At 52.4% G+C, this 121896-nt stretch overlaps 1 protein-coding gene across 1 annotated transcript; it reads right to left on the reverse strand.

The window, feature by feature from the left end:
- Positions 1-32053: 32053 nt before the first annotated feature.
- Positions 32054-119857, reverse strand: XXYLT1 (xyloside xylosyltransferase 1). The gene is made up of 4 exons (XM_056121340.1): positions 119339-119857; positions 103781-103928; positions 71118-71250; positions 32054-34473 (listed from the first exon to the last, which is right to left on the reverse strand). The coding sequence occupies exons 1-4, from the start codon at positions 119783-119785 to the stop codon at positions 34077-34079; spliced, it is 1125 nt and encodes a 374-aa protein (XP_055977315.1). The 5' UTR covers positions 119786-119857; the 3' UTR covers positions 32054-34076.
- Between the last annotated feature and the right edge of the window lie 2039 nt (positions 119858-121896).

Genomic DNA, 121896 nt, shown 5'->3' on the forward strand with positions numbered 1-121896 from the left:
TGTAAGAAAATCAAGCTGTCCAGAGGGACACGGAGCAGAGAGATAAGTAACGGAGACCTTACGAGGTTTCGTTTGAGCCACTGGCTAGAGTCTTGAACTCCTCAGATTTCTCTCATTTACATATAGACACCATGCCACCCCCACGTCCCTCCCCCCTCACCCATCACCAAGTTAATGCAAGCTGGGCTACGCTCCCTTGGAACTACGATTCCCATTTGACACGACTCTATTGTCTCCTGCTCATCTCCATATTCCTCACACTCCCTCCACACATTGGCAGCTTCGTACTGAAAGAACTCCACTTGGAATCCTGCATGTACTCCAAACACATTCCCCAAAGTCATCTTTTCCTAAGGGATGCCAGGGCTGGCTCAGTGGGGTGTGGGGAGAGCCGATCCCACAAACATGAGACTGTGAGTTTGAAATCCACTGCCAGCTGCATGCACCGAGTGCTCCCTGCACCCCAGGGGACTGCAGCAGAGCACGTGCTCTCTGGAGTACCACGGCCAGGTGTGTGCAAGCCCCACCATAAAGACACAGGAGTCTTGTTCCAGGTCTCCAACCCCCAGTGAGCACTCCAACCAGAATGTGAAAGAGCACTGCTGTAGAATGGTTGCCAGCCCCTGTGGGAACATGTGTTGGCACCACAACTGAAGTGAGCAACACAGCAAGTGTGGCAGCCAGGTGGATGAGCCCCACAACCAAAGATGCACCAGCAGGAGCGCGCCACAGCCAGTGTGCAGGGAAGCCCCTCCCCATCGCCATTGCAGCAGCTGCAGAGGGAAGGAAAGGGGAGACGAGGTCACCTTGGCTTGTTCCCTCAGCATCTCTGTTGAAGTGCCACCATCTTCCGACAACGCCACACTTCCAGCCATGCTCTTCCCATTTCTGCCCGCTGGCCGGCCTCAAACCCTCCTCTGCCCCCACGGCCATGTCAGGGTCTCCTTCCTCACCCCACCCTCCCCAGGGCCATCCTGATCCCCAGGACAGGCAGTCACGTGCCCTTCCCTCCAGCGCAGCTTGGCTGTGCTGCTCTGGTGCTTCTCATGGCCCCAGGATGCACCTGGAGATAGGTGCCCTCAGGAATCGCCAGGAGCTGGCACTAACCAGGCCCTGCTGCTCAGGGCCTGGCCTCAGCCCTCTGCCCACTTCACCCCACTTGGTCTCCACAGAGCCCTGAGAGACTCCTTGTTTAGTCTACGATGGTGACGTCCCCTCAGATGACAACATTGGTCACTGGGCCAGTGTGACCTGGTTTTATGAACTTCAACCCACGGTTTCACTTCTCGGGAACTCCTTTAATTCACCTTTATGGAAATGCATTCTTAGCTGTCTCTGTACTAAAGCTTCCTTTTTTTTTTCTTTTTGGGTCACCCCCAGAGATGCACAGGGGTTACTCCTGGCTCATGCACTCAGGAATTATTCCTAGTGGTGCTCAGGGGACCATATAGGATGCTGGGAATCGAACCCTGCTCGGCCTTGCTCAAGGCAAACACCCTACCCACTGTGCTATCGCTCCAGCTCCTAAAACTTCCATTTAAGGAAACTACTGGGAGAATTTCCAATTCTCCTGCCAGTGTTCCACCTTCATCTCTCTCTCAGACAGGGCCCTGGCCCATGTCACTCCGGTATAGCCAGAATCATCCTTGAAGACCTACAACGGGTTCCTTGTCTGTCTTCCATGAAACAAACCCTGAATAGCTTCGGCAGATGCAAGCATTTCTCATGCATTATTTCTGTTTTTCCATATCCCAAGAAGCAATTTGTGACAAGACCTAAAAGAGAAAACATGTAGAATTTGGAGCTAAACACAACTGCCTTGGCATCCTATCAACCAATTTCCCTCTGCTGAAACAACAAATGTTAACAGCTCGTTAAGTGCAATTTTAGAGATGGTCTGTGCAACTAAAAGCAAATGCAAAAAAATGTTTATTTTTATAACTAATAAGTTAGCAATGTAGCAGACTGCACCCATCGTCCTGAGTTTGATTTCTTCATTTGCTTTATACATTAGAGATTGTCTCACGTCAGACTCTAAAACTGCCTCATGAGTCTCCCATTTTTAAGAGAAAGACCTGCACTGTCTACCAGCCCACTAGTCTGTCATCTGTTTCTTGAATTGGGCTCCATACATAAACCTTTTAAGTTCCATGAGGATAGTAATCTCTTTTACTGCTTCTTTTGCTATTTTTCTTTTGGGGTCACATCTGGCGATGCTCAGGGGTTATTCCTGGTTCTGCACTCGGGAATTACTCCTGTCTGTGCATGGAGGGACTATAGAATGCCGGTGATAGAGTCTGGGTTGGCCATGTGCAAGGCAAACGCCCTCCTCACTCTGCTATCGTTCTAGCCCCAGTAATCTTTCTTTTACTTCTTTAAAACACAATGGTATGGGGCCAGAGCAATGGCACAACAGGTAGGGCATTTTCTTTGCATGTGGCCAACCTGGGTTTGATCCCCAGCATCCCATATGGTCCCTCCAGCACTACCAGGAGTAATTTCTGAGTGCAGAGCCAGGAGTAACCTCTGTGCATCTCCGGGTGTGACCCAAAAAGAAAAAAACAAAACAAAACAATGGTATGGCCCTGGAGGCTCTGGAATAAGTGATGCATAAGGGGTGTGTGTGTGTGTGTGTGTGTGTGTGTGTGTGTGTGTGTGTGTTGTTTTAGAACAGTTTGGATTTACAGAAAAGTTTAAAAGGGGTGCAAGGGATTCCCATATGCCTTTGTAGTAGCTAATAAATTCCTCCAAAGAACATTCCACAATTTTAATCAATCCCCTGCTAAAAGGATTTCAGTTGTTTAGATCCATGTGTTTTAATAGAAATAAGCCAATTGTTTTTATATAACTAAATTGAATCCTTCTCATTTTATGCATGTAAAAGTTTATACCCTTTGGTCTACTGATTTATGGGCTTTTTTCTTAAAGCTTTCTAGATGCTCTTTTAATATTGAATTTTGTATCTGTCATATCACTTGTAAAGATTTTTCTCAATTATATTTAGACCTTGTTTCTCCCATCAACGTACTTTGCATGAGTCGTTTATACATGAGAAAGTACATATGTAAGATAAATGAGTAGGGGCTGGGGAGGCAGTACAAGAGTTAAAGTGTTTGCCTTGGGGGCTGGTAGGGCATTTGCCTTGCATAAAGACGACCGGGTTCAAATCCCAGCATCCCATATGGTCCCCCAAGCCCTGCCAGGAGTAATTCCTGAGTGCAAAGCCAGGAATAACCCCCATGCATTGCCGGGTGTGACCCAAAAAGCAATAAATAAATAAAATATTTGCCTTGCACACAGCAGACGTCAGTTCAATGCCTGGCACGATATATGGTCCCTTGAGCACTATTAGGAGTGAGTCCTGAGCACATAACCAGGAGTAAGCCCTGAGCACTGCCAAGAATAGACCAAAAACAACAACTAAAAAAGATCAACAAATAAAGGTAGATGGGTGGATCTAAGGTTGTATAATTTGGGGAAGGAAGTTTCTGTCTTCCTAAAATTTATTCTCATTTACATCCACAACTGTCACTTGGGGACAGTTCCTTCCTCATCCAGATTTCTGCACTTTGCCAATTGCACAGGGAAATACCGAGGCTCCCTAGAGCTTTATCTGCATTTCATTTCAAAAGGCGAAGTCTTGCTTCCTTTTTTTAAATTTCAAAACCATTGTGACTCTTCTTCCTGGACTCTTCTGTTCATATCCTTTGCTCTACTGATTTATGGGCCTTATAACTTTCTAGGTGCTCTTTTAATATTGGATTTTGTGTCTGTGATATCACTTGTAAAGATTTTTCTTGATTATATTTAGACTTTGTTTCTGGTATTTCTGTCTGTGCTGAACTTTAAAAAATTATGTGCTTTGATTTACCAACATCCTGGGGCTTCTGAGTTTATGGGCTTTTACTTGGGAGGCATACCCAGAAGTATTCAGGGTTTACTCCTGACTCAGTACTCAGAGATCATTCCTGGTGATGCTTAAGGGATCAAAGGGGGTGCCGGGGATTGAACCTGTGTCACCCACATACAAGGCAAGCGCCCTACCCACTATATGGTCTATCTGCCCCTGGGTTTATGCTTACAGTGAGAAAGAACTTCCCTACTCTGAAAAGGGAAAATTATAAATCTCTTATGTTATCTTTCTGTACATTGATATTTACCTAGTAGATCCATTTCTAATTTATTCTGATGTAAGACAGGAGGTATGGATTCAAGTTATTTTCTTAGATAACTAATGATTACACAAGTTCTATTTATTTAATAATTCATATTGTTATCCCTTATTTGAAATGCCGTGTGTGTGTGTGTGCGTGTGTGCGTGTGTGTGTGTGTGTGTGTGTGTGTGTGTGTGTGTGTGTGTGGTGTGGGGAGGCGGGAGAAATTTGGGCCTTCCCCAGATGTGCTCCAGGGCTATTTCTGCTTCTATGCTCAGGAGTGACCCTGATGGTTCTGGGAACCCTATGTGGTGTGGTGCCAGGGATCAAACCAGCATCTTGTTACACATGGCAAGAGTCTTAAGCCAGCTACTATCTCTGGTCCCCATTATTATTTTTGGCTAATATCTCACTTGGGCATTCTTTGCATTTATATGTTATAGGTCTGTATCTTTTATGTACCTTTTGTTCTTTGGTGGGAAGGGATGGGTATCAGTATTATGGTTTATGATTTTTTCCTCCACCTTTTGGAGAAGTGTTCAAAAAACTAAAGTACATGCCTGACATGCACGAGGTCCAAGTTCCTTCCCCAGTACCCCAGGCCACCCTACACCCGCCCCCAACATTGTTGCTTATGTCTATGGTGGTCTCCAACACCCCTGAGCCCATGGAGCACCTCGTCATCATGCTCAGGCATTGAATGATGAAACCTGCACAGCCAGGCTGAGCATCACTTACATCCCTAAGCACTGCTTGGGGTCTTATCCCTCCCGCTTTCTGCAATAATAACTAGCGATACTGTTGCCTATATTTTCCTTCTTTATTTTGTCCCCAGTTTCTCTCCTGCCACTGCCACCCCCACCTCTATGGCAGGCACTCTTCGTCTCTCTCTCTGTCTCTCTCTCTGTCTCTGTCTCTGTCTGTTTCTCTGTCTCTCTGTCTCTGTTTCTCTCTTTCCTTTAGAGCATTATTGTTTGCAAAACAGATACCAAAAGGTTATCATGTATATCCTTGTATGGTATATTATGTAATATATACCATGTAATATATGTATGTCACATATAGGTAAAGGGAATACTTTAATATTTTAATGGAATTCTTCTGTGAGGCTGAGACTCCAGAGAATCCTGAGTCTCCTGATATTTTTAGCAGCTGTTTGATAATATTTATTGTTTGTTTTTGTTCATTTTTTTAGTTTTTATTCATTCTTTGTTCTTGTTCGTTTTTCTGCTTACACAAATGTGTGGGGGGAGATAAAGTTTGGAAAATCTATTCTCCAATAAATATATTTATTTCCTATAACACACTAGTTTTCTTCTGGACCTTTAAAATGGCTTATAGAAAGAAATTATCCTCTTGTTTCTTCTGCCTTTGAGAATATGATCTAATCAAAGGATAAATTGAGAAAAATATGAAAGACTAGTGACTTAGATTAGAAACATGAAAAAATTAATAGATCTGAGCACTGCTTCTTGGGGGGTGGGGAGACATGAACCGTGACTCAACACTGGCGAGCCATGCATTTTCTTCTTTTGCTTTTGGAGTCACTCTCGGCGATGCACAGGGGTTACTCCTGGCTCCTGCACTCAGGAATTACTCCTGGCGGTGCTCAGTGGACCATATGGGATGCTGGAAACCGAACCTGGGTCGGCCGCATGCAAGGCGAGCTCCCTACCCACTGTGCTATCGCTCCAGCCCCTGAGCCGTGCATTCTTTCGTCTCCCTTCATGGCTTTGTGCTGTCCAGAAGCTTCCTGCCGGACCAGAGGCCAGATCACAGTTTCCCACTGACTCCTCTCACTTAGTCTCACACATGTGGGTCAGGTTCCTCTGTGATTTTAGTGCCTGGAGCTCATCCCATCTAGCTCTGAATGATACTCAATTGCATGGCGACGCCAAGTTTATTGATATTGATTTCTCCCTCTCTCCCTGGCTGGCGACTGTGACCTCACATGCCCCTTTCTCTCTGTGCCTGGTGGGGATTCTCCTGTGTTTTGACTCTTTCTTCTCATGAGGGTACAAGCACCTGGGGTGTGCCACTGTCTCTGCTTATTAAATAATCCACAGGACTGGAGAGACAGGCCAGGAGGGAGTGCCTCGGCGTGGCCAATCTCTGTTTGATTCCAGCTTCACTTATGGCCCCCTGAACCCTCCAGGGAGTGGTTCCTACATGCAGAGCCAGAAGTATATTTAGAGAATCGCCAGGTATAGCGACCTCCCCCCAAACAAAAATAAAATAAAAATAAACAATCTATATTATTATCACTTATTTAAAAGGCCTTTGCCTCACAGTCTTAAGTTAACTTCACCACCCTTTGGAAAGTCACAACTGCAAAATAGTCACATTTGGGTCTGGGATGTAGCTTGGTGGTAGAGCACTTGCTTTGCATATGTGAGACCCTGAGTTCGATTCCGGCTTCTGCTCCACCACCTCCTAGGGAAAATAGCAAATTTCTAAAATATAATCACATTTATATTTCTATATATTTCTAAAATATAATCACAGAGATCGTCTGCCTGCTCCCAGCATCCCGGCAGACCTCCATTACCTCCACTACCTCCACTACCCGGCCGCCAACACACTCCAGGATGCTTTCCGAATTGCGCAGTTGCAATGCAGCTGCGTGGCACATCATAAAACATTTAATACAAGATTGTGTTGAATTATAGTTTGAACCATGGGAACACCTGCAAGGATGATTAGAGGATGCCCTAAAAGCCTCTTTCCCTTTCAGAGAGCCTGGCAAGCTACTGAGACATGGGAGTCTCCTGGTGGATGGTTCCACAACAAAATTGACCACATCATATTCAGTTGACAGTTTTGACTGAGACCAATGTCACTGTTGTCCCAAAATTCCAAACGGGATTGGACTACCGTCTCTTTCATGCAAAATTCTACTTCACAGAGCGGGCAGAAAGGGCTGCAAAGTTTAAGAAGAGAACACCCAGAACAACCACCAACTGGGAGCTCTTTGGCACTATTGCTGCAACATGGGAAGATGCCACCATTGACAACATTGATGAGAAATATTATTGACTGGTTCAGCACCTCCATGATTGTGCAAGGAATGCCAAGAGAGAGATAGCCACAAAAAAACGCCTGTCTTCGAAAACTCTTGAGCTTATTTGCCAACGTGGTTTGGCACATGCCTCAGACAAGCACAAGAGAACGTCCGAGCTCGCAAAACAGTGCAGAGAAGCGATAAAGGAAGACCTCAAAGAGAGAAGAGCAGCAGTGCTGGCAGATGTGGCAGATGCTGGGAAAAGCATTCGCAACACCCGCTTGTCCTTCGCCAACTACAAAACCAAGATGACTGCCCTCTGACGTTCTGATGGATCTATCACATCTTCCAGAAGGGCAATGGAGATTATCCATGACTTCTACTCGGATCTCTTCGATAGCCACAACCACCTGCCCACACACCAAATTCTGCAGGATGGATATGTCGTTCCCAACGTTCTCCCTTCCAAAATCTGACACGCCATTTCGTCGGTAAAGAAGCGAACAGCACCCAGCCCAGACAAGGTCAGACCTGAACACCTGAAGAACCTGATGTCAATACTCATCAATACACTGGTTCGGCTCTTCACATGCTACCTATCTGAATGCAAAGTTCCATCCCAATGGAAAACCAGCAGGACTGTACTACTGTACAAGAAGGGAGACATCCATGACATTGGCAACTATCATCCGATCTACCTGTTGTCTGTCGTCTACAAGCTGTTCATGCGAGTATCCTGAATAGGATTGGCAGAACACTAGATGAAGGACAACCATGCGAGCAAGCCGGGTTCTGAAAAGGATTTTAGCACAACCGACCATATCCACACAATAACCAAGCTCACTGTGGTTTCTTGGGAGTTCAAGATGCCGCTCTGTCTAACATTCATTGATTTAAAGAAGGCCTTTGATTCTGTTGAGACTGAAGCAGTCATTGAGGCCCTAGCCAAACAGGGCATTCAATGTCAATACATCAGGATCCTCTGTGAGCTTGCGGATTCACTACCAGGACCTCATCATTCTACAGGGAGGTGATCATCGACATCAAGAGAGGGGTTTGGCAGGATGATACCATTTCACCGAAAGTCTTCAGTGCCACCCTCGAGAACGTCATGTGACGACTGAAATGGGAAGGAATGGGAGTGAAGATAGATGCTCGGCAACTATACCACCGCCGCTTTCCTGATGACATCGTTCTTATAACACCAAACATTAGCCAAGCAGCACAAATGCTGGCCGAATCTGACCGTGAGTTGGAAAGGTCGGACTACAGCTGAATCTCACCAAGACAATGTTTATGAGAAATGGTCTCATTTCTGACGTTCCATTCACTCTCAACGGGACGAACATCTCCGAATGCAACAGTTATATGTACATACGTTGAGAAATCAAAATGAGAAATGACCTGGCACCTGAGTTGTGCATGAGGAAGAGAGCGGCTTGGAACACCTTTAAGAACATCAAAGCTAAGCAAGGAGGATGAAGAACCTTCAGTTCCGGGCACATCTCTTCAATTTCCACCATTCTTCCTGCATTAACATACACCTCAGGGACTGGAGTGATAGTACAGAGGGCAGGGTGTTTGCCTTGCATGCGGCCGAACCAGATTCGATTCCCAGCATCCCATATGGTCCCCTGAGCACTGCCAGGAGTAATTCCTGAGTCCAAAGCCAGGAATAACCCCTGTGCATCGCCGGGTGTGACCCCGAAAGGCAAAAAAAAAAAAACATACGCCTCAGAGACCTGGGCCCTACAAAAACAGGATGAGAACACTATTCAGGTCTCCCAAAGAGGAATTGAAAGAGGTATGCTTGGAGTATCATGCTTAACTCAAATGAGAGAAATAATCCGGAGTTCCGACCTCCGTCGACGGTCAAAAATCAGGGATGTTGTCTCGTTTGCCAAGGCATTGAAAATCAGATGGGCTGGACACATAATGAGATTTGGAGATGACCGCTGGACTAGAGCCATTACCTACTGGATTCCAAGGGACGTCAAGAGATCGCGTGACCGCCCACCTATGAGATGATCAGACTTCTTTGTCAAGACCCTGAACGATCGGTTTGAGGCTCTTCATGTTCCTAAAATGAGCAGACGCCATTGGGCTACATTAGCACGTGACAGGGATGAATGGAGACTTACTGGCACCCGCCCAAGCAGATCAATGAGTAACGGGAGGTCAAGTGATCAGAATCACATAGTACACACACCCCCTGTCTATTATTTCTCTGAGACTCAGAGCAATTAAATTTTTAACATGGTGATTGAATCAATTCTTCCTGCGTATGGAGTGATAGCACAGTGGGTAGGGCGTTTGCCTTGCACGCAGCCAACCAGAGTTCAATTCCTCCATCCCTCTCGGAGAGCCTGGCAATCTACCGAGAGTATCTCCCGCCCCACACAGCAGAGCCTGGCAAACTCCCAGTGACATATTCAATATGCCAAAAACAGTAACAAGTCTCACAATGGAAATGTTTCTGGTGCCCGCTCGAGCAAATTGATGAACAATGGGAGAACAGTGCTACAATGCTAATCACATTTAAAGATGGTGGAGTGTGGGGCTCATCGTATAAACTGAAGGAGCGGGTTTAGAGAATTCCTGAAGGATTCAATCCCTCCAGGAAACTTTGGCATATTTCCTTTCTATTGCCACTCCTCCTCTTCCTCCACAATTTTCTAGTTCCATTTCTTCTCTTTTTTTGGTAGTGGAGGGAGGGGTTGTCACACCCAGTGATGCACTGGCTCTGTACTCAGGAATTACTACTGGCAGTTGTGGAGGGACCTTACGGGATCCTGAGAATCAAACCTGGATCGGCTGTGTGCAAGGCAAATGCCCTACCCACTGTGCTATTGCTCCAGTCCCTAGTTCCGTTTCTTCTTGGCGAGGAGAGCTAGGGAGGAGGAGGAGTGGATTGGGGGGAAGGATTGATTCAGACCAGGTGGAGCTCAGGGCTTTCTCCTATAGGTGCTTGAGGAGCCATATGTGGTACTGAGGATGCATAGAGTCAGCCCTGTGCAGGGCCAGAGTCTTCTCTGCACTCTCCAGTCACCAGGTCAGTCCCTGATCTCCAGGAAGACAAAGGGAAGCACCGAGAGGTCTAGGAACAAGCTGTGGGCCACACAGCCAGTGGGCAGCCCAGGTGCTGGGGATAGAAATATGAGCCAGCAGGGGCTTCCGGAGTCCATCACCCCCTGACTCTCACAGGCAGTATCAAGGGTCAGGGGACGGTCTCCCAACACTTGAGGTTTGCAGCCACATGAGGGGCTGGAGAGCGGGACCATGGTGGGAGCTGGGCACCCCCTCCCCAATTTCTCTCTCAGGAGATATGAGATGGGGTTGGGTGCTTCAGCTTCCTGTGACAGTGGGGAGAGCCTGGGGGAGACCACTCTGTACCTCCCTTCACACACTGACTTCCTACACACCCAGCACAGAGTAAAGGGGACCGCAGACTTTTGCTCCACTGAAAATTGAATTGAACTTGTTGCCAATATGCACAACCTTGGGTAATGGCTTTCCTCTCTAGACAGTGTGTGGTGGGGACAGTAATGAGCCCACCTGTGACCTCTGTGCTCTCTCCCCTCTCCCCTCAGTCCAGTGCCTTGCCCCCCTGCCTACACCATCTGGTTGAAGATCCTTTCGAAAAAGGCCTCTACCTGAACTCGGTCAAAGCAGCTAGAACAGAGAGACATACGTACCTCCATGGCAAGTCAGGCTGAGAACTCTGCCTCAATGTCTCTCTCTTACTCCTGCTCAAACCCATCAGCATGAGAGAAATAATCCGGCCTCTCTCTCTCTCTCTCTCAGCTCAATCAAGATAAATCAGAGGCACTCACTTAACTGCAAATGATTTCAGAACTAGCACTTTTCCCCAAGGCCATTTTTACAAATACCAACCCAGAGGAGTGGTTCAGGGTTGGGCCGCCAGCTCCATGGGTCCCTGGGTGGTCTGGCAGCTGGGGGAGGTGTGGCCCCCCCTCTGGGGACATTTCCTATGACATGACCCATTTATCTCCATCAGCTGAGAGAGGCTCCAGCTGAAGAATAGGAAAGAAACCCTCATCAGTTAAGGAAGCCCAACAGAAATAGGGCCAGCCTGGGTGGCAGGAGGGCAGGGTTTATCCACTCACCAGATGGTCCTGTTCTGGGAGGGGTTGGCAATGCGCAAACTGTAGTTGTTCCGCACTGCCAGCTCGTTCCAGCCACGGAGTGAGAAAATTGCCCCAGCGAAAACAGAGGGAGCTCAAGAAGCCACTAGTCCCTGGACAAGCTGTCCCCACACAAGACACCTTTGTCAAGGATGGGACAAGAGTGAAGCTACGGGCCGATATTTGAAGGTCCAAGGATGAGTTGAAGGTCACAGGGGCCTTCACCCACTCATTCTGGAACAACCGTCAAGTTTCCTGGAAAGTTCCTTTTGTTTGTTTGTTTTGATTTGATTTGATTGACTTGGGGCCACACCTGGCTGGACTCAGGATTTACTCCTGCCTCTGCACTCAGGGACCACTCTGTTGAGTTTGGGGGATTAGAGGGAGTGCCAGGGATTGAACCCAGGTTGGCTATATATGTGCCCTTCCTCCCTTCCCTCCCCGGGCTCTGACCTCCTGGTGAGTCCTTAATGCTGAAAACCTCGCTTCAGAGTTGGGAGTGCTCCAGAGAACAGACACTTCTTTCTGCTCATCTTGGTTCAGGAGCCCTGAGGGAAGGGGCTTCACGGGGCCCCTCCCTGTAGGGGGTCTGGGCCCAGCTGGAGAGGAAGGTGTTGAGGTTGTGGGTAGATCTCTGTTCTTCCTCCCAAAGCTGGTGTGTGCCAGATCCGGCAACGCCTGTAAAAATACCACCCTCAAAACCACAAGGATTCTTAAAAAATTGAGCAAGAAATAAAATAGAACAGGAAAAAATACCCAAGATGTGTAATACATCTTTTTCCTTTGGAAAGAATTTTACATTTGCAGAGTTGCCTGGTCGTCTTCCCCCAACTTCCCAAATAACCACATTTATCTAACCATTGTCTATGTATCAGAATTGAGAGGTTACATAGGTCCTTGACGGATGCCAGATACAGAAGTGGTAGTGTAGTCTCAGTGGAATACTACTTTGTTCTTTAGAAAGAGGAAGTTGAGCCAGAGAGACAGAACAGAGTAAAGACGCTTGTCTTGTGTCCTGGCATTCAAATCCTTGACATCATATTTGGCTTTCAGAGCCCCAGGGTTCATTCCTGAGCACAGAGCCAGAAAGACCCTGAGCATCACATGGTATGTCCAAACTCCCCTGTAAAATAGGGGTGTGTGTGTGTGTGTTTCATGGAACCAGAGAGATAGTTCAAGGAATGAAGCACTTGCCTTCCACACGGCCAATTCCAGTTTGATCTCGAGTACCACATACGGTCCCCTGAGCACCGTCAGGAGTGAACCCTAAGCACAGAGCCAGGAGTGACTGTGAGCCCAGCTGGGTGTCACCCAAAAAATACTCAAAAAACTAAATTGAAGGGACTGGAGCCATAGCATAGCAGATAGAGTGTTTGCCTTGAACGTGGCCAACCTGGGTTCAATTCCCAGCATCCCATATGGCCCCCTGAGCACCACCAGGGGTAATTCCTGAGTTCAGAGCCAGGAGTAACCCCTATGCATCACTGGGTGTGACCCAAAAAGTAAATAAATAAATAAATAAATAAATTGAAGGCAGGGATAGTACAGTGGTCAGGGAGCGTGCCTGATCTGGACCCAAACAGGTTCTATTCTGGGCATCACATGGCCCCCTGAGCACTGCCTGTAGTGGCCTAGGTGTCCCCAGCACTTCAGGACCCAAGTAGCACGTCATTCTTGGGCTTTTACCCCCAACTGCCTGCCCCACCAGCCAAGGATCACCAGGGATTCCAGATAAGAATCCCACCCATGCGGAACACCAGTTACTAAAACAAAAGAATAAACAGCAAAAGTAACTCCTAGCCTGGGTGGAAATGCTAGTAGCAGAGGAAAGAGGAGAAGAGAGGCATGGCGGTGAAATGTCATCCAAACATGTGTGGTAGGAGGGGTGACAATGATCCACAGACAAAGGGCTGAAGTGAAACCCCTTGACATTTTGTCACATTGTATGCGAACCAACAATGAACCAATGAGAAAATGGGAAGAGTTTGAGTGAATGCTGCCTAGAGCCAAATCACCATCTCTCTTTGGATTCCAAAAACGCCAGCATCCAATCCAGGGGGCTGCATCCATCATCCTGGCTCTTTTGTGCCAGGTTTTAAAATTTTATTATTATTATTATTAATCACTTAATCACTTAACTTCCCGTTAGTCGTCGATTTGCTCGAGCGGGCGCCAGTAACGTCTCCATTTGCCCCTGTCGCGTGCTAGTGTAGCCCAATGGCATCTGTTCGCTCTGGGATCATGAAGAGCCTCAAACCAATCGTTCATGATCTTCACGAAGAAGTCTGACCATCTGGTAGGTGGGCGCCACGTGGTCTTTTGACATCCCGTGGAATCCAGTCAGTAACAGCTCTAGTCCAGCGGTCGTCTTTAAATCTCATTACATGACCAGCCCATCTGATTTTTGACACCTTGGCAAATGAGACAGCGTCCCTGATTCTTGATCGTTGACAGATGTCGGAACTCCGGATTTTTTCTCTCATTTGAGTGAAAGGTGATATTCCAAGCATAGCTCTTTCTATTCTTCTTTGGGAGACCTGAATAGCATTCTCATCTTGTTTGCGTAGGGCCCAGGTCTCTGAGGCATATGTTAATGCAGGAAGAACAGTGGAATCGAAGAGATGTGCCCAGAGCCGGAGGTTCTTCGTCCTCTTAGCTATTTCTTCGATGTTCTTGAAGGCGTTCCAAGCCGCTCTCTTCCTCCTGCGCAGCTCGGGTGCCAGGTCATTTGTCATGTTGACCTCTCAACCTAGGTACACATAGCTGTTGCATTCGGAGATGGGCATTCCGTTGAGAGCGAATGGGGCATCAGGAACGAGGCTGTTTCTCATAAACATTGTCTTCATAAGATTCAGCTGTAGTCCTACCTTTCCACACTCATGGTCAAAGTCGGCCAGCATTTGTGCCACTTGGCTGATGTTTGGTGTTATTAAAACAATGTCATCAGCAAAGCGGAGGTGGTGTAATTGCCGACCATCTATCTTCACTCCCATTCCTTCCCATTCCAGTCATCGCATGATGTTCTCGAGGGTGGCACTGAAGAGTTTTGGTGAAATGGTATCACCCTGCCGAACCCCTCTCCTGACATCAACGATCACTTCTTTGTAGAATTGTGAGATCCTGGTAGTGAATCCGCAATACAGCTCACGGAGGATCTTGATGTATTGGGCTTGAATGCCCTGATTGGCTAGGGCTTCAATGACCGCTTCCATCTCAACAGAATCAAAGGCCTTCTTTAAATCAATGAGCGTTAAACAGAGCGGCATCTTGAACTCCCGAGAAACCTCAATGAGCTTGGTTATTGTGTGGATATGGTCGATGGTGCTGAATCCTTTGCGGAACCTGGCTTTCTCGCATGGTTGTCCTTCATCTAGTGTTCTGCCAATCCTATTTAGGATGACTCGAGTGAACAACTTGTAGATGACAGACAATAGGCAGATTGGGTGATAGTTGCCAATGTCATGGATGTCTCCTTCTTGAACAGTAGTACGGTCCTGCTGGTTTTCCATTGGGATGGAACCTTGCATTCAGACAGGTAGCGAGTGAAGAGTCGAGCCAGTGTATTGATGAGCACTGACGGCAGGTTCTTCAGGTGTTCAGGTCTGACCTTGTCTGGGCCGGCTGCTGTTTGTTTCTTTACTGACGAAATGGCGTGTTGGATTTCGGAAGGGAGAACGTTGGGAACGACATATCCATCCTGTGGAATTTGGTATGTCGGCAAGTGGACATGGCTATCGAAGAGATTTGAGTAGAAGTTATGGATAATCTTCTCCATTGCCATTCTGGAGGATGTGATGGATCCATCAGGACGTTGGAGGGCAGTCATCTTGGTCTTGTAGTTGGCGAAGGACAGGCGGGCGTAACGAATACTTTTCCCAGCTTCTGCCGCATCTACCAGTACTTCTGCTCTTCTCTCTTTGAGGTCTTCCTTGATCGCCTCTCTGCACTGCTTTGCGAGCTCGGACGTTAGCTTGCGGTTGCCTGAGCCATGCGCCAAAACATGCTGGCGAATTAGCTCAAGAGTTTTCGAAGATAGGCGATTTTTTGTGGCTATCTCTCTCTTGGCGTTCCTCGCACATTCATGGAGGTGCTGAACCAGTCGATCGTATTCCTCGTCAATGTTGTCAATAATGGCATCTTCCCATGTTGCCGCAATAGTGCCAAAGAGTTCCCAGTTGGTGGTCATTCTGGGAGTTCTCTTTTTGAACTTTGCAGCCCTTTCTCCCCGCTCTGTGAAGTAGAATTTTGCATAAAGGAGACGGTGGTCTGATCCCGTTCGAAATTTTGGGACAACAGCGACATCGGTCAGGCAAAACTGTCGATTGAATATGATGTGGTCTATTTCGTTGTGGAATCGTCCACCGGGAGACTCCCATGTCCAACGTTTAGATTCTGCCTTCTGGAACTGTGAGTTACCATGGATGGTCTTGGTCGACATGATGAACTCAGACAGTCTCTCACCCTGTTCATTCCATTCTAGGCCATGGGTCCCGATGTGAAGTTCTTCAGCTGATCTTCTCGGTCCTATCTTGGCATTAAAATCACCCACAATGATCTTGTAGAAGGTGTGGTCTTCTTTATAGAACTTCTCCAGCTCCATGTAGAACTTCTCGATTTCTCTTTCATCATAATGAGATGTTGGTGCATAAACAATGAAGATAGAAACTGCAGGCAGTGAGCCACATCTATTCAAATGTAAACGTCCGATTCGGGTTGTTAGGCATTCGAATGAATCAATGCTCTTGGCCAAGTTTGTGTTGACAAGGACACCGACGCCTCTGACACCTCTTTTATCGCATGTTCCAAGGAACAATTCTTCTCCAGTGTCGAAAACAGCATGGTGAGATTCGTGCCTTCTTGTCTCGGTTAGACCAATGATGTCGTACTTGATCATTCGTGATTGTACCATCAGGTCCTCGATGGATGCATCTGATGCTAGTGTACGTGCATTGAAAGTACAGATGATCATTTTTGTCTTCCTTTGTTGTGGCAGCCTAGTTCGGCCTTGAGATTTTGTTGGCCTCTCCTTTCTCATCCTTCTCAGTGCTGCCATGTCAGTGAAGCCTTCAGGGGCAGGTGAATGAGACCAGTTGTAGTTACTGGTAGTTACTGGTAGTTACACTGTAGTTACTGTGTATCTAATACACAGCGGATAGCTTGCCAGGCTCTTCGGTGCGGGCGGAATACTCTCGGTAGCTTGCCAGTCTTTCCGAGAGGGATAGAGGCTTTTGGGGCGACCTCTAATCACCCTTGTAGGTGTTACCATATTTGAACCCTATCAAATATGGTACGACAATTCTTCTTCTTCTTCTTCTTCTTCTTCTTCTTATTATTATTATTATTATTATTATTATTATTATTATTATTATTAGCACCTGCAGCTCTACATTCAAGGATTCTAATGTTGACAGTCCACTGGTTTTCTCTTAGACCTTGGAAGGGTCAGAAGGCCAATGCCATGTCTGGTCAAGCTATCGGGGGATTCTGAGGGGCCACCAGAGCTCAGCTGTCCTGCACTTAACAGATCAGATGCCCTACTGTAAAATCAAAGTTCTTCGTGGGCCAATGGCTATGTGTGCATGAATGTTTTATGAGACATAAATATTTAACTCCTTTTCTTACAGAGTGCTCACGAGTGCTTTATAACTATTTAATCCAATCAGGACGTTGCAGATAAACGTTGAGTCTCTTAATTATCCCTCAGTTATGTTTGCATTCCTCTTCTTAGGAGACACGAACGCTCCCACTGACACTGGGCTTGATCCATGACACATGCCTGGCACTGCATACTCAAGGAAACCTTTACTCCATGGCTTGGAGGCCAGCCGCACACGCTAGGGGAAAAGGCAGCTCACATAGAGAACAGAGCACCAAGTAAAGGGTGTTGGGAGGATCCTCCCAGGATGGGAGATGCATGCTGAGAGTAGATTATAGACCAAACATGATTGCCACTCAATGCCTCTCTTGCAAACCACAGCACCCAAAAGGAGCGAGAGAACAAAAGGGAATGCCCTGCCACAGAGGCAGGGTGGGATGGGGGGATGGGGGGTGGGAGGGCTACTGGGATCCGTGGTGGTGGAGAATGGGCACTGGTGGAGGGATGAGTGTTTGATCATTGTATAACTGAAACCCAAGCACAACAATTTGTAAGTCTACAACTGTACCTCATGGTGTTTCCCTAATAAAAATCAAATAAATAAATAAATAATTTTTTTTTTAAATGTCACCAAAAAACTAAAAAACAAGCCAGGGCCATGTGCCTGTGCTTCTCTGCAGTGTTGCTCCGTTATTTCCCCCAACATGCCCAAGGGTGCAACCACACTGTAACTTGTGAGTCCAGCCCATTTACTGGCACAACTGCAGCAGTTCATGGTATGAAAATAAGCTGACTTACTGATTTAGGGGCCTTTATGTCCATTCTGAGTTTTCCCTGCTGCCATTCTCATCCTGGGTGTGTCCCAGAATGTTCTTTAGATGAGAGCATTTGTGTAAAGACTCACACACTGTCTGGTTTCGAGTGGGTTTCTCACAGAAGGGACCCAGGAGAGGAAGCATTGGATTCAGAAGTGTGGAGAGTGTGTGTTTCTTCATAACTGTCTGCAATAGAGTATGTAACTGTTCCTAATACAGTTACAATTCTAAATAACTGTAGATCATACAAGGATTTAATAATACACTCCATAGCAGTACTCCTACATAAAACAAAACAAAACAAAAAAATACACTCCACTTATACAATATATTTAATAATAAATTATATATTTAATACATTTAATGTATTTAATATATTTAAATGTATTTAAGTAAATACATTTAAAAATAAAATATAATCATTTAATAATACAATTTAATAATATAATACAATAATACAAAATCTAAGAATTTTGCCTAATCATCAGTAAAATCTGAAGTAAAATTATAATATATATTTTCTATATATACTGTATATTTATTTAAAAATACTTTATATGTTTGGGGCTGGAGTGGTACCACAGTGGGTAGGGCATTTGCCTTGCACGCAGCCAACCTGGGTTCGATTCCCAGCATCCCTATGGTCCCCTGAGCACCGTCAGGAGTAATTCCTGAGTGCAGAGCCAGGAGTAACCCCTGAGCATGGCTGGGTGTGACCCCCCAAAATGAAAAAATATATATTTTTACATGTTTATAATATATTGTACGTTTATGTGTAAATTGAAGTCTTTGCATTTTATATATTTATTGACTTATATATGATAATTTTCCATGTATTTATTTTTGTTTGGTTTAGGGCCATCTGAGGTGCTGCTCTGGGCTTACTTTTGGCTCTGCACTTAGGCATCTCTCCTAGCAGTGCTCAGAGGAATGTATGTGCTTCTGGGGATTGAACCTGGGGCAGCTGTAAGGCAAGCACCCTACCTGCTGTACTATTTCTCTGACCCTTTATATACATATGGGCTGGAGCAATAGCATAGTGGTAGGGCATTTGCCTTACAAGCGGCCAACATGGCCGACCTGAGTTCAATTTCTCTGCCCCTCTCAGAGAGCCCGGCAAGCTACTGAGAGTATCTCACCCACACGGCAGAGCCTGGCAAGTTACCCGTGAAGTATTCGATATGCAAACACAGTAACAACAAGTCTCATGATGGAGACGTTACTGGGCCCGCTCGAGCAAATTGATGAACAACGGGAGGACCGTGACCGTGATATACACATATATAACATACCTTAGAATGTTAATTTCTCCCCTTCCTGCCCTTTGTTGCTGTTGTTTGTGGTGATCTGAGGTTTCATACATTGGACTGTGGTGCTCACACTCTTGGCTGCAGTGCTCACCAGGGATGGACTCCTTAGCTGTGCTCATGCACACTCTGGCCGTAGTGCACATCAGGAGTCTCTGGTGCTCACACTCATGCTTGCCGGGTGTGGTACTCTAGGCTCAAGTGCTCACACACATTAGCTGTGCTGCTCAACCACATTGGTTGTACATTGGCGTCCCTACAGTCTGTTGTGAGACTTGGGGGTAGGGTCCCAGAGTGTGGGACCAAATTCAGAGCACATCAGTGGCACTGGAGAGCAAGTCCACAGCCTCGTGCTGGCAAGGCAAGCAACTCTCCTCACAGATTCATCCCTCAGTGTTCCCAGATTTCTATATGCTGAATGAGACATGAAAGACCTCTGTGATGCCCTCTGACCCCAGTAAGAGGGAAGCGGAGGGTCGGGGTCAGTGGACCGTGATGGTTCATAACTGCGAAGCACACACATAAGTAAATGGTGGAGGCTGATGGCGTTTTGCATAAAAAAACAAAGTATGGAGGCTGGCAAGATAGAACAGTGTTTAATGTGCACATGGCTGACCCCGGTTTCTTTATTTTATTTTGTTTTGCTTTTGGGGTCATACCTGATGATGCTCAGAGGTCACTCCTGGCTCTGCACTCAGGAATTACTCCTGGCGGTACCATATGGGATGCTGGGAATCTATCCCGGGTCGGCTGTGTGCAAGGCAAACTCCCTACCTGATGTACTATCACTCCAGCCCCACCCCAGTTTCAACCTGGCACCTCATTCTGTCCCTGTTTCCCTGGGGTGGGGTGGGTGGGTGGGTATGACTGAGTCTGGGGGAATCCAGGAGGCAGCAGAGCTGAGGGACAACGTGGGAGCATCAGAGAGCAACATGGGGTGGCCACAGGTGGTCTTGGGACTTCCATAACCACATGCAGAGCCAGGAACATCGTTGTGCGTCCTTCTTGGAGTCCTCATACTTCTCTCCTAGTCCTGAAATAGAATTGCGGCAATCCCTCCCTCCCCACAGTGGAGAAGCAAAGCCAGAGTGACTTATCCAAGGTCACTCTGCTAATCGTCCGCAAGCCCAAATTCCAATGCCGATCACCTGACTTTCAGTTCACTGCATTTCAGGGCCATTTTGTGGACAAGGTCAATAAGGGCTGTGATTTTTGAGAAATGCCTCGAGATAAAGCTTGACCGGTAATTGCCAAAAAATTCCCAGAATACAAGGCAGGGGAAGACAAAACTAAATACCCAGGTAAGTACTAATCGTGTTTTGTGGGCATTAAATAAACATCCAGGTGCTTAAAGCATAGACGACTCAACTCACGAACTCCCAATCTTCTTGATTAAAAAGAAGCAGGAGGAAAAAAAGAGCCCTATCCAGGCCAACAAAGCAGCAGTCAGTCTGGACTGGGTTTGATACTGGCTCTTGCTCTGAGCCTGAGGGTGAGCCACTTGTACCTCTGGCTGTTCCACTTGAGGAAAGGCACACACAGTGTCCCTAGGCTCAGGAGCTCTTCTGGCATCACACAGGGTCATGCGTGATGTCCTCTGTTGGTGTGGTTGGCAATGAACTTTTCAGGTCAACTGCCTGACCATCAACCCAAAGTAGCCCCAAAGCATGAAGATCTTTTAGCTCTTTTAGAGATGGGGAAGCGAAGGCACTTCTCAGTGAAGGTGTATCTGTCAGAAATGGAGAAGCTTCAAGAAGGTGATGATAATATGAAAATAATGTCAAGGGCCAAATAAGAAGTATGAAGGTCAAGGCTAAGGCATTTGCTTCTCATGCAGCATTTGACTGTTAGAATGGTTCAAATCCCAGCACCAAGGCTGTGCTCCCTGAGCCCTGGGGAAGCCTGTTCTCTCTCTCTCTCTCTCTCTCTCTCTCTCTCTCTCTCTCTCTCTCTCCATTTATTTCTCTAAATACAACTCTTTCAGATGTATAGATAGGGAAGCCCTAGTAATGAGTTTTGGGTAAATCACAAAACTTAATAAGAAAATGCTGCCTAGCCTTGAAGTGGCCCAAACATGAGGAACACATCCCTTCAAGATTAAAACCTGAGCTATTTGACATGGAGAAACTGAGGCACCACCCAGAGAAGGGAAAACTCCTCCGGAAAGGAGAAGCTACAGGACAACCTACAGGTTGTGGCAGGATATAAAAGAACCATCAAGACTTCAAGGCCTTTTCCATGTAACAACACCTATATTTAACTTTTATGTGTGCAGAGAACTTCAGGCCAAGACAATTGGGAGAAATATGTAATCTCCCAAAAGTCTTTCTCTGCATTTTCAGGCTTATTCTTCACTCTTGAACACCTTTCTCTCAATCTCTGTCTCTCTCTCTGTCTTTTTCTCTGTCTCTCTGTATCTCTGTCTCTCTCTCTCTCTCTCTCTCTCTCTCTCTCTCATTACTCTCTCCTTGCGTTTCTCTAAGTAAGTTTCTTTTAATAAAACTCTTTTGCTTCATTACTTCACCTATTCCTGAAGTTCTCTTTTGCTAGGGAGGGAGATAGAGACCTGAAACACCTGTGCTGAAGTGACAGCTAACTTTTCTTTTCCCTCAAAGAGCAATTCTGGTCTACTTTTTAAAAAAAGGAAGTCATGAAATTCGCTTATAAATGGATGGACATGGAGAGTATCATGCTGAGTGAAACAAGTCAGAAGGAGAGAGACAGACATAGAATGATTGCACTTATTTGTAGAACATAAAAAAAATCATAGTATGTGATTTATACCCAAGGACAGTAGAAACTCAGGCCAAGAGGATCCATAGTTGGAAGCCATCTTCGGTGCTGAGGGAGAAAGCAGTTGGGCAGAGAAGGAGTCACTATGGTAATGGTAGTTGGAAATTTTCATTCTGGATAAGAACTGTGTGCTGAAAGTAGGTAAAGGAACAAACAAAAGGAGAGAGAGAGAGACAGAGACAGAGACAGAGAAGAAAAGTGCCTGCCATAGAGGCAGACTAGGGGTGGGGGGGTGGGGTGTCGGGAAGAGAACTGGGGACATTGGTGGTGGGAAGTGCACTCTGGTGGTGGGATGGGTGTTGGGACATTGTATGACTGAAATCAGATCATGAACAGCTTTATAACTGTGTATCCCATGATGACTCAATAAATAAATAAAACAATAACCCCCAAAAGAGCAATTCCTTGCCCAGCCTGAGCCCACGGCTCCCTGAAAACACCCATTCCTACCCTGTGCAGAAGAAGTCGGCTTTAGGTGCTGCTCCACGGCTGTCTTAGGGGGCTGGTGTCTGTGCCACGCAGGTGCTTGAACAGACTTCAGCAGTCCTGACCCCACCCAGGCATTTCCCTGCGTGGCCAAGGTGGGCTGAGCAGAGGGGTGGAGACACTGTTTTCTTGAGGGTCCCACCTTGCTCCCCACTTCACCCAAGTCACCTACAACAAAACTATTTTTCTTCACTGTTTGCTTCCTCCTGAAATTCTTTTATTCAAGGCAAGGCAACGACCCTGGGTGGAAGTTCAGACTGGCTTTCCTTTTTCTGCCAAAAAGCAATTCTTCCCTCCATCCTGGGTCCATGCCCCCCAAGAATGGGGGTGATGGGGGACCTGCCACTGCATCAGATAGATCAAGTGGACCTCGGGTACGGAGCGCTGCCCAGAGGTGAGTGGATTGGGACAGGGCGTGGGTTGAAAGCATGACGCAGGGGCTCTGGGCTGACTTCACTAGTCCACACTCCGTTCTCTCCAACCTCCCACCCGAACTTCTCTAGAGGGTGAGCAGGAAGGTGTTAACTCTCTATCAAACCCGCTTCCACCACCTTCGTGGCCATGAGGAAGGGGGGAGCTTGGTTCGTCCAAGCTTACTGGTCCAAAAGTAGGTGCCCTCCAGAGGGCCTCAAGCATAGCCGCGATTCCACCTCTGCCCATGTTCCATCCAGGTATGCCGGGCACTGCCCAGCCCCAATCAGGAAGCAGGCACCCCCCACGGAGTCATTCCAAGCCCTTTGCTGTTCTTCCACAGGAAGTTTCCTGTAGAAAGATAAATGCGCTGCCTGTGATCAAACAGATTTCTATTTATTTACTTTCCTGCCAGGCCTGAGCCAGCTCAGACAGGTCAGAGGGCGGGATTCCAAGAAACTGAGACAGTGTCTGGAGAAGCCTGGAATTTCCCTGTGTGAATCAGTGTGGCAGAAGAAAGCAGGAACCCCTGGCAGGGAGTGCCAGCATCCCAGAGTACCTTGACAAATGTGGCACCTCTCAGAGACGCCTCCAGCTGCTGGGGGGTCAGCCTGGCCACCTGCCCCCAAAGCTCTGCTCTCAAGGAACCCAAAGGTCTTAGGTGGGGAACATGGATAGACCACGGACACCAGCATCCCTCATCTGTTTCCTCTCACCCTGCCAGGTCAGAGTGAGGAAAGAGAGTCTGTCCCTTTGGGGAGATCCGTGACTGACCCGCAGTGTGGCCAGGGCTCTTATAGTGGCATTTGGGTTTCCTAAGGGATTTCTCACCCAGGAGAGTTTGGCCGTGTTCCTCGAAAGTGTCCCTTCTCGGACATGGGGCTGCTACAGAAGTACATCTGCATGCTTCAGACCTCATGGCTGGCCCAGCTCCTGCATGTACTCGGCTGACCACAGATCTTGCACATATAGACATGTAGGCTGGCTCCAGTTCCACCCATGGCACCACATATGGTACCCTGAGCCCTGCAAAAGAGTAATCCCTAAGCAAAGAAGAGTCAGGAGTAAGCCCTGAGCACCACTGGATGTGGCCCCAAAATTCCCCCCTACCACCACTCCCCTTCCCGACCCCCCCCCCCCCACACACACAATACAAAATAAAAGCAGTGCATTTTTCCAGCGCCACATTACTTTCTCTCACCTTCTGAGTCCTGGAGTGCCCCTGCCCAGTGCTGGGCACTTTTCCTAGGTCCCTCCCACCACCTAATCTCTGCTGCTGGCCTCTGGACTCTGTCCCTCACCTTTGCTGGAGTCCTTCAGGCAGACTCACGGATTTTCCTGCCAGCATCAAATGATTAAGGGATTCCCCAGCCTGATCCTGATGGCAAGGAAGCGGCAGAGGACTGAGAGATAGCGCAGCCAGTAGGGCATCGCCTTGCATGAGGCCAAACTGGATTCGATTCCCCAAACTGCAGTCCCAGGCACTGCCAGGAGTAATCGCTGAGCACCACCGGGTGTGACCAAACACACACACACACACACACACACACACACACACACACACACACACACGGAAGCAGCAGGCCAGTTTCCGTGAGAGGAGTAGACATGCCTGAGCAGGGGCTTCACCGAGAATGTGGGCAGCGTCTCCCACCAGTCTCGAGGACAACAGCAGGTGAACAAAGGTACGGATTCGCTGTTCTTGTCACCCTCTGTCCCCACCTGTACATCTGTCAGTCCCGTCATTTGCTGCCGGAGTCCACACCCCAGCACATCTACATGGGGATACAGCACAGAGGGTCACATACTACATTGTGCAGTTCTGGGCCCGGGGGCACTCGGAAGAAGGGATCCTGAGACCAAGACCCTGGTCTGTACCTCGGGGCTCTGAGGGATGAGCCACGGTCCAGGCCACATGTCTGGAGGCCGCACTGGCCTTTCTGTACAAAGGAAAGAGTGGAAACTCCTTTCCAGCTTGTCGTGGAGGATGGGGGTCATAGACATGAACCTGCCCTGCACAGTGGGGGCCCTTGCCAGGGTGTTAATTCTAATTTGAATTCACCAGGACTCGAAAACCCCCCATGGGAAGGGTCCAAGAGCCTTAGGGTTTCTTTTCCCTCTTCCTCTTTCCTGGCGGCTGGAATCTAGGAATCTAGATGTAACAGCTAGAACTAGAGCAGCCTCTTTGGACCATGAGGTAACTAACCACGGGACGGAAGTTCTATATAGAAAAGAAGCACGCCCAAAGGACACTCAGGGCCCTGGCTCAACGGAGCTGCTGTACCACCTACCTCAAAATGTCTCGAGGATAATAAAGAGCTTGTAGTTTTGTTTCAACCACTTGCTAGTGTAGCTTTTCCTGGCACGAATGGTCAAATTTCATACTAAATAAGATGCCGTTTTTCAAGGGGTCGGTGCATTCAGTCTCCCCCCAGAGACCCACCCCCACTCCATGTCCAGAAAAGCACACAACACTGTGTTGCTTGCCGTGCTTTTCCCCATTTCCTGCACACGAAACTGGCCACGGGTGATGAAGGGGAGGTTGGTGGGGCCCAGGGTTCTCTTGAGCTTCGTGTGGCTTGTGAGTGCCTGTGCCATCTCCTCTTGAGGTCTCAGCGTGGGGGCTGATTCGACTTCAGTCCTCCAGGGCCCAGCTCCTTGCCCAGCTCACCCTCCGCCCATTCCAGCAAGAGCCTGTAAACTTGGACCCAATTGAGTTGCTATAAATGTAGCAAGACCTCCTCCATCTCAGAATATCGATTTCTTCTAAACTGCATTTCTCTGTCTGACACTCTCCGAGAAAAGGAGAAAAAACTATAAGGAAAGCAAAGCACTGGGTCCTTTCAGGAGAGTCCTGATCGGGCAGAGGGCCAGATGGCCAGGCCGGGCATTCAGGAACTGACCTTCTCTAGAAGCTGCAGGGATGGTAGCCCCCAAAGTGAGGAAAGGGCCATGCAGAGAAGTAACATCTGAAGCGGGGGGTGGGCAGGCTGGGCTCCATGAGGATTCCCACCCAGCCTGGCTGGAGCCCTAGGAAAGGAAAGCCAAGAGCTGGGCTCATAGCCAGACTATTGTGAGGAGAGGTACCAAGCCTTGTCATGCCATCCCGAGCAGTCCGAGGATGATGACCTGGCCCCAGTGACCACCTCATCTTAGTCACTCCCTCAGGGCCCTGAGCAGGGCACTGCTCCCCAGCCCCCCTTTCAGAGTGGAAGGGAAGGAAGGAAGCAAATGAGTTAAGTCAAATTAAAATAAATGTTGACACTCTAAGGCCCAATAAGGACTCACCGAGGGGAAAGGGGGACAAGGAGTCAGGAGAAGGGGCTAAGAGGGGCCCGTGGGGTGGTCGTGGGTGAACAGAGGGCTCAGCAGCTGATGTCACAGTGTGGTCTTCACTGGCTGATTCCGAATGCTGCTCGTCTATAATCCATACCAAGTCATCCACCCCGGCTGCTTCTATAAAATATGTTTCCTGAAAATAGAGAGACAGCACAAGAACACCAAGCGCCGTGAGTCATCTGCAAAGGGAGGGGACTCCAGAAGTCGCAGGAGCATGGCCCCCTTGTGTTTTAAGTGACTTTTTTGGGTGTTGCTTTCCAGAAATCAGAGCACCAAACTGTGGCGGGGTGCACGTCTGCCCACCACCTCCTCTCCAGTCACTCACCCCCAACCCTCCCTGACATTCCTAAATAGGAGTTTTGAGGAAGGTCAAAAGGCTTGAAATGCCGGGCCATGCCACAATAGATGAAAGAGTGTGTTGATGAATTTTTTATTAACTTCAGCCCACAGCTTCCTCCAAGCCAGTCCTCGGGACTGTAACATCCACATGCTTTTGAACTTGAACTTTATCCCTTCGCTTTTCCTTTCATCGTGTTTCAGCAGGACTATTGCAGCGTGCCCACTGCAGTCAGCCTCCCCGACCATGCACTGTCCCCTCCACAGTCAGGGGGTGGAAGGTCACTCTTAGAAGCTCTACTGGGACCTTCACTCCTTGCATCAGACCTTCCCTGGCCCCTTTGAGCCGGCCCTGATTCCTTCGAACAGAGTCAAAAGGGAGCTTTAAATATGAATCTGTGCTCAAACTCCAATTAGGTTAAATAAATCAAAATGGGGAGAGGGATATGGTACCAGTCATTTTTAAAAGCTCAAAGGGAACTCAAATATGCAGCCCGGGATTAGAACCACTGGGCTAAATGAGAAAAAGAGAGAAGTCTTCTCTCTTCTGTCTAAAGCCATTTAATAAGTGCAAAGGAAGACATGATCATCCTGTTGTTCGTCGATTGCCTCGAGCAGGCACCAGTAACGTCTCCTTCATCCTACCCTGAGATTCTAAAAAGTGCCACATTCAAGGCTCTTTCAGGGTTAGGACAATGAGACCCATCATTGTTACTAGTATTTGGCATATTAGGTACGTCACGGGGAGTTTGCCAGACTCTACCATGTGGGCAGGTTACATTCAGTAGCCTGCCAGGTTGTCCAAAGTAAGAATGAGATAATAAGATGTTCCGCTTCCAGGAGCTGGGTTTTATAGTCTCTGGGTCTTGGCCGTTGATGGGATTACACGGCGCCAGGGGGCCAGTTGGTGGGTGTGAGCCCTGCCTACTGGAAGATGGAGGATCTGGGTGGAGGATGCTCAGCCCCGATCCGAGCAGGCTTGGAGATCTCAGTCCCAGGACCCGCATGCCTTTGTTCCTTTGCCGGTACCTTCATGCGTGTGGAGAGTGGTCTCAGCATGGTTGTGCCTGGTTCTGGAGGTCTTCAGCTGCCGGAGTTCTGGTCGGGGCGGGGAGGGAAACTCAACCCGCCCCCCCTCCAAGGGGCCCTGGCGAGGACAGCCAGGTGCGGAGAGGACAGACAGGCAGGAGACTGCGCTGTCTCACCAAGACAAGAACTCATAAATCACCCTGGGCAAACTGATATGATAACTGAAACTGGCAAGCCAATGGATGCTGAAATCACTGGATTGTGGGGGACATGGTCCTAAAGTAGCCATGCGCCCCCCAGATCAGTTATAATTCACCAAGAGGAAGGGAAAACTTTCTGTTAGACTTGATTGATCCACCTACATTGAGTTACTCACCCTGGAATGACGCACGCAGAGTGGCACCAGCTTACATTAACCACTTCTCAAGTGACCAAAGATGGCCAGAGCTTTCTTGCCTCAAATATTTGCCATGAATCTAACCTGAAGACTTGATTGTGTGCTTCCTTCACTACCTCAGCAGGGTGTGGGCAGAGGAGAGGGCACAAAGGAGGCCTCCCACTGGCATCTGGGACGAGGGCAGCCCTGCCAAGGCCCAGGACTCCCAGGGAAGTTGTGTGAGCAGGAGATTCGGGTCGGCTTAACTTAAAATTGGTATTTGCGGGCCTCAGGGTTACTGCTCTTATTCCCAGCATGTTCTAGCTTCCTCATGAAAGATTTCTTAGGCAGGCAGGGTGCTTATTCAAGGGAGCCTTGTAGGTGCAAGGCCCTGGTTTTCATTCCCAGCCCCAGCTGGGATCCTGAGCACTGCCAGGTGTGATCTTTACCATCAGTTTTAAGAGTGTCTTAGGGGGCCTGGAGCAATAGCACAGCGAGTAGGGCATTTGCCTTGCATGCGGCAGACCTGGGTTCAATTCCCAGCATCCCTTATGATTCCTGGAGCACCACCAAGAGTGATCCCTGAGTGCAGAGCCAGGAGTAACCCCTGAGCATAGCCGGGTGTGACCCAAAAAGAAAAAAAAAAGAGTATCTTAGAAACCACCAAAAGTGAGCAGGGAGATGTTCTGGCTCCAGGTCTGAGCCTGCATGGCCCTGCTCTTTTAAACAAGCAGTCTCATGACAGATGAGAACTTTTTGATTAGTGGCGTCTGAACCACTCCCACTCCACTCCTTTGCTTGAATAGCCTGTAACATGCAGGTTAGAGTCAGGCCTTCTACGTGTGCTCTTCAGTTCAAGCCCTGGGAATAGTCATTAGAATCCAGTGATTGTCAGTAAGGGAGGAAACTTTAACTACACAGTCGATTGTAGATTCACCCCACTGGTCCGTCTGTCCATCCATGCATCTATCTAAGCCATCTATTTATCCATCACACTCAATCCATCTGTCACATAACTAACCAGTCAACCATCTATCAATCTGTTCATCCCCATCCGTCACACAACCAACCAACCAACCAACCAATTTACAGTCTAGGCATCCATTCACTCATCATTACATAAATAATCAACTAACAATTTCGCCATCTTTTCATCTACATAACCCTCCAGGCATCTAGTCATTCATCCATCTGAATATCCAAGAGAAATATGTAAATAATCGTATAAGCAGTGATGTACTGGTACAAGTTCAGTCATTGCCAATCTGGAGTCAGGGGTAAAGCTATGGTGTATGTTTGTGGTGTAAGTATTTCCATCACAGTTGAATTCAAGATACTTTCATGGCCAATACAGGGCCATGAAAATATGCAAAGTAGCCTCCTGTTATAGACTATTTCTACCATATAGCTACAGATAACTTCACAACCATAGGAAATTATAAAGTATAACAGTTAAAAATTATTCATTGAATATTATTTGTTAAGATAACTTAAAGTTTTCTCTAACAACTGTTACATTTTGTAAGCAGAATGCAAAATCCCTGAAGTATCAGGATTATATTCTAAAACGTTTGGACCAGTTGACAATCCTACCAGTATGTGGGTCCCCTTCTCCCCACATCTACACCAACGCTGGATGTTTTTGTGACGTGTGCCAGTGTCACCAGTGTTGAAAGGACATCTCACAGACTGTTTTTCTAAAGTCTGTATTTGCTTGACCTGGAGAGACTATCCATGTTCCGGCCACTTTCAGTTTTGAATGGAAGAGGATTTGGGGAATTTGTGTTTGGCTGACACCCTGAGAGTGGGGACAACAAGTTTGTGCCTTCCATGAAGTATTCTGCACTGAATGAGGACCAGCAGGTAGTGTCCCAGTTGCTCAAGGTGTGGGAGAGGGCAGGGTGCCCTAATGGAGAAATGCCTGGTTTCCAGGGCAGGGTGAGGGTGGGGCAAGGGATACTCCCCGGGGAAGGACTCAGGAAACCACAGAGCTTGCCCATCCCCGGGAGTACCCACCCTGTCCTCATAGGTGACATTTGAGTGAGAGGGAAGGAATAGGATATAGGGCCCTGAAAACATTTTCCTAGCGGTTATCATACTTAATTTTCAGTGTCCCAGGAGACAGGACAAGGAGGACTTAGGAGCAACTGGTCTACTAAGAAGCTCAGGGAGGTGCCACCTTGCACCTGTGAGTTAACCTCTGCTTCCCAAGTTCTGATGAATCTCTGGGCTTTCTACAAGGCTCCCTTGAGGGAACTGATGATGTGTTAAAAACTGCAGTCACGTGTCCTTGCTTTCCCAGGATCCACCTGATAGTGAGGACAGAACACAGATTGCATGACAGGTGTCTCTAATGTCTGTCTCATCTGTCTCCCATGCCAATCTGCACTGCCAGGCTCCATGTGAAGCCAACCTTAGCCTACCAGGCTGAAAGTGGCCAGGAAGTCTTAGAAGGAGCAGAGGTCTGGCCTGCAACAAAACGAGGTTCTGGATGCAAGCTGCACTTACTCCCTTAATCCACACACTCTTGGGGTGTCGAGTGTTGGGGGGACCCTCTGAATCATATCATGCTTTGACTTGCTGAGATGTTAAGGGGGGGGTGCAGTAGTTTAGGTTTTCTGGATGGGGACATGGAGGTTCACATCTGTTGGTGTGCAGGAGCTATTCCTGGTGTGGTGCTTGGGGATTGCTCCCAGTGGTACTCAGGGTCCATGTGGTATGTGAACTCAGGGCTTCACACAGCCAAGGTGAATTTTCTACCACTGAACTCCATCCTGGCTAGGATGCTGTCATTTTTGTTGTTGTTGTTTGTTTAATTTAGGCACATATACAAGAGACATGTCTTCAAAAACTGTTGGGAGTCTGTTTGACTTAGCCGCACAGGACATGGCAAAAAACCCTGTAAGCTTTTCGTAGGCGACATCATTAAGCCCACACAAAGATGACAGTCTCAGAAATGAAAGCAGAGCCTGGAGATGCTATTGTTACATCGCTTTTATTTAGAGAACTAGGGCAGCCAGAGAGAAAGTAAAAAACTCAGAGCCTCCCAGTATGTTTTCTTCACCAAAGCCAGGGGTGAATTTAGCTGTAGGTGGCTAGACAGTACCTGTGACGGGTGGAAGGTGGGCAGCTCCAACTCTAACATTGCTCGTCTTTGTTATGAAGGCAATGAACAATCACTAGTTGCCTCTGGTGAAGTAAACATGAGCAAAGAGAAAAGGCACCTGAATTCTCGTCCCCAGACTGGCCCACGCAAGCAGTCTCAGGCAGCAGAGTGGAAGTTTCAGTGCAGATGTCCTCAGGAGGCCCACCAAGCCCTGCACAATGGCTGTCTGCAGCACTGGCTGTAACGGCATCCCCGTCAGGATCCTGCCCTTACCGCCTGGCCAGAGAGCTCCTTCATGATGGTGAAGCATAGGCGCTCTGCTGGCTTCCTGGGAAGGGTTCACCATGCAGTTGCATGGTCATGGTCACTGGTGACCCAGCAGGGGAAGCATCTGAATAGATGTCCTCAAAATGAGAAAAGACAAAGTCATGCTATTTGCTGCTACGTGGATAGATCTGGAAAGTATCATGCTGAGTGAAGTTAGGAGGCAGACAGAGAATGATCGCTCTCATATGTGGCATGTAACAAAGCATAGTTGGGGACCAACAGAGGCCCAAAGGCAACAGAAACTGAGAACTGCTCTTCAGTAGCAAGCTTATGGAGGGTGGGGGGATAGGATGGGCAGGGAGCAAAGGGACAAGGAAGGGAAGTGGACACTCTGGTGGAGGGTGTGATGCTGGGATGTTTTATGCATGAAACCATACCATTAACAGTATTGTGAACAATGGTTCCCAAATAAAAGCATTTTTTAATGTCTGTGAAGAAATTTTGTTTGGCTTTTGCCCATTTTGGTCAACCAGTTTCTAATTCTGTCCTTACAATTACAAAATAAACTTATGACTAGAGAATCTTCAATTATTGACATTAATGCCATTATGTATACATGTAAATGCATATGTATGTATGTATATATACATACATCCACGATGTGTGTATATGTATATACACACAAATATATAAAATGGAAAAATATCATTATGTTATGTTCCTAAAATTCTCTAGCATGTTACCCACTATTTTTACCCACTGAAATCCTTATTGCTTAAATGCATTTGTATTGAAATACACAGCTTTTTAAAGGAACTGAATGAATAAAGCAGAATAGCATTTTTAATATATCCACATACACACGTAAAAAAATAATTAAAAAAAAACAGAATGACCCTATACATCTTTTATTTGCATTTTTACCTCATAACACATTGAAGCATTTCCCAAAGCATTAAATATTTTTCAAAAATATGGTTTTTAATGGCTAAAGTATTCCCTTCTATGTATGCAACATCCATTATTTATCTATTTCCCATTTAAAACTGCTTTCAACTCTTTTCTATTAAAAAATGCTGATAAACAATGACTCTGTTCACAGTCTTCAATTTTTTACTTGGAATAAATTTGAGAATATGAGTTACCTTCATGAGGTTTTCATGAATATGATTGATAGTCTATATAATTGCTGAGAGACAGTGCTTGGCACAGAGCATTCAATAATTGGTAGCTCAAAACAGGAAATCAAGCACCTAAGCGAAAAGGCCAGTTGTATGGGGGCCAGGGGCTGAGTGTGGACAGCAGTGGACCCCAGCCCACTGGGCCGATGGTATGGAATAGGCCACAGGGCGGAGGGCGAGAGGAGAGGGGTGCTTTTTGCTCTCAGGGGTGGGTGGGCCTGCAATGCACAGAATGAAACAGATCCTCACTTGGAATCGGGACTCCTGGCTGTCCCTCAGTGACCTTCTCGCACACGCCCTTGGCACTGCACGCCCCCCTGTTCACCGTTGTGGAGGGACTGTACTCCTCTCCAGAGCCAGAGGCCTTCCCCGTGGCAGGGCACTGTGCTCAGAGAACATCCTAGATCATGTTCTCTAAATGATTCATTAGCTATTCTCGTTGGTGGCAAACATAATTTTTAAAAGGGAAATAAGCTGAGAACCTTGCAACATGGCTTCCTGGAGGGGCTCCCTGGGCTACACAGGATGGACCCCGGCAGCTTCCTGTCTGCAGGTGACTCACAGCACACCTGCCTATGGAACGAGGGGTGGGGGCTGGAGACTCCCAAGCAGTTCTCTGGGGGACTGGGGGGCTACTCCCAGCAATACTCAGCCAGCCATGCCCATTGCTGTGCTAGGCCTCGAGAATTCAGCCCTGCTGGGGCCATGCTGCACCCAAGACCAGCAGGGCTACCCTGGCAATGCTCAGGGGGCCCCAGGCCAGGCCCAGCGAGGCTCAAGAGGCTTGGAGGCATTGGAGATAGAACCCAGGGCTGAGTGAAGGCAGGGCATGTGCTCTAACCCCCCGTACTATCTTCCTAGCACCCACCCCCTTTGCCCCACCACCACCACCACCACACACACAGCACAATTCTTTAAAAGAATGAAGAAATGACACCCTAATTTCTCCATGATGCAACAACAGGCTGGTTTTACAAAGAGATGAAAAAGTTGATGAGCTGAGCGAAGCACCCCTTCCCCGTTACATGGGGGGCTGCGGGGGGTGGGGGGGACCATGCCAGTGCCTGTCTGCTAACTCTGTGCTCTAGAATGGAAGATTTGATTAGTTGGTGTCCGGACACAGCCTGGTCAATGCAGAGCTGGCCTGGAGGAAGTCGGGGTAATGAGGGTCTGGAATGTTGTGGGCAGAGAACACTGAGGGCGCCCACAGTGAGACCTCTCTAGAGAGACACTCTCTCCCCTCCTCTACCAGCAGGAGCTTTCCGGGACAAGCACGTGCCTCCCTTCCCCGCGGGTTGGAGGCTCAGGCTCAGCCCCTGGCTCTCTCGTCCAGAGCTTTTCAGGATCTTCAGTGGCCCCGTTATTTCCAATGGAAGGCTTCCCACTGGAAACCAATTTCTATTTGGTCCCCAAAAGGCAGAGTCTTAAAGAGATTTTCATTCTTTGGGAACTGTAAGCAAGGGGTGGGCTTCCTGTCTTTTCTTCTTTGCCAGTGCTTGCTCCCAGGCACCCGGAGACTTCCCGTCTCCCTGTCTGTCTGTCTGTCATGTTGCCCATAAGGGCAGTGCGACTGGCCACCACCAAAACTAAGAAAGCAGAACCCCAGGGTTGGAAAGTTGTAGCACCCAGACGCTCCCCACAGTGGCTCTTTCGGGGTTCACTGTGGGGCCGGTTTTAGAGGTACGCATCTCTTCCCCCACCCACCCACCCCAGGTTCAGGGGCCAGGCACGGCCCTAGGCCTCGGGGATGGGGGTGTTGCAGTTCCCGTGGTAGATCTTGACATGGCCCTCGCACCGGAAGTAGGCGTCGAAGACATCGCTGTAGCCGTGGTCCCTCCACCAGGTGCACAGCTGCCGGTTCCAGGTGCAGTCGAGCACGTGGAAGAGCTCCGGGTGCTCCATGCCGATCATGGTGAAGAAGTCCTGGTCCCCGAGGTGGCCGCGGAAGTGGTACTTGTCGGCCAGTCGCTGCACCTGCCCGGGCTCCAGCAGGTGGCTGTAGAGCGAGGACTGGCGCATGGCCTCCAGGTTCAGCAGCATCACCCCGCTGTTGAAGCCAGGGAGCCCGTCGGGCGGAGGGCCCCCGACCTGGGTCTTGGGGTTCTCCTGGCGGAACTGCCAGAACGTGTGCCTGGGAGGAGGGAGAGAGCACAGGTCAGCTTGGAGCAGCATGCATCTGCAAGGGAGTCTGGGTCTTCGCCACCGCCAGGAGGGGAGGAGGGGACGTTTCACTCGTTTTACAGGCCAAGATGAAGACAGTGTGTCTCCTACCAGCGGCAAGTGGCAGGCAGACCTTGAGCTTGACCCAAGTTCATGTTCTTCCCACCATTCTCTGCCACGGCAACTCATCACTGTCCTCTCTCACCACACCGCACAGCGCCCATGCTGACAGAGGAAGTGGAGACATCCGGGTGATATTGTCAGCAGGAAACTGATTGGTCTTTAGGGAGGCGATCTGATTGGCTGGTCTGTGTAACAACTCAAATTGATTGGTTTTCACACACTTGTTAATTTCGATCGCAACCAATCGGAAACAGGGGCGGGTATTGGTGAGGTATATAAGCACAGGTCATGGGCTGCTGAAATTAGTGGTCCTAGTAAAGAAAAAAAGCTACCCTAGAGCTGCTGGGTGGGGGGGGTTCTAAATAGGGCGCTGTTGACCTTTTGCAAGCTGTACCCCTAAGAATGCAGAAGCTGGAAGCACGACTTCTCCAGGTTCTTCCCTCACCATCCTATTCACTCCTCATGACCCCTGCAATCGGGGTGCTTTCTGAGATAATACAAGACATCCCCACCGAGGAAACTGAGGCATAGAGTGGGTGTCACACAGCTAGTGATCAGCAGATGCAACCACCAGAATTCTGGTCTCAGAGTTCATATCATTCCATGTGTGTTTAGGGGCCACTCCTGACCTGGGCTGGGGGCCACTGGGGCCTTTCTTGTGAGGCAAGTGCTCTCCAACTGAGCCACATCTTAAGATTTCAACAATCGATGCCTAAAACTATTTCTTTTTAAATTTGACAACAAAGGAGGAAATGGGTTGGAATTTCACAGCTGTGAATAATTCCGTAGCACCTGGTATACAGTGAAATCTTAACTTGAAGATTCTGTCTCTTGCTAGTTGGGAATAGGAAAAAGACCCTTTTGAAATAGACCATTCTCTTCTCTTTTTAAAGTCTGTTTCTAGGGGCCAGAGTGATAGTACAGTGGGTAGGGCACTTGTGTTGCACATGGCCAACCCGGATTCAGTCCCTGTCATTTGTATGGTCCTTCGAGCACTGCCAGGAATAATTCCTGGGTGCTGGCTGAACCAGGAATAACCCCAAAGCTTTGCTGGATGTGACTCAAAAACAAAAACAAAACCTGTTTTTATTTTTAAACAAGTTTTACTTTTAAAACAAGTGAGGTGGGAAAAAAATAAATAGTTAAGAAGGTGTTTGGGGCTGCAGAACTCTGGGTCTTTTGAATTAGTTCATATTTCTTTTTTATTTTATTTTGTGTGTGTGTGTGTCTGCTTTTTTGGGTCACACCCGGTGGCGATGCACAGGTGTTACTCCTGGCTCTGCACTCAGGAATCACCCCTGGTGGTGCTTGAGGGTCCATATAGGATGCTGGGAATCAAACCCGGGTCAGCTGCATGCAAGGCATATGCCCTACCCACTGTGCTATCTCTCCAGCCCCAAATTAGTTCATATTTCATAGTTAGAGGGTTGTTTTTTAAAGAACATGGTCATCTTTCCCAATTTTGTATTATTTGTATGTTGTTTATGTCAAAAATACCACATTTTATTAAAATGTTTTTTTAATTACAGGGAGGTGGGAGGGGGATATAAACAGTCTAGGCAGAGTTTTCACCCTGGTCTTTGTGATCCTGAAGGGGAAAGGAGAGAGCAAAGCAGGGCGATCGATGCTGAGGATGGCTGGGAAGGAGAGGCAGCCGCAGCGCACTGGCTGAAACAAACTCCTTTTCTGCTCTAAAATAAGCCTCGTTCATGAGGAGCCCCTCCACGCCCACTGCTGCCTTGGCTCATCCGGGAGAAGAGCAGAGGGGTCCTGATGTGGAAGTGTTCAGAAGGGACTCCATCTTTTACTTTGGGGGTGTGGTCCCAGGTGGTTCTTAGGAGCCCCACTAACAGTCAGTCCTCAACCAACCAGTCCAGTGGTTCAACAGAAGGACTGGAAGATTCAATGCGCTTGGGCCCTGCAGGGCATACCTGCAGCAGCGCTTAGAGGCCTCCAGGGATGCCCTGGGGAATGGCAGGGACTCTGTGGTGTCAGGATTTCCAAAAGCAAAAAAAAAGGAGGGTGGAATCTCACACACGCCTATGGGTTCCAGCCTCAGAGTGAAGAGTGTATAATGGGGGTATGGATGTGGCTGTCCCCTGTTCCCTAAGCACCTGGAAGCAAGAAGTCAAGACTCCAGAACGGAACCCTTGTAGCTGCAGAGACCTCTGGGAAACAGGAGGAAATGGGGGGCACAGGAAACGGAAACAGCTCATGAGGCCACTGGCTGCCCTGCCAAGCGGCCCAAGCCTGCGGGTTGTCACCCCCCAGGGTCCCTCTCTCTAGCAGCCCCCAACCCCTGTGGGGGCTCACAGAGAAATCCAGACCCCTCACACAACCCCCTTGGCCCCAAGCCCAAAGTGCAGGGCTCTGTGGAGAGACCATCAGGGACTGGGCCATGCAGGGTGCTGAGGACACTAGGTGAGCAGGGGAGCCCTGTCTGGGGAAGCCCGACCAGGGCCGTGCTGTCCAGGGCCGTGCTGTCCAGGGCCCGGCCAGCAGCAGCTGCAGCAGACATGGAAACCCTCCGGCTTCCTCTGAGGGGGGCACAGGGTCTTGGCCGGGACATAACCTTTTCTCCAAAGCAGTGTGAGCAGTGTGTGTGAGTGTGTGTGTGTGTGTGTGTGTGTGTGTGTGTGTGTGTATAAAACCTTTTCTCCAAAGCAGTGTGAGCAGTATGTGTGTGTGTGTGTATGCACGTGCGCACACGAGCACACACACACACACACACACACACACACACACACACACACACACACACACAATTCCAGCAATCAAAAGCCTCCTGCAGAGGAAAAGGCCCTGCTGGTCATCCAGAGTTCAACCCGGGGAGAAAACAAGGCCTTTTGTGGGTCCCTGCAGGACGGGTCGGAGGAACAGACTCCGGAGAGGGGGCGGAGACTTGGCTCTGGTGGCTGCGGATGGATACAGATGGGTTCCCCGGCTCTCAGCCCCACTGGCCCCAAAGGCGCCCTCAGCGCTGCAGCTGGGGCCCGGCTGGCAGCAAGGAGAGCAGGCTGCATGCAGAGACCGTGAGAAGCCTTGGGCTCCTTTGGGGTGGGCCCAGGGCTGGCCTCATGCCTGCAGGCCCTCAGTGCCCAGAAGGCGGGACAGGGCTTTGCCCTCCCTCCTGCCCCCAGCCCTCGCTTTCACCTCTGCCTCCCACCGCCCGCGTCACCTCTTTCTGATTTCTGCAGGCAGCCCAGGCATGAGACCGAACCAGCTGCTGTGTCTAAACGGCCCCTCTGAGCACCCAGGGCCTGGCCTCGAGCCTGCCCAAACAACCAGCTCCCCCCGGGACCGCCCACCACCCCCACGCAGCTGGCTTCCTCCTGGCCGGCCTGTTGTCCTCTCCTTTGAAAGGAAGGGGAGGGAGCAAATTCCCCCAAACTGTCTCCTCCCACACCCCAAAGGTGCCGGGCTGGACAGCATGTCCAGGGGGCGAACAACAGACACAACTCATCCCAGATGAGCGGGCACGCTAGCGCCCCCTCTGCGCCCCAGCCTCCAAGCATGCTGGGCAGGAGGGGTAGGGGGGGCTCAGAGGGGCGTGGCCAGCAGGCGTGAGTGAGTGTATGCACAGGAGAGACCGGCATGCTTATTCATTCAGAGATGCAGACCGAGCCCCACGGTGCATGGAGCGTCCACGTCCCCAGAGATCAACACTGTTTAAGACAAACTGGGGTGGGGTTGGTGATAGCACAGCTATTAGGGCATTTGCCTTGCATGTGGCCAACCCAGGTTTGATTCCCAGCATCCCATAAGGTCCCCCGAGCACCACTAGGAGTCAATCCTGAGTGCAGAGCCAGGAGTAACCCCTGAGCATCGCCGGGTGTGACCCAAAAAGAAAAAAGAAGGAACCCACAAAAGGCCTGCTCTGGGTTGGGCGGGCACAGACCAGCCAAAAGCCACAGTCTGTGCTGAGATGGGATGACCTCACATTCAGGAACTTGCATCCCCCCTAAGGACGGCTCCTTCAGTCTGGGTGGGGGGAGGGACCTGGAGGGAGACCAGGACCATTCTGGGAGGAAAGTCTGAGGAGGGGACACTTACCTGGAGGCTGAGTGTCTCCCAGGGACTAAAGGTGGATCACCAGAGGTGAGGTTGGGAGGGGGAAGGCAGGGCGAGGAGCAGACAGGCGGGGTGGGGAAGCAGCCATGGGGGGGTGGGGGAGGGAGACACAGGGAGAAGGAAATCGGGGATTTGGGAGCAACCTGCAGGTGCGTGCTGGGGAGGAGGGTGTGTGGTCAGGAGGGGGTGCGTGGTCAGGAGGAGGGCGCATGCTTGGGATGCTTGGGAGAAGGTTTCTGTCCTGAGTGCTGGGTACAGGACATGCGGCTGCAGCCACCCCCCCCCCCCACCTCGCACTGAGCTTGGTGCTGCTGGCCTGGTGCCCTGCTGGCCCTCTCCCACCTGGACCCCCGAGGAGATGGCGACCCAACAGGCCTTCTCCCTCTGCAGACCAGCCGCAGCTCAGTGGTTCTGGAGCAGGCCAAAGTGAGCGTTCCTGTGTGTGCACGCTCTTCCTGGCTCTTCCTGCCCACATTTCTCCAAACCCCCTACGGGGCTGGGGGACCTCAAGGAACCGAGACATGGACCAGCATGGCCTGAGGAAAGTCACATTCTCTTCCCAGATAACCGGGAGCAAACTTATCTGTTTCTGCTCCTTCCAGACACGCTCACAGCGGCCCCTTCTCTTGACCATTCCTGCACCATTGCACTAGTTCCCGGGGAAGATTGCATGCCCGCTGCGCCCCACCCCACCCACCGGAGTAGATCCCCCCTTAGCTGCCTCTGCTACAGTCTCTCCCACCCTCCCTCCACCAGGCTTGCTGGGGTCCTGCCATCTGAGCTGCTCTCCATAAAAGCAGCAACTCACTGAGGCTGCCTTGCCGGATGCCCAGGTCTGCAGGAAGGGGTACCCAGACTGCATGAGGAGCCAGGCTGGCCAGTTCTTTGTGGGTCGAGCACCAGGCCTGAGGGGAGGGAGGCCGACTGACAGCCAGGAGGGGAGCGAAGGTGCAGCGTGGAATTCTCACAGTCAGAGCAGAGCTGGTATTCCGCTAGACATTGGTCCAAGCTGCTCCCGGGGGAGAGTGAGGGCATCTTCCAAAGGCACCGGCAGTGTGTCTCTGCTGGGCATGGCCCTGGAGCCTTCTGGGGTCCTCCCTTTTTCTGAGAATGAACAGCCCCCACAGATCCAGCCCTCAACTGCATCCAAGCTGACCCATATCTTCTCTTCACATACCTGTACCCTCGGAGACATGCCCCCCCCCCACACATCTGGGGGTGATTGGAGCAGCTCAAGTTCTGGGGAGGCGCCTGCAAGACCTCAGTCCCAGGAGGCATGAAGGGACCCCAGAGGTGCACGCAAAGGTCCCGACTGAGCTGGACCAGCCAGAGGGAGGCACCAGGCCACCTGCCTGCCCTGGGCACAGCCTCCCCAGGTCTTGGGAGACCCACAGACCCTGCCAGTCACCCAGACAGAAGCTCTGCCCCCCGCCGATGCCAGGGCTGCCGAAAGGCAGGACGGGGATGGCTGTCAGCCCACACCTGGCTGCACTCCTCCGGGGATGCCGAGAAACCTGTGCCAACCAAGTTCTTTAAGTTTCCTGCCCACCAGGCAGGGCTCCTCCAGGCAACCCTTGGCCCTGGAGGTGCAGAGCAGATTTGGGGATGCACACGGAGGGCAAAGTGTCCCCTCTGGGGCTGTACCCAGCTCTGCCTCCACTCCCCCTCCTGAGCTGTGCACAGGGAAGGGGTGAAGGGTAGCACTTCCCACACAGTGCCCCCTTCGAACAAGTGTGTGGAGAGTGAGAGGAAGTGGGAATGATTCCTGAGCCCTGCCCCTGTTCAGAATAGCAGCAATATCCAGTGAGAGACAGTCCCTGGCACTGGCATAGAGCTGAGCTGAGCTGATGCCAGAATGCAGACAACTGTGCATGCAGGCACGCACATACACACACACGGACATGTACAGGCAACGCAGACACACCTTCACATGTGCACGCACACACGGGCAGCTGCCACGCAGTTCTGATGACAAACTAGCCGCTCAGGAAGCAGCATGCAGGAGCTCTAAGCCCCTGAACTCGCTTTCCACATGCTCGTGGCCATGGGGCCGTGAGGCCAGCACTATTGGTCTGGACACAGTCACGGCGCTGCAGGGAATCTATTATCTATGATAAACCCACCTCCATGACCCTGTGCAAGTAAGTGTCTGATGAAGAATGAGATGCAGCAACCGGAGTCGAGAGCTTATTCTGTGTCGAGGCTAAGGAAAACGTCATCTGTGTGGCTTTGCTGAGATTTAGGATCTGTTTCTCGCTGGGAAAAAATGGAAGAGAGGAGGGAGCAGAGAAAGCCATCCTGGCTATAGTCTATTAAAAGCAGGGGCTAGGGATATAGCCCAGTGGTTATATCCTCATAGTATGAGGACCTGGAGTACAGCACGCCCTGGCACCACACACACACACACACACACACACACACACACACACACACACACGCACACACACACCTGGACACCTAGACACACTTGAAGAAGCTAATCCAAGGACTTGCCTCTCCAACAGGCTCCCCATAGCCATTTCCTGTTTATTAATAGTGAAGGCAACTCTCACTGGGCACCAAGCACCAGGCATGACATCAAGTTCTCTCCTCTGCGCATCAAGCACCATACTCGGGGCTTTATGACTATTTTCTTCAGTCTTTACAGCCACCTCAAAGGCAGATTATTATTTCCCATGTATCAAGAAGGCAGCAGAGTCTTGGGGAAATGAAACAACGAGAGAGTGGTCGAATCGGGGTGTTAAATCATCCCAGGCCCCAAGCTCACATCTCCCCGGATCTCCCTGGCATCTGCAGACACCTCTACTTGAACAGGAGCAGTTTTAGAAAGGAAGGCGCCCCCACAAAGCGATGCCCCTGCCGGCTTCCAGCACAAACACCAGAAGGGTCAGTTCACCTGCCACCTCCCGGGGCGCGGTGGGAGAGGAGAGACCACCCCTGAGCATGTGCAGGCCCCTATCACCTCCAATTCATCTGCAGCTGACATCCTAGGGGTGGGGTGCAGAGGGGTGTGTCTGCAGCCCAATCCCCTTGGTTCTTAAGGACCCCAGTGAATAGGGGAGCTCACCCCCTTGGTCTCACCCCCCAACAAATTATCTGTAATGATGCTTTTGGCAAATGAGGGCACATTTTGTTGTACTGGTGATTAGGGCTTTGGACACAGAAAATCGGAGGTGGGGGGTGGGGAGAGGTACACAGTTCAACCCATTGAAGGAGTGAGAAAAAATGGAGGAAGCCATAGAGAAAACAAGAAAAAGAGAGAGAGGCAGAAGTGAGGGGGAGAGGGAGCCAGAGGGTAGAGAGGGAGCGGGAAACAGCGGGATTTTCTCTGCTGCCTGGCCAGAAGACTTCTCCAGGCAAGTGTGGTGTGATATCCCGCACTTCCTGGAAGGTGTGTCTGCCAGCAGCAGGCACAGGATCTGCCAACTGGGACCAAGCATGAACCCACGGACCGTAATTGGCTCCTAATTCTGCCCTCAAGGTAATGACCTTGCATGGCTTAGGGGCTCCTGCCGCCTTCAAGCTGGGGACACCATCAGACTCTACAGAGACGCTGTCTAAGAGTTTCTTTTTAACAAGAAAAAAAAATCACATCAAAGGAATAAAATTCATGGGGATGAAATCCTTACTCCACACTTCCAGGGGCTGTGAGGGCCGGGCGGGGGATATGTGTCCATATAAGACGTTTGCTTGCTCTAACAGAAGCTGGCTGCAGACGGCAAGCGTGTCCCTCTGCAGAGTGGGCACTGGCATGGGCTGTGCTCCCGAGAGGGCTCACTGCAGCTACGGTTTAGTGGGCATGACTGCGGCTGTAGTGTAAAGCTGCACGTGCCAACCTGTGTATGCCAGGTTCTGGGCTTCTGATCTTGAAACCATCCTTGGAGAGCAAGACTTGAAGCTCCTTGGACATCAGCTCTGCACACCTTACTCATGCCTGTCCCCTGCTCTGCAGATGCCACTGAGACTCAAGCCACCAAGAAGGCAGGGGGCTTCCCCAGGGCCACCCAAGGTAGAAGGAGCTCACTGTGTACCAGTTTGCCTCTCCACCTGCTCACGACTTCCCTTCCCGCCTTCCCCTCTTCTGGGCCTTTGGGAAAACATAACTTCAATTTTCATTTCTGTGGACTAACCACAGGCCCCAGAAAAGAAAAGTGGGGCGGGAAGAACTGTGTGGGGCTGGTTATGGAAACACCTGTTTTGTGGGGTCCACCCTTTCCAGGATCCTGGGAGAGAAATGAAGGACCCGAAGAAGCAATTCGTGGAAGAACCATGCCCATGGCAGAGAAGTGTCAGGAAAGAAGCTCAGATTCAACCGGAGTCAGAGAAATGAAAATCTAAGTCAGCCTAAGTTCTTTTCTTCTACCCGCCCAAGCTTGGCAATAGCCAGAAAGAACAGTTCATGCAGTGAAGCTGGAGAAATTCAGATGCTTCTGGACTACTAGGTACAAACTCTATTTTGGGGGAAACTACATTTGAGGGAGTGGGTGGGAAAAAAGAGTATGGGGATTGAGACACTTGCATTATTTGTGGTTGACCCAAGTTCAATCTCGCAGCACTGAATCCCCTGAGCACCACTGGGAGTGAACCCAAGCACAGAACGACGAGCAGCCCCGGAGTACTGCTCGGTATGGCTACAACCTTCCACTGAGGGGAAATGTGGAAATGTCTTTCAGATATAAAAATACTGTGGCTACCAGCTCAGCACTCTTACTAGGGTTTCTCTCCCTGCAAAGTGAAAGTTCTCGGTCCTAAAGCTCCTCACCCACCTACACAAGAATGTTTGTGAAACTGAAAACAAACAAACAACAACAACAAAAAAAACAAAAACCAAAAAGAAAACCCTCATAGATAAATTCAGTGCCCGTGGATACAAAAACAGTGGGGTAAAATATGGACTACCCTCTATGGAATATAGAAAGTGAAGTGCGCAGTATACTTTTCTTGAAAGTATTTATTGATGGACAAGAGAAGCAGGAGGCAGTAAGTGTTCTCTGTGATCCCATTTCTATAAAACAATTACTTGCTTTAAAAGTGTGTACAGAGACAAACGTGTTTAGTGGTGTGTATGATTGTGTAATTAGGTTTTGTTGTTATTGGTGATGGTGGGGGGCGGGTCCCAAACGATGTTCAGGGGATCTGGGGCTCAACGCAGGAGTCTGAGGATGCTGCAGTGCTGGGATATCTAGGTCACCCTGATGATGCTCAGGAGGCCCCCAGGGCCACACCAGGGAGTGCTCAGTGGTCAGGTGGTGCCAGGGCTTGAGCCTCTGGACCATCTCTCAGCCCCTCCCCCGCCCCCGAGAATTTTCAGAAGCACAGATAAAAGTATGGCAAGAGTCCAGGCGACTAAAATGCATTATTTAGTACAGATCTCTGACGGGAAACAAAGAAAACAAAAGCCATGGATCAATTACTCAGTGTCTGCCTCCCTCACAACCTTTACCTCCACTACACTCCAGGTCCTGTGCTAATGGATGAATGAAAGAAAGGTCACAATGGGGGAGGGGGCTATCCTTCTCTCTCCCAACCACACTCGCAACTCAGAGGGCTGTGGGAAGGGCAGATCCCTCCGCCACTGCCCCCAAGGAGCCAACTTGGAAATGAGATGGGACCCATTTCCTCCTTTCCCTAGAAGCTGTCCCAAAAGCTCCTAATCCCTGTAGCCAAGTCATGGCCCACCTCTGTGCTTCTCACCTATAGAAATCACGGACTGGTTCTTGTTATTATCACCTCCAGCAGTAAGGTCAGGAACCTTAGACTTTGGGGAGTCACCCCTGTGGTTCTTGGGCCATGGTTAACAGTGGCTTGTGTTAACATGAGACAGAGACAGAGAGACAGAGATTGAGAGAAAAGTGTTCAAGAGAGAAAGGTGTTCAAAAGAGAAAGCCTAAAAATGCAGAGAAAGATTTTTGGGAGGCTATATATAATTTCTGGGCTGGAGCGATAGCACAGCGGTAGGGCATTTGCCTTGCACGTGGCCGGCCTGACTGAGCCAGGTTCGATTCCTCCACCCTTCTCGAAGAGCCCAGCAAGCTACTGAGAGTATCTTGCCTGCATGGCAAAGCCTGGCAAGCTACCCATGAAGTATTCAATATGCCAAACACAGTAACAAGTCTCAAAATGGAGACGTTACTGGGCCTGCTTGAGCAGATCGATGAACAACGGGAAGACAGTGCTATTTAATTTCTCCTAATTGTGTCTGCTTGAAGTTCTTTGCACACACACACACACACACACACACACACACACACACACACACAGGACGAGAGAGAGAGAGAGAGAGAGAGAGACAGAGACAGAGACAGAGACAGAGACAGAGACAGAGACAGAGCGCACATCCACTCTACTTAGGGCAACACGGACTATTTTTTGAGATATGCTTTTTGGTGAGGTGTTTGCTGTTCTAGTTTGCATTGTGCTGAACTTTGCCCCATGCAGACTTCTGCTCTCTACTTGAAGTCTGACCCCCTGTGGGTCCAGGAAACAAACCATTTCCTGTCTCCCATGAAGGCAGGGTAGGGCTGACACAAGTCCAGCTTTTCTCTTATCTTGACTACATATCTTCAGCTCCTTTTGGTGGGGGGGGGGGGTGAGCAGGCGTTTCATGATGGCGGGTCAGGTGGGCTTGGAGAGGACAGAGGCCAAGACCCTAAGGGTCTGAGTCCTCCTGAGGAACCAATGGACACCATCCCTCTCAGGAGCAGTGGGGACGGGAAGGAGCGGGGCACAGGAAGGGAGAAAGTTCCAAGGCCCTTTCGGTTTCTGAAAGAGCTCCTGCAGAAGACCAAACTGCCCCATGCTCTAGCCTAGCCAATGTCCACCCCAGCTCCAAGCACCTTCCACATGGCAAGGCAGGCCATGCCCTTAAGGGGACTCATGCAGATGAGTCCAGAGGAGGATGAGATGGGAGGAATGGGAAGATGCCGACAGATCTCAAGACTAGCGTCTCGTGAGTCACTTCCCACACAAGGGACGGTGGAACATGGTGGCTGGCAAAGGCCATTCCAGATGTCACTGGCGCACTGGGGGTACATGCTAGAAGCTGCATAGAGACAACTAGGACTGGAATTTCAGTGCCAGGTTCTAGCAATGCTAGAAATTGCTTCCAAGGACAAAGATTGTTTAGGATTGTTTCTTGTTTTAGGATAGCCAAGAAAACAGAATAGATTTTTAAAATACGGTTTCTTAGCGCTGGAGAGAGAGCACAGCAGGGGTGCTTGCCTTTCCTGGGACCGATCTGGTTCAATCCCCGGCATCCCACATGGGCCCCTGAATGCCGTCAGGTATGATCCCTGAGCAGAGTCGGGTAAGCCCCAAGTACCGCCAGCTGTTAAATCAATGTGAAAAAACAAACACGCTTTGGGGAGTTCTGTTTGTATCCACGAGGCAGCAGCAAGCAGGTTCCGTCACTGCCTGGATCCTCAGTTGGCCTCTGGCGACACGCACAAAGCATCTCCACACTGGGAAAGGAGTGGAGCATGTCCACACGGACAAAGCATCTCCACGGGCACAGAGCTCCAGGAAGGGAAGTTGCCGGTGCTCTCTGGATCGCTCTATCCCTACAGTGCGATTGTTCCTGCTGAAGCCAGGCAACAAAAGGGAGCTGACACGCAAGGGAGTAGCTGGTAGCGGCAGAAAACCAACCATTGGGGCGCTGGATAACCCCCAGCCACTTTCTCCGGCTTGACACAAAGAACAGACCAGGACCAGCAATTCCTGGTGGGAACCGAAAGCCACGAGTGTCCATTCGCGGTCAGGTAGGGCTCCGCGCACAAGAGGTGCCTGGTACTGGACAGAGGATTCTAAGATGTTCTGCACATGCAGCTGAGCGGGACTGGCCAGGCGGGCAGTCTCCCGAAGGCCTCCTTTGTTCCACGCTGCTCAAGAATCCCAAACGCTTTAAAACTGCCTCGCTGTTTGCCTAGCTGTTTGTTCTCTTCTCAAAGGTCCTGAGATCACCGGCAGGCTTCCAAGAACAATGACTGCTAAGCAGTTGAAACAACAAGGCCCAGGGGGTCTCTGGCTGGAGGAGGGAGAGGGGGCAAGGAGAGGGCCACGGGGCTCGGGGGCTCTGTCCCCAGGCGCCCCCAGGACGGGAAGTCCCCACTGGGTCAGCAGGATTCCTGCCGGATGACCCGGGTGCCTTTCTGCAGGGTCGGGTTCCAGTCCAAACTCACGTGTTTGCTCTCTTCTTCTCTTGGAAGAGAAAAGGCTCCCGTTTCTACCTTCCCTGTCTCAGGCCGACACCCAGGCCCGATGCAGGTCAGGCCTAGAGGCGCATGGGCAGTCTGGGCTCCTCTCATTGCCATGGGGGGTACCCCCCTCTGAACACCATGGCTCAGAGGCAACCCCCGCCACCCACCTGCTCCATGAACCTGGGGGACAGTAGAGCTTACCTCAGTACCTCCTGGCTCCAAGGCCAGCTTTGAGCATCAAAACCACCGGCGCCTCCATTTGCTCATCTGGGCAATGGGGGTGATGTTCAGACCCGAGCTGGGGGACTTGTGTGAGGAGCAAGCCCCTGGCCTCCATAGGGAGTGCATGGCACAGTACCTGGCGTGATCCAACACCCCTGGCACATGGTCCTGGCAGGCGCCATGCCAGGGATCACACGACTGCCTTGCTCTCTGTGTCCTTAGCATCACAGTTTCCCCACCCGGGCAACCCTCCGGTGACTCGTGGTCCAAAGAAAGCACTCAGTAGTGGCCAAAGCGAAAGTTTAGTCCCGTTTGCATCATCCCAGGTCTAGGAGGACTCCCTTTCTCTCCAGCTCAGCCTCTACGAAGAAGGGGACGGGGGTGGGAACAGCGCCCCCTGCCGGCCTTGGGGGCTCCCAACACAGGCAGGCACATGGCATTCCCCCTCCCCCCCCCCCCCCCCCCCCACACACCCCTCCCCTCTGCAGGTCCATTTCTCAGGACTTCTGTCTCGGAGCCCTCAGCTGCGGCCTGCCTGGCCTCAGCAGTGCCCATAGTCTGGCTGGGGGTGGCCCATGCATCTGGTCTGGCCACTCAGTATGGGCCGGACATCTGGGCCGCTGCCCTCCCAGACACACTGCCAGTCTCACTGAGCAGCCATGGGCGTTCCCCGGGGTGTAAGCTTCCTTGGCCGGCGTGAAGACGTGTTCAACCCTCCAGCCTGGTACTTCCAGCTACGTAGCTTCGAAGAGAAAGACAACAAGAGGCGTCTCTGGTACAGTCATGATGGGGCAAGCCAGGGTCCCTGCACCCAGAAGGGTTGGCTATCAGTGGGGCCGCACCCTGCACCATCCCTGCTCCTCTCCTCCTCTTGCCCTGATCCCCACCCCCTTGCAGGGGTTCTGCAGAGAGTTTCTAGGGCTGTTGCTTCCTCCTGTGAGCTGTTCCCACACTGTGCTGCGAATCTCCCACCAGCCCTGCCAGAATATGTTCTGCTCCCCAAACCCACGGGGTTTCTTCTACGCCCTGGACCTTGGGTCCAGGAGCTACACTGGTCCAGGGTTGGAGAATGTCACCCCTCCCTCGAAAGGATGATGCACAGAAGGCACCTGGACAGGCCGGCTCCCTCTCTAGCACTGGCTGCTCCGCCCGAGGTGCTGTGCCAAAAGCAAATCTAAGATGCTTCCAGCACTGAGACCCCCAGAACCTTGGACTGCAGGGCCCCCGATGCCCACACCCCATCCGGGTGGGGAAGATATGACTCAGCCTCCCAGCAAGTCAGACACACGGCTTTTCTCAGGCACCGGAGGGTGAAGATCCTGACCAGAGTCCAGCCCGGAGCACCTGAAGCCTCCGACCCGCATCCCGGCCTTACTGAGACCACAGTTAGGTTTGCGGGGCCGGTTCCGGGGCCCATGAGCAGCGGAGTTCCACAAGGCAAGAGGGGCCCTGAGCGGCGAGAAGAGCACGTAGGGAGTCAGCTTTGGCGGGACCCTGAGAGGGAGGGCAGTGTCTCAAATCCTCTCACTGCCAACACCGAGCACCAGCAGGGGTGGACACGCTGCCCCGGGTGGCCTGGTTCGAGGACTGAAAGAGCACAAGGCCAGCACTGGACAGAGGCTGTGCGCATGATGCGGCGAGGCCAGACAGTGTGTAGGAGGCTGGGCCTGGGCTGACTCTCCCCTTAGTGACTGAGGGGTCACCTGGAGAGGCCCGCCCCACCCTCTAACACTGAAAGAGCTGCAGGGACAGTTTCTGTCCTCAAAATGCTGTGACGTTCATGACTGACTGTATCAACTGATGAGCTCGAATTAGCCTGGAACTAATTCAGTGCATATTTTTTAAGTACCTCTAATTTGCAAAAGAAAAATATTATATAAATTATATGTGTGTATATATATGTACACACACAGACACACACAGACACACAGACACACCTATCTCTGAAGGGCTTTGGATGCAACAGATGGAGGAAGGAAGGCACTGAGGGACCCACCCACCCATCACACAGTTTCACTGAGCTCCTCAGTGAGTCCGTCTCAGTACTGGGCTCACTGGAGTCTTCTTGGCTATCCAATCCCCACCAGCCTGCCCAGCCCTTCTGCGTCGGCTGGTCCAATTAATGCGGGATCTGATCACCGGTGTTGCCTCCCCACTTCTGAATGACGAGGCTTCAGGGATTCTGGGAGAGCAGGATGGCGGAGCTGCCTGAGTCACTAGCATCTGTAAGAGCACAGAGACACCCCTGGACACCTCTGCCGGGGAAGATGAGCGAGTCCCTGGGGCGGGAGGATGAGTCTGAGAAGGCGCGTCGCCTGCATTATTCATGGGGCTCTGACGCTGCTTCTGCTGACCCGTGTGACAGATGGCGTTGCGAGTGGGCGCGTTGGAAGCCAATTAAGAATGATGGTGGATCCCGGAGCCGTGATCCACCGCCACTCCCAAATCCACAGCAGGAAATGGTGTCCCAGACCAGGGACTTGAGGATTGCAGGGGAGGAAGGGGAATCTTGGGCTACAAGGCTGAGGGCGAGTACCCACATAAACAGAGCCCCCCACCCGCACCCCCAGCTACAGCAGGGGGCACATGGAGGTCTCTGGGAACACAGGTTGCACAGGGTCTCACAGGGCAACCAGGGACAAGGGATGTGGGGCTGGAGAGGGTACAGAGGTCAAGGTACTTGCCTTGCATGGGGTTCAGGCAAGGGTGAGGGTCCAGCCCTGCACAGGCTCCTCCAAGCCCTGCAAGGGCTAATCCCTGAGCACAGACCCAGGAGCCAGCCCTAAGCACCACCTAAGCACCTCAAACTCTTGGAGGAAGAAAAAAAGTTGAGTGATTGTACAGTGGGTAGGGTGCTTGCTTGGCATGCAGCCAACCCATGTGTGATCCCTGGCACCACATCTAGTCCCCCAAGCTTGCCAGGAGTGATCCCTGAGTGTTGAGCCAGGAGTAAGCCGTGAGCACTGCCAAGAGTGCGCTCCCCCAAAAGGAGGTAGGGACTTTGATCCACGAAGCCACAAAGCAAGGGAGGATTTTGTGCTTTAAGAATTCTCAGGTCTGAATCTTTTTCTTTATTCTTTTTAAAAAATTAAATCACTGTTAGATAAACAATGACAAAGTTGTTCCTGATTTGGTTTCAGTTATACAATGTTCTAACACCTGTCCCTTTATACCAGTTACACTTCTCTCACCATCAATGTCCCCAGTTTTCCCTCCTTCCACCCTCACCTCCAGTCTGCCTCTACGGCAGGCACTTTTCTTCTCTCTCTCTCTCTCTCTCTCTCTCTCTCTCTCTCTCTCTCTCAATCACTCGCCCTCCCTCCCCCCTCCCCTCCGCTTTCCCCTTTAGGGCATTATGGGTTGCAATAAGGTACTGTTTGCTTTCAGCACACATCTCCCACCCAGAGTGATCCCTTCCAACCATTATTGGCATAATGCTCCCTTCTCTATCCCAATTGCCCTCTCTCCCAACCCTTGAACTTGAGGCCGGCTTCCCACCATGGCCCAGTCCTCCTGGCCCTTGTTTCTACTGTCCTTTGCTGTCAGTCTCATACTGTGTACTATCTCTTTGGCCCCAAAAGGAGCCCTTTTGTCTCCAGATGCAAAAACCCCATGGAGAAATGAATCCAAACCTTTCTCAAGCGTTTCACTGAGGCTGCCCTGGTGGCTGGGCAGGAGGAGAGGTGGAGGGGGTCAGCTGGGCTCCACCCGTCCCAGTTCCCGCCAGAGGCGGTCCCAGCCTGGCAAGGAGCTGTTCTCCCCACCCGCAAGGCCTGCATCAGGGCCCTTCACGCGCATTTCTCCCGAATGCGAGACCCATCCGCGTTTTTCTATAAGATGCCAGGCGAGCCAGCTGGGTTCTCTACAGCATGGAGGGAAAGACATTACCACGGCATAAACAGGCAACTTTTAGGTCAGCCTGGGCCCACTCACTGCTCACCCACTGAGCATTTTCTCGCATGGAAGGAGGAAGAATGAAAGGTCCAGTCCCCGCGCGCCAGAAGTAAAGAGGCTGGACCCAGGATAGACATGCTACGGATGGTGTGGCTCCTCCAGCAGGAGGCGAGGCCAGGGACACTCTGGAGATCGTTGCCCCGACCGCTTTAGGGAGCCTGACATGGGCCATAAACTCTGCTGATGTTACATTTGGATTCAGAAAAATGATACTTTTAGCCTCAACCCCTACCACACCTGTGCTAGAATGGTCCAAAATAGGTGGGTGGGAGAACCATGGGAAAAGGCCAGGGGGAAGCGTCGGAACGACAGAACAGCAGCTTAGGTGCCTGTCTTGCTTGCAGCCAAGCCAGGCTTGATCCCAAGCACCCCCGCTGGTTCCCTGGGTCCCTCTGGGAGTGATCCCTGAGCACAGAGCCAGGAGTCAGCCCTGAATACCACCAGGGAGAGCTCTAGAAACAAACAAAAAATGCAAAAAGACAGAACCAGGGTCAGCAGCCGAGGGACAGACAGTCCCCTCTCCCCCCGGACGACTGGAGGGCGTGAGAAGGAGGGGCCCCCAGTCAGAGTTCAGGCACAGTCCTGCCCTGTCGGTACCAAACCTGCCCTCCCCATGTTTCTGAATGCAAACAGGGTTTCCTGCAGCATCTCTGCAAGAAGCTGCCACGTGGCCTGAGAGAGCAGCCGGAAGTGGGGTCTGACTCCAAGCCCTTGCGTGGGTGCAAGCACCAGCCCAGGGGACCAAGAGGCTTTGGCTCCACCTCGCACACTAGCAGCCGATGACAAGGCAGTGGGCCAGGACCCAGGGGAACACCCAAGGGAGCACCCAGGTCGTGTTCCTCCTCCTGTAACAGCCTGGCAGAAGCTTGCTCCCCCCGACCCAGCGGAGAAGGAGGCTTGGGCTGGTGCTGCTAGGCCTGGACACCAAACATGACCACCAGGGGCCCAGGGGAAAGTCACGGTGGGAGAAAACTGAGTGTGTCCAGGAGGGGCAGGCAAGGATGGACATGCTTTCCTAGTGATGTGGAGACGGTGCACATCACTTTGAGAACTTTTTTAAAAATTAAATCACTGCATTTTTTAAAAATTAAATCACTTGCCCTGCATGAAGCAATCTTGCCTCAATCCCCGGCACCATGGGGTCCCCCAAACCTCTCTCAGAGTGGACCAGAAGGCCCATGGTCTTCGGTCCTTGTGGTGAACCCAGCTGGTGGAGAAAGAATCACCAGGAAGGGCCCGCAGACTTCCTGAGCACCACAGGGGAGCCCCCCCCCCCCAAAGAAGAACCCTTTCTAAAAGAAACAGCATTCTCCTAAGGAAGTGTCCTTCCACTCCATCCGAGATCGGGGGGCTGCTGGACCCACAGCTGCCTGCTGTTGGGCTGGGGTGAGGAGGGGGTGGGAACAGAGCCCAAGGCACGAGTTCGGGTACAGACTGGGAGTGACTGCAAATGTCAGAAGAGAAAAGGACTTCGGGGTCCAGGAAGGACCCCAGAGAAATGTCTGAACTCTCAGCCAGTGGCAGCAGGCTGGATATCTCCCCCCAGATGCCAGAGTGTCCGCCCACTCCCAGTAGGTACTGTCCACTCAGGATGGGGTGTCGTTCCCGGGGCAGGTATGCTTCCCCACCAATGGACAGCCAGAACTCAGAGTCAGCAGCCAGAGCTCTCGGTCTCGCAGGCTTCTATGAGCAAAATCTACCACCAATTTTGCCACACACGCGGATGCATAGTTTTCTCTCCTTGATTTTTAAGGAGTGAAGTGCTATGGAATCCTCTCTCAAAGCAATTGAAATACATTTTATTTCCTCTTTCCACATTTTCCAAAGCTGTCTAAAACATGTTAACATTGCCCCCGTTCATTTTTTGATGAACATGTGTTCATTTTTATCAGATTTGACATCTTTACCAAGTAGGAAGGGCTGGTAATGAATGAATCAACAAAATTAAGTGAATGAATATTTGGGGGTTGGTGGTGGCTGCCATCTTTCAGAATTCATTGAAAAATCCAGGTATGGGGCAGCAGTAATGGCAAACGCCAGGCCTCATGGGATAGGGAAGGAGTCGGCCCTTCTCTCCTGCCCTGACGGGACCCTGGGATGACATCCACAAATGGCCCCCGGCTACTAACGGCCATGACCCCAGAGACACGCAAACGAATCTCGGAACTGAGTGGCTCTTGGCAAAGAGCTCTCCAGACTTTAATTATTAAAATTTTAGAATTCCAAGAATTCCAAGACCATGTGGCTGCAAGACATCATATGCTATTCATAACCAACAATACAAAACAAATGGTCTAGTGTTGCCAAACACAGTAACAACAAGTCTCATGAGGGAGACGTTATTGGGCCTGCTTGAGCAAATTGATGAACAACAGGAGAACAGTGCTACAGTGCCTTTTCGGCAGGTCTGAGCATTGGGGGAAAATTCCAAATAACGGTGAGACTGGTGTCAAAATATTGAATGTAATAGAAGTTACATAGAGAGTAATGTGGAAATTATCTGCCACACAGGCAGGGGTAGGGTTGGGATGGGGGGTATACTGGGGTTTTTGGTGGTGGAAAATGGGCACTGGTGAAGGGATGGGTGTTTGATCATTGTATGACTGAGACTCAGACATGAAAGCTTTGTAACTGTTCTCACGGTGATTCAATTAAAAAAAAAAGATTTGGGGGTCGAGGCCCCTATCACCCTGGGAATCCCAGAGAAATGCAGAGATCCAGAGTCTGGCTGTTTCCGGCCAACAGCAAATGTCAGTAGTGACAAATGTCCCAGCACACACATAAGTATTTCTAGATTTCTCGCCCCCAAGTAAGCTGGTGTGGAGTTTTTATTTGTTTGAAGGAGGTGCCTCCTGCACCCAGCTCCCAGGGGCGAGGCTGAGAATCTGCTTGCTTGGGGGCAGCCAGAGTCAGGGGGGCCGCCACAAGACTAGTTCCCCCACCCCAACCCCTGATGCAGCCATGGCCAGGCCCTCCAACTGTGCCCCCCGAGGCAGTCTCCAGGGCGCACCAAGAGAACGGAACCCCACTTTTGGCAGTGAGGGGGTTCCTTCCACCATTCATTTACACAGTGAGCATCATGGGGATGATGTGTACTGAAGGAGGGCACAGTCCTGCTCCCCCAGAAGGAGTATGCACCCCTGGACTAGCCCTGCTGGCTCTGACAAGCCTTGGTCTGGGACCATCTCGGCATATAGGCAAGGAAGTCATGGCAGGTAGAGTGTCTATTCTTGGAAAAGCGTGTGGGCCAGCCGGGTTGGAAGGGGTCGCCCGCTCTCCCTCCCTGGGTGCCATGCTGATCGATCCTGGCTCCCTCGGGAAAGTGGTCATCTGCAGCAGTACCCAGGCTGGTGCCTGCGTTGTTGTTTGGAAACTCTGGGACAGGGGTGGGGGGTGGGGATTGATTTTCTGGCCTGGCTGCGTGATGCACTAAAGCACAAGAGCCCAGAACCATCATGTCAGAGGCTGTGAAAGTGTCCTTCCATCTTCACCCGGACCATTCAACGACTCCGCGTGCAATCTCCTAGACAGAAGATCGCCTGTTAGATGTTCAGAAGAAGGTGAAGCAATTAGAAGGCGGGAGGGCTAATACGGAGGCCTTGCCTTGCACCAACCCAGACTCCATCCTGTTACCACAAATGGTTCCCGAGTCCACCAAGAGTGACCCCTGAGCACAGAGCCAGGAGTGAGGCCTGAGTACTGCTGGGTGTGGTCCATAAAACAAAAAGAAGAAAGAAATCAGAAGCAAGGACTATGAGGTCAAGGTAGGGTGGAACCAGAATGAGTAGCAACTTCAGGATGAACTTCTGCCTTGGGAAAACGCCTCTTCCCAAGGCTCCCTGTCTGTGTGCATGTTCAGGCAGGAAAGAGGGGCCTTTGGAAGGTGAGGGTGGTGGGGGTTGGCAGGCCCTCAACAGATACATGGATGGTCAGGAATTGAAGTGTGTGGGGTCCCAGAAATGAGGGTGCGAATCGTCAGTAGTGGTACTCGTGACCCTACTGACCCACACAGCATGATGGGATGCAGGGGGCAGAGAGAGACCGGGCCACCCATCTCCTTGTTGTGCAGGCCACCAGTGAACCTGGAGAACAGACACGCAGAAGAAGAACCAGGCCCGGATAAACCTGCCCTGAACCCTGGACCAGGTGATGGGGGCTTAAGAAGTGACAGGGCGGCACCTCACCTGGCCAATCTGGGAACCCCCTTCCCGAATGCAAGCACTCTGCAGAGGCCTGCGGGGAATCTGCATATACCCCAGGGCCTTCCCAGCTCACACACATGTACCACCACCACCGTGGATCCATAAAACTGCCTGCATCAGCACCCTGGACAGTACCCAGACCATGAAGCAGGCAGGTAGGTAGGGGAGACCCCGGTTATGAGCTCTTGAGACATTATAAAACTAAGATGGGATCTGAAGAAGTTACTCTGTCACTGGCCCGAATGCAGCTAAAGGCATGATTGCTGGACCCACTTTGCGGACACGAGAACTGGGGTCTGGTTAAGACTCTAAAAGGTGCCAGCACAGGCCCAGAGAAGGCTGAAGACCGTGTGGAGAGGCTCCGGCAGGAACAAAGGCTCGTGATAAGGACCTAAAGGTGTGTGCCAACGTTCCAAGCTCGTCTTCATGACACCAGCCCAGCAATGAACAGCAATAAAGTAGTTCTAGGTAGAAAGCCCCATGCGGGGGCAGCTTGGGAGAAAACCGGTGAAACCAACTTCGTAAACACACACAGGGCTCCTCCCTGTTCTGGGGGTCGGCCCGCCTCTCCACCGGAGATGTGAGCTCACAGCTCCCTCTTTCCTTCTTCATAATCTCTAAATAAAACTGTTTCCCTTTACTCTTTTGTCGCCTCCCAAAATTCTCTTCTGTGAGGGAAAGGCAAGAGACCCGAAACGCCTGGGGAAGATTCAGGACTTATTTATTTCCTTTCCTGAAATTAGGATATAACAAATTAAGATATAATAAATTAGGATATAATAAGTAAATAAATTGGGATTTATTTCCTTTCCTGGAAGCATCGCCTCGCTGTAGCCTAAGTTCTTGGAGACATCGGTGGCAGGGGTCACTTCCCACGCTGTGCAGAACAAGTGGACTTCAGGTGCAGCTGCCTGACTACCTCCTGGGCTGGCGAGTCGTGAGCATCTCCGGGCTCTGCAGGGGCTCATGGCAGACTTTCCTCAGTCCAGGATTGCCCGGCCACTTCCCGGGTGACTGTGGCGGGTAGAGCGGGAAGTGGAGGACTCACTGCTCGAGGCTGCCACCTCCCTCTCTTCTTCCCTCGTCACTGAAGTCACCCGCAACTATCCCACCTGAGGATCCTCTCTCGCCCAGACACTCACGCTGCAATGCAGTGAGCGGGACAAACCCCAGAACGCGACACGCTTGCCTCTCTAACGGGACCATGAACCTGGCCTCCCGGCTCTACACCCAGATGCCCAAACCCCTCTGCCAGATGCACACAGCCCACCTCATCATCTCCACCTGGGGGTGCCCAGATGGCACCTTCCTGCCCCCAGCGCTCAGAGGCACCCAGGCTGCTGTCCACGAAACTGTCTTTGCCAAAGCCAGCTTTGTTTGTCTTTGTTTGCCATCTCTATTTGTGTGGGTTCACACCTGCTGAGGAGGGTCGGGACTCTTCTGGAAGTGCTCAGATACCCTGTGGCATGCTGTCTACCACCCAAGGTCCTGCACAGGCAGGGCGTGTGCTCCACCACTTGAGCCCCATGCTGTCCCCTACAATGTCCTTTTCTCCTGGCCAACTCCTACTTGTTTTCTGATTAGTCACTGCTCCCGGATATCTTTCCTGATGACCCTTTGTTAAGTTGGGGGCATCTCCGACACCTCGCATCCCGATACTGAACCATCACTCCCTTACTTGAAGGTCTCCCCCATCTGACTATCAGCCTCTTAATGGGAGTGATGCTGATTTCTATGTCATCTAGGCTTAAAACGCTGCTACCCAATCCGTGATTTCTGTGAAAGGAAGGGAAGGATTGAACAGGCAAGGAATGGGGAGAGAAGGAGAATCCAAGCACATTAAAGCTAGGCACAGACTGACCCCAAGAGGGGGAGCGCTGTCTTGACCCAGTGGCTGACGGAGAAATCCAAATGCGAACTGAGTCACTTCAATTCTCTTGGAAAGGAAAAGGGCAATGGAATCACAAAAGAGGCACTAAAGATGTTCATCTCTTAAAAAATGACTTCATAAAGAGCCCTCTGTACGTAAGCTGGAAAGATGACTGTGGGAGGCTAGTGGGGAAGACATGCAAAGGTGCCTCTCCGTGAAAACCAAAGCCTCTCTCCCACACTGGAGTCTGCACTTCGGTGTGGCAAGAACCAGCCCACACCCTGACTGGGTGGATGAGAGCTTCACTGACACAGAAGCTGCACACAATACCATTCGCCTTCTTAAGTGCACAATGAAAGCGTTCTAATTTTTATTGATTTGGGGCCACACCGACAGTGCTCAGAGCTTACTCCTGGCTCTCTGTCAGAGAGCACTCCTGGCGGGCTCAGGGGACCATACTGAGTGCTGGGACCCAACCTGGGTCTGGCACGTTCAAGGCAAGTGCCTTACTGCCACTCTGGCTCCCGAGAAAGTTTTCTGAATAGTCACTGGGTTCCACACTGCATCACCTTCCTCAACTTCAGAGCAGTTAGTCTTCTAAAGAAGAAATGAGTGTGTCTCTCTATAGTACTTGCTCCCACAAATGCCCCACCTCAATGCCCCAGCCCTAAAGCAACCGTTGGAACTGTCTGAGAGCTTTCACACCGATGGGAGGTGCCAAGCAGGGCTTTTGTGACCAGCTTTTTCATCTGGCATCATATTCCTGGGTGCATCCAGGCTGCAACCCTTGTCGATACTCTGCTCCTTTCTACAGCCAAATAATGCTCCACTAAAAATACATTTTCTTTTTTTTTCCTTGAATTTTTATTAGTGAAACACCATGAGGTACAGTTGTAGACTTACAAATTTTTGTGCTTGGGTTTCAGTTACACAATGATCAAATACCCATCCCTCCACCAGTGCCCATTCTCTACCAGTCCCAGTATCCCTCCCACCCCATCTCCCCCATCCCACCCTACCTCTGTGGCAGGGCATTCCCTTTTGTTATCTCTCTCCTTTTGAGTGCTGTGGTTTGCAAAAGAGACATTGAGTGGCAATCTTGTTTGGACTATAGTCTACTCTCATCACGCATTTCCCATCCTGAGAGGAACCTCCCAATACCCTTTATTTGGTGGTCCCTTCTCTATCTGAGCTGCCTTTTCCCCTAGTGTGTGCGGCTGTCCTCGAAGCCATGGAGTAATCCTCCTGGTACTTATCTCGGCTATTCTTAGGTGTTAGTCTCCTATTTTGTTACTTTATGTTCCCCAGATGAATGCAACTTTCTATGTCTATCCCTCTCTTTCTGACTCATTTCACTTAGCATGATACTTTCCATATTGTACCACTTGTATGTAAATTTCATGACTTCATCTTTTCTAAGAGCTACATAGTACTCCATTGTGTAGATGTACCAAAGTTTCTTTAACCAGTCATCTGTTCGTGGGCATTCAGGGAAAAAAATACATTTTCTAACCTACCCCCAAGCGCCCTCTCTTGGTGCACCAACAGCTGGGGTTCAGAGACACAGCAGCAAGTCCTGGAAGGCACCACAGCACCAGAGATTGAATCTAGGCCCCATGCCAAGCCAATTTCACTGGGGCACCCCAGATGGGGCAGGCACGCTCTCCCAGCCCACTCCAGATAGAATCCCGGCGACCAAGAGCTTCCACAAGCAAGGCCCAGGTATGCAGTTTCCAGGACTAAGTCTCTAAGCCCACCCTGGGTCCCCCACCTGCTTTTGATTCTGGATGTCACACCCACAACCCATCCCCAGATTCCATTTTAACGCACCAACAGCCCTGGTTCAAAACTCCCAAATGAATCCCAAAATGGATCAGTGCCCTCAGAGATGTCTCTGGAACCCAGCCATTTACAATCTTGGAATTCCAGAATATCAATTCCTCTCATGATATTCAAAAAGAGCAACGGAAAATAAAACCTAGCACCTACCTTGGCGAGCAAGCTTAAATGGTGGTGGGCAAATTTGAGCAAAATATAAAGCCCAAAAGTAGAGAGAGAATATCAGGAAAACTATCTGCTGCAGAGGCAGGGTGAAAACTGGGATGGGGGGTGGATAATGGGGACATTGGTGGTGGAAAATTTGCACTGGTGAAGGGGTGGGTGTTAGATTATTGTATAGCTGAATCTCAAACAGGAAGGCTTCGCAACTATATCTCATGGTGATTCAATAAAAAAATAAATAAATAAAAATTTTCTTCTGTTCACACATTCACTGGTGGATGGTGCATCTAGGCTGTTACTAATAGTTTGGCACTGGTGATAATGCCAAGAATTCATGCATTGTGGAAAAAAATAAAAATAAAGCAGGTGTTAAGCGGAATCTCATTATGGTTTTGATTTTCTGATGACTGGCGGTGCCGAGAGCTCTCAATGACTCACGATACACGTGCTGCGTGTGTGGGCTCTCACCCACCTGTACTTGGTCCTATGTGACTCTCATCTGCCTTTGTACTGATTGATGGACTGGGGGCCACTCCTAGTGGTGCTCAGGGCTTACTCCTGGCTCTGCACTGAGGGAATAAATCCTGGCCGGGCTCTGGGGGTTGCACCTGGGTCTGTCGCATTCAAGGCAAGTATGTTACCTGCTCTACTATCTCTCCACTCTCCTCTGTTTTTCTGCTCCCTACACGTTCGATCCCCAGGATTTTCCTGTGGCTCTCTGGGGTGACCACCAGGCACAGCAGCAGCCTCCTCGTCCACAGGTGGGGCGCCCGCACTGGCCCCCTTAGAGAATGTGGGATGGCTCCTGAGCCACAACTACAGACGCCACAGACAGCAACTGCGCAGCCCACAGTCTTATAGAAACTGCTCAGGACCGCTGGGTGGGGAGTGAAAGGTTCACCAGAGAAGCAGAAGGCCCGGGGCTGTCTGCAGGGATTACTCTCGAGCACACCGCCTCAGAGCTTCACTTGAGTCCCAAGCAGAGCACTGCCTGGACAAACAGGGTGAGAGCCAAGACCCTCAACACAGGCACAGTGAGGATCGGGGAGAGGGAGGGAAAGAACTGTGTTGGGACTCTGCTTGCTAAGGATTCCCACTGCAGGCGCTGAGCACGGTAGGCAGGAGAGAGCCAGCAGGGCACCTGGGCAGTGGCAGGGCTGGTGGGAAGAAACGCCCTGTGGATGGACACAGTTCACGGAGCGCCGAGACTGGGGGCAGAGGGAAGTGCTAACTGAGATCAGGCTGGAGACTGCTGGGGGACTGGAGGGACCTACCCTTCACCCACAGACTCCCAGGAAGGACAGAGGGCAAGGTCCACAGCAACAGGACCCCCAGGCCCCAGCCTGCGGATACAAATCCACAGCCCAGGCCTGCAAGTGCTTCGAGACTCGGGCACCCCTCTCTCAGTCCTCCCCTATCCCGTCCTTGGGAAGGAAGGGCTGAAAGTGCTCCCAGGCCGAGGAGACAGCAACAAAGTCCGGGGTACATGCTACATATGCAGGACCCCCACCCAGCGTCCCGCACAGCATGGTCCCCTAAGCACCACGGGGCACAGTCCTGGAGGTTGCCTGAGCACTGCAGGGGCAAGAAGCTTTGCTTCCTCAGGTCCCAGCAGAGCCCAGAGGCCCAGTGGGCTGTATCATCCCTCGGCATTTCTCAGGAACCTGTGAACCCGAGGTCTCACGCAGGCGGCCCTAGAATGGAATCTGGTGCAGTATTGTGTTCTGTTGGGACCGCAAGTTGTATGTTCCCTTGTCAATATTTAAAAATCAGGAACCTTTGCATTGAGAACACAGACTTTCCACTTCACTCTAAAGAAACCCAAAACAGAATCAAACCAAACAAATTAAACACCCCAGATGACCTGGTGACAATGGGCCAGATTCTGTGCAAAATAAAATTAGGATGTTGGGGATGTTTGCTGAGACCCAGGGCAGGGCTGGGCTGTCAGCCTGCTGCTTTCCTTTCCTCTCTCTCATCTCTCGTTTCTACATCTCCAAACACTTGTCTTAGTTCCTGGAGGCATCTGCCTGAAATTAAGCTGCTCCAGGTTACAGCCTGAATTTCTGAATGATGGATAGCCTGTTCTCAATTCCTGTTGGAATAAGTTAGTCACAGGATGATCTCCCTGTCTTCTGCAAGCCTAATCAGCCATTCCCTCATTGCACCATTTTTCATCCAACCCACCTCCACCTGATCAGATGTGGTGTGTGTGCTGGGGCCCGGACTAGAGCACACCTGTCATCAGAGCTAGTCCTATGCAGCCGAGACCCCCAGTTCACTCCCCATCTCTCTCACCACGTGCTGGCTGGTTCCCTTCGTTCCCTCTACACACCCCAGGTCTCTAAAACTCTCAACTTGATGTAGGCAGGATAGGGAAGCCCCCCTCCCAAGGCAATGGCAAAAATTTCTTGGAAAGAAATAGCTCTGAATTTAGAGAGCCTGATAAGATCCTCAGGAAAAAAAAAAAAAAAACAGGAAAAAAAATAGAAACTAAGGCCTGATAAGACCCTCAACTATCTATAGCAACAGACCCAGAGAAACAAAAGGCCAGGAAAGGAATTTCAAAGACCATCACCACTCCAACCCCCTGGTAACCTCTTTAGCAAGGGACTTTTTACCTAGGTAGAAGCCCCACATGGGGGGAGGTTGAGAAAATTGAAGAAACCCTATAAAGGTCACATTGAACAAAGGAAGGGCATGCATATATCCTGCCCGAGCCCATGTACTACTTTTTGCCCATATGGCCAAGAACATGCAGTACCTGAGCACACGTGTCACCTGCATCTCCCCTCTTGAGATGTGTAATTTCATGCAGTCATGTCTAATGCTGGGGTGTGTGTAGGGGCTTTCTCCGCCCTTGGAGAAGCCCAGGTTCTCTCTCGAGCACGTTACTCTCCACTCTCTCCCACTTTCTCTCCCCCTTCCCTTCAAAGCCTCCAAATAAAAACCATGTCATTTCACTGCTTACCTACTCCTGAAATTCCTTTCTGAGAGACGAGACAACCCTGGGTCTGGGTGGCAGAGATGGATGGGGAGAAAGTGACCATCTTTCTCCTCCTCGCTTCACATGAGTCACCCGGTGGGACTCACAGACATCAAACTCTTTTCTTTAAAAAAAGAGCTTTGCCCTTTTTGGAAAACAGTATGGACGATTCTCAAAAAATTAGAAATTGAGCTCCCATTTGACCCAGCAATACCACTCCTGGGAATATATCCCAGAGAGGCAAAAAAGTATAGTCGAAGTGACATCTGCACTTGTTTGTTCATTGCAGCACTCTTTACAATAGCCAGAATCTGGAAAAAACCTGAGTGCCCAAGAACAGATGACTGGTTAAAGAAACTTTGGTACATTTACACAATGGAGTAATATGTAGCTGTTAGAAAAGACGAAGTCATGAAATTTACATACAAGTGGTACTACATGGAAAGTATCATGTTAAGCAAAATGAGTCAGAAAGAGCGGGATAGACACAGAAAGATTGCATTCATCTGGGGAACATAAAGCAACAAAACAGGAGACTAACACCCAAGAATGGCCGAGATTAGTACCAGGAATTTTGCTGCATGGCTTGGAGGCCAGCCGCACATGCTAGGGGAAAAGGCAGCTCAGATAGAGAAGGGAGCACCAAATAAAGGGTGTTGCGAGGATCCTCCCACGATGGGAGAGGCATGCTGAAAGTAGACTATAGACCGAACATGATTGCCACTCAATGCCTCTTTTGCAAACCACAACACCCAAAAGGAGAGAGAGAACAAAAGGGAATGCCCTGCCACAGAGGCAGGGTGGGATGGGAGTGGATGGGGGATGGGAGGGATACTGGGACCCGTGGTGGTGGAAAATGGGCAGTGGTGGAGGGATGGGTACTTGATCATTGTATAACTAAAACCCAAGCACAAAAATTTGTTAGTCTACAACTGTACCTCATGGTGTTCACTAATAAAAATTAAAAAAAAAAAAGAGAGAGCTTTGCTTCATCATCTGTTGCTTCATCAGCTGTAGACACTTCCTTGGAGGGTGGGTGGGTTGTCTCCAACAGATGTTTAGGAAATCTGGGAACACCTCCTGGAGACTCTTGACCCAATTGGCCAATGATGCAATCCTCGATGCAAGAGACCAAGGATGTAGGGGGGCCTTCAGGGCTGCATCTGGCGATGTTCAGGAGACCATACGTCACCGGGGAGCCAACCAGGGTCCGCGACATACCAGTCATGTGCCTGAACCTCTTTGCTCTGTCGGATCCCTGTAGGAGATAGTGGGCCTTTGACCACAACTTAAATGACATGAGCTCAAAGAAGGGACTGCGGGACAAAGACCCTCAACACTGCTCCCCCCACAGGCTCCATCTTGCCCAGAAGACACAGGGAGAAGACCCGGGTCTCCCTCTCATCTCCTTCCAAATGAGACAATTAAGCCTCTCATGCCTCCACCTTCCTTAGACACACTCTCTGGGCACATTAAGGAACTCCAACTGTAGGAGTGTATGATACACACAGAGGCCTCATTCACTGCTGAGCCAACGAGCATGCTCTGACCTTCTTTACAGTTCCAAGTTCGTGGGTCAATTGGATGGTCCCAGCACACCGGGGCTGCCTGCATATACACGGGGGCAAACACTGGGCATGCTGCACTCTGGGGTGCCCTGTTTCCTTACAGGGCCGAGGGGGACCAAGCTGAGCACACTCGCACCTCACTCCACAGGGCTCGGTCACAAGGCCCTGGGAGTTATTTTGACTTCCTGATTCTGAAGTCCATCGGGGCCAACTAGATAACAGAGGGAGGGATGTCCAGCAAGTGGCCAGGCGAAACAATAAATGCAAAGTCATTCCCTTTCCTAAATGCGCCTTTATTCATTGACTTAGATTTACTTCCTTGGGGCTGGGATAGAACCCAGGGCCTAGCAAGGCAAGGCAGATGTTCAGCAGGAGGCGAAGCAATCAGAAGGCGGGAGGGCTAGTACAGAGGCCAGGGCATCTGCCATGCACCAACCCAGGCTCCATCCTGTCACCACAAATGTTCCCTGAGCCACCAGGAGTGACTCCTGAGTGCAGAGCCAGGAGTGAGCCCAGAGTACCACTGGGTGTGGTCCATAAAACAAAAGGAAAGAAAGAAATTAGAAGAGGGGACCATGAGGTCAAGGTAGGGAGTAAGCAAAATGAGTTGCAACTTCAGGATGAACTTCTGCCTTGGGAAAACGCCTCTTCCCCAGGGCTCCCTGTCTGTGTGCATGTTCAGACAGGATCCTCTCCGCCCCAGCTTCCTTTTTTAATATATCTGTTTGTTTGGAGGTCAGACCCGGTGGTGTTTGGGGCTTATTCCTGGGTCTGTGCTCAGGGACCACTTCCCTGGCAGAGCTCAGGGAACCATACATGACACTAAGTGACTGAACTGGGCACATGCAAGGGACGGGCGTTAATCCCCAGTACTATCTTACTGGCCCTCACTCTTCCTCTTTTTAGTGACAGGAATCTCTCTCTCTCTCTCTCTCTCTCTCTCTCTCTCTCTCTCTCCTTTTGGGTCACACCCAGCAATGCTCAGGGGTTCCTCCTGGCTTTGCACTCGGGAATTACTCCTGGTGGTGCTTGGGGGACCATAAGGGATGCTGGGGATTGAACCCTGACTGGCCGCGTGCAAGGTAAATGCTGTACTATCACTCTGGCTCCAGGAAAATCTCAAAGACAATGACATCTGGGGAGACAGGGTCCCCAAACCAAAGTGTGGCAGAAGGTGAGATTAAGATTATGCCCACAGGAATACTGCTGTGTGAACTCCTGAGGGATCAGCACAGGGAATGCATCAAACCAGACAGAGCCCCAATCCAAGTGTCCTACGCCCTGGGAATCGGCAGCCCCAAAGAGCCGATCAGAGGTCTTCTCTAAGCTCAGCAGTGCTCATTTCGTTGAAAGAAGATGCCTGTGCTGAAAGTAGACTATAGACTAAACATGATTGTCACCCATTGCCTCTTTTGCAAACTACAACACCCAATACGAGAGAGAGAACAAAAGGGAACGCCCTGCCACAGAGGCAGGGTGGGCTGGGGGGCTGGGGGCTGGGGGGGGTGGGAGGGATACTGGGATCCGTGGTGGTGGGAAATGGGCACTGGTGGAGGGATGAGGAATGGATATTTGATCGTTGTATAATTGAAACCCAAGCACAAAAATGTATAAGTCTGCAACTGTACCTCATTATGTCTCACTATTAAAAACTAAAAAAAAAAAAAAAAAAAAGGAAAGAAGATGCCTGATGCAGGAGGAAGAGGGAAGATGCCCATTTTATTCAAGCCCAATTAAAAAAAAAAACCTGATGGTTCCATCACCCTCACCCCTTTTGCTAGCCTGAAGCAGAGGGCCAAGGGCTGGCATCTGTTCCACTGAGTCACCTGCGGAAAGGCGTCCTGGCTGCCCGGAGCAGCCCCACAGCCTGATTGAAATTCCCGTCTCGTGGAGCTGGTCCCACTTAACGCAGCCCCTTCCACACACTGTTTGTCACAGCAAGTCCCCCTTGTACACACGCTACTGCGATTCAACTATGCTATCACGCCAGCTCTCCCCGAGAAGATGCTGACAGATAAAGCCCTTCTGCTGCCTCGACTGCAAATGAGCTTCTCTCAAGGAGATGGTTCCTTCGGCAAAAATAAACAAGTTTATAGGAACTGGAGATAGTTCAGCAAATAGATGGCAGCCCTGCAAAGCGCCTACCCTGGCTCAATACCTGGCACCAGACATGGAGCCCCACCAGGATATGATCCCTGAGCACAGAGCCAGAAATAAGCCCTGGACATAGATGGGGAGAGTCTGCCCCCAAAAGAGCAAAACAGCTAGTTCCTTATTATAGTAGCTTGTGAAACTGTAATAAGGAACTAGTGTGGTCCCCGGGGCCATGACTCAGAGCACCTGGCCGGGATGCTCCCACCTCACTGCTCCCCGCACCCCTGGTGGAGCAGCCTTGGGAGACGGTGCCACCAACCAGGCTGCGGACTCGTTGAAGACAGAGTCCCTCGGCTCTCTCCAGCACTCAGCTGGCCTGAACAGGGGCTGGTGATGTGTGTGACTCACGGGCACCCAGAGTTGAGGTCATTCTACAACCCCGGATGCTCCACCCACGCAGGAAACCCACAGCACTCCTGAGGGACATGTCGTGGGGAAACGGCACCTGGAATCCTGGAGGCAGAGCAATAAACTGAGAATGACGCAGATGTGAAGGTGAACGCAGGGGCTGGGGAGAGAGTACAGTGGGTAGGGCACTCGCCTGGCATGCGGCTGACCCAGTTTCCATCCCTGACACCCCACACAGTCGCCCAAGTCCCGTCAGGGATGATCACTGAGCACAGAGGCAGGATTCAGCCCTGAGCCCCGCTTGTTGTGGCCTAACTCCACCCCCACCCTCACTAAAAAGATGAACATGGGAAGTGACGTCTGCACTTGTTTGTTCATTGCAGCACTCTTTACAATAGCCAGAATCTGGAAAAAACCTGAGTGCCCGAGAACAGATGACTAGCTAAAGAAACTTTGGACATCTACACAATGGAGTACTATGTAGCTGTTAGAAAGGATGGAGTCATGAAATTTACATACAAGTGGTACTACATGGAAAGTATCATGCTAAGAGAAATGAGTCAGAAAGAGAGGGACAGACATAGAAAGATTGCATTCATATGGGGAACATAAAGTAACAAAATAGGAGACTAACACCCAAGAAAAGCCGAGATAAGTACCAGGAGGTTTACTCCATGGCTTGGAGGCCAGCCGCACACACTAGCCGAAAAGGCCGCTCAGATTGAGAAGGGAGCACCAAATAAAGGGTGTTGGGAGGATTCTCCCAGGATGGGAGATGCATGCTGAGAGTAGACTATAGACCGAACATGACTGCCACCCAATGCCTCTTTTGCAAACCATAGCACCCAAAAGGAGAGAGAGAACAAAAGGGAATGCCCTGCCACAGAGGTGGGGGTGGGGTGGGGGGAGAGATACTGGGATCAGTGGTGGTGGAAAATGGGCACTGGTGGAGGGATGGGTACTCGATCATTGTATAGCTGAAACCCAAGCTCAAAAAATTGTAAGTCTACAACTGTACCTCATGGTGTTTCACTAATAAAAATTAAAAAAGAAAAAAATAAAATTAATTCACAAAAAACATATGAACATGGGGAAATCCTATCGCAATGACATGGGGTCGTGAGAGTGGGTGGAAACGCTCACACATGTAGAAAGGAGCAGAGGGCAGACTCACCAGGTCTGTGTCTCCCCCAAGGGGAGGGCGGCTCTCTGCTGTGAGGTGGGGAGTAGAACGGGACCTCTAGGAGGTCCACAGGGAGGCTGAGCCTCCCCTCCAGACATGGGCCCACAGTCTGCTCCTCGCTCTGGGGCTGTTCCTCAAGACGCCCGTTTGCTGCTGGAATAGGGGATTTGCTTCTGCAAGGTCAGTGTGGACTCCACAGCCCCTGGCACCTATGGTGATGTCCAAGGGAAACTGATGGGTTGGCCGCTTTGGCGTCTGGGGCCTTGACCGACGGCTTCTGCACCATCTCCTCCCCCTCTCAGCCTCCGAAGGCCGGGCCCAGGCCTCCTCCTGCCTGCTCCTGGCAGCACCCTGCTAAGTCTCATACCCAAGAAGGGCCCCATGGAAATCTGAGAATCAAGGATGTTCCTGGGGGGCTGGGGAAGAAAGGGGTGGCAGCAGTTCCATGGAGGGCACTGAAGATTTTACGAACCCAGCAAAGGCCCTGGAAGGGGTCAATTAAATGCTGGTCTGGAGAGCGCAGGAAGCAGCCACAGCTCAGCGACCTCAACGAGCTTTCTCCTGTGCCGGCAAACGGCCCCCCAGAGCCTGTCAGCGCTTGAGGCCTGGTCCCAGCTGCTCCATCCGGCTCCTTCCACACCCCTCCCCCCACAGACGCCTGCACGGGTGGACCGGTGACCCTTGTCCTTTCCTCAGTGGACTCAGCATACGCTCAGCAGCGGGCGCTGGCTGCAGAGCAGAGAGGGAAGCGCATCTCGGCTCCAGACCCTCGCCCCCATCCACCTCCCACTGGAGCCTCAGGGAGCTCAGGGACACAGAGCAGATGGCGGCAGCAGGAATGCGACCCCGCACGGGGCTTCCACACACAGCCCTGCCCTTGGAAGACACATTCCCCACGGGTCATTAGGACAACCACGGGGCAGCCCAGGGACAGGGAGACAGCAGTGTGTGTGAAGAAGCAGAGCCCGGTTTAAGCCCCACCTCCAAGCACCACTGAGGACGGTGCAACCCTTTGCTCTCTCCCAGAGAAGCTATTTCCCGGCACCTTCCTCTGCAGCTCCCACGATACCTCCACATCTCTCAGACAGTGTCAAAGCAGAGTCTGGCTCCAGACACCCAGCACTGGGCTGGAGAGATAGCACAGCGGGTAGGGCATTTGCCTTGCACGCGACTGACCCAAGTTTGATTCCCAGCATCCCATATGGTCCCCTGAGCACCGCCAGGGGTAACTGCTAAGTGCAGAACCAGGAGTAACCCCTGTGCATTGCCAAGGGTTACCCAAAAAGCAAAAAAAAAAAAAAAACAGACACCCAGCACTGAGGGACCCCTGGGTTCCTTCTGATGTCACTGTTTCACAGGTAGCAAGTCAGTCTCTCTCTCTCTCTCTCTCTCTCTCTCTCTCTCTCTCTCTCTCTCTCTCTCTCGTAGACACTGACAGGTCCAACTTTGATTTAAAAAAAAATAAAGCACAACGGGACTGGAGCCATAGCATAGCAGGTAGGGCGTTCCGACCTGGATTCGATCCCCAGCATCCCACATGGTCCCCTGAGCACCACCAGGAGTAATTTCTGCGTGCAGAGCCAGGAGTAAATCCTGTGCATCATTGGGTGTGACCCAAAAACCAAAAAAAAAAGAAAATCCCCAAAAAACACAAGAAGGATAGCTCAGGACTGCCTCCTCTGGGGTTATGGGGAGGGGGGAACAGAGTGTCCCGTTTGCTGCAAAACGATGCAGGTGGGAGGGCTCTGTCACAAAGCAGGGCTGCACACCTCCAGACAGACAACAGTGGACACTGTGAGTCCCCCTCTGCCCCCCCCCCCCCACACACACACCTCCTCAGCTCCCAGCAGGTGATGATGGACAGCAGACTTCGGTTAAATACAGATTTACGGGCTAGAGAGCGAGCACAGTGGATCAGGCGCTATACTAGCCCTCTGGCTTTGCCTGTTCTTCGTCTCCCCTTGGTCTTGAGGCCCACGCCCTAGCAGAGCTCAGGAGCAGGTACCATTCCAGGGCTCAAATTCAGGAGCACTCTGAGTCAGACCCCACATGCAGGTTCTTGAGTCACCATGTGCCCGTGGCCTGCAGCGCTCCCAAGACTGGGCACAGGACCCAGAATGCTCACCCCACACACACCCCCACCACCAGCTTGCCTTTTCATTTCTTAAACTGTAAGAGAAAAAAATGCTCCGGAGAGAGAGAGCATGGAACAAGGGTCCGGGGGACCAATACACTCACCTTGTATGTGATGGCACCGGTTTGATCACCAGCACAGCTCAAGATTCCCTGAGATGGTGGGAAATGGGCACTGGTAGAGGGATGGGTATTTGATCATTGTATAATTGAAACCCAAGCACAAAAATGTGTAAGTCTACAACTGTACCTCATGATGTCTCACTAATAAAAATTAAAAAAAAAATTCCCTGAGCACTGTGAGGAGTGACCCCTGAGCACAGAAACAGGAGTAGCCCCCTCAGCACCACCAAAAAATGAGTACAGCAAGAGCCTGAAGAATTCCCTGGGCTAGGAAGGGATGCGCTGGGATGTGGCATAGGCGACCCCCTGCCCCGGGGTGCTGCCACGCTGGCTTTTGCAAACCTCAGTGCCTTTCGGTTTACCACCTGCATGTGCGCCCCTTCCACAACAACTCAGCTCTGCCCATTGGAACACGCCTCTATGGGTGGCCTCTCCTGGGCTCTGCATCCGGGCAGGAGGAACAAATCGAATTTCTCTACGCTGCCGAAATTCCCCAGGTTTCCACTATTAACCTAGGACAAGCAATGCTGCAGGGATCATTCTCGGTGCTCTCCCGGGGCCTGGGAGTGGGAGTTTCTCTGGGAAGCGCAGTCTGGGCACACCGCCGCCCACAGACAGGGCACCTTCATCACCAGGGAGCGCCGTCTGGGTGCAAAGCTGCATAGCATCCCTCCTGCTAAGGACTGTCCCAATCAGCACACGCAGGCGAAGGGTCACTAATGACTCGGAAGAGTCCAGGTCATCACCAGATTGGAAAAACCAAGTTGGAGCCTGAAGTCAAAAGAAGGGCCCTTGGCTTGAAGTACAAGGTTGTGGGTTCAACCCCAGTACCACCTGCAAGTGCTGGGGAGACCCTGACACTCACATATTAGGGTTCCCCAGGGACAAACAGCTGGAAGACAGACACGGGGAGCATCCAGGGCCCAGGGCAAGCGTCGCCAGGATCCTAAACCCTTGGTGCCTCTGAGGAAATCCTGATCAGCCATGGTTTGGAGGCCCCGTGAGAAAATTTTTTAAATTTTCAAATGTATCTATTTATTTATAATTTCCAGGCCACACCTGGCTGTGTCAGGGCTTATTCCTGGCTCCGCGTTCCCGGGTCCACATAGGGTGCTGGGGATCGAACCTGGGTCTGCCATGTGCAAGTGTGTATACAGTACACACTCTAGCACCTGTTTGGGTTTTTTTTTTTTTCAATTTTTTCTTTTCAAAGCAACAACCTGATAACCTCCTCTGTAAGGCATTGATGCATCATTTCTAAATTCTGAGCTTAATGCTAACAATCAGAACACCACAGTTTCCACACACACACAAAAAAAACACATGCCAGCCTCCCTCAGAACAGGTGGTATCTTGGCACCTCTCCACGCCATGCGTGGCCCTCCCCCACTCAGCGCAGAGAGCTGGCGCCCCCGTCAACCCTAGGCTGTGGGAGACAGAGACGCAACCCTTCCACGTCCCCGGCCCCAGACCACCACGCACCTGTACACAGGCTGCATCTCCCTTGCTATGCCAATGACAGCACCTGGCAGGAAGTTGTCAAACTCCTCAAACAGTTCCCGGATGTTGGTCTTGTACTGGAGGTCAAGGTCCAGCTGAATGATCCGCAGGATTTCTGGAAGAGAGAGAGGAAAAAAAGAACAATAATGTGGGGCTTATTGAGAAATAGTCCAGCGGGAAGGGCGTTTGCCTTGCACACGATCGACACGGGTTCCATCCCCAGTATCCCATAGGGTCCCCTAAGCACCGCCAGGACTGATTCCTGAGTGCAGAGCCAGGAGGAACCCCTGAGCATCACCAGGTATGGTCCCCCCCCCCCCAAACAAAGCAAAACAAAACAAACAAAACAAACAAAAGGCAATCATGTGAGGGAGATCAACAAGGTGGGAGGCTCAGTGGTTCCTTGTGGTCCTAAAGTCTTGAGTGATGCTTGTGAACTGTAAACAAAGACTTTCTCCCACCAGTCATTACCCACACACACACACACCTTTCCCCCCTAATATCACCTCATAAAAAAAACAGGTCCCTCCCTCTGGTCTGCTACTGGGGTCCCGGGACAGATGCCCAACTAAAGACTGAGAGCATGCAGGGCTTCTGCCGGCCCTGACAGGTTCATGGCCCACTGAAGAAGCTTTTGCACGGTTGTGGTCTCAGCTCCTGGTCAGGCCCTGATGGGCTGGGATGTGGCACCCAGAAAAAGTGCTGGCAGGTTCCGGAGACGCAGATTTCGCTACCTGCCCCCTAAGGAGCAAACGAGTGAGAGATCTTCGAAGAAGAAAAGGCAACCTGCTCAGCTCTGAGATGTGGAAACTGAGGAGTGAAGGAGAGAAAGGAATTGCCATAAGGCAGCAAGGCTGACACCAGACCCGGGGGAAGAGGCTCAGGGTTCAGCTGATGCTTCCAGGCCGCCACCCACTCCCAAACCAGGGCAGAAACTCGGGGGAGAGAACACGGTGCCAGCAGCTGACAGTGGACCTGTGGTATGTGTCGTGAGAATGGGGACCTGAGCATCAGTGAGCAGCCACTGGACAGATACAGGAGACCTCCATGGGCCAATGGGAACAAGGAAACGTTTCCACATTGTCTCGCTCAAATCAGACCAGTATTAAAAGTGTGTGGACCGGAGCGGTGGTACAGTGGGGAGGGCGCTTGCCTTGCATGCAGCCAACCCGGATTCCATCCCCAACACCCCAAATGGTCCCCTGAGCACCGCCGGGAGTGATTCCTGGGAAGAAGCCCTGAGCACCACCAGGTATGGCCAAAAACAAGCAAAAAAAAAGCGTGTTTCCATCCTCTAAACATATACCCCCAGCTGCCTCCGCTTCCTACAGCCAGGCCTGGGGACTGAGCTCAGGGTCTGATGAGAAATGGCAGCAACCAGAGCCGGGAGCCTGGTGCACCCCCACTGCCCAGTGAAACACAGCGGCGGCTACGGGACAGGCCTCCCCCCACCCTCACCCCAACACCCAGGTGTAACCCATCCTCTCAGGGGGGCGTTGATGGACAGAAAGAGGAGCTGGAGTTCCTCCTCTCAGGAGGAAGAAGCGTGCCTGTGTTAGGAAAAGTTCCCTGTGGGCGGTAGTTTGTGGGGACACACCTGTGCCGAGCTGGCATCCTCCTGGGATGAGTTGAACCCTAAGCGGTGCTGGCGACCCACCCTCCCGAGGGCGTCCAGGGCACTGCCAGCCTCCCTGCCTCACAGGCTGACCATTGAGGCTCTGGCCATGGTCACCAGAGGCCTTGGGACCATCCTTTGGCAAGAGATCAGAAAGGGGGCTGCTGGGGACAATTTCAAAAGGCGGAAACACCACTTCCTCTCGGGAACAGAAGGCAGCTGCCCCCCGAAACAGGACTGACCAATGCTTGACCTCAAGCCAGGCGGCGCTGCAGCAGGTCGACAGGACAGAGTCTGGTTTGGTTTGAGGCGTATTTGAACTTGGGCCCCAGCAGGAGAGGAAGAACCGGGCTTCCATCCTCACGTCCCAGGCCCTGCTCTGGTTTCAGGCTAATGAGGTGGTACCGCGGACGCTAGCGAGCTGGGAAGGCCACATTCCAAAGGGCAAACTTCCCAAGGCTTCCAGGCCTCGTGGCCACACCCCACCCTGGTCCTGGACAGCGTGAGGAGGTCGAACAGGGATTATTCTGGGGTTCAGGACACCGCTTCCCCGCCCACTTGGGTGTCTGAGGCCCAGAGCACCGAGCCTGGCTGAGTTCTCTGCACAAAAGCAGCCCAGAAAGCCACACGCATGGTCTCCAAATCCCAAACCCACGTTCCCCAGCGGCAACAGTCACTCCTCGTCAGCCTCCAATTAAAGCAGCCACAAGCGTGTCATCTGAGCCCGGATGGAATTACAGCCCGGAGTGAGTAATGCAGGAGACCCACAGACCGGCCCAGCGGCGCCAACCTCCCTTCCTCTCGCCCTCTCCTCCCATCTCCAGAAACAGTTCACTCTGTTTCCGTTATTGCCTTTATCGTTGGTTTGACTCAGGGCTAGAGCATCTCCAAGCTTGGCCTCCCACCTGGACCTGTATATGAAACGGTCACCATTCACCACCGCCAACATGCCAGTCACCAGCCACACACCAGGGAAGAGCTCCTGGGCATAGCTTCCTCATACACAGAACACACACAACTGACCCAACTAGGAAACCATGGGAAGACGAGCTGGGCAGGGGAGACCCACCCAGGTGCCCCCAGGGACCACACACAGGTGTCTCGGCATGGCACGCTCTCGGTTTCTATTCTATAAAGGCCTTGGCACTTCTAAGAAATACATAGTTATAACACATCCCAGGGTTCCCGCCTCAGAGCACAAGCCCCCAAGTCCCCGCGCAGGGGTGAAGGTGCGGCCACGCGAGGCCGAGGGCCAGAGCAGCAGCAGGGAGGAGCAGGCTGGGCCCTGGGCATGAAGGCAGAGAGCCACCTGCTCTTACCCTGGGGCGCTTTTTTCCTTTTTTATATATGTATTTTTTCATTTCGTATTGAATCACCATGAGATACAGTAACAAGCTTTCATGTTTGAGTTACAGTCACACAATGATCAAACACCCATCCCTCCCCCAGTGCACATTCCCCACCACCAATCTCCCCAGTTTCCCTCCTTTCCCACCCTCCCCCTGCCTCTATGACAGACAATTTCCCCCATACTCTCCTGACTTTGGGGCATTGTGGTTTGCAATACAGATACTGAGAGGCCATCACATTTGGTCCTTTATCTACTTTGAGCACACATCCCCCATCCCGAATGACCCCTCCAACCACCATTGATTTAGTGATCCCTTCTCTTTTCCAGCTGCCTTCCCCCCAGCTCATAAGGCAGGCTGCCAACCATGGAGCAATCTTCCTGCTCCTGTGTCTACTGTCCTTGGGTATCAGTCTCAGCACCCCTGGCCTGCAGGAGCCAAAGGGCAAGGGGCAGAGGAGAGATGTCCCTAGAGAGGGACACTAATGTCCACCCCAGCATCTCCTGCTGGAGGCCCTCGGGCTCACCATCCTGACCACAGACCTAGGTCCCAGGCTGGAACTGGCCAGAGGTTCGCACACCGATGGGGATTTGGGGACTTCCAACGGGACTCTCTCATGTTCCTCAAACCTCCCCAGCCCCTGAGCATGGAAGGTCCAGCTTCAGGAGGGCTGGCGAGCTCTGGAAATAGCTGAGAGGAAAAGCATTGTGGAAGACCGCCAAGGGGCCCGGCCTTGGGTAGAGACTCCTGGAGTCCCTCCCGCCTGTTCAGTCAAACCTTCCTTGCTCATTCAGGCCTGGGTTGGGGGCTGCACTTTCCACATAGACCATGAACCTCCAGCCTGCTTCACCGCCCCCCCCCCCCCCCCCCCGTCTCCTCCGTGTCAGAGGCAGTGCCTGGGACTCGGAGGATCCATGGAGTCTGGAACCGTGTCCAAGACAATCTAAGGAGGAAGCACCGCATCCTCGAGCGGTCACAGTTTTGATCCTGCACCGTCAGCGTCTGGGCCCTGTGGGGTTTTTGAAGGCCCTTTCACAACCCCGAGATTCTCAGCAACACAGAGACAGTCCAGCGGGTACAGGCTGCAGTCTTGCACGCAGCTCACTGAGTTTGATTTCCAGTTCTGCATAGCACTGTAGCATTGTCCTCCCGTTGTTCATCAATTTGCTTGAGCAGGAACCAGTAATGTCTCCATCGTAAGACTTGTTACCGTTTTTGCCATATCGAATATGCCACAAGGAGCTTGCCAGGCTCTGCCGTGTGGGTGGGATACTCTTGGTAGCTTGCCAGGCTCTCTGAGAAGGACAGAGGAATAGAACCCGGGTTGGCTGTGTGCAAGGTAAATGCCCTATCTGCTGTGCTATCACTCCACCCACAGTTCTGTATATGGTCCCGAAAACACTGGCAAAAGTGATCCCAGAGCACTGAGCTGGATGCAGCCTCTGAGCATCACTAGGTACAACCCCCAAACCCTCCATAAAAGAAAAGGAATGGTACCTCAGCCCAGGTGAAAGCACCATCTAAAGGTTCAGATCATCCTGGATGGTTGTTGGAACTTCTATGGATGGAGAGAGTTCCCACCACCAGGCCCCAATGCCCATAACATCCCCTACCTACTCCCAAAGAACAAGAGACACTGTGGAAGGAAGATGCAGTCAGGGAGCAGAGAGCCAAGGAAGAAGCCATGAGAGCTGAAAGGACATCTTATTGACTTACTGACTTTTAGTGTAGGGTCATACCTTCCCCACTCAACGCTCGGGGTCACTCCCGGTGGTGCCAGTGATGGACCTTGGCTCTCTCACATACAGAGCATGCGCTTAGCCCACTGAGCTCTCTGGCCCTGCACTGTTTTGAATGGCCACGGCCAATGATATTCGATATGGCAAAAACAGTAACAACAAGTCTCACAATGGAGACATTACTGGTTCCCGCTCAAGCAAATCCATGAACAACGGGAGGACAGTGCTACAGTGCTATGCCGATCTGGAGGTCAAACTCAGTGAGCTGCGTGCAAGACTGCAGCCTGTGCCCGCTCACAGAAGCCTCCAAAGGCTCCAGATTTTGTACCATGATTTCTCTGTGACAAATGAGGAGATCCACATGTCTGCCCTGGCAATCACTCTCAGTACACGGCAGACCTGGGCCAGAATTCACACCTGGATTCCTTCTGTTGGGTTCACCCAGCGCCCTGCCTCGTGGCTGCGGGAGGCTCAGCCACGGCAGGCGCTGGGGACGGGAGGGGAGGGGTGGGAGGAGGGAACATCTGACTCAAAGAGCCGACCAGGGTTTTCCACATGAATATCCTGCGCCTGGCTCTGCAGGAGGAGGGTGAGGAGAGGAATGAGGCTCCTCGGCGTGAGTTATATGCCCTGCGAGCAGCTCTGGGAGAGTCAGCCGGAGGGGAGCGCCCACGGGGCCGTAGATTCAAGGCCAGTGTCAGCTTCATGCATTACTAAAGAACAAATTCCCCCTTGGAGCTTTCCTCTACTCTAAGCACAGGAAACTCATAGGGTTGGCTGCGGATTAGCCGTGACATTCCTCGATGCCAGGGCTTGGGAGCGCACGGCTGCTCGGGCACTGTGGTGCTTGGCGACTTCCCAGGCTGTACCTGGAGATGCCCATGGGGCTGTCAGGTACGAGGGATCAAACTGGGGATCAACAGCATGCAAGGTCTGCATCTTAATCGCCGTACGAGCTCTGTCTGTAATGTACCAGCCCCCCTGACCCCTTTTATTTTGCAGTGCCGGGGATCGAACCCAGAGCCCCACACATGCGAGAAGTCCCCCACAGAGCTGCAGCCCCAGTCCCCAATTTTCTTTGAAACCACCAGTTCCTGCTTGGGAGCAGAAACAGAATAAATCAGCATGAAAAGGCATTTCTGTTTTGTTTTGTTTTTCTGGGTTTCAGCAATGGTGTGGGATGTGTCTCCTCGCTCACCTCCACACCTTCGGGGCTAGGTTTACATCGGAGCCCTCAGGATGGTAGAGACAAACAGCACTAAACACCAGGGCTCAGTTCCTTTCCACCGCCAGGATGAAACAGTTGTGTCCTCTTTCCTGCTCAAAGTTGGGGCAATGGGGCTTTCGGACGCCAAGAACCGGACGCTCCTCTTCCCCTCCCTCACTGGGGTGCCTATGACCCTCAGAGCCTCACCCCAGGAGGACACGCGATGGTTAGTGCCTTTCTTTGGGAGTCCCCAAGGCTTCACTCCCTGCCCTCCAGGCACAGGCCCACATTTCTACTCCTCCACAGCCATGTGCCCTGGTAGCAGCTGCAGAGCCATCGCCGGGGCAGAATGAGCAGGTGTGGATTTGGGGAAACAGTGTCCATTGCACCGCCCAAATGGCATACTTCAGGCCTCCAAGTTCCTCGTGCTGGAACTCTGGGGACTCCTGTTTCCAATCTCGCCCACCCTCTCCTTGTAGCATCTGTCTATTGCCTCCCTCTCTTCGGGGGGTCGGCATACCCAGCAGTGCTTAGGGGGTCATGCCCAGTGATGCTCAGGCCACCCAGGGGACCATGTGGTCCTGGGGTTTGAAGCAGGCCCCTGAACACAAAGCTGTCATTCCAACCTCCGAGCCACCTCCCCAGCTCCTATGCACGCCCTCGCTGCTGGCCTGTGGCTCCAGGCTACACTCAAGGAATCTGTGTGGGCTCAGGAAAACCAACCCAAGTTTTGTCCTGCTCCTGCGGCTCCTCATCCTGCCATGTTATGCCCACACCCGCCCGCCTCTGGGCCCGGCAGCCCATCACTCCATCCACAGTGGCAACGCACCTTCAGTTTACCAAGAAAACTGTATGGTGCCAGAATCCACCATTTTCACAGCACAAAGCAAGGGTCAAACACACCCCCAGCTCCTAAGACTTGACCCCGTGTCCTAGGGTAGATGCGTCCATGAGAGCTGGCTCAGATGGGACTGAAGACAGGAAGTAACAAAGGTCTGGATGCACAGAAGACCGCAGCTAGGTCACCCAAGGACAGCCTAGTCCTTCGGAACATTCTCAGGGGTCCAGGCTCTCCCCCTGCTTCTCCACTTGGCTCTCCCAGATCTGGTTTCTATCCTCAAGGTCACAGCCAGTGGAGTTTCAGTCAATGTGGCTGCATTCCAAGGGACAGAAAGGATGAAGGGAGAAAGTCATCAACCCCAGGCCCTCTCCCACCTAGCAATCAATTTGGGATTTGGGGAGGGGGGTGTGCAGAGACAGCAAGGCGCAATGAGAGGGAGGCATTTGAGAAAGGGGTGCCGACACCAGACCCCCTTACCTGACAGAATCAGACAACAGGTCCCGTCTCCCCCTGGGGAGAAGCCTGCTCTGGGGCACCCTCCCACTGTCTCTGGGGGCTTCTGAGGGGTCCAGAGAGCTCCCACATCACTGTGTTGAGAAATCCATGTGATAGCCATTTTCATGGGGAAAACCTTCCTCCGCTGGCCCCCAGAAGGCCCTCTGAGGGTTCTGGGTGGGGTGCTGTGCCCTTAACTCTGGACGTTGGAGGAGAGGGTGGTCTCATGTTCCCCTGCAGCCTCCCCTACCTCCTGGAGCCTTTGCAGACCAACTTGACATGGCCAAAGTGACCTCTGAGCTGTCCAGTCTCCTGACGCAGGCCTCGCCCAAATGTCAGGTCATTGTCTGGGTTTTGATGCTACATTCAAGAAAGCACAATCGGTCTCCCCTCCTCTGTGAAGTGACAGAGCCCCCCATGCCAGGCCCTTCCCCGGCTCTCTCCCCTTCTTACCCCAGGCTCAGAGCTCCCCACTCGCCTCCCTCAGGGCTGGGAGCAGACCCTCCTTTATCCCCACATGGATTACAGATGATCACACCTATCAGCTTTAATCTGAGCTTTTCCAGAATGTGTATGGCCTACCGAAACTGCAGAAATAAATGACTGTTTTTAACACACTGCAATATGCAGACGATAGCCGACCATCAGCACATACTTGCTGGCCCCGTGAGCCTATAATTTCTACACATGACTAGAAATCTGTCGGGGGCCAGAAGAAAATTTGTGTTCTCAAACACCTTTCCATCTCTTCAAAATGAATCTGTATTACCTTGAAAGTAAAATGCTTTTTAAAGGGATTCATGAAGTCGCTGGCAGAATTACAGCCCAAGGCCAGGAGGGGAGGCATTTACTCCTGAAGAGCTCGAGTTAGCGAAGGAGCCCCCCTGGTCTGGTCATCTTTATCCTACGAGAAGTGCCCCTAGAAGCTTCGGCCTTCTGCAAGTGCCCTCACCCAAGGGCTGTCTCCCAGGTTCCCGAATGTGTTCCTCCACAGGCAAATCCGACGATGCGTCTGTGGGGCAACAACTGCCATCCGGCCTCTTTCTGCTGTCCCTCCTCCTCGTGACAAGTCCACCTTGGAAGTCCCAGGCTCGGGGCAGGTGCTTCGGGTCTCTGAGCCACTGAGAAGAGGTCTCAAATCTCGTGGGCTAATAAGTCTTTCTCCGAGGCCGACTTGCATCCTCCAAGCTCCAGGACGAGAAGAATCCGAAGCAGAAAGAGATGCTGGGAAGATGCAAAACTGGAAAGCTTACAAAGTGGCCACCAGCCCCGCCAGACCAGCGTTTAGGGGATGCCACTGCACTGACCATCTCAGCTACCCTCAACAGCGGCCCACGCCTGTCTCTGGCTCACAACCCACAGAGGTCACTCAGGAGATGGCTGGAAACTTCAAGAATGGAGCCTGGGATCACAGGTAGCCTGGGCAGGAGGTGGCAGGGGAGGCGGATATCTGTGTTCTCCTGGCAGCCGTGGCTATCTGAGGTGAGCAATGAGGGCCAGCATAGTGCCAGGCGTGGTACCAGAGTCCACAGTCCGGCTGGAGGCCCTGTTTACTGAGTCAGCTGAGGCTATTTTTACCCCGTCACTTTCCAACGGTGAACCCACACTTGAGAGTTCATTGTTTGGGGTGGGTTGGGAAACTCAACTTGGCCTTTCTTGTGGTTGGATTTCTGGTGTGCCTGTAAGGAAGGGCAAGCTTGGGCATCCCATGGAGATGTCTGATGGCTTAACCTTCCCTTGGCTTGATGGGTCTGGATGGAGGGGGTCAAGTCTCCAGGCTACATGGCTCTGCTCAAGAGGAAGGGCCACGGCCAGCTCCACTCCCCTCCACTGTGGCAGGGAGGCAGATACAGAAGGCTGGGTATGGTCTAGGTTCCCTAGGTCAAGCCAAACCCTCTGTACAAATCTTCCAGCCCACTATTCAGAGACGAAGCACCTCTTAATCAGGTCTTAGTAATGTGACCGGTGACTGGAATAGTCTCAGAACCATCCTTGAGAAAGCAGCAGGTAAGGGTTGGATACTGGGCGCGATAGTGAAGCTGAACAATCTTACAGCTGTTGCCAAGTGACACCGGTGATAGAGCCAGCCTTGTCTGTGGGCTCAGAGAAAAGAATGTTCCTTGGCCATGGAAGCCAGGACCACTTATTTCTCCTTTTACAAACACGTTCGTCTCCATCCATACCTTACGGACAACCAGGATGCTCAGTTACTTGGATTCCTTTCGAAGAAGCAATGTCTCTAAAGCACCAATGTTTTCCTGACTTACAAAACCACTTCCCACTCAACAGAGCTGAGACTTTCATCTGAGGATGGAACAAGTCCCTCTCCTTGTCAACGGGGAAATCTGGGACTAAACCCAATTTCGAGTCTACATGCAGAGAGGTTTGAGATGCTATAATAAACTTAGAGACCCTGTGTGGGTAGAAGCACTGCACTCAGAAAAACACTCTGCCCCACCCCCAACACACACACACACACACACACACACACACACACACACAGAGACACTGGTGGACACAGTCCACTGTGAGACAGTTCTATGCCCTCCCAAGCCACTTGGGGCTAACCTGGCCAGATCTAATTCCCCCAGAGCAGAAGTGATGGGCGAAGCTCCACACAGCCGCGGCCATTTGTCGTCTTTAGGCCACATGCAGCTACAGGTGAGGCAGCTATAGGATAGAAGCCACCTGGATGCCCTGGATGCTCGGGTTATTGCTTAACACACTTGACTGCAGCACGCACCATGACACACCCCTTGTGGCTCACCCTGGTAGTCCTCAGAAGCTGTGCCAACAGAAATGGTTGCTGTTGTTGAAATTTCCTAGTACACTTGAGTCGGGTGCTGTCCACCAAAGCATAGTTCAGGCACGAGGATATCAGCAAGATGAGACACACAAATTGCACTGCTGGCATCGACATGTCAAATGTTCTAGAGAGTCACTACCCCCAGACTGAAATTCATTTGAGGTAAAAATGATGCATTAGAGCACTAAGACTCCAGGGCACATCTGCTGCCACAGCCCAGTGGTCTGGACTAGTCTTACTAATGCAATGCAGAGACGACAGCCTGGGCATCCCATAGGGGCTGAAGGCCAGCCACGGGGAAAGGAAGCACACAGAATCTCTCACCTTCTCCACACCTTAAAGCTACAGTGCACTGCGAACAGCATCTCCAGACTCCAGGAACGGGCAGTGAGGGAGAAATGCTAACCCATGGTGTGTATCATAACCCTCTGCAGACGGGACTATAAAGAATGTTTAATCTGGGTACTGGAAAGATGGTTCAAGGGTTAAGGCACTCACTCCTGGAACCCAAAACGCATCAGGAGCGATCCCTGAGCACCGGTGGATGTGACAAAAAAATAAAAATGAAACAAACGAAAAGAATTTTTTTTGCATTCCTCTAGGAAGTTGGAGGACAGTACAACATGTAAGGTGCTTGCTCTGGATGCACCAGACCCAGGTTTGATCCCCACCACCCCATCTGGTCCTCTGAGTTCCACCAGGAGTGAACCCTGAGCACAGAGCCAGGAGTAAGCCCTGAGTACAAGCCAGGTGTGCCCCCGACCACAAATTTTTAAATAAAAAAAATTCCTTCTGGGTCATTTTCACTCCTTTATGCTCATGCCCACTTGCCCTGCTCTGAGAGTCACTGGGATGAACAAGGAGCCGGTGTGGGTCGTGGACAGAAAGTCCGGCTCTGCTCCTCCACCTCAAGCAGCATGCCACACGGGGGAAGGCACCGGTCCTCAGAGGCTCTGTGTGCTCTGACGAGTCCCTCCCCTCCTCCAGGCACCTGGGGCGTCTCCGGCTTCCTGCGTCTGGAGAGGCTGCGAGGGCGAGGAGGCCGGGGAGCTGGCGGGGAGGGCGGCATTAGCTCGGCTCTCACACGCAAGCTGCTCACTCGCGCTTTGTAAGAAGATGCAGCTGCCACTGTTCCCATAGCAACGCTCCTCGCCTCGCTGGGCACAGGCCTGCGGAAATGAGATTTCACATGTAGGAAGGGGCCAACCGCTCAGAACCCCGGCTCCTGTCTGGGCACTAGTACTGCGGGGCGGCCTGACACGGCCCAGGGCCTCGGTCCAGCTGCCCTCCCGCCTCACTCCCTCTGCCTTGCAGCGTGACGACCCTGCTCCTGGGCACTCTGTCCCTTCCGCTGGCCCGGGTGGGACTCCTCGTGACAGACTCATCATCCTCTTGCTCTGGCTGTCCCTGCAGAATGACTCACTCCCCCTCTGTCCCTGTGAAATTATTTCATCATGTGCACGGGGGGCTACGTCCATTGTTGGGATGCTCACGAGGCAGAGACGGCACAAGTAAGGGCGAAGTCTCACCCTCCTTTCATCCCCGTTGGGGCACAGACTGCCGAGCCCTTGGTGGCAAGATGAGCTCTGAGGAGCAAACGTGACCCTTGCTTCAATCTTCTCACCGGGTCTTGGTAGGAGCACAGGCTGCAGTCACAAAGCACGAAGGGGCAACGGGAGGAGTGAGGGGAGGCCTGTTGCCCCCGAGATGGTAAGAGGCAGAGTCCATGGGCCAAACGCGACCCAAAAGCGAAAGTTCACACAAACCCTCCTGCCCAGCTACCGGTCCTGCTCACACCTCAGCAGTAGCAACAGAAATCGATGGGCTGGAAATACTGCCTCTCAGGTTTGAGGGTGGGTTGTGTGAGCACAGACCCCATCAGAGCCCACGGATATATGCTAAGATTTGTTTGCTTCACAGATGCTATCAATTATCTGTGGTATTTAGAATAACTGGATGAGGGAATGCCATGCTTGAATGGGCGGATGCCCAGACGAACCTTGGGCCCAGAGTATGGGGAGAAGGAGGTGAAGAGCGGAGGGGAGAGGGAGAGGGAGGAGAGAGAAATGAGAAGTCACAGGAGCCAGATCAGGAGGTTCAGGTAAGACGGTGGCGTTGAGGAATGGCAGAGCCGAAGGTCCAAGCCACAGAGCCCACAACACTGAACTCAAGAGACCCAAACTTGGGGCTGGAGCGATAGCACAGCTGGGAGGTGTTTGCCTTGCATGCAGCTGACCCAGGTTCGATTCCCAGCATCCCATCTGGTCCCCCGAGCACCGCCAGGAGTAATTCCTGAGTGCAGAGTCAGGAGTGAGCCCTGTGCATCGCCGGGTGTGACGCAAAAAAGAAAAAAAAAACCCCCAAACTTTAACATCTGAACTTAGAAAGGTGCCTGTCAAGAGGGCGGGCTGGAGGGAGGAGCCTAGGTACACAGATGGAGTAACATTAAAACATTGCATTCCCTCATCCAGTTATTCTAAATATCACAGATAAGCAGACACTGCCAGTGGGATCAGTGCTTCAGTATTTTATGTCTAAAACTCAGTGATGAAAACTTTGTAAATCATGGTGCTTTGATGAGATTTTTATTTTAAAAAAACCAAAACCAAAAACAAGATTTGGGTGTTTTACTCTAGATAAAAATTCTGCCTCCAGTAAAAAAGAGACCTTCATTCATTGCTGGTGGAACTGTTTCCCGGTTAAAAGTTACCCTCGAATATCTTTTTTCTTTTTGATTTTTGGGTCACACCTAGCAACGCTCAAGGGTTACTCCTGGCTCTGCACTGAGGAATTACTCCTGGTGAAGCTCAGGGGACCATATAGGATGTTGGGGATCAAGCCCAGGTCTGCTGGTGCAAGGGAAATACCTGCTGTATTATCACTTCTGGGGGTTGGGAGGGGTTGGGGAGGGGATCAGGCTTCTTTGTCCAGAAGTTGGTATAAGCTCCAAGGGATTGGACAACTAACCAGGTTTGGACAACTAACCAAAGCATGCCTGGAAATGAGAGAGTTTGACCGGGGTATGGGGCTGCCCTAAGCCTGAGGGTTGGGAGAGCTGGGTGGGTCTCCACGCCCCCACTCCACTCCTGCCTGGCAGCTGTGAGAAAGGACAGTGGATCATACCTGCCCATCTTTGCCACCCCTGAGGTCACTGACCCACTCCCACAACTCCCACACTTCCCCCTCACAACTGCGGACCAGAAAACCATGCACAAGTTCAAGGACTCCTTGGCAGTCACGTCCTAAATCCCGCCGGGCACTCTGTAGGCCGAAGTGTCCAGCATGCCTGCAGGGGCCCCCCGAGGAAGGCTGATAAGATAATGGTCCGGAAAGGAACCTGTTTGGTGTCAAATCCATAATCAATCCCAGGAATCAGAAGCGAGCGAGTCTGGCGGAGGGAGATAGCTGCCAGCTGGCGACCCCATGTCATCTGCCGGGGAATGGAAAGGCCACTCTCAAATTTCACTTATGGAAGCAAAGACACAGCCCAAATTAAACAGCAAGAAAGGGTTTCTGGTCACCCCAGGATCCCGGTCTGAATCCTGCATGCCTCTAAGCACCCCTCTTCTGTGCTCCCTTCCCACTGCACCCTAGTTTTGTTTCATTTGGGGGGACACACCAGCTGTGCTCAGGAGACCATACTGGGTGCCAGGACTGAAGCTGGGTGGGCCACTTACAGGGAAAGTGTCCTCTCTCCAGCCTTGCACCCTAACTTTACATTCAGTTCTGCTGTCTCCTTCATATTGGTGCCCAGGCCAGCGTTCCACGCAGAGTGGGAACAGGAAGCGGGGGTGAAGTGGTGCCATGGGGCACTGGGGGAGGTTGGAGACCTGTGAGCCGTAAGGGCAGTGATGGGTGTCCAGGGGGCACTAATGAGCACACAGTGGGGGGGGGCATCTGGGGGATATAAAGTAACAGAATGGGAGATGAACACCCAAGAATAGTTGAGGTAAGTACCAGGAGGTCTGCTCCAGGGCTTGGAAGCCGGGAGCACATGCTGGGGGAAAAGGCAGCTCAGATAGAGAAGGGAACACCAAGTAAAGGATGTCTGAAGGATTCGCTCGGGATGCGAGATGCGTGCTACAAGTAGACTACAGATGGAACACGATGGCCACGCAATACCTCTATTGCAAACTACAAGACCCTAAAGGAAAGAGAGAGCAAAAGGGAATGCCTTGCCACAGAGGCTGGGGGGAGGAGGGGGGATAAAGGAGGGGGTGGGAGGGCTACTGGGATCACTGGTGGTGGAGAATGGGCACTGGTGGAGGGATGGGTACTAGACCATTGTATAACTGAAACCCAAGCACGAAAGTTTGTAAGTCTACAGCTGTACCTGATGGTGTTTCACTAATAAGAAATAAAGGCAAGAATACATAAATCACTAAAGGGGAGGGGCGTGGGAGGGGAGCAACTTTGGGGGAATGCTGAGAACTCAGTTCCTGTCCCAGAAGCTTGCCCCTGAGAAAGGCCTGCTCTCACACGGTCCGGACTCCCTCCCTGGAATCTGTGGGAGACCTTCTGCAGGGAAACGTCCACTTGGCGAACGAGCAGTGACCACAAGCCAAAAACTCGAAAGCGCAAGTGGGCCGGGAAGACGGCAGAGAGGGACAGCTCGTGCTTCGCATGCGCGAACCCCCGTCTGCTCCCGGCACTACGTGGTCCTGGGCGGTCGCCCGGAGCACTACTGCTGGTGTGCCCGACTCCACTCCCCCCCAAGAAAAGAAAATCATGCCCAACTGACCGCTAAAATTTCAATTTAGACAAAAGATGGGGCTGTGGGGTGTGTGGAGCAAGTGGGGGCTTCCCCAGCACCAGCGAGCAGAGGACAGAGCCCGGTCACAGCCTGGGGCCCTTGTCTCTACAGAAAGGCGAAAGCAAGTGCTGGAAGGGCACGGTGTGGCTCCCAGCCACATTCCACAGGAAGCCTTGGTCCTAAGCCCTGGTCCTTTTTTTTTTTTAACTTTTATTAGTGAAACACCATGAGGTACAGTTGTAGACCTACAAAATTTTTTTTGAGAAGTAATTTTTAAATTTTTTTATTTTAATTTTTATTAGTGAGACACCATGAAGTACAGTTGTAGACTTACAAATTTTTGTGCTTGGGTTTCAGTTATACAATGATCGAATACCCATCCCTCCACCAGTGCCCATTCTCCACCACCACGGATCCCAGTATCCTTCCCACCCCCCGCCCCCCACCCCATCCCACCCTGGCTCTGTGACAGGGCATTCCCCCTTGTTCTCTCTCTCTTATCTTGGCTATTCTTGGGTGTTAGTCTCCTATTTTATTACTTTATGCTCCTCAGATGAATGCAATCTTTCTACGCCTGTCCCTCTCTTTCTGACTCATTTCACTTAGCATGATTCTTTCCATGTAGTACCACTTGTATGTAAATTTCATGATTTCATCTTTTCTAACAGCTACATAGTACTTCTGGCACGGGCTGCTGGCTAGAGCTTCTTGTGCTCCGTGATACCCGTGTGTCCTTTCTCTCCTCCGCAGCCCACACTTGCATCTTCTGTGCATTTACCTCCTGGCTCTGGAACACTTGGTGGGCGCGGGGTGGGAGTGTACGTGGCAGTGCTCAGGGATCACTCCTGGAGGTGCTCAGGGGACCACACAGGGTGTCAGGGGCCAAATTCATGTTGGCTGCCTGAGCTGTCCCTCCGACTCACGCGCCTTCAGGTTTTAACTTGTGCTATGGCTTTGGTTTCTGTGGGTTTGGGGCAGATATCAGCTGATTGACTAAGACAAGGGATTATGGAGGACAGGGCTGGTGATATATGGCACCAACAGTGCAGTGACCACCAGGCCTCCACCATGTGGCCATGCTCAGCAATGGCTGCACGTCAACAGCCCAGGGAAGCACAGGCCTGGAGTAGGTCATATCACCATGTTCACCTCATGGAAGATGAAATGTGGGTCCCAGAGGGGTGACGTGCCACTGGAGGGAGTATCTGGCAAGGCTGGGGAGGAACCCAGAGCCTCTCTTCCCCTGCCCTCACCCCAGACAGGACCTCACCTTCCCCCTCTCCACACGCCACATACAAAGGGAAGAAACACCCACTGGGGAAGCAAACTCATAGATAAGGAAGCACTAAATTCTGAGGCTCGCTGCAAGTAGCTGATCATCTCCATCAGCCCAGAGCTCCAGTGATACACCTGACTATGACTCCGATCTGCCTTGAGACCTGGCCCCTCACTTTTCCAGCTGGGTGGCAACCCCAGGTAGGAGCTGCATTACAATGTGAGGATGAGGGCCACAAAACACACACACACACACACACACACACACACCTGGGTGATAGGAGGTTTTGGAACATGTGAGGACCAGACATGATTCAAAATCAACCGTGTCATGAATTCAAGGTGTTTCTAAAGAAGCACCTGCCCAGGATCTCAGGCTTTTCTCAGGTGGAAAGGGTTGTGTGTGTGTGTGTGTGTGTGTGTGTGTGTATGTCTGTGTGTGCATGGTAAAGGTTTGAGGTACTCTAACTTCCCACTGCTCAGCTCAATTGCAGACAAATACAAGTAAAACTTGACAAGCCGAGCTCTGGCTTGTGCCAGACACTGCAAAAGACACATCCAAGTTCCCCAATTCCTATCTGTCCTTCCAGACGGCACGCAAGTCACTTCACCAGGCATGCGCTGTTGAATCTACCCCAGGTCTCTGTGCAATTCTCTCATCTTCAGCCCCCTTGCACCTGAAGCTTGTCTCCACTAACACTTACTTGAACTTTGTTGGCTTTGTCATGACTCTTATTTAAAAGTAAAAATGATAAACGCAAATTTAAGATGTTATTTTTATTTTCTTTAAATAATGTTTATGAGAAACAGCCTCGTTCCTGACACTCCATTCGCTCTCAACGGAACCACTATCTCAGAATGCAACAGTTATATATACCTAGGTCGAGAAATCAACATGATGAATGACCTGGCACCTGAGTTGCACAGGAGGAAGAGAGCAGCTTGGAATGCCTTCAAGAGCGTTGAAGAAATAACTAAGAGGACAAAGAACCTCCAGCTCTGAGCACATCTCTTCAATTCCACTGTTCTTCCTGCATTAACATATACCTCAGAGACCTGGGCCCTACGAAAACAGGATGAGAACACTATTCGGGTCTCTCAAAGAGGAATAAAAAGAGCTATGCTTGGAATATCACGATTCACTCAAATGAGAGATAGAATCCGGAGTTCTGATCTCCGTCAACGCTCAAGAAACAGGGACACTGTCTCATTTGCCAAGGCATCAAAAATCAGATGGGCTGGACACGTAATGAGGTTTACAGACAACCGCTGGACTAGAGCCATTACTGACTGGATTCCACAGGACGTCAAAAGATCGCGTGGACACCCACCTACAAGATGGTCAGACTTCTTCGTCAAGACCCTGAATGATCGGTTTGAGACTCTGCATGTTCCTAGAATGAGCAGATGCCATTGGGCTACACTAGCACGCAACAGGGATGAATGGAGACATCACTGGCACCCGCTTGAGTAAATCGATGAATAACGGGGGATCAAGTGGTCAAGTGAATGTTTATTAATGTTATTTTTATTAATAAAATGTTATTTTATTTTTATATAAACAAGGTATAGATGGAAATTTTTATCATAAATCAAGCATGATTTTCATAAGTACAAAACTTTTTAAAACTCTTAGCAGGATGTACATCTGGTTGGTGGTTACAAGTTTTTAAACAGCAAATGATTTGTCTTCTAGTATTTTTTTTTAAATTTTGGGCAACACTCAGCATTGCCCAGAGCTTATTCCTCGCCTGCACTCAGGCATCACTCCTGGCAGGGCTCAGGGGACAATGTTGAGTGCTGGGGATGCAACCCAGGTCAACCAGTTGCACGGCAAGTACCTCACCCACTGTACTATTGCTTCAGATCTGTCTTCTAGTATTTTCAATGCAACAGACACAATGGTTTTCTTTCTTTTTTTCATGCAATTGATTTATGATGGGAAGCTTTCCATTCAAACATTCATTATGAAAAGATGATAGTTGTGGAAAACTTCTCACTAGCTGCATGACTAAGTTGTAAACCAATTTAGGGTGCTGTTACTGTGAAAGGCAATATATATGTGCCAAGTTGTTGGGAAGTGATCTGGCTGGCCACTAACAAAGCAATGTGATTGGTGATTTTTGGAACCACAGATTCATCTGTTTCAAAACCTCATTTACATAGGGAATAACCAATCAGACAACAAGAAACAGCTAAGGGGTGGGGCTATGTAGAGTATATAAACATGGGGTCATGCGATGCCTGGAAGGAATTGCTGGGATTACTGCTGAACTCTTCAAAACTGTAAATAAGGAGTTGTAATATTTCAGACAACTGGGGGTCACAGGCTATTATTACTTGGCATCCCGAGAAGCAGGAAGCTAGCGAGAACAGTGTGACACAGATTTCTTTTCCCTATATTCTGAACACAGTCTGAAAAACAGGTATATTAACTTCACTGTACCTGAGAGGCATACTTTGAGTACCATGTTATTATGGGAAAACTATACTCCCGACTTTCTCATGGGGACATGGGTGGGGGGTACAGTGAGGAAGGTTGTGCAGTAGGCATCAGGCATCTGCGCTGGTAAAGCCAGCACGCAGGTGACTGGCACGAAGCATGCGCTCCCTGTGTGCCAGTTCATGCCACGGCAGCCTCCAGGGACATGCTACCCACTTCTCTGCTGCAGAGGCTCTGCCAGTCCCTCCTCGTTCAGGACTGGTGGGCATGCAGACTCACTCCAAAAGCTCTGAGCTCCCTCTCCAGACCAGCCAACCATGCACCAGCTGCAGGGCCCCCTCCAGCCCAAAGGATGCCATTTCCTTGCCCCCAGCTGGCCCACAGTTTGTCAGGGAAGGAAACATCCTGCCTGGCGATTTTCGATGTTCGTGAACCTCCCCCACCTGGAAACTTAGCAAGAAGCCAAGATCTGCTCTCAGCATCAAGAGGGGGAGATTGTAATACAAAAAGGCAGAGGTGGCAGGAAGGAAATTGAAAAAAAAAAAAAACCCACACAGAACAACAAGACCTTGGATTTTTCATCCCTTTATGTGAAATCTATTTTTTTCCTAACAATAACAAGCACTTCTCCTTGAAAGAGCAGATTAAAGCCTTAGGGTGGGGCTGCCAGGACAACCCCCTAAACCTTAAGGTTTTACCAAGCACCGTCTATTGTGCCTGCACTAAAATCTCCCCGAAGGATAAAGTAATTTAATCTAAAAGAGCAACTCGCTGATGGAGAGACAGAACGCTGTGAACATGGTTCAATTCCCGGTACCACTTATCCTCATCCAATCCGCCAAGCACCAATAGGAGTAAGCCCTGAGCATCACCAAGTGTGATTCTGTTGGGACTTGGGAGGCAGCTGAAAGGGGAGTGTAATGCTTGTCATTCAGAATGTCTGGGCTGATCCCCAGATCACGAGACTGCCTGTCCATGGCTGGGAATGACCTCTTGAGCACCACAAAGTGCCCCCTGCTGGTGAGGCCCCAAACAGAATTGTCTGCTGCTACATAAATGATGACATTTCCAAGAGAGCTGGGATGGCAGTGGGCGGGGCAATCCAGCTCCAGAGCTCCTGTGGCACCCCCCAAGGACCTCATGCCACCTCACTTAGGTTTGCCTTGAGGGGTGGGGACGATGGGGCCCCCATACCTGAAGTTCTGCCAGCCTCAGACCTCCCTTCCTTTGCTTTATTTTTTCGTTTTATTTTGAGGTCACACCCAGTCATGCTCAGGGGTTCCTCCTGGCTCTGCACTCAGGAATTACTCCTGGCAGTGCTCGGGGGACCGTGTGGGGTGTGGGTCTGCCATGTGCAAGGCAAGCGCCCTCCCCTCGGTACTGCAGCCCCAGCCTCAGGCCTTCTGAGGGTCACAGGATCACAGCCCCGGGGGCTGCAGGACCTGCTTGAGCCTCAGTCCTGGTCCCCTGGGCCGAACCTTGCGCCCAGGCCAGGACTTTAAGTCCCTCCTGTGGAGGGAGTCTCCAGCCAGCTGTAAAAGGTTCATTCATCGCTTGGTGCGGAATCCAGGTTCCCACAGATGCCAAAGGGCCTCCAGGACCCACCGTGCTCTCACACTCAGTCCCGCACACTTCCCGTGGTGTAGCACAGTACGATCCCCCTTCCAGAGCACTTGGTCCAGAAGCACTTGGCTCCTGGGAGCCTCCGTCCAACCCTCCTCCACCCATACCACACCAGACCCCAAGACCAGTCTCCGGCCCGAGTGGATCGCTCTCTCTAGCCACCCGGACTTTAGGGGCGCACCCCCACACCCAGCCATGCTCTGTGTCCTCCTCTGTGAGTCTGATGCACTTTCTGATGTTCCTCTCCTGTTCCTCTCCTCCCCTCTTCTGTTTCTTTCTGTTCACAGTCTATCTCTGGCACACTATTCTCTCTAGCTCCAGAGAGGGAGTATAGAAAGAGAGGTACTTGCCTTGCATGTGGTCAACCTGGGTTGGAATCCCCAGCACCACATGTGGTCCCCTGAGCACTGCCAGGGGTCACTCCTAAGCAGAGAGCCAGGAACAGCCCCTGAGCACTGCCAAGTGTGGCCCCAACCCAACCCCCCAAAAAAAGAAAAAAAAAGAAGGGGTTGGATAGATAGCTCAGTGGGTTGAGCCAGGCTTTCCATGACGGAGGCTGGGGTTCAAATTCACCCCCCACCAATACACACACACATACCACATGTATGGGCACTGCCAGAGGTGACCCCCAAACACAGAATCAAGAATAGTTCCTAAGCACTACTGGGTGTAATCAAAACACAAAAAATGGGAAAGGCAAGGAAGACTGGAGTGTGCTGGGGTGTTTGGAGAAAACTCTTCTTGATTCTTCTCTGCTGTGTGAAACAGGAAGACAATCAGGGCCTGGGGACACTCTGAATCTCTGGAAAAAAGCGGTGGAGGAATGTTCCACCATGATAATCTGATTACTGGAACGTGACACTTGGGGAGCATCTGCAGAGACCTGGGGTGGGTGAGGAGACAACCCCCCTGCACCCCAGAACCAGTAACATGAGGATTGAGAGAAAGTCAGCAGAGAGGGGCTTCCGGTCGATGCTGGGGCCTTGCTCCGGAAGAAAAGTTGGGGTCCACGGGGCTGAGGGGGGTTTGCTGGGGGTGCTGCTCTTATTTTTTAAACTTTGATGAAGGGAAGGCTCCACTGGCCAGGGGTTATGAAGTCAATTTTGCTGGTTAATAAAAAATCAGCGTTTGGATTTCAAGCCTTTGGAGCTGTGAGTCTCGAGTACTCCACTCTGAGGCTCAGGGTGCAGGGAGCCCTGCCTCAGCTGACCTGAGCCAGTGGGAAACTTCCTGCCTGAAGGTGACCCCTGACTCAACCTCCCCTGAAGGAGGGCTCCTGTGCCCTCCCATGCTCACAAGCCCAGATGCTCTCCTCACCCTCCTCGATCCTTTTCCTGAGACCCATAACCTCTTTGATTTCCTGCAATGGTCCTCTTCACCCTCAAACTCTGAGCTGCTGCGACCAGAACATTCCCGCTCTAGGGCCACCTGGCGTCACTCAGAGCTCCCTCTCCTAAAGGTTGGCTCTGGGGCTGGAGAGAGTCCAGGGTAAGGCCTTGCTTGCACAGACCCTTGATTCAATCCCAGGTACTACAAATGATCCCCCTAAGTGTGTGATCCCTGAGCAGAGAGCCAGGAGTAAGCTGTGAGCACCGCCAGGTATGGCTAAAAAAAAGGTTAAAAAAAGAAAGGCAGCAAAGGGGCTAGAGATATAATACAGAGGTCAGTGTGCTTTCATTGCACACAGCTGACCTGGGTTCAATCTCCCTCACCCCATATAGTTCTCCAAGCACCACCAGGAATAATTCCTGAATGCAGAGCCAGGAGTATCTCCAGGTGTGACCCAAAAAGCCATTAAAAAAAAAAAAAAGGGCAACAGGGCCCAGTGTTTGGTGATCAGGGCAGAGCTATTTCTCAGACTGTGTCCAGCTCACCTTCAGAACCTTCCAGAATTGGCCCTACCATACCCCTCACACCGAGAACTCTTCACTGTTTGGATTTGTGCCACGGAGATCCGCAGATGCAGACCACTCATGGAGCACGACCCACAAAATAACGCTGAGAGCACACTGGTCTCTGGATGGAAGTACATGCCACATTACTCCCGTAGGGAACCCCCAGCCCCCACCCCCGCCATGTTTGCAAAGCTGCTGATGCCAAGAGAAAGTCCCCAGTGATCGCTCCCCCTCGCCCCCTTGCTCCGAAGATCCTGTGTGTCCTCAAGCACACACCTATTAAGCTCTGGTCTGCAGTTGGCTGCTAAGTCTCAGTGCCAGCATCAAGCTTCTGCCTCCCCCAAGCTTCTACAGTGACTGTATCCTCACCTCTCCTTCCCTAGCCCCCACGCTCTCTTACACACACACACACACACACACACACACACACACACACACTTTAATTTTTTTTCCAGGAAATTTCAAATTACTGCTGCAGCACGGCTGGGGAGCCATAAGGAGACAGTCAATCATTCCGAGAGGCAATCTCCTCCTCATAACTCGCCCTGACATTTATTGGAGTGACCTAACTCAAGAGTTGCAACAGCCAGAGAACGTAGTGAAACAAAACGGGCTTTCCGCCTCTGGAAACGATTTCTCTGAGCGGCTTTGATTTTAATTGCGCTGAGTGTAGAAAAGAGGTAGAGTTGCAGCTGATGGCAGCCGTCTTCATTTGCAGCTGGACGTGAGTGGCCCGGACGGCTTCCCGGTGAGCAAGCACCTTCTGGGCTCGGGTCAGGCCTGGGCATGGCTAACCACCACTTGAAGCTGGGCGAGCGCCAGGAAATAGTTAAACTTCCCTTTCTGACTGAGCACTTCAAAGACTTGTCCTTGTTTGTTACTAACCTTTTATCTTTACGCTGCTCTGAGAAAATAATAAATAAAATATAAGGCAGCCCTCTCTCTGATGTAGATCGGACTAAAGAAAGTCACCGTGATGAGTTGCTTCCCAGGCATATGAGCTCCACGAATGTCTCCAAGGGTCTGTTTGGCTTTAAGTATAGGGGTGACAGCAAGCACGCAGCTCTAAGACAAAGGTCTGACCCCAAGAGACAGCCCTCCTGGATGGGAAAAACATCTCAGGGTCAGAATCATATACATTTAGGGTCTGGAGTGCTGGCACAGAGGATCAGGCACTTGCCTTGCATGAGCCAGGTTTGATCCCAACACCTATTATTGTCCCCAGCCAGGAGTGATCCCCAAGGGAGAGCCAGGGGTAAAGCCAGAGCAACCCTAGATGTGGCCCAAACGCCAAGAAGAAAAAAGAAAAAGTCCTAAGGCTGGGCTGTGGTGAGGGCCGCACTGCCCAAACCACTGCCCGTGCATCTATAGTGGGGGAAGGTTTCCTGGTATAGCGACTGTAACCCAACCAAACTACTTGGGAAAAAAATCAAATGATGCATATAAAAACTCCTGTTAAGCCATAAACTTTGTGCTTTGAGCACATCGCTCTGACCTTGGTCATGGATACTGTCAAATGCTCTGGTGGGGAGTCCATCCCCCTGAGAACCTCACCCACACACTCAACTGGCATAGTCATCAACTCTGCCAGTGTTCTCACAAAGCCCCCCTAAGTCCATTTCTAAGGAGTCACTGAGAAACGCCTGGGTCTTAAAGCATCGTGCCAACTCTGATCCATACCATCACCATGGCCACCATCCCCCCAGCGTCCCTACCAGTAGCCAGGGGCTCCCCTGCCCCCGACCCAGGGAGGCGTTGAGGAGGCGGGGTCCCTCCCACTGACCATTGCTTTCATAGAACACAGGCTCTTAATTCTGATTTTTGCTTTTAGAAAAATCATCATTTTCTTATTTGTTTGTGTCACCACCCATGGGCCAGAGTGATAGCATAGCAGGTAGGGCATTTGCCTTGCACGTGGCCAACCCAGGTTTGATTCTTCTGCCCCTCTCGGAGAGCCCGGCAAGCAACCAAGTGTATCCCACCAGAACGGCAAAGCCTGGCAAGCTCCCCGTGCTCCCCGTGATGTATTCGATATGCTAAACACAGTAACAAGTCTCACGATGGAGATGTTACTGGTGCCCGCTCAAGCAAATCGATGAACAACAGTAGGACAGTGCTACAGTGCTACCATCCAGATGCTGGGGGGGCAGGGGGCGGGCGGATGCTGCATTGCCGGAGATTGAAATGAATCGGTAGCGTGAACAGTGCGTGGCAGTGCATGGGCGGCAGCAGGGAGGCACAGGCCGGGACAGCAGCCAAGGCCCTGCACAGAGAGGTGGAATCAGGTGGGATGAAGCACAGCGTCCGTTCTGTGGCCAGTGGCTCCAGTTCCGCTCAGCACCTCTCAGAGAAGAGCCTGGAACACCAACTAGGGCGCCTGAGGTCTTTGGATAGAATCATTCCCGGCACGTCTTTCTGTGACTTTCGCAGAACCCAGATCCACAGCAGGTCTAGGGGTTCTCTGCTACCTGTTTTTCCCCCCCATGACCATAGGAACCCCCAGGAAATGGCTGTGCTTACCGCCCTGGGGCTGCAGACGCCCCTCCCATGACAGACCCTGTGAAGGGCAGGAGGTGAGTGAAGATGAGACCCGGGTTTCTGAGCCAAGATGGCATTTCCCAAGTCCAAATAACGATGAGCTGGTGCCTCACACCTGCCACTGCTGCTATTACCTGGGTAACCGCTAAAAGAAGGGTAAGAGAAGGGAAGCTCCGTGCTCGCTCCTGGTGGGAATGTACACTGGCTCCGGCCATGACGGGAACAGTTAAGAAGCTGTCTCCAAACATTCAAAAGAGAAATCCCAAACTATCTGGTTTCCCCACTTCTGGGTATTCACCCAAAGAGGTCAAAAACACTCACTGAAAGAGACTAAGGCCTTTCTGTCTCTACTGCAGCGTTATTTACAATAACCAAGAGTCGGAAACAATGTCCATGCCCACAGACCATCCCAGGGAAAAGAAGATGAGGTATAAACACACACAAGAACTATTTCTCAGCTACCAAAAAAATCCAAAAAATTCAAATGAACCCTGCCATTTGCAGCAATTTGGATGGGCCCAGAGGGTATCACGCTTAGTGAAATCAGAGAAACACACACATGATCTCACTCATATGCAGGACATTAAAAAAATAAATAAATAAACTAAATCAAACACCAAAGATTAGCCTGTAAGACCCAATTACTGGCTCCCAAAAGGGAAAGGGATGAGAAAACCAGGTACAGGGGAGCCAGCAGTCTGGCGCAGTTGGAATTCATTCAGCGGTGAGCTTCCAGCAGGCGATACGGATGCGGATGTATCATCCTGTACTCCTAACTAACACCTATCCACTCACATCAGCACCACACCTGCTCCTCCAGGCTATGCTGCATTCAAACTGGACAATGTGACTCTGGTATGTATTATATCGCTTCAAAACTTTGAAAAGTCTCAGGGGGAAAGGGGGAACAAAGCAGTGACCGTAACAAAATAAATATCTCACTTTATGAAACACAAAGAACAAAGATGAAGCGACCCTTGAAGGATTTACACATTGGAGCTGGAGTGACAGTAGAGCAGGTAGGGTGTTGACCGTGCACTCCGCTGGCCTGGGTTCAAGTTCCAGCTTCCTATACAGTTCCCCAAGCAGTGTCAGGAGTGACTCCTGTGTGCATCACTGGGTGTGCCCTCCCGATCCAAAAAAAAAAAGAGTTTAGCACATTGACTCTGGCACTGCAATTGGTGTTAATTAAGCCACAAGCACGAGTGAGTCCCAGGGGGTGTGGACCTGTGTGAATGTGTAGACGAAGGTGCCAACGGCGGAACACATGCTCTTCACACCCCTTCCAGCCTCTTTCCCGCAGGACTGGTCTGCAGCGCCGTTTGCTGGGGGGGCACTTACTTGGTCCTCATGACCCTCGTTCTGCCTGTCCTGATGCACTGAGGCTGGCCAGGCAGCTGGCTGCTGGGCTGAAGGTCTGAGGTCACCAAGGGACCATCAGATGAGCCCCAGGAACCGAGGCCGTAACTGAAATGGGGACACCAGTCTACAGCTCACCAAGGGAGGAGTGAAGGAGAAAATGGCAGTCAGATCAGGCTGGGGGCAAGGGGGAGGGCAAGGAAGGCACTTTCCCAAAGCCTGGCAAGTTGTTTTTGTTTCTAGAAGAGCCTGGAATTTGCCCTTCACACAGTGTTCTTAAAACTGTCATTTTCTGAAGCAAATTTGGTGCAGATCTGTGGCTGGAAGGTGACGCACTCATGCACACACACACACACACTCTCCCATGCCCGATGGCCCCTCTGAGTTCCAGACAGAACTGCTTGCAGGCAGGAACAGGAGATCAGGTGGCAGGAGGGCCTGTCTTGGCAGCCGAAGCCCAGTCTCGGGCCTGGGTGTCTGGATGGGGCTCTGGCCCTCGGGGGTTGCTCAGCAACTGAGCATCGTGCTGCCACGCACACCTTGCCCTTTAGAAGACATGCTGGACAGCACTTCCCTGGCCTGCACCCGCCTCATGACCCAGCTGCCTGGCACAAGGGGGTGGACAGTCCGTGACCTCTCGGGACTAGCCCCACGTGCTCTCCCACAGCGAGGGTCCGTTTCCAACAGCAATTTCGTGCAAGGTAATAAATCAGAGCCCAAGTTCTGATCCCCGGTGGGTAGGTCAGAAAACAGAGGCAGAGAGGAAGCGAACCCTCCATTCAGAGACCAGGAAAACCCACACAGTGGCTGGGTCTGTAAAGTGGCACAGCCGCTCACAAAACACTTGGCAATTACTCATCAAATGAAACACACGCCTACAATGAGACCCGGGGACTGTGCACTAGTGCATTGATTCCACTGAAAAGTTGTGTTCGCATCAGTGTCATAGCAGCTTTATTCAGAATAATAACCAGAAGCTGAAAACAGTCCAGACGAATGAGTGATGCAGTGAATGATGCAGTGAAGCTCTGCTAGAGCAATTTCCAAGTACTCCAGCGATGCAGTGCAGACCTGAGTGAAACCTGGACGAGAGACAGCACAATGGCTGGGACGGCTGGCTTGGGTTCACTCCCAGCACTCCATATGGTCCCCCCAGTCTTGCCAGGAATGATCCCCGTGCACAGAGCCAGAGTAAGGCCTGTGCACGCAAAACAAAACATGAATCTGAAACTGGAAAACAGCAAGAGATGGAGCCTGTGATGGGGAAGTCATGGCCAGCCCCACCTCCTACACAAGCTTCAGGTCCTGGGACAGAAAAACTCTCAGGGGAGCGGGGGGTAAAAGCAAAAGAAAGCAGACAGGGAGAGGATAGAAAGAAACATGTAATTGATAGAATCAGAGACGTGATTAGCCAGAGGGAAAGGACATTCAGGGGGACGGACAAGCCATGCCACACTCTTCCTTCTCAGCCCCTCTCCTCTTGTGAGTCTTTACTTGAGTCTTGCTTTCACTAACGGAAGGAAAGAATGTGGTAGGGGTGACGCCCTCCAGAGAGTATCAGGACTTTCCCTCCTGGTGGTCACCAAAACGGGTGAGAGTGCCCTAGTCAGGTCTGTAAAAGGAGGGGCCCTGCAGTCTGCCACCCAATCAGCTTGCAGGATCCCCGAGGTAAGCCACCCAATCAGCTCACAGGTCCAGGCTAAGCCCTTCCCAGGCACCATTTGCTACCAAATTTCACCTTTTAGGTATGAATGGCTGCAGCAGATAATCCTTATTACGGGAGAAGATGCTTACAAACAAGGATTATTCCTGACTCCCCGGATTCAAGGCTACTGGGAAGCCACTGTCCACAGCACCCAGCTGCCCATCAGCCTCTCCAGAAGTTACAGAAGTCAGTCCTGAGCTAATGTCAGCTTGGCTGGACCTGTGCTCCCTTCCCAGGGCACAGGCAGCTGGAGACGGGCACATTCCTTCTGGGTGTGGGTCTTGTCCCCTCGTGGGAACGCCAGTGGGTCTCTGGGAGATCTGCCCTTACATCCCCCAACTCACCTAGCCCCTCTCCCCTGGGCATGTCTGGCTTCATCAGAAGCTTCAGTCACCTCAAATCATTGACCCCTGACTTAGGACACCAGGGGGGTTTCCTCGCCCTCCACTCCCCACCCCAAAGGGCCAGGCGGGCCACCTTGCTGACACTCAGAGCCTGACCTGGAGGGGTGCCCTTCTGATGGGCAGGGCTGGGGATCAGGGAGTCGGGGATCACACAGGAAGAGCGAAATAGGCTGAGGAGGTAGGGATGGAGGGGGTGGGGAGAGGGTGGTCATCCGATGGCAAAGAGCCAGCAAAGGAGCCACAAGGGCTGGATATCAGGAGCAGCAAGAAACTCCACGGCCTTGGGGAAACGAACCAGCCTGGAAGGGTCCCAGAAGGGTCACGGCCTGGTCCCAGCAGTTCTGCCTCGGGAGGCCCAGGCCTGGCCAGGAACATTCCAGAGGCTATGCAGCACCAGAGCGAAGGGGTGGGGCAGCGGAGAGAGAGCCAACCAAAGCAGGCCGGACATTCGATCCAAGACGGCTCAGGCCCAGGGTGGCACTTCAGACCCGATGACGGTAAGAGTGGCCAGCACCCCTGACCAGTCCCCAAGGCTTTCCAAGGACCCTGAAAAGCTTGAAGGCCCAGAGCAAAGGCCCACCAGGACAGAGGCTGTTTCTGTGCACTCAGTCTCGTGGCAAGGGCTGTCCTCTGTGGACAGGAGCTGCTGGCATTAACTTAGCAGGAAGTGAGCACTGGCTCGTTACTATTTTTAGCAGCTTGTGACAAGCTGGCTGAGCTGTCCTCTTCAGAATCTTAGGACTCCACTGCCACACGACACTCCCGAGAGCAGCCAGCAAACAGCCGGCCTGCACCCACAGCACACATGCTCATAACCTCCGCTGGCCATTTCCCCAGATGTTTTCACTCGGGCCACTTCCTGAGCATCCGCTCCTCCCTCATGCTGTCTTCCTCACAAGAGGCCAACACCCAGGCCCCGGGACCCACAGAACACGGGCACCAATCACCTCCTGGGGAATGTGGAACCTCCTGTGTGTCCTCAGGACTTAGGGGTCTTGCCCAGAAGCAGCTGACCAGCAATTTTCAACTCCCCATCCCAGCTCACCCATAAGGAATACCCCATTTCTATGTAACTGACCCAAAGTGGTGGTCAGGCACCAGGCAGTGTCAACTGGGCTTAAGAAATGGTACCGAGGGCCAAGAAAATAGTATGGTGGTTAGGGAAGAGGCCTGGGACAAGCCTGATCCTGATTTGGTTCCCAGCACCACAGGGTCCCCCCCAGCACTCCCAAGTGCAGCTCTGAAGGCCCCAAGGAAGCCCCAGTGTTTGCTTGGGTATCCCCAGCACCATGGAACCGGAGCAGCAATGCATCCTTGGGCTGTTGCACTAGACGAGTGGCTCAGCAGGCAGTGGCTGGTGGGGCCCTCGAATCTCCTGAGCACTGCTTGGGATCACCCCACCCCCAGGAAGAAAAGAAACAGAACTGAGGCAAAGGCAGACACTGACAGGACTTCCAGGCAAGTATGCAGGTCTGGCCTTACATGGGGAACAACTCTTCTTCCCTGCACGGAAAACCTCAGTCATGGACCAGGCCATGTGCTGGCCTGGGGGAGGGGTGGGTTTTATAGCCCATGTCATTGAACCAAAGCAAACAGCTTCCGGGGGGCCATGGGGTCCAGAAGAGGGGAGCAGGCAGTCCGTGCATTGCCTCCCCCAGCTTCATGGGGGCACAGACTGCTGTCCTTCCCACTGTCCGGAACGCCTCCTGGTGAGGAGCCCCCCCAGGATACAGCAGCAAAGTCCTCGAAGTTGTGAGCGGAGCGCGGAGAGGGACTCTGAGTCTGCAGAGGTCTCTCACCAGACGAGAGTCAGCCCGTTCTGCCCACGGCGATGCCCCTCTGATCCTCGCTCCGCAGACGGGATCTAGAGCACTGCTCCACGGCGGACAGACATGGGAAGTGACCTGTCCCCACCCACCACCCCATCCTAGTTGGTCCCCTCAGGGAACCCAGAGCTGTCCTGGAATGCTGATGACCTGCGAGCAACAACCTAGCTCACTGAGGATTTCCTTGTTATTTTTTTTCATTTCTTTCTTTTAATTTTCAGAGAAGTGGAACTGTTGTAGCATATGGAAGCTGGATTCCTAGTTTTCTGAGATGTGCCCGTATTGTTTTCCAGAAGGGCCAGAGCGGCCGGCATTCCCATCTAGCAGTGACTGTGGCTCCTTTCCCCCTAACGCCCATGCCAACACTGGTCGTTTTTGTTCTCCGTGATGTGTGCCAGTCTCACCAGTGTCCGACTATATCTCACTGTGTTTCTGATGCGTATGGTCCAGCAGTGTCACTTCTTTGCATCTACCCTAAGGGCCCAAAACCTCTATTCAGAAAAGATGTTTGTGCTCCTGGTTTGTTGTAGCACTATTCGCAACTGCCTGAACCTGGAAACAACCCGAGTGCCTAAGAACAGTGGATAAAGGAAGTCGGGTACACGGACACATGTGTACACATGGTGGAAATGTGCTTCTTCACTCTCCATCATAGCAAAGCGTGTGAGGGTAGGGGGCTAAGAAAGGAGAAGTGGCAAGGAAACTGAGAACAGGGCAATGGCACGGTGAAGGAACTTCGGTGCAACTACTCGCAGAATTTTCAAAGGTACTGCAGACACCCAAAACAGTGACAGGTGACATTCAGCAGTCACCGTGAGGCAGCTTTGCTTGTGTCATCTCTTTCCAACTCTTTCAGGCTGAGTTTAAATAAAGGCTGGATTTCATGTTTTTGATGCCTCCAGCAAAGACTTAGAATGCTTGAAATATACTGCGGGATTCCTACGTGGCTCCCGGTTCCTTTGAAGGCCGCACGCTGGGAAAATACTGGAAGCTAAAGAACTGATAAGTGATGGTGTATACGAGGCAGCCGAGGGTTCGCTTTTTTAATTTTAATGCCTTTTTCAGATATCCTTTCATCATGAATGTTACTTTTAAGTGGAAAGAGGGAGGGAGAGTCCCTTCAAGGTGATCTGGGGACAGCAGGGTGACCTTCGCTACAAAAAAAGAGGAGGAGGAGAGATTTCAGTGTCGGGCAGAACCTGAATTTCTGGGCCTGACCCTAGCCAGGCCAGAAGCCTCAGGACCCGCCCCTGCTCCATCTGGCTCTGCAGAGGTGGGAAAAAACACTGCGAAGGAAACAAAGCCACCAAAACCACAGGGCTGCTGCCACCGCACTATCGACCAAAGCACCAGGCGGTCATTCCCGGTGAGAACAGGAAAAAGGCTTCAAGGAAAGACGGGGGCAAATTCAGGCCAGCTCACAGCACACGCAGGAAATGCAGCGTCCCGGCCCAGGGCGTGGCCATAGCTGCATGTGTCAGTCGACCCCCAGCCTGTCCCCAGGGGGATCCCTAGACTTGCTCCTTTTATTCCCCGACCCTTGCGCTTTGGGAACTCCTGATAACTCTCCTGAGGGCAGAGGGGAAGCGAAATGCCAGGCAGTGCTGTGCCATGTGGTGAAAGAGCCCTAGAAAAGATTCAGGCGGGGGTCCTGCATCTCCAGAGGGGCTCCCGGAGAAACGCCAGGCACCAGCAGACCCTGCACACAATGGCAGGGAGCGTCAGGGGGAGAGACGCAGGAGGCTCCCAGGAGGCTCGCAGGAGGCTCGCGAGAGAGGCAGGCTCCTGGGCGTGACAGAGCAGGGCTGCCACTGGATCCCGGAGGGGAAGAGCCAGGCCAGAGCAAGAGCAGCGTGGGAGGGCTGACCTGGGCTGGGTCCCCGGCACCCCAGGGGGTTCCCAAAGCTCCGCCAGGAGTGCTCCCTGAGCTCAGAGCCAGAAGGAAGCCCTGAGCACTGCCAGGAGGGGCCTGAAGACAAAAACAATTTAACTGAAAAAAAAAACTTTTTTTTAAAAGTAACAGCTATTTGGAGACGCAGACTTCTGGGTCATGAAATATTTCTGTTCTGGTTTGGTGGCCATACCCAGCAGAGCTCAGGGAGCACTCCTGGTGGGGCCCAGGGAGCACTCCTGCTGGGGCTCAGGGGACCATGTGTGGCCCCCTGGACTGAACAGTACTGGGATTAAGGTGCTTGCCTTGCATGCAGCCAACCTGGGTTCTGTCGCTGACCGGGAGTGATTCCTGAGCACAGTCAAGGAGTAAGCCCCGAGCACCACCTGTGTGGCTCAAATCCCCCAAACCATACCGGGGCGAACAGGATCCCACCTCTGGATAGAGGGTGATTCAGAGCAGTGTTCTTCAACCCTGTTACTAACCTCTGTGGACCGACACCTGCATTTGGGACCAGAGATCGGCAGTGACAGTGCGAGGACAGAGGTTCCCAACCTTTCTGCACACAGGCACTGGTTCACAGGCCAGCGGGCCCACCTGCCACTTAACAGATGAGCAATCTGAGTTCTGAGGTGCAGGGGTGCGAAGGAGAAGCATCAGGACCTGTGTCAATCATGGGTCCCGTGGACCCCCACCCCCACCTTCTCCATCAAGCTTCAGCTGAGCTCTGCCCTCTCCATACAAGGCCCCAGCTGTCCCGGGGTCCAGAACTCAGACACGGAAGTCACACTCCCACAGGGCCCATCCTGGCACCACGTGGCCTTCTGGACACTCCTGGGGAAGGCCCTCCAGTGAAATCAAGTGACACTGCCAGGGGTTACCTTTGGGCATGATCTGGTGCATGGCCACCGAGAGGAAGAAGATGGAGTCGCTGTAATAGGTCCCGGAGCCAGCGCTGAAGTGCTTCTGCATGGCCTCCACCACGGGGAACAGCTTGTCCGTCAGCACCGCCACGTCGTGGAACAGCACCTGTGTGGACGCGAAGAGGCGGGCATGAAGGCACAGTGCGCAGGAGTCTGAGAGGACAAACGCCCAGGGCTGGGGTGGGGCTGCAGGGGGAGACCCCCGCGAGAGCTGAAACACTGGCAGCAAAGGGGAGCAGGGCGGGGCGGGGAGATGTGTCCTGCCGCTCAGCTGCAAGCAGATGGGCCTGAAACTCAAAACCAGGCTCCAGTGCCGCAGATACTCAGAAGCACCAGGCACTGGACAACCCTCAGTCCCACGGCATGAAAATGACAGGAAACACTGAGTGTGGCTGGAAACTAACTCTTCACTGAGGGGTAACCTCCTAGACACACACACACACACACACACACACACAGGCACTAATGCCTCCGATACACTATTACACACTGAAACATACTAATACACTCTGATACACTATTATATGCTGAAACACTCTGAGACACTGTTACACACTGATACACAATTACACACTGATAGCACACTGACACACTCTGATACACTATTGCTGGTACACACTGATACATTATTACATACTGATACATGCACAGATACATACTCTATTGCTATCACACACTGATACACAGATACACACACTAATACACACTGATAACACATTGGTACATACAGTGATTCACACACTGATACACACGCTAAAACATACATGCTGATGCACATGCTCACATACACACGTTAGTACGCACTGATTCACACACTGACACACACGTTACTATTACACTCTGATACACAGTAATACACACTGATGAATGCCAGCCTCCCAAGAAGTTCTCCTAGGTGTGGCCCAAAAAACCAAAGGAAGGAAAAAAGGGAGAGAAGACAGGGGCGCAAATTAGCTGACATTTCCCATCCGATTTACTTCCTTCTTTTACCCTTTCTCTGGTCGCTTCTTGCTCTGACCTATTCTTTCAGGGCGCGGGACGGGGAGGGATGGGGCTGTACCCGGGGGTGCTGAGGGTTGCTCTCGGCAGCAATACTCCTAGCTTGGTGCTCCGGGGTTTTCCTGGCAGTGCACAGGAAACCATGCAGTGCTGGAGACTGAACATGGCGCTCCCAGAGGCAAGCAAGTGTCCACCACCAAGCCCCGTGTCCAGCCCTAGCCTGACTTTTCTTCTTGGGGAGCTCTCAGCCTGAGATGGGGAGCCCAGATCAGGCCCCCTGGCTCCAAATTCCATGGCTTCCCGCCCCGCCCCAGCCTTCTGGTTGCAGACACAACAAGCTCAACAGCAACCCCTCCCCAAACCAGGCCCTGAAAAGGCAATTCATCCCTCCCCCACCCCCACCTGCCTTCAGTACTGCATGCTCCTATCGGATCTGAGAGACCCTTGCTCATGGCCGGCCCTCCCAGCTGGGCAGAATGACTGGCCGTGCCATGCCCCCTGTCCTGTCTCCTTGGCCCCGCTCTTCCCTCCATGGCCCCCACCAGCCCCCAGCCATGCTCAGGCACACTCCCAGGTCCCACACAACCCACCCCCAACCTCCCCAGCCCCCTGTCAGGATTAGGGTCCCCACCCCCCACCGATGGGACAGGATGTGGCCTGGGTCTGACGTCACCCAGGACAGTCACCGAGATGGTGTGATAGGTTGCAGTGTACCTGGGCAAGGTCCTGAGTTTCCTGGACCCCAGATATGGTGGGGGTGACACTGCTCCCCCAAGTGCAGGGTGCCTCGCTTGCGCCCCACTGCACCCTGGACCCGAGTGCCCCAGACGCCTCGCTCAGGGGCCAGCGATCACCTCTGAACTGTGTGGCATTTCCAAGCACCATGGAAAGCTGGTTTTTGACAGGAAGCCGGGAGCAGGGGTTCTCAGAAAGCAAGCTTCTGACCAGGGAATCAAGGCAGGGTAAAGTATAGGCAAACACACATGCACACACACAAGACACACATGAGCAGGGAACACACGTGTGTACGCACGTGCGTGCATGCATGCATTATATACGCACGTGTGTGCACATAACACAAATGCATGCACACCCGTGCACACTCATGCTATACAAGAACACACCTGTGCATACACAGACATGCAAACATGCATGCATGCACACACACAGGCATGCACACACGCGCACGAGCACACGGCCGGGCCCGCCACAGCCCCACCAGGGCTGCCGGAGCAGCTGGTTCTTCTTCCCTACCTGGACCCCGTCTCTCCCCAAGGTTCCCCAGGAGCCCTGCATCCCGGCAGCATGAATAGATTGATGAGGACAAGCTGTACTCAGTACAGCGCTCCCAGCGCTGCAGGGTGAAACCGGCTCCCTGAATATTTCATAGCACAAATCCACTCAGATAAATTAACATGTTCCACGAAACATATTTTATGCAGCAAGAAGCAAAGCACAGACGCAGCCCATCCATGTGAATACGAACCTCCCCTCCCCCTCCCCCAGGCTCCTGGTGCCAGCTCTCAGACCAGGTCTGCACACCTGCTCCCCAGCACCACGTCTGGGTGTAATCACCACCCCCCCACAGCACCGGGGCTGCTCCCCAATACAGTGTGCAAGTTAGGCGAGCCCAGCACCCATCTGCAGCCCAGAGCCCTGGCCTGGGGCCTGGCTCAGGGCAGCAAGGCCAGAATGAAGGAAAGCGTAAGGAAAGGGAGAGGCAAGAGGGGGCACGGAAAATGCCAGCCCCTGCGCCCTTCTCCTCCTGGACAAATCCTCCCACTCCGGGCTCTGTGGGGAGGGCTACACTGAACATGCTAGAATGTTCAAGAACACACTGCTGCCCATCTGGAAGGCCACTGGCCAGCCAAGAGAGCCAAAGCAATTGACCCTACGGACAGAACACAAACCAAAATATCAAACCAGAGGCAGACTCACCAGAAAGAGCATATGCTTTGCATGGGCAAGGCCCAGCATCACATACACCTCCAAGAACCCCCAGGTGTGGCCCTGGTGGCCTCCCCATCATCCATCCAGCACCCCTGGGCCTCAGCACCTTGTGTCAAGACCACAACACAAGATTGAAAATTGCTGGCAGGGGCCGGAGCGATAGCACATAGCGATAGCAAGGCAAAGGGTGTTTGCCTTGCACGTAGCCGACCCCGGGTTGGATTCCCAGCATCCCATGTGGACCTTCAAGCAACATTAGGAATAATTCCTGAGTGCAGAGCCAGGAGTAACCCCTGAGCATCGCCCACGCAAAAAAAGCCAAAACTGCTAACAGTCAGAACCAAAAAGAGAGCAGAGTGAGCTGGCTTGCTCACGGCTGACCCGGGCTCTATTCCTGGTACCCCAGATGGTTCCCTGAGCCCCACCGAGCTCAGTGATCCGGCCTTCCCGGACTCGGCTCCCTCACCGCCCACTACTGACTTGACATGGGACATGGTTCCGGGGGAATTTACGCAGAAAGCAGTCAGGGGAAATGGGGTCCCAGCCCCCAAGAACCCATACTCCCATGCAAGCAAGTGCTGTCCCCACCATCCTATAATCGGCCATTTTAGCCATTTACTCTCTTCGAAGCTTCCAGAGTGAACTGACCCCAAGCCTGGGATGGTTTTACCACCTGTCCCACTGCCCGCACCCCCCACCGCCACCCGACCAACCAGGAGATGGAAGGCGCCCTGACTGGTGCCCCAGAGCAGCCGTGCCTTTGGGGAGTCCTCAGCCCCCCAGCATCCTCGAGCAGCAGCTCCGGCTCCCTCTCTGGCACTCCTCCCCCTTGAGCGTTCACTGAAACACGCATCGCGTTGTTGAGAGAGCGTGGTTACAGCCACATCCGCGTTTGTGCATTTGGTGGACAAAGTCACCGAGTATGAGCGGAGCCCACCGCCCCGGCCTTTCTCTCCTCCCCGTCTGGCTGAGCTTGGTTCTGTTCTTGGAATCCAAGGGTTTCTTTTCATTCGCCACTGTCCCGTCCCTTGCCCTAATTCTTTCTGTGTCTCTAGCCCTTGTCATCCTCCCTCTGATGTTATTTCCCTTGACGTGACCCTCCTACCCCACCTAACTCGCAGCAAAAGGCAAGATCTCATTTTTCCTCAGCTGAGTAGGGCTCCACTGTGTATGCAGGCCAGTTTCTTTTGTCACCCTCCCTGCGTCCCTCCCTCCCTTCCTTCATTCTCCCACCCCGACTGGCCAGCCACACCTGGTTGTGCTCAGGGATCACCCCTGGCCAGGTTCAGGGGACCGTACAGGGTGCTGCACATGTGGCCAGTGCCTCAGCCCCCCTCCCCCAAGTCCTCTCTCCAGCCCTGAGGCCCAGCTTCCGGGCCTCCTCCCCTGCGGTCTCCAGATCTCAGCTCCTGGGAACTGTGTGATGGTGGAGAGAGATGAGTCTCTATCTGCCTACACCTGAGCCCGGGGAGTTGGGGTTGTTCCTTTAGTAAGGTGAAAGCACAGACCATTCCACAGAGGGGACATTCAGGTCACTGGGGTGCCAGGCTTCCTGCAGAGCAGCCCTTCCCCACTACCCTCCTGGACCTGCGGCCGACCTGAGGCTTGGCAGCACATCCAGAAAGGCGGGGACCACTTCACTGACAGGGAAACTGAGGGCAGGAGACCCTCCCTCCCCAGAATGTGCAGTGGGGAGTGCCCCAAGGTCAGGCCCTGCCCCCATGGCACCTTTGCGCTCTGGAGTAAAGGCCAGCCCAGCTTCGGCATGAGACACCCTCCTGCCCACCCTTGACAGTCGGTCAAGGGGCCCCTGGCGCCAAGGGACACTCCTCTGGCCCTCCTGTCCTAGTGCCAACGTGGCCCCAAGGTTGTAGGAGCCCAAAACAGGTTCCCCCAAGGGCTCGGATGAGTGGCTGGGAAGGGGCCTCGGCCGGGCATGAGGAGCTGGGGAGACGCGCCCGTTCCGTGGGGAGCTGAGAAACTCACAGGGTCCAGCGGGGGCCACAGGCAGCGACCGGCCAGCGCCTGGTGGGACATCTGCACACTGAGGGTCTACGGTGCCGCCAAGGGCCCAGGGGAGAACTGAGTAGGCAGGAGCTGAGTCCCGAGGACAGCAAAGAGCACGGATAGTACTTAGGTCAAAACTACACAAAGCACCAAGATACAAGTAGTGGAGATGGGGAGACCCCAGAGGTCGGTGTTCGATTCCCGGTACTATGCGCCCCCACCCACCCCAAGTATCACTGGGAGTGGCCCTGAAGGCCCCAGGACCGCTGGGTGACCTGGATCTCCCCAGTACCGCAGGGCCCGAGCAAAACCACATCCTCAGGCCAAGAAATGCTGACGAGGGCCCGAACCTTCTAAACACCACTTGGAAGAACTCCCCGCCACCACCACAAAAAAAAAAAGAAATACGCATTGACGCATTTTTTATGGGCACATGTATCTGGTGACAGTGCAGCACCACAGAACACACTGGCTTCCCGTGTGCAGTGCTGGGCAGCCTGGAAGCGGGGGAGGAGGGAAGGAAGTCGGCAGGGATTGTTTTCCTGGTGTCCTATTTTCTTCTTTATTTTTAATCTGAAACAAATGCAGTGGGATGTCAGCACCAACTTGTGTCATCGGAACACAAGCGACCGCTAGGTGTTTTCTGAACATGTGCATGTTTCGTGCTTCTCAAGTGTTTAACATACAAAAAAAAATACTAAAAAGCATGAGTCAACATTTTCGGCAATAGTGCTGAGCCAGAAGGCAAGGAGGGTCTTCACTGGAGAGGACAGGCCGGGCCAGGGACAGTGCTGGAGGCTGGCCCACAGGCCCTGCGCTGGACCCCCAACACCTTGTGCCCCTCCCAGCATGCCCCTGTGGCCCCCAAGCACTGCCGGCCCAAGCAGCGCCACAGCACAAGGACCAAGGGCAGGCCAGCAGCCAGGCGTACTGGAGAGCCCGACGTAAAGGAACAAAATCAGCCCAGGGGGCAGAGAGCACAGCGGGCAGGGCGCCAGCCCTGCACACGGCCAAGCTGGGCTCAACCCCTAGCCCTGCATCACGCTTCTCTGAGCCCCACCAGAAACAAGCCCTGAGTGCAGAGCTAGGAGGAGACCCCAAAACGCCAGCGCCTGGCCACTGCCTGCTCCTGCTAGAGTCTCCCGGCGATCTGTGGGGTTGGGGTGATGGAGGACGAGAAGCCTCGCTTAGGAAGAGTCCCGAGAGGGTCTGCAAGGAGATCCAGGAGCTGCCAGAAGCAAGTGTGTTGCGAGACGTTTGCCGCGGGGCAGGTGGGTGAGTAACGCCACCCCACGTGGGCACCCCAGACCCCAAGGCAGGCCTGGCTCGTACCCATAGACACGGCTCAAGTGGGGCTGGCAGGGGGCAGAGGAGGGGTCCGAGCTTCTGAGGAAGCGCGTCACCACTGTCTGTTAGGGCCCAAGCTGATCCTCGCGCCCCCTGGGATGGGGGACCCAGTTTTGACGCTCAGAGCCCAGTGCTGGTTGGGCAGCTGGAACATGCCCATCTCAGGATTCCCAGCGGCCTATCCCCACTGGGCTGGCACGTCAGAGGCCCGAGCAACACATGGCAGACAGTGCCCCAGCCCTGGGCACCAGCATCACGTCCACCCAGAGGCCAGAGCTGGGGATGGTGAAGCCCGGTGCACAGGGCCAAGGAACGGAAAGGGCCTGGGCACCCTCCTGGAGGCAGGGAGAGTGGACAGGGGGCCAAGAGCCCCCGCCCCGTGCTGAGGGGCCCTAGTCTATGCTTTATTGTGTATGTGTGAGGGGGCGAGGGCGGGGGGGTGTCCGAGATCACAGGAGACAGCAGCAGAGAACTAAGGACATCCTGGTCTGCATCTGCACAGGTGTCCCCCATAATCCAGAGTCCCCGAGAGCTTCCCTGAATCCTGTGGTCCTGGTGCGGCCTCAGCAAGAAGCTGCAGTCTGGAACATGAAGAGCCATTTCCAGAACCATCCATGCTGCCCAGTCCAGCCTCCGGAACTGTGGGAATCTTGTGCGCCCAGTGGGATTCCCCTGAAGGGACCAAGACACACCCCTCCCCCACAAGAAACCCAGCAGGAGACTCTGGGCCAGCTTGCTCCGCTGCCTGGAAGAGAATCGGCAGGGATCCCCTCCCTGCCCTCCAGCAGCCGCCCAGAGGGGTGTCACACAGGCCCTGTCCCCAAATGTCACCAAATGCCACTGCACCCAGGGTGGAGGCCTCTCTGGACAGACTGGGGGCTGGGAGGACAGAGGTTTGGAGTGGAGGAAGAGGCAGGGGGAGAGAGGGGAGAGGGAGAAAGGGAGGGAAGGGGAGAGGGCAGGGCAGAGAGGAGGGGGCAGTGAAAGATAAGAGGGAGGAGGGAGAGAATGAAGGAGGAGGAGGAGGAGGAGGAGGAAGAGGGGGAGGAGGGGGAGGAGGGGGGAGGAGGAGGGGAGAGGGAAGGTGCAGGCAGCTCTGGGCCCCAGCAGAGCACCGGGCCAGCCCCCGGGACTCTCCGTCCCACAGCAGGAGGATCACTTAGCAGTAATTACCCCAATAAAGAAAACAAATGGTTGGAATTTAAATCACATTAAGTGAACTGCAGGCTCGGTGCCAGCTGTAGGCCTGGCTAGGCAGCAGAGCCGGCACCTGTAAGCGGGCGGCACCTGTAAGCGGGCGGGGACGCAGGCTTGCCATGGGGGTGGGTGAGGAGAACCCCCTCCCCGCCCCAGGCGAGGGTCGGGAGCCCCAGGCGCGGCCCTCTGTCCCGGGACTGCTGCTGGCACGGTGACCCCCCACCACCCCCACCCATGAGCTCTCCGGCAGCCTCTCTCCACCCAAACCGGGCCACCCCAACCGCACCTAAGCGCTAGGGGTCCGGGGCCACTCCCGGACACGGGTCACTTGCCCAACTTGCCGGTGTCGAGAAACGGGGAGGTGCACGGGGTGTTTGGGTAAGCGGGGCGCCGCCGGCCTCGGTTCCCCTTTTGCAGCGGAAGGGCTCGAGAAACGCGGAAAGGACGCGCCCCGGGAGCCTCGCGGCGACCACCGTGCAGGGAGGGGGCTGGGAGGGCCCGGCGTGCCCACCCCACCCCCAGGCCTCCGGGGGTCCCCCTGCGCCCTCCGCCCCAATGGCTCTCGGACACCTTCTCCAAAGGGCCTCGTCCACGCAGGTCCACGGGGGGCGCAGGAAGGAGCTGCAGGCCGCCAGGGCCGCTCACGCCCGCCGCCTTCGGGTCAAGGTTTCCGACAACCCCGCCCCCCTCCTTCCCTTCCCGCACCTGCGCCCGGCAAACGCGATGCGGCGGCGCCTCCCAGCGGCCGCGCGGGGCGCTGCACTCCGGCCGGAGCACGCAGCGGGCGCAGACGCGGGGGCGGGAGGAGGACAAGCTTCCCCGCGAGGGCCATCCGGCTCCGGGGCGGCCCAGCGGCCCGGCGTGGATTACTCCCGTAGCTGCTCCTCCACCCCCGCTCCTTCTCCTCCTCCTCCTCGCCTGGCGGGTCCGGAGCTCCCTCCAGCGCTCCTGGCAAGAAAAGAACCCACAGGGCCCGCAGTGACAGTACGGAGGGCTGGGCGCTTGCCTTGCCTGTGGCCACCTCCAATTTGATATTTAGTATCCCATATTGCCCCCGGGAACCACCAGGTGTGCTCCCTGAGTACAGGGCCAGGAGTAAGCCCTGAGCATAGCCGGTTGTAGACCCAAAGCCAGAAATGCAGAAATCCATCCACACACCCATCCATCCAGCCAGCCAGCCATCCAGCCAGCCAGCCATCCACTACACACACAGGTGGTGCTTTAAGATGGGAACCAGACCCTGCAGCACTTCACCTGTCCAGGTCTCCGCATCCTGGTGCATTCCAGAGCCAGGCACCTCTGCATGGCCCCAGCTTGTCCTTGGCTTTGCCTTACACGCGGCACAGCTATGATGTGCCCCAGAGCTCAGTCCCCAAGACACCCCTACATCCTGGGACCCCACGGCCCCACGACCAATGTTCCCAGAGAAACGTGGCTGGCCAAGGACTAAGGACCACAGCTGTGGGGCTGGCCTGCGCGGGCTTGCATGAAGTCCACGCAGTTGGGTACCAGCCAGCCTTCCAGAAGGCCTCTCCCACCCAAGCCTGCGCACTCAGACCCCCATATCACTCAACTGTGTCTGGCACCCTAGGAACCAGAGAGCAAACAGGGTCCTTTCCGCACCCTCCTCCTGGAAGCCCACCCAGCTTTTTATATGCTGCCGAGGGCACCTGGACATGCTCTGAGGGCTGCAGCTGAATTGGAGGTCGATCCCCTGGTCTCCCAGGTCCCCCGGTCTCCCCTGGGACCTTCCCAGGTCTCCCAGAAGTAAACTGAGTCAGGCCCTGTGCTGAGAACAAATCCGACGGGGACAAGGACACCACCATTTTCCTCTGTGCTGTCTCTAACCATGCATGTGCCACTAGCCTCATGTCCTGCCCCCCAAAAACCTGATGGGTGAACTGGGGGTTCCGCCTTGGCCCTGCCATGACTAACACAATCTGCCCTTTTATTTGTTTTTATGTTTCAACCTTTTCTTTCTGCCTCACAGCTGCTGTTGCATGCCCACACCCTCCACCGAGGGGTCACGCCCGTTGTTTCTGGCACAGGGGGCACCACACAGCAAGAGAGTCAGGACAGGGTGGCACCTGGGGCGCAGCCTCACTGCCTCCTCGGGGTGTCCTGCGGTGAACAACCCGGGCCCTACCCCTCGGCTCCCCATGGATCTCACTGTCCACTCAGACCGGAAACAGGAACCGCCTTTATGGGGTTGCTCAAACCCTTGGTAGATGAGTGGGGCGAGTCGTGCTCCTGCCTCATGGAAATGACGTTCTAGTGGCAAGGGCCACCAGCACGCACACTTCACCCGTGGCGTTGCTCATTGCCAGGGGTCCCAGGAATCCCTCATCTCCTGTGGGCCCTCCTGCCCACTGATGCAAAGAGCCATCAGCCCTGCCGCCAGGTGAACTCCCCATGTCCCTGCCCTGTCTCCCTGTCCTCTATCACCCCGTCTCCTTCTACCGCTTCCCAAGAAGGGGTGTGGCCAGTCCCAACGCCCCTGGGACCCTCATTCACACCATCTGTCAGATGCAGGGATGAAGAACTGAACCAAGGCTAGGAAGGAAATGGCAGGATGTCGGGAGGAGAGAAGCCAGGGCAGCTTACGCGAGGTCCAGGAAGGTCTTTCCAAGAGGGTGGGAGTAGGATGAGTACCCAGGCCAGGATGCCTATGAGTGCGTGGCTGGGCACCCCGGGAGGGAGAGGGAAAAAGGTACAGAGGCATCAGTGCCGAGTCACAGCGGGTGCTCCAGGCTCTGCCTGGGGTGTAGGTGGTCCCAGCAGTTAGCAGCCAGGAGCCCGGTGTGTGGCTACATCTGCGAAGCCACAGCAGATCAGGGCTTCTCTTTGGGCACTAGGGACCCTCAGGGGCCACTGTGAGGTGGATCTTGATCCTACCCCCGGACGAAGCTTGGAGACCTGGCGACCAACGCAGGCTGGGTCATCCACAACCGCCAGAAGCCCACCTTAAGAATGCCCAGCCCGTCTGTCGCGGATGTGTCTAGAAAGGGACCCTCCTTGATTGCTGGTGGGAATGCCAACTGGTTCAGCCCTTTTGGAAAACAGTATGGATGATTCTCAAAAAATTAGCAATTGAGCTCCCATTTGACCCAGTAATACCACTCCTGGGAATATATGCCAGAGAAACAAAAATGTACAAAGTGACATCTGCACTTGTTTGTTCATTGCAGCACTCTACAATAGCCAGAATATGGAAAAAACCTGAGTGCCCAAGAACAGATGACTGGTTAAAGAAACTTTGGTACATTTACACGATGGAGTACTATGTAGCTGTTAGAAAAGAGGAAGTCATGAAATTTACATATAAGTGGTGCTACATGGAAAGTATCATGTTAAGCGAAATGACTCAGAAAGAAAGGGATAGACATAGAAAGATTATGTCTATGTCATAATAGACATATGACATATGTCTATGTCATCTGAAAGATTATATTCATCTGGGGAACATAAAGTAACAAAATAGGAGACTAACACCCAAGAGTGGCCGAGATTAGTACCAGGAATTTTGCTCCATGGCTTGGAGGCCAGCCACACTGCTAGGGGAAAAGGCAGCTCAGATAGAGAAGGGAGCACCAAATAAAGGGTGTTTGGAGGATCCTTCCAGGATGGGAGAAGCATGCTGAAAGCAGACTATAGACCAGACATGATTGCCACCCATTGCCTCTTTTGCAAACCACAACACCCAATAGGAGAGAGAGAGAGAGAGAACAAAAGGGAATGCCCTGCCAGAGGCAGGGTGGGATAGGGGGGATGGGGGGTGGGAGGGATACTGGGATCCGTGGTGGTGGGAAATGGGCACTGGTGGAGGGATGGGTAATTGATCATTGTATAACTGAAACCCAAGCACAAAAATTTGTAAGTCTACAACTGTACCTCATGGTGTCTCACTAATAAAAATTTAAAAAAAAAAAAACAAGAAAGAAAAAAGAAGTAAGGGAAAGTGAAGGGAAAGTGAAAATATAAATAAATAAATAAATAAATAGAAGGGAGAAACTTTATAATGCTGATTCTTCACATCACTTTTGAGTTCTGGACATGAAATTTGCTTTTGTTTAAGTATTAGCCATAATGTTATCACTGTCTGTCACTGTCCTCCCGTTGTTCATCGATTTGCTCAAGCGGGCCCAGTAACTTCTCCATTGTGAGACTTGTTTTTACTGTGTTTGGCATATCGAATACATCACGGGTAGCTTGCCAGGCTCTGCCGTGCGGGCGAGATACTCTCGGTAGCTTGCCGTGCTCTCTGAGAGGGGCGGAGGAATCGAACGTGTTGGCCATGTTGACTGCGTGCAAGGCAAACGCCCTACCGCTGTGCTAACGCAAAAATATAAAAAGGAGTATTATTGAATATTGTAAACCCAAGTTTTAAAAATATTTCTCTACATTGAAGAACTCAGTATGAAACAATATATTAAAAAATTTAATAGCATAAAAAAAAAAGAATGCCCAGCCTGAGGATGGAGTGATAGCACAGCGGGGAGGGCATTTGCCTTGCACGCGGCCGACCCAGATTCGATTCCCAGCATCCCACATGGTCCCCTGAGCACCGCCAGGAGTGATTCCTGAGCGCAGAGTCTGGAGTAACTTGGGGCTGGAGAGATAGCACAGTGGGTAGGGCGTTTGCCTTGCACATGGCCGACCCGGGTCTGATTCCCAGCATCCCATATGGTTCCCTGAGCACTGCCAGGAGTAACTCCTTAGTGCAGAGCCAGGAGTAACCCCTGTGCATCGCCAGGTGTGACCCAAAAAGCAAAAAAAAAAAAAAAAAAAAAAGAAGAAGAATGCCCAGCCCTTGCCATCTCTAGGGCCCACCCCAGGCCCTCCAAACTGGCTTGTGCAGGTGTAATGCCAGGCAGCCTGAGTGCCTGGGAGGCAAGGACTGTGTGTGACCCATGGCTGTGGCCCTTACAGCAGTGGATTTGGGCCCCCACCATTCACGGACACACGTGCAGACACGTGTGTGTACATACATACACACACATGCATGCATCCATGCACAAACACACACGTAGACACACACATGCACGCACAGCTGAGTGTTGCCAGGATGGCCTCTGAGGTTCAGAGACGGAACCTACCCTCCAGCTTCACGGAACCTCTCGACTTTGCTTGTCAGTTGTGGGAGCCACATTCAATGGTTGTAGTCAAGTGAGGTGGGATCCGTGGCACCAGGGATGAAATCAGGGTCTGGCACATGCCAGACGTGTGCTCTACCCTAGCTGCTACACACTGGCCACCCCCTGCACGCTTTTTCAACTGGGCACTCTGCTTTGGGTCTTCCTTCATCCTGGCAAAACAATGCAGATGTGAGCGCAAGAGCTCCAGCGTCCATTCTGCACCACGAGGACCAGGCGTGTTGGGCTGGGGGCTTTTAGAGGGCCTGTAAGACAGAGCTGGAAGCAGCTCTGGACCCTAATGCTTTCACCAGGGTCCCGTGCCAGGCCAAATGCCCACCTCAAACTGCATGTGCTGGAGAAAGCAAGCTCAGAGCAGCCTCACCCCTCTCTGGGGGCTCCCACGGCCCCTCTGACACAGCAAGGCCAGCAGATGGAAGAGAGACATCTTCCCTAAGCTTCAGAGGTGCCACACACCACTGAGGCGGGACCTGCCAACCACTGGCTCGGGCTAAGAGCCACCACAGCAGTATGAAACGGATGAGACGGGCAAGCTTTCCCTGCTGCTAGGGAGAACGGCCACGTGAGGACACTGAGGTCAGAGGCTGTGGGTCTGGAGTGCCAGAATGAGCTGGAAGACCAGCCGGGTACCAGGTAGGGGTGAGTGACAAACGCAACCTGTCAGCAAGGCCATGGGGCAGCCTGTCCCTGGCCAGCAGTGCTAGGAGGGTCAGGGGGAAAGTGAGTAGCTCGCACTAGCCTCAAGGGCAGCCTGGAGGATGGTCGGCCCACAGGGAAGTGAGGAGCGGCACTGAACTCGGCGGAGGATGGTCACAGACACACCCAGAGATGCAATGGCAGCCCCTATGCGGGCACTACTGAGAAGTCAGCTGTCAAAGAGGAGCAAACCCCAATACCCCTGTGGGGATGGCGTGTCCTGGGCATACCATGAGGGGAGGTTGGGTCTGTGTCCTTAAGGGTTTAGTAGATAATCCTCTACCAAGTTGTCACAGATATGGCAGAGGAGGGTGCTTGGTACTCTCAGTGGCTCTGGGGGGTCTCAGGAAAGGTTTGCCTACCTAGAGCCTTCCAGCTAAGAGCAGAGAGCAGAGTCAGGGGCTAAGGCTCAGGGCTGGGCAGCTGACACAGGGGTCAGAGGTGCGTGACAGGGGCAGGGGACACCAGCTGACTCCCCAGCACTGCCTGGGCATGCTTCTGGCAGCATCTCAGTACCACTGGAGGTCCCCAGCACTGAGGTCTCCAACACCGAAATGCTTACACTGGTTGGCTAAGAATCACCAGGAGCGGCCCCTGGCAAGGGGGATGGTACTGTTGCCCCCCTGCCCAACCAAAATATAAAAGAAGAGTGAGGTGGGGGGTGGAGAGGTGGGGAAGGCTTATTCCAGACCGAGGGAAAGGAAGGTATGAAGCAGAGCAGAAAGCAGTAATCACAGACAAAATAAGCCGAAGTTTTCAGAACCGCACACATAAAGGGGAAGAGCACACTTCATCAGGGAAGGAAACACCTTCACCAAATGCATAGCTGAGAAGCTGGCAGGTGCTGTTCCGCTACAGCTGACAACCCACACCTCGGCCATCTGGTTCCCAACATTCAGGAGGTGCTACCAAGTCCCCCCAGGTCATCTGCCACAGTGGCCTCCCCACCTTGGGCACACACTATAGCGCAAGGACCTAGTCCTCTAGCCAGCCCTGTGCTGGGGCCCTTGGTGGGCAGTCCCCCCCGCCCCAACACACACACAGCACCAGGGACAGGGCAGGCTACCCAGACGGGGGCTCCCGGAGGGCTCTGGGAAAGGGTGGAACCTGCAAACGGAGGAGATCAAGAGGTGGAGGTGGCGTTCCTGACCACGGGATGACAGAAGCTGACGCCTGGGAGAATGGAAAGTGCTAGAAACAACAGCCATCTGGCCCCTGCATGGCCCTCCCACGTGAAAAGCGGGGCCAGGACAGTCCTGTCTCCAGGGTGGGCAGGCTCCAGCCCCAGTGCATCCCTCGGCTGTAGTGTAACATCCAGTACAGGAAAGATGGGGGGGGGGGAGCCGGCCGGAGAGAGCCAAGCGCACAGCAGGGACTGCCGTTCTGTGGGGCTGGAGCTCGTCTCTGTGGGCCATGAAATGCCACCGCTAGCTCTGGAACCCTGCAGGGTCCCGGCAGCTGCTGCAGCTGCCACACCTCCCTCAGGGTCCAGCAGCAGTTCTCTGGGCCCCCCTCCAGCTCTCAGACTTCTGAGTCCCGCGCAGAGCCCGGCAGATCCAAACGTAGCAACGCACACCGCCTGGGCCTGGATCTCTGCGGGACAGCAGCACCCAGGAGGAGGCCGCGATGGGGAGAGGCAACTGGTGGGCGAGGTAGCAAAAGGTGGCCGACCCCTGCAGCCTCGCTGAGCTTTTCTTCCCTTCCCGGAACCTCCGAGCTTCTCCAGGCCCGCGAGGGTGGGGGAAAGGGCAGAGGCGCAGGAGGATGAGCTGGTTCAGGCTGGCGGGTGGGGGAACTGGGGCTCCCACTGACACACCTAACGGAGTTAGTGGGACACGTCACTTGCACCCTCGGTCGCTAGGACCGGGTCCCGGTGAGCGCACAGGCGGTGCTGCTACTGCTGCCTTCAAACAGCAGGCATCCTCCTGGCCAGCCAGAGGGCCACTGAGAGAGGTGCCAACTTAGTGGCACCTTCCAATCTTGCAACACTGGCACAGGGAAGGATGGCGGGGCGGGGTGGGCCTGGAGGTGAGCCCCGCAGCCACCGCCCGCTGGAACGCGCCCAGGGACGGGTCGGGACGGGGAGGAGGGGGAGCGCGGCTGGGAGGCGCAAGGCAGACAGCAAGCGCGGGGCCAGGGCCTCCCCCCCAGCCCGCCTCCCACTCACCTTGCACTTGAAGCCGGCGGCGGGCGGCAGCAGCTCCCGGAGCAGCCCCTTGGCCACCTCGCGGCTGGCCTCCTCGCTCACGAAGTGCAGGTTGAGCACCTCGTGCGCCTCGAACTTGGCGAGGCGCAGCAGGGAGCGCAGCGCCACGCGGGCCTTGGCCTGCAGCGCGGCGTTGTGCTCGGCCTTGGTGAACATCATGAGCAGGTGATAGTCCACGGGGCCCGCGCCGCCGCCGCCGCCGCCCTCCAGGCTCTTGGCCTTGGCGCCGGGGCCGGGCGCGGGCGACGCGGGCGCGGCGGGGACCCCCGCGCGGGCCTCCTTGAGCCGCTTGGTGGCGCTGGAGAAGGTCTCGCGGCCCGAGCCCAGGTAGTAGAAGGCGCACACGGCCAGCGCGGCGGCCAGCAGCAGCGCGCAGTAGTGCGAGCGCACGGCGCCCAGGCGCGCCATGGCCCGCAGCGCGGCCGGCCCCGCGCCAGCCCCGCAGCCCGCGCCCGCAAACGCCGCTCCGGCGCCCGGGAGGCCGGCGGCGGCCGGGGCCGGGGGCGGGGCCGAGCCGGCCCCAGCCAATCCCGCGGCGCGGAGGCGCCGGGAGGCGGGGCCAGGGCGGCCGCAGGGAAGCGGGGTCCTAGGTGCCGCCGGCTTCGGTTCGGGCTGGAGAGGCCGGGCGTGGGGGGAGGAGCCTCGCCTCGTGGGTGTTGCCTGCCCTGGGCCCGCCCTCCGGAGTCGGTGGCGTGAAGTGGCCAGCCCTGAAAATGTGGGGGTGCGGAGGTGCAAGGGTGGTGGGATTGGTGTTTGAGTAGTAAATATGATAAATTACTATGAACGTCTTTATAAAAATAAAATTGACTTTTAAAAAGTTTTGTTATTAAAGGGTGTTGGGAGGATCCTCCCAGGATGGGAGAAGCATGCTGAAAGTAGACTATAGACCGAACATGATTGCCACTCAGTGTTTCTTTTGCAAAACACAACACCCAAAAGGAGAGAGAGAACAGAGGGGAATGTCCTGCCACAGAGACAGGGTGGGATGGGGGTGAGGGGTGAGGGGTGGGGGGTGGGAGGGATACTGGGATCCGTGGTGGTGGGAAATGGGCACTGGTGGAGGGATGGGTATTTGATCATTGTATGATTGAAACCCAAGCACAAAAATTTGTAAGTCTATAACTGTACCTCATGATGTCTCACTAATAAAAATTTAAAAAATAAAATAAAAATAAAAAGTTTTGTTAAGAAAAAAGTGGCCGGCCTTCCTACTTGCTGGAAAATAAGAGCTATGAAGGGAAGTGAGGCGCCCCAAATGCAGGGCCTAGTGCTAGTGAAAGAAATAAAACTAATGCAGGGGTTAAAGCACATGTCTTATGTGAGGAGGACCCAGTTGATGTCCAACACCACAGGGTCCTTTGAGCACGGGTGAGTGTGGCCCTGAAGGCCCCAGCACCACTGGGCTGGCCCTCATCTTCCCCAGGCAGCCAGGGCGCTGGAATTGAAGCACAGCTGGGGACTTAAGGGAGGAAACCCTAGAGCACACTTGGGAGAGCCCCCCAACCCCCCCATCCCCCAGAAAAAAGAGGTGGACAAATACCTACATGCTTGAATAGACAGAAGTGAACATGCATGGACAAAAGCACGTGACCTTTTCCTATTCCATCTGTGTGACATTATTTCTCCCAGAGTGGGTGGAGCACCCCTTGCCTAGAAACACAATTCATTTCATTTTTAACCCGTTATTTTCAGCTGCAGCAAATAAAGACAATTGGCCTCTAAGGCAGGCATGCTGACCAGCTCAACGCACATCACTGACCTCGAGGGAACATAAAAATGTCACAGGACTTAGTCAATGGCATTGGGGTCTGACATTTAGTTCACTCGCTCCCCACAGTTCTGAATACTACTGTTTACACCTTACCATGGAGGAAATTGAAACAGAAACATAAGCTCCCCAAATCCAGTTGGCTAGTGAGTAATGGAGCGAGAACACCACTCCACCTCTTTTGCTTCAAAACCCCAAGCTTTGAGTCAAGGTTAGCCCAGAATATAGACCTGCCAGTTGTCAGATGCACTGTGCTGGAACCTTCAGCAGATGGCACTGTGGGAAACAACGCCAGCTCGGGAGAGGACTGTCTAGGCTGCAGATTCAACGCCAGGGCAGAGAAGTTATGTAATGTGGGTTGCACTTTAACGTAAAACGGAGCTGACAGTAGAACCTGAGCCTCAGATTTGTGAGCAGACAGTGTTTGCTTATAGTACACAAAAAAAAACAAGGCTAGAAACACAGATCTTTTATTGTTCTGCTTTGTTGTTGTTTTTTGTTTTTGTTTTGTTTTAGCTTCTACAAGCAGTACTCAGGGCCAACATGCTAAACCTGGCAGGACTTAAGAGACCATGGGGTGCTGGGGATCAAACCCAGGGCTCGTCCATGCCAGTCCTATGCAACCCAGTCCTTCGGAGCTATCTCCCTGGCACTCAAACTTTTAAAATAGTTAGTCCAACCGGGGTGGGAGCGGTAGTACAGCAGGGATGGCACTTGCCTTGCACACAGCCAACACAGGTTCCTCCCTAGT

The sequence above is a fragment of the Sorex fumeus genome, unplaced genomic scaffold (genome assembly GCF_029834395.1).
Source record: "Sorex fumeus unplaced genomic scaffold, SorFum_2.1 ptg000044l, whole genome shotgun sequence".
Lineage (NCBI taxonomy): Eukaryota > Metazoa > Chordata > Mammalia > Eulipotyphla > Soricidae > Sorex > Sorex fumeus.

Excerpts from the sequence above, each read along its gene's own strand:
- XXYLT1 (XM_056121340.1), bottom strand. The coding sequence starts at position 119,785 with ATGGCGCGCCTGGGCGCCGTGCGCTCGCACTACTGCGCGCTGCTGCTG. Across the intron at positions 103,929-119,338 it reads CCGCCGGCTTCAAGTGCAAG|GTGCTGTTCCACGACGTGGC; the intron begins GTGAGTGGGAGG and ends GCGTCCACACAG. Across the intron at positions 71,251-103,780 it reads GCACCAGATCATGCCCAAAG|AAATCCTGCGGATCATTCAG; the intron begins GTAACCCCTGGC and ends TCTCTCTTCCAG.